Source organism: Larimichthys crocea, chromosome IX, assembly GCF_000972845.2.
Source record: "Larimichthys crocea isolate SSNF chromosome IX, L_crocea_2.0, whole genome shotgun sequence".
NCBI lineage: Eukaryota > Metazoa > Chordata > Actinopteri > Sciaenidae > Larimichthys > Larimichthys crocea.
The window spans coordinates 10536252-10646218 of NC_040019.1; the positions used below are offsets into that span (position 1 = coordinate 10536252).

At 39.7% G+C, this 109967-nt stretch overlaps 3 protein-coding genes across 15 annotated transcripts; 1 reads left to right on the forward strand and 2 right to left on the reverse strand.

The window, feature by feature from the left end:
- The first annotated feature begins 52472 nt into the window (after window positions 1–52472).
- Window positions 52473–59995, forward strand: LOC104928395 (alpha-synuclein). Its single transcript, XM_010742673.3, has 6 exons — window positions 52473–52787; window positions 53202–53368; window positions 53536–53565; window positions 55023–55165; window positions 58881–58952; window positions 59260–59995. Exons 2-6 carry the CDS (start codon window positions 53248–53250, stop codon window positions 59275–59277), a joined length of 384 nt encoding a protein of 127 aa, XP_010740975.1. The 5' UTR covers window positions 52473–52787; window positions 53202–53247; the 3' UTR covers window positions 59278–59995.
- Window positions 59996–64995: 5000 nt separating this feature from the next.
- Window positions 64996–74527, reverse strand: nop14 (NOP14 nucleolar protein homolog (yeast)). 2 transcript variants are annotated; one of them, XM_027282264.1, is made up of 20 exons: window positions 74351–74527; window positions 74092–74130; window positions 73907–74050; window positions 72312–72446; window positions 71898–72039; window positions 71458–71606; window positions 71047–71184; window positions 70815–70937; window positions 70555–70686; window positions 70108–70471; window positions 69886–70016; window positions 69686–69771; window positions 69450–69585; window positions 68919–69020; window positions 68629–68782; window positions 68355–68514; window positions 66049–66196; window positions 65835–65953; window positions 65571–65726; window positions 65361–65457 (listed from the first exon to the last, which is right to left on the reverse strand). In XM_027282264.1, exons 2-20 carry the CDS (start codon window positions 74128–74130, stop codon window positions 65361–65363), a joined length of 2655 nt encoding a protein of 884 aa, XP_027138065.1. In that variant the 5' UTR covers window positions 74351–74527. The 2 variants fall into 2 exon arrangements, with proteins under 2 accessions (XP_027138064.1, XP_027138065.1); XM_027282263.1 differs by lacking the exon at window positions 74351–74527 and having other exon boundaries at window positions 64996–65457.
- Window positions 74528–75695: 1168 nt separating this feature from the next.
- add1 (adducin 1 (alpha)) lies at window positions 75696–106477 on the reverse strand. Of its 12 annotated transcripts, none has more exons than XM_027282020.1 (20): window positions 106322–106477; window positions 93544–93752; window positions 92561–92723; window positions 92090–92241; window positions 91123–91203; window positions 90762–90911; window positions 90524–90667; window positions 90305–90403; window positions 89808–89981; window positions 88915–89253; window positions 86001–86096; window positions 85810–85902; window positions 85386–85403; window positions 84281–84367; window positions 83224–83380; window positions 82389–82763; window positions 81263–81355; window positions 79721–79736; window positions 78396–78449; window positions 77796–77929 (listed from the first exon to the last, which is right to left on the reverse strand). In XM_027282020.1, exons 2-19 carry the CDS (start codon window positions 93736–93738, stop codon window positions 78398–78400), a joined length of 2484 nt encoding a protein of 827 aa, XP_027137821.1. In that variant the 5' UTR covers window positions 93739–93752; window positions 106322–106477; the 3' UTR covers window positions 77796–77929; window positions 78396–78397. The 12 variants fall into 12 exon arrangements, 11 of the variants coding, with proteins under 11 accessions (XP_019131080.1, XP_027137819.1, XP_010740908.1 ...); XR_003462857.1 differs by lacking the exon at window positions 79721–79736 and adding an exon at window positions 80317–80350 and having other exon boundaries at window positions 77845–77929; XM_027282021.1 differs by lacking the exons at window positions 78396–78449; window positions 79721–79736 and adding an exon at window positions 80317–80350 and having other exon boundaries at window positions 77789–77929.
- Between the last annotated feature and the right edge of the window lie 3490 nt (window positions 106478–109967).

Below are 109967 nucleotides of genomic sequence, written 5' to 3' on the forward strand. Positions count from 1 at the left end.
CTGAAAGACTAAAGTAAACTCTTGAAGAGAAAAGAGGGAGGTGGGGGGGGGGAGAAAAAGGTTGACGAATGAAGTGGGGAGAAAGAGTTGTGATAAAAGCAGGTGTTGGGGATAGCAACACAACTCTGGGTCAGAGAAAGATCATTGTCGAGGGGGTTTTCCATTGAGCTGAGGGTCTCTGTAGTATTATGTCACTCTTACAGCCCCATTAAGCCGTAATGAGGGTGTTACCTAAATTATAATGTCACAGTGGAGACTGCCAGCAATACTATTAAACTTGGCTTCACAAAGTACTAAAGCAGTCACTGTATCAACTTGTCCATATGACAATATACAACCCAGCTGCTGTAATGTTCTGAAATTGAGGAAAAACTTGACAGGAATGTAAAAATTCGACTTGAATCAAAGTGTGACACCGTCCACAGTCAGGACGTGTTAAGTAAGCATGGCAGCACAGAAACAACGTCAGATGCCATCGTGAGAGAGAGAAGCTAGGGCACCAGGCCAGAGTGTAAATATTCACTTGACGATAATGTGCGTGCTGATCTGGTGTACACACCCTCTGCCCACAGATAGGAGCAGCCTTTTATCTTAAACTGTACACACACTAGCTCAGTAACAGTGACAAGACAGCAACACTGAGCAGTGAGAAAATGCTGAAGGGGCATCTTTAGTCAGTGTGGAAAATATCAAGAATTAATGATATGGTAACGATGCAATATACGACTTATGTTGCCTAAAGACTTATGTTGCATTTGCCCACAATATCCAGTCATAATACAGAGTCTGAGCTTCTCTTCTCTCATTTCATTTGAAGTGTTAAAGTGATTTTAGCGGTTTGCACACGCATAACTAAATACTTTTTTTACTTTTCAAGGCTTCATTTTTAGGATCCATGTAAAAACTCTCATTTAAGTATGGAAATATCTCAAAGGAAAGGAGCCAAGTAAAAGTAATGAAAACCGTACACTCACACTAAACTTGTGTATTAAGATAGATGTTAAACAGTTTGGCCTTACCTAAATGCTGTGATAGTGTTTTCTCTGTTGCCTATATAATGTGTCTCATTCAGATGCTTTTCAAAAGGCACCCTTTACCTAAGAACCATGGCCTGGGCCTGATAATGTGAGAAACAGAGACAGTTTTTGTCGTTGATGAGAGTAATTTGATGCTTATCGTCATTTCTGTGCGCCGCTTGGTCTCCATTTCATGTCCTGACCATCTACAGCACAAACTGTTTTAGTTTTTGGAGTAGGAAATGGTAAAGCCGCCCATAGAACGCTAGCTTCATTTCATAGTTCATCAGATAACGCTTCAGACCACAGTGACAAAAAGCACCTGAGGAGCTTCTCAATGAGACCTTTTGTGACTTTGTCCCCCCTCGCTGTCTAAATAAAACTAATAACTGTGCTCAGAGCTAAGGTCCATTTCTGAAATACACACGAGCATGTAATTATTGGCAACTAATTGGCTAGCGTTACGGTACAAGGGCAGCGCGGTCATTTAAAAAACATTTCCTGTTTGAGTTCACTGATGCTTTGATTGATAAGCACAAAGACACAGTTTTATGTCGTCAGAGATTGCAAGCATAAATCCAAGAGCAGAGAAGGGCCGTGGTAAAGGGCGGGTTGTTGGAAGGTGTCACAATGTAGTATTTGCTCATCTAGAGAGAGTTATGTTGTTTGAGACAGTTTGTTTGGGCTCAACGCACTTCGAATGAACTGGATTGTGTAATGTGTTGTCTGACCACAGCTAAAGACAAAAGTTTTTATTCTCATGAAAACATGAAAAAGGGTCCTCATACTGTAACAGACTTGAAGCCTGAAAAAGAGCATAAGCTCGAAACATCACTTGTGGATGTGCCTATAAATTAGGCATGTTTGCATTTCAGTCTTCTATTGGTTCAGCACTTGCCTTAAGCGCTATTCGAAAACGGCGACTACAGTGCTTACAATGCTTACTTATCCAAATAGGCCACTCTTGAAAGTGTGGTGAAAAAACTGCCATCACAGCCTCCTCCTGTCACACTGCCTCACTAATTTCTTTCCAGGAATTCAGTATTTTTGGTTTGTTTTTGTCGCGCCAATGCCACAAATTCTACCATCATGGTTAATTGCACGCACATTCAGCTGGCTTTCCACACAAAGTCAGAGGTGAATTGAGGTAAATGCTAACGTCAGCATGCTAACATGCTCATAATGACAATATAACATGACGATTTTTAGCAGGTATGATTTTTACCATGTTTACCATAAAATAGACTGCAACAGAGGCTGATGGGAATGTCATTAGTGTTTCAGATATTTGGTCATAAACAAATAAATTACAAGTGAAGTTCTGATGATGCTAAGGAACAATTCAGAAATCACAAAAACGTGGAGACACAGATCGTCGTTACCAAATTTGATGTAAAAAACCTAATTGTGAAACTATAAAAAGTCATGGAATCACCAAATTAATTAAGATATATTATCTGCGAACAATAGATATCTGTAGCACATTTCATGTAGTGGGTGCTAAGATGTTTCCCAGAATGAGGCAAAAGTGTGACCTGCTGGTGGATTTGGTGGACTTTGGGCGAGAGGCGGCATACACCCTGACAAGTCGCCAGCTTATCGCAGGGCACACAGAGACGAACAACCATTCACACTCGCCAATTTGGAGTCAGTAATTAACCTATTAGTTTGGACCTGGAGAGAACCCACAGAGACATGGGGAGAACATACAAACTCAACACAGAGGTTCGAACTAGGAACCTTTTTTTTCTGTGAGACAACAGTGCTAACCACTGCACTACCGGCACCATGAACATCAGTAACAAATTTCATTGCAGGCCCAAAATGGTGGACACTGCTAGTGGGGCTAAAATTCAATGAAAAAAGTTCAAATCATGACATCTTTCTTACCATATCATGCTGTATTCATGCAGATGAATACTGCATGATGTGATTGTTGGCTTTGAAAAGACACAGAAAATCAGAGGCCACAAGGCGTAGCAGGTGCTGTTAGACAATCCAACGAGCAATTTGTTTAAAGTTACTAAACTAAAAATGCAATAGCTCTTTGATGAATGCCAATTTTACTGTTCTAACCTAATCTTTGCTGAGACAGTGTTAGAAGGTCATCTTTATGGTATTTGTATGGTTGTGTTGAATTATGACATAATAACAGCCTCAACATTAGTGTTTCCACCCCCTGTCTGTGCGCCTACTGTAACAGAAGTATGACTTAACCTCAGACTCAGACCTACTTTCACTACATCACAGGATGCACTCAGGAAGGGAGGAACAGACTGGAGCTTGAGCCCGGCTGGAGAGGAACAGCCAGGCATAATGTCGGTCACAGGACGATGACCTCATAACATCGTGCCTTCAACCTGTAGTTACACAACAGCCCTAGCACCACCCGTGTTGGTGAGGCTGGAGAGGAAGTGCTGAGGACAGACAGACCCCTCTCTTGCTCTCTCTCGGGGGGCCGGGTGGAGAGACAGGCCAGAGCTCAGATCTGATTTCCCAGGAAGGAAAGGAGAAGGGAGGGGAGCGTCGGATAAGAGAGCTGCCATTGCTTTTTTAAATTGTTTTAATCCTTTCTCCCTCTTAACTGTGACCCAGGCCTGTGTTATGAATGCCACAGAGGTGGAGTTATTACACACACAAAGCTGAGCCAGGTCTAATCTTGTTACTATTCTGTTCAGAAACAATACAGGGCTCCTTTTACGGGGGCCAAGAGTCAGATAAGTGTAGTTCAAGAGAAACAAAATGGAGTGAAAGTTATGTAAGGTCTTGAGTGTCTGCTGCCACTTCAGGCTGATTTAAGTGTTTTACTGATGGGCCTCGAGGCCCTCTGACATTGTAACATTCCTAAATTCACCGGTCTATTCTCTTTCACTTTCACCTGCTGTCATTTAGTGAGCTTCTTCTTAGCACTTCAAAATCTTGTAATTTTGTCTGCCCTGGACCATGGGGCGCCTCAGTCTGGCTATAAAAAGACAATTACTACACAGGAAGCTGCTGTCAGCTGGAGGTATACACACAAGAAAGGCCCATGATCAAGGAATGCACACACCCATGTGCTTGTCTGTGCACACAAATACAAGCACAAGTACCTTTGTACATGTTGGATATCTTTCTATCTGTGTACACCCATTGACGCTGCCCACACCAAGTCTCTTATCCCGAGCTCCTCATTCATCTGCCATGACGGGGCACTTCATCACCAGACAACACAGAAGTTCTCCACCCACCAGAGGACGTGCAGCCCTGTGCCAGAGTTTTGACACACTGCTGGCAGAGGAAGTGAGCCCACACCCTGCTAGTCGGGAATCAACCACTGCAGACCTCACTACCTGTCTGCATAGTCTGTCAGTGTAACAGCCAGTCATCCCCCAAACATGCAGCATGTGAGTGGGTAGTATATTAAAATCTCTTTAAAGGAATAATTCAGCATTTTTGGAAGTATGGTTATTGTTCTCTTGCAGACAGTTAGAAGGTCGATACCACTCTCATGTTTGTTCATTATAAATATTTGAGCTGGCTACAACCAGGAGTCTGTAGCATGAAGACAGGAAACAGGCTCTGTTTCTTAGGTAATAACATTCACTTGCCAGCATCACTAGCTCTCTAATTAAACATTCTATCTCATTTGTTTATGTTAATCTGCACAAAAACTGAAATATAAAAACAACAATTTTATGATTTATGCCAGACTGTTACTTGGTTAGGTCCAGTTCTCAGGCAGCCAGGAGAAACTCCTGGAAGTTAGCAGTCCTGACCAAGAAATAGTCCCACATATGACAACCAATTGTATTAACATTTACATATGTATGGATTAAAATGGGTTTGTTGCCTTTTGACAGAGCCAGGCTAGGTAATTCCCTCTGTTTCCGGTCTTTATGCTAAGTTAACTCAGTTAAAAATTCAGGACTAAGATCATTGTTGGTCCTCATTAAGCACCCTACAATAAAACTAGAGAACTTCCATAACCATAACCATAGTAAATGAAATTATACAAAATATTAGCTACTTACAAGTATTTCTCCATTGCATATGGGTCTAACAGTATTTATTTAGTCAAGTTTGATTTCAAAATCTCAAGTGAAAATCAAATCAGAAGTGTTGTTACTCATTGGAACCAAAAGTGAATTTGAGCTTTGAATTGAATTGTGTTGAAACTGTGGATTTGTTTTAATACAATCCCCCAAAAGGGTGTGTATGAATACACCTACATGGTTCACTGATATGAATGTCAGCACCTTGAACACCCTAACACTGAAAATCTGCACTTTGACCTCAAAGTCATTGTTTCATTTCACTGTCCAAATACTTACAAACTGAGCCGTATCAGAAATCTCTTTGTTTTCCAAAACATATCAGTTCCAGTGTTTGTCTAATTTACCTTTTTAAATTGCAAAGACATACACTAAAGAGTGGTGTCTAGATTGTATCATATATTTTATCATTCTGCTGTGGAGCGTATAGGAAACAAGCAAACAAGGTTAGTTTTCTTTCTTCATATTTGACTCCCAACTACTAAAGCTGGGCTTATAAAACTAAATTACATGTCTATAAACTAACCTCCTGGGTTTGTGGGGCCATATTTGAAGTTGCGTCATAGCAGCAAAACAAACCCTAAATTATGTAACACACAGTCATGGTACTCTTAGCTCAGCAGCTGTAGGTATTAAGTTATAAAATATATTTATATCTTTGAAGAAATCTCACTCATTGGTTCATGATTTTTTTTTTTTTACTCGCTTGTTTCATCTGTTTGACTAAAAAAAACCTTATATACGTGTGAGCTCAATTACACACTGTACGTATGTCTATAATCAACCTATAAAACCATTGCCTCAGCCTTTATCTTTTAGGTCATTGCTATAATCTGTTTTTTAAACTTATTCATATATTCTGTGACCTGTTGAATCACAAAATAAAGCTATTTTCAGTGTTAAATTATCATTTTTTCCATTGTAATAAATTCATTTAAGTATATACAGATATATGCAGAAAGGTAGTAAAAATAAAATGTTTGGAGCTTGCATAGTTTCGGTCATGTTTTGTCTAGTACGTCAAATACCAGCAGACCAATGCTAAATAAATGTCTCCTGACTAACTGGTATTACAACTAGCCCTTATCTTACATCTTCTGCATCATATTTCTGATCTGATGATTGATCTGATCTGCTATTTGTAGAAAGCATTACAATCCTACAAGTGTGTTAAATCTAACTCAACCAAACTAAATACATATTCTGTAATGTACCAATAGTCAGGTGAGGTCATGGTGTGTGGCTCCTGCAAACTCCATGGTTACATCCCACACCTGAATACCTGTGCGTCTCATTCTCAGACTGGCCTACTTTCACCCACACATGAGTCATCACCTGCTATCAGATAAAGACTCATTGTCCTTTCCTCTATTTTGAGGAAACAAGTTTGTCTACCTGGCTGTACGCTATTTCTACAGATCTTGCCTGTAGTAATATATTTAACTTAATATGCTCCTCGTATTTAACTGTGTGTCTCTTTTACTGTTGTAACAACATCAAATTATGAACAGCCATGACTGCTGATATACTCTTATCGCTTGTGGACTGCGTGGGAGGTTTGTTGAAAAATTTACTGCCACAAAGAGGCCAACCAAAGTCCAAGAAATGACACAGGGATTACCTTGACTGTCAGGAAAAAAACAAGCCTTTAAGGAAAACTCATTTCTCTGGTGTCCACAATAGGGTATTACAGGAGATTACAGACTATACAGCTTGTTCAAAGGTTTCCAATGACCTACATCCCTCATGGCAAGACACATTTACAAGATAATTACTCTCAAATCCATGCTCTGTTGTTTTACTTTTTAGCTAATGCTTGCATTGAATTGGTTGGTTAGTCCATCTGAAATAAACTGAAATATCTTAACAACCATTGGACGGATTTCCAAAGATTTAGTTACAGACATTCATTGCCTCAGAGGATGAATCTTCCTATCTTTTGCGACACCCTAGCTTTTCTTGCAGCACCACCAGCAGGTCAAATTGATTCACATTTCCTGTGAAATATTTCAACATCTACAGGAAGGATTGGTACAAAATTTGGTGCATTCATGCTCACCAGAGGATGAAAATTGGTACAAAATTTGGTGCATTCATGCTCACCAGAGGATGAAACCTATAGGACTTAGGTGATCCCCTGACCTTTCAACACCGCAAGATTGACATTTGTGTTTTTTTGTGAAATGTCTCCATTAAACTAACGGACCACCATGAAATTTGTTGCATATATTCATATTCCCATCAGGTTGAATTTTAATGACTTTGGTAATCCCTAACCACTAAAGACAACCCGTCAAGCTTCAGTTCTGCTTTTATTTAATGCTAATTAGCAAAAATTAGCATTCTTACACACTAAACTAAGATAGTGCACATGGTAAACATTATACCTGCTGATCAGCAGCATGTTAGTCACTGTGAACATGTTTGCATGTTGGGTTAACATTAGTACAACCCCACAAAGCAGCTACCATGGTCATGGACAAGTTATTTCTTCTATTTCTTTTTTAAAACTTCCACCTTTAAATCTATTCTATTCTATCCCTTCCTGCTTTTCTTCTTTCCTCCTCTTTCCTCCACCTCCTCCTTCTAATTCTTTTCCTCAATCTTTTCCTCATCCAGTACAAATGCAATAATGAGTGTCCATCCAAAACTCTGACTGACTGCAGAGAGCCCCAGAGGACACTGCATACTTTCACCCTGCCCTAACATGTGCACACGCACACACACAAATACACATAACCCTTCTCAGCTGCCTGTCCAATCACCACACCCGTCTGCATGACATCAGTCTGTGATGTCATCATGGGACCGATACTGGCATGCTGTCCAGTGCAACTTCATCATCAGCATCATCATCCCTTGGCAGTGGTGGACGAGCCTCGGATGGGAGGCAGCTGGATTGTAACAATTCCTTCACCCTTTGCACATGTCAGAATGTGTGTGTACTGTATGTGTGCGTGTGTGTGTGTGTGTATGCGTGTGTGTAGAGGGAGCAGAGGGGAGGCTAAAAGACGCAATTGCTTTAATTCAAACAATCTGAGCCAGACAGAGCTTGGCTTTCTTTGGCTACTTCGTTCTGTTTATAAAGTGCTTTCTGTGCAGATTTGCATTGTGTTTGTCAATATTTCAACTGCATGTTCAATATTACAGTGACAACACTTATTAAAGAGGAAGGGGAGAGAGGAATGTGGGGCAGGGGGAGCTAGGGATCAGAGGCAAGGGGAGAAAAGACAGACACATGAGAAGAGAGGCATGGGTTGGAGGAAAGGAATAAGATGGCATGGAAGGGACTGGACAGGACAGGATTGGGTGGGATGACAAGCAAAGGCAAGGCGTGACAAGACAGGATGGGTTGGGTTCGGATAGGATGGGATGGGATGGGATGGGACAGGACAGGGAATAGTACAGTAGGGTGAGGCATCACATGGTGGGGCAAGACAGGAAAAGTGGTTTAAAAATATGATGACAGGTGCAAAAATGGTATTGGGTAGATGAATTTAGGAAAGTTTTTTAGAGGGCAAAAATAGGACAAAAAGGAAGATCAGTGAACTTGAGGATCTTGGCGTTAAATGTGGTCATTTTCACTATCGAGAACAATGCTTTGTTACAATTTAAGACAATGTATGATTGCCAAAAGGGAGAGAGAAAAGATTTAAAGGTCCAGTGCGGAAGATAAGGGAGGGTCTATTGGCAGAATAAGGCAGAAATGTAATGTAATATTCAGGTACATTTTCATTAGTGTCAAATAAAATCAAATAAGAACTGTACTGTTTGTAACCTTAGACTGAACCTTTTATATCGGCAGAGGGTCCTCTTTTTGTCTGCCACCATTTTTCTACAGTAGAGCAGAACCAATGACAGTATAAAGAATGGACAGAGCCTGAGTGACATCAAGCACTGTTTTAAAGCTGAAAACATGCAATGCCGGCCATCGGCATGTTGGTTGTACTGCTTCTTCCCTGCCGCCCCCGGGTAATCTAAATATCAGCAAAGATGTGGATCATAGGCGGACCTGAGGCGGGCCGAATGATGCTCGGGTACTCTAATGTGCCACCTACTTGTCAATCAAGCTGTCACCCTGTAATTATGTGAAACGTCAAGCCTTACTATCATCTGAACTGGTGTGTTAAAAAAAATAAATCACCCCCCTCATAGTTGTCATGGACAGGAAATCAGCTATAGAGACAGAGCAGCGTGTCTCAAGTGGCCGCTTGAGGAATTACAGTTTTTAGCACTTCTGCATTGGTTTCATTTCGCAGCACCAGACGCTGTTGTTTAACCAGAACCGACAAACCGATCAGTTGCTCTACATAGTGACTTTTACATTTTATGTGAGTTTCACAGCCACCATAGACACTGGAAGGGGAGAGTGACGCAAGGCATATTCAGTTAGTGTCAGTCTTCAACTTGATGTCACTTAATCCTACACACATGACCTATAATGGAGAATTCTTGCTAGTATAATCTTTATTTTTTATTTTTTTTGTTTGTTTTTTTGAAAAACAATGGCGCTGTATGGCAGAGAGGACTACGCTTTATCAGGCTTTGGATACACAGACTATACTTGATATTAAGATCAGTCCATTGTTGGTTTTGTTTTTGTCATGGGATCTTTAGCCGCAATGAAGGGCTGCTAACCAAAAGCTTGGCTTTAACATTCAATTCTTGCATTAAATCAAAGTGTGAGACCCCTTTTTTCTCCATATTTAATTGTTTTGGTCTTTAAGAACCTTCTGTCATGAGTGCGGTGATCTCCTCAAAAGTTAAAGCCTTTCTCTGCTAATGAGAGCACTGCTGGATCAGCTCATGTAACTGTCTTCCGGTGACCAGAATGTGAAAATAGAGTTCAATCGTTCACTGGCTATTTCACAAAGCTGGACTAATGAGCTCGGCTTGAGTCTGAATAGCTTGACCCAAAACTGCCTTAATGACATTTAACTTAAGACTGTGTCATTCTGTGAGTTTGTGTCACTGGCTCATCCAAACCAACTATTCTTGAAAACTTATCGTGAGGAACCGCACCACTCTGGCGCCTGTGCAGTGAGTGTATACACTGGAAACAACCACAGAGTTACAACACACCTGGAGCCCATCCCGGGGACAGAGAGACAGAGAATGAGAGACAGACAGAGACGGTTGGATGAGCCCATAACCTCAAAGCTTGTGACACCATCCCAGCTCTCGACGCCTGGATTAACTGCTTCATTCAGAGCAGCCCGTGCTGCCTTTAGAAATCCTCTCTACATCCCACTAGCTGTCAGGCATAATATCATGCTGCCATTCTGAATTGATGGCCTCCAGATGCTGTCATGTATAGTTCTGATAGCACTTACCTGGCTAAGCAGAAAGCTAAAGGAAAAAATACATATGATCAGTGGCCTTTAACCTACTTATGGGTGTAGAGGACAAAAGTATGTAAATCTGATGATCTCAAATATGCTGTTTCTGCGAGAGAACTCTGATGCTGCCAAAGGGAAAATACTGCATATACTGTACAGTGTCCAGCTGAGTTGGACAGCAGAAATCGTCAGTGATGAATGTTTTACATTAGGGCAATAAAGTGGACTGGAAGAATCCACACTGGATCAATAGCGCGAGGCAGCTTGCCAAACCATGTCATTAACCGCATATTAATTCTGGCAGCAGCCTCCGAGCCACATTCTGATCGGGGTGGTTTCTAGAGGAGTGTTTACCAAAACAAGACTTCCAGCTCTGCTTAAGTGGTTTCACAGAGCTATCCAGTGACGTAGGAAACCTCGACATATTACCGACTTTATGTACGCATGTAGAAATGTGAGGTCATGTCAGTCTTGTAAGTGTACTTTCTCACCAGAATGTGCTATGTTGTGGACTGATTCCCAAAGAAAATGAAAGCACGGGCCTGCAATGGATCAAAAGCACGGTTGTACTGACATAACTTTTTTTTCAAACAATGAAAATGTGAAAAGACTGGAAAAAACTTGAATGCATTAAACACAATTTTATTCCAACGATAGCAGTCGCACTAAAGATTAGGCTCTTTATGAAACAACTTTAAATGCACCTGGACCCATTAACATAAGCAGTGTACTATCAACCATACCATCTCCACCACTGATATCGCATTCTTCTCACTCTAAATATAAGACATGTGTCAAAATGTTCCTCCCTTAATTGACCCCTAATCACATTTGCTGAACACACAGGCGTCTGGGGGGGTCTGTCAGAGTTATGTCTCCTGAGGGTGTCATGTTTGCTCGGTCCTTTCCATCTGGTACAGACTCGGTCTCGCTATAGTGCATCATACAGTCTGTATATATTTTCCGTGAGCCTCTATTTTTGACCTCTTTGTTTTTTTGAGGAAGTGTTGAAAAAGAAACATTAGAGTTAAAGGGATGCATATGAGATTTGTAACGTAAGGCTGATGGTGTAAATGTGAAAATGAACTTTAAGAGAACATAATTTAATGAGAAAGACTTCTGCGATTCAGTCCCTGCGTCTAGAACAATAGGCTGAAGATGACGCAGGTGAGAGTTCATGCTGATACTTATTATTGGTTGATTAAGACATATGATGACCCCTGACCTCTCCAAAATCTAAACCATGTGTGGCCAAAAGATGACACTAATAGAGCCCTGCTGACCGTTTATACAATCCTGTATTTGTACAAAGGCTAATCATTTAAAGTTGTATGCCTTTATCTTTTTTTCCTCTTGCTCGGATCATGCAGTATTTATGTCACCAGGCTCATGGAAGCTTTAAGTGATATGGCCAGTGTAAAAATATTGTGTTTAAATTGAAGGAACACATTGTAAATGTTTTGGCTAGTCCACAATGTAAATGCAGGAACATGTAATAGTTTCATGTTGATTGATTCCAGTTGGGCTAAAAATGTTTAAACACCAAAAGGCTGAATGTTAATTGGATTTTTATTAAGTTTCTGGTCAAAACGATGAATCTAAATGAATGAGTAGCTATGTAGATTCACACTGACTTTTTCAACTCCAGTATAGTACTGCAGACTGTCAAAAACAAATAAGGAATAAGAGTTAAAGCCATATTATCCTGTTAACTTTACATAGTCTAACAGGCAAACTGAATCATTGGCTTCAACTTTCACCTCTGCTGCATCTCTGACATCAGCGCTCAGTAAACCATTGAGAAGAATTTGGCAGCTCATATCTGGCTTTAATTAGGAACTCTGTCAGTGCTGTTTGGAACAGAGAGACACAGAGAAAAGTTTGGAAACAGGGATTAAATTTTGCAATCAGAGTTAGTCTTAAGTTGAAAAGTTTTCATCATTGATAAAACTCTTAAAGTATCCTAATGCGCGTAGTTTCATGTGCACCACTCACCACCCATCGATTCTTACGTTCATGGGCATGAAAAGGTTTGAAATGCAAATACATTCATGAAAGGTTCGGTATTTTTCCCACCACATGAGGATAATGTGAAGGAAACAACCAGTGGTTTTCACATTGAACTAACGTCGTGGAAAGTGGAGGCTGTTGTGGTTGGACTGGTGGATGGGTGGATATGGCCTTAAACTCTGGTGACCTGAGTTTAATTCTCAGCTTATACTTTAACTTTTGAATAAACACATTTCTAATTTAACCATTAAAAAACCATATCCTAACTTAATATCCTAACTTTAGTTTCTCAATTTGAACCATAATCTGAACCAAATTGTTTTACATGCCAAACCATAATGCCTCAGCACAACATGATATTTAGTTTTTGGAGAGTAATCTTCAATGATTTATGTTGTTCACGTCATGTGATCATGTGCACATCATTAGTACAGTACATCCGCTAGTTAAGATAAAGCAGCCAACTTCACTTTGTTGAAAATGTATGTCCCAGTAACACACCTACAATGACAACAATATATGATTCATTTTGTTATTATATTAGGCAATACAGCAGAGTAATAATAATTTAAAAAATAAAAATAAACGTTTTTTTTATTAATGTTTTTAAATCAAACAAACATAAGTAACATTCAACAAAGCTTTCTGCGCCTCGATCACCAAAAACATTTTAGCTTTGTCACTTATAGGGCATGTTAACATGCTAATGTTACCATTTAGCCCAAAAGAACTGCTGTACAAAAATACATTACATTACAATACAATATTCTTCACAGAGCCGACTCTTAGTCTTTTAATTACCCTAAAATAAAACCTGAATACCGACTCTTGAGGGCGGAAGCTTTCATCTCTTTCACATTGCATTTGCACATTGGAGCTTTTTATATTTTTGGACCATATATATATATATAAAATACTAGATTCAATAGCAACAAGACAACTTTGTCTGCTAAATGAAGAATCACAACTCACTGTTGCTCTGTTGACAATAAATGCTGCTGCAATTCATGAAGTCGTGCAACAGTTAAACAAAAGCCCTCACACACAATGTGAGTATACTTCTCTGATTACTTTGCTGTTGCGGTTTCCTCTACTTTTTATCTCAAAAACGCAGCGACAAAAAAAAAACCCAGGATGTTATTAAGTCTAAGATGATTCGATGGATTCAGGCCAGGGAAGAAAAGCAGCTCAGTGCTTGAGTAAACACACATTTCACATACTGATGGCAGAGGCTCACAATGAGATCAGGACCATTTCACTGCCACAGTTAAACAACCTATAGACTAAACACAAACACATACACGCCAACTCAGAAGTTCATATTCATGCATAAACATGTACAAATCAAGATATTATGTGAGTTGGCGTTCCAAATTATCCAAATTTACTGTAAATGATTTAGCGTATATTGAATAATACTAAACCACAGCAGTCGGTGGTTAAGTGTGCTGCCAGATATAACACTCATTATAACAGAATTAATAACAGCAGAATATTATATAGATTGAGTAAGACTGTAGTCAGCATTATCTCACATAATGTTTAGGATTGCTATTGAAAACACTTTTATAGGATCACTGAGTTTACCCACAAACACTCTGCCTAAGAGAAGTTATGATTACTATAATGATATAATGTGCTAACCACCTCCAATTTTTCCCCTCGACACAGAAAGATTGATGGTGGCCAGTCAGACCGTTCCCTGAGGAATCCTTTGAAACCCTGCAACAATGTTGATATAGCAAAGATTCATTATGACTTTTAGAAAATAGGTTGTCCAATAACATTGTGAAAATGATTTGTTGCCTTTCATGGGAAACATTCCTAATTCCTAATAAGTTGCAATAATTTCAGAGCAATCCACTCCATCTAAACCAGTTATACTACAATAGATGTAATGTCTTTTACTTGCTAAATGAATTAGCCTTTGCAAACAATGATTTTCTCCCGAGGGGTTTAACCGCAGGAATCTGACAAACTCCTATTAATCCTGGCTAAATACCAAACTCCAGACAGCATAAATATAATTGCAAGCCAATATAAAGTCTCAGCTTGGTTCGCAATTGCATTGTCTTGATGTTGCATTACCTTAATATGCAGTGTCATCGCTGCTTACATTGCTCACTGAGCATCAATGAGCTTTAAAGTTTAAAGCTGATTTTGTTTTTATTTGTTGTGAGTGAGTAATCATTTCATTGCAAATCTCAGGAGTTGCGTCAGACCAACATCAGGATTTCAGGAAACTGAATTCCAGAGAACATCATAATCCTGCACAACAGAGAGATTTACAGCGAAAAATGCAGTGGTTCAATCCAAAAAAATAAGAAAATTGATCAAAAGCTGAAATTTCACAGATAATCACTGGAGGAATCAATCATTGTGTGATCATATGCCACTGTTGCCTGATCCAAGTGTTGATCTAAGTCAACACAAGCTTTTAAATCAGCCCTCAGATCTACTAATTATCCACTGTTACTTTTGCTGTGGTTCGCTGGCCCTCTCAAAAAAATGGATCGAGTCTCTCCTGCTGAGGGAAACATGGTTTCAATAACAACACTGTAACGATTTGACAATCATCATGGTTGCCATTCGCCACATCTGAAATCAGCACATTCTTGGCTCCATGCGTCACCTTGAAGCAGCTCAGAGGAGCCATACCTCTTGTGAAATGAATGCATGCTCTTCTTATGATATTTCTTGCCAGGGTCAAAGGTTAAAATGTCTCATCTGACAAATAATACTTACACTGACCTGAGGCAATCACTTGAGATACTGTTTTGAATGAAAGGGAGATTAATTTGTCATTTGGCCAATGAAATGAGCTCATCAGTACCATATGAGACAACATCTGGGGTGGCGTAATGAGCAAACGCAAACGTTCTAATTGAGAAAGTCCTTTCACCTTGACAAACACACGTAGGACACATGGTTTCAAACCCAAAGTATTTCTCTCTAACATTAAATATTCATAATGCAACACTTAAAGCTATTTAAAGCATTATTTATTAAGAGTTTTTTGGTTGTATTATTGTATATTTCCTGCTGAGTACCGCTCACTTTAAACCAGTGAGGAGAGCACAGATATAAATCTCTCAAGTGAAATAAACAAAACTGTTCGCACTCTGGCAGAAAGTTGTCTGTGTATCCATGATTATATCAAGCTGATTGAGAAATAGGTTTTTTGGGAGCCTTTAAAGCCTCTAAAACTTGGTTTGTAACTGTAAATATACATGAATATGCAACATTCGAAGTATGAATTCAGACAAAAAACGTCCTTAGATATTATTTATTGAGAGTTTTACACACAAAATCTCTTTAAAAAAAAAAAAGAAAAATAATAACAATAATAATGTGTACAATAATTGTGGCCCGACAACTGTCATGACGTTTTGATCACTAAATCCTGATTGGTGCACTGACGTTTGTGACATCACCTGTTTCTATCTGAGCTCACTTCACAACAGCGAGATGAGCAGAGACAAAAACTAAAGCACAGGAATCTTTAAAACTGTTTTAACATTTAGTATTCATGTGGGACCACTTTGCTCATAGTAAGAAGCTGATTTAGATGATTCAGGTTTTTAGAGCCTTTAAGAGTGAGGAGTGTTGTATAATAAAACAAAACAAAAACTACATTTCCATCTTTTTTTGAAGGGGTCTCGAAGTAGACAAATCTTGGTTCATCTTTATACTGTCATGTAGGGATGTTTATTCTCCTGAATCAGACTGTCTCTGCGGTCTGGAAAAAAAACAAAATCACCAGTAGTTAATGCCAATTGTATAAAACTGAGAGGAGCATTACATTCTCAATAAATAAGTCACCAGTAAGATGCAACTATGAAAGTAAAATCCATGAATGCAACATCATGTCACGCCGTTTCCAAGACTCGGTCAACACACTTTATAAAAAACACTTCATAACATGCTGACAAGACAAATATGTTACTTTAACAAACACCTAGAAGAATGTGTGTGTGTGTGTGTGTGTGTGTGTGTGGGTGTGTGCACAAATGTTTTTGGAGTTTGATAGTGAGATAAAGAGGAAGCAATAGACAGTTTTACAAGGTGCCATGAAGAGAGGAAAACAAACATGACATATTTAAGCTGTAATATGCTTTTCATTACGTCCCGGGGCTAAAAAAAATATAGGTTATTTTTTTATTCCCCTGCCAGGTAATAAAGCCCTAATTGATTATTGTGATAAAATTAAATAAACTCTAAGCTGGATTTTATGACTCCAAACTTCCTGCAGAGTTTGGTAAGCAAACTAAGGGTGACTATCAGGGCAATACACTGTAGTATCACACTCAGGGAATGACCTCACAGCAAACATAACACAGTGGTTGACTTTAGTGTTGCCAATTTTTTATGACCATGGTTATTTCATTAAGCATAACAGTGAGATATTTAGGATTTAAGGGAACATTGGATAAATAGTGTTTTCTGTTTTGCAGTTGAGTCAAGTCAAGAATATCAATAACAATTTCATGCCTGCAGAGCGATACCTCCAGGATGTGTTTTCATGGCTTAGCACGAAGACTGAAAATAGCTAGGCCCATCGACGACTCCAGCTAAGACAGCTGACCTAGTGTCTGATTCTTGTGTTCTATGTAATGTATTAATGTGGGTTTACAGGCAGTTACAATGTTGGATTTATTAAATCATAATCATGAATCCACCCAGCACCTCTGCACAGCCAGCTGCAGCTGTCAGTACTGTTTTCTTTTGTAAGCAAGGTGACATCTCAGAGGAGAGAAACAGCTACTACTTACAGCAGACACTGGTTATACAGTACATGCAAAAAAACATCAGAGCCAAACACATGTTGGGTGGACTGAAAACAGTTTCTGTAATCTCTCTGTGGTCAGTTACTTTATGTCATAGGACATCACCTAAAGAAAACAAACTGGAGAATAGCCCAACGTCAGAGCAAAGCAAATTTGATCTAGGACATCTCCTCAAGAAAGTCTGTTCACCTTGCTGTGAAGCAAAACTGTCACAGTAAACTAAATGTCCAATCACCCAATCAAAGCAGATGGTTTTATTAAACTGATAAGCCTCAGAGGCTCTCTGCAGTTTGACCGTGATTAGATTCAAGCCAGAAAAGGGTGCAAACTAAGTCAAGGATATCCTCACCGCACCCTGCCTCAGCAGGCAAAGCTGCCTGCTGCCTCATGCGCTATGCTATGCTCACTATTTTCCATCGTTCAGTCTCATTCCAGCTCTAATTTCAGAAAAAAAAACATGTTTATTTAAAACATGCGGCCTCTCTCACACCTCTTTCTCTCTGTTTTTACCACTTTTTTCCTCCGTCTTTTCTTTTCTCTGCTCTACCGACGTCTCATTTTCTCAGTTTTTCCTCCCCCCCCCTTTTGCTTTCTCTTTGTTTGTCCTCTCCCGCATGTGTCCTGTCCTGTGGTCTTTCTTTAGTGTCCATATGCTCTTAGAATTAAAAGAGGGGGAACGGAGGGAGAAAGGAGGTGGGCAGCTCAACCCTCCTCCTGAGGGAGCATCTGCTTCTCTCTTTCCTCTTGTTCACAATCATCTCTCTCTCTCTCTCTCTCTCTCTCTCTCTCTCTCTCTCTCTCCCCTCTTCCTCTGCGGACTAACAAACAGCTCTGACCTCAGACAGTTGGATGCATTACAGAGGAGCAACATGATATAAAACAAAAAATATGTAGCCAAATGACAAATCAGGTTAGGGATGTGGCCAGTATATCAGAAACATTTGCAGATCGTTTAAATCACTATTACTCTCATATGTTGTAATCTGACAAAAACACCTTTGCATTTTGTTGATATTGTGCTTATTAACATTTGTGTAAAATTCAGGGCCATGTTCTCCAGATGCTCTTCATAGCACCCTGCAAACTATTTGAGCTCAGCTGTTATGTTACTGATATTATAGCTTGACAGCAGATGTCTGTTGCTAATGAAGGTTTCTACAGGCACAATTTAACCAAAAACTAATTATTAAACATCTAACAATGAGAAATAGTAAATGTTTTGCAAAATATGTTTTTACCTATATGTAACAGAATTCTTCTTCGATAGTCTTTTATTTAGCTTTTATGTTTTTGTAATATTGCAACACTGTGTTCCCCTATTTAGCATTCATAAGCAGTGTACAGACATGTAATAAATGGTTCATAACACATCATAATATAGTTGTAAGCAGCTTTAAAATGTTATTTTACATTGTTACACCTGTGTTTTTTTGTTTGTGCTTCAGCCTCTGCTTGCAGGTTCCCACTGAATGAGTTATAGTTACAGATACACCCATTAATAAACACTTATACCTGTTTACAACAAAAACCATTTATTAAATGTGTATATAGTGCTTATAAATGATAAATGACACTTAAAGGTCATTGCATTAGTGTGTGTCTGGCTTACTGTTTCACTTTACATGAAGTGCTTGGAAAATCACAAATGTCTTGTAAAGCCACATTCAAAAATCTTTCACTTCAATGAGGCAGCACTTTAAGCATCATCTCAGTAATATATATAGTAACATCATGGTGGCTCAGCATTATCCCTAGAGGTGAATGTGTTGGACTCTTTCCTTGCTTAGTGTCCAGTACATGCTGGGATATGGTGCAAACATGCTGCATTGCCTAATGTCTTGTTTTACGTCATATGGGATGGATGTTAGAGATGGAAAGTTTCCCAAACTGGTTGGATGATTACAGAGTGGTGTGAGTGGCAAGATAACGACATATCCATTAATTTTGGTTTAATTACATTGAACATTGTCATTCTGAGCCGTCACTGACAGGTGTAGAGTTGCGCAAGGGTTATTTTCGCATACGTAATGTAAAAATTGCTTTGTGGGATTCTTAGCAGGAAGCAGTGCGATGCAAACAACACAAGCATTTTTTGTTCCATTATGTGAAATTTGATAAAAATTCCACATGAAATGCCAATAAATACACTGCACTTTAAGATGGAGTGATATTGGACACAACCCTAAAATAAAAACTAAGTCATGACTACTCCATTACTTTCTCTCCTTGTATTTTCATGGTTTCAATTAATCATTTAAAGATTGTGGCTAAAAGTTAACTTAAAGGAATAGTTCAGCATTTTGTGAAATACAATTATTGCTGAGAGTTAGGCCAGAAGATCAATATCACTCACGACATTTCTTTGTGAAATATGAAACTATAGTCAGGAGACAGTTAGCTTAGCATAAAAACTGGAAGCAGGGGCTCTGCCCAAAGGTATGCCCGGGTAACAAATAGTCCACAGATAGTTTTGGTGTTTGTATGTATTAAACAAACAATAATAACTTGTTAATAAGTGATTGTTTGGTGTGTGTTGGTAGGGAGATTTTGCTGTCTTCTTCTTGATTCCAGTCTTTATGCAAAGCTAACATCTCCTGGCTACCTTCATATTGAACAGAGTTTTTGGGAGAACATGCTTTAATTGCAACCATGATTTAATATCTTTACTTAGTATTGTATTGTGGGATGATCTCACATTGCAAAATGTGGACATGATTAATTCGACTCTATAGCTGCTCACAGCTTGGAAAAGTGTCTTTTTTTATCTACATATGTCCAAATAATTTCAGATTTGAATGCTGTCTCACTGTGTAAACACACATCCGTCAATAAACACGGAGAGCAGCTGAAGTGTTATGCACTCAATATGTCCATAAATTACCAATGAACCCAATAACACACCCTGAGAAGTCATTTTCCATGAGCTATTCCAAAATATGGCTGATATAAAATTTCATATCTCGGAACGATGCTTTGAAACATCCCATGAAATACATCAGCCTTGTGTTGCCCATGAGAGGCTGAGCAGCTGTTTAAAGTGAGCAGAGTAACAAATTCACGGCCCTAAAACACAGGCGACATGTAATGTATGTCTCAGCGGGTGCAATAAATACTGCAATAAAATTATGATAGTGTCAATGTTTCCAACCTCCGCGAAGGGAGAGATGTGAAGCGAGGCCCTAGCACTTATGTAGGAGACAAGGTCTTTTGTTATGTGACATATAAATTTGAATCAGTCCTATTTATATGTGATTTAACAAGGAGTATTTAATCAAATTCAGCTGGTGATGCTTTATCACTGATACATAACACCTCCTTCGGCCAAAACTCTGAGTATTTCATGTCACTTGATGTCAAATTATTACCTGCAGTTAAAATGATGTCATATTTCTCCTTAGCATGACAAAGCAAAGCACTTTATTTTTATTTTTAATAACATGAAAGACGGTTTAAGTCACTTCTATTGTATTGTCGTACAATGGCGCTGAACCCCATGCTTTTCTGTGATTATGTAATTACCTCTTAAATACCTTTTTACATACTGTGTCATTAAAGTTGCCTAAACCATAGCTCAGCTCTTGCTTTTCTTCTCCCCCCACCCCCCTCTTCCATGTCTGCTCTGCCTCCCTCACATAATCTGCAGGGCACCATCCTCGCTCTGCTGACTCAGAGCAGATCAAGGCACGGGGAGTCTTCTTTTTGGCATCAGAGAAGGAGCGAGGATCTGGAAGAACTGGGCATCACGCCATGTGACGATGGTGTCACACTTGTTTTGTACGTGCAAATGCATAGCTGCGTGCTTTACATCAATAAGACTGTACAAAGGGCTTTCCTCACTGCGTAGGAAAGGGTGTGTGAAGGGAGAGCACGCTTCTTGTGTTGCGTTGATGATTCATATGTGCTTTTAAAGGGATGAGTTCTTTTTCAGGTTTTCATATGACAAGTTCGCACTTGACCTTCATGTGCAATCTCGAGGTGAAGGGTTTGGTCCATTTCTTAAAACCCTTAAAACCATAAAGCTCCTGCTACATCGGGCTGCAAAGCATGACGCAATTGCATCATCGAGGAACAGATGTTTGTGACATTTTATCCAAACTGTGTCTTGCCTCATTCTGCTTCTCCTCCATACACTGTGTGTACTTTACCCTCGAATAAACTGTTTCTTTGATGTCACTGCACCTTCTGGGACATTTACAAGGCTTTCCCATGAGGTTCATTGAACGCATAGTGATGATGCATTTACTTAAGCAAGTTTAGATGACACATAAACAAAACAGCATATCACAGCAACCGGAGTTTCAGCCAGCTGTAAAATAAGGAAAAAGAGCAGAAGGGGGAAAACAAGGATAAGAAATAATGACAAAATCATGCTGTTAGTTTGGCAGCGAACACTGAGGCACACTTCAGAGAGAATCCAGAGAAAGTGAGTAAGCATATTTGCTTTACTCTCTGGGGTGCCTTCAGCATGTGTTGCAGTGGGCTGAAGATAAGGCTGCTATGTAATATCAAGGTTTGAGTTCAAACTTGACAAGTCATCTGTCTGTTTTAAGCTTTTCATGTTCCACCCTACTACTCCTTCTTTTTACAGATACAAGGTATGGTCCATTAGCAGTGTAAGAAATGAGAGCAGATTTCTCACAGCGAATGAGCAACCTTGTGTTTTGTAGTGAGGACTCAACCAGATTTCTACTAATTACAGGCCAGAGGGGGTACAAGCTGAACCAAACAGCTTAACACACATCAGAGAAAAGAATGTTTCTGCCCTTCAAAGCCTCGTGAACGTATGTATCCTCAAACCACACGCTGCTAATATACTGTATGAGAGCTATATTAAGTGAAACATGAGCCGAATAATGACTGTCAGACAAATACTGCATTATGCAGGCTTCCACATGTTTATGTTTTATCTGTTTTAAGCTTTGTTCTGTCTTACAGCTATACCTGCATACTTCTGTAACAGCGAAGGAAGAAGAGACAGGCACACATAAACCCTTGACATACAGGTTTCTTCTTTTGTGTCCTCTTCAAGGGAGAGTTTCACATTTGAAATACACTATTTGATTCCTGCCAAGAGAAGAGCAATACCACTCTCATATCTGTGAAATATCAAGGATGCAGACTGGAAGAGTGAGTAAACAGCAAGCTTGGTTCTGACTGCTCATGGTCTGACTTTGGTCCAGGCAAGAAATAGTCATAACTCCTCCTGATTAAACAAAAGTTATTGTATTTACACTACCGATTTCACAAATGAGGTATAACGTGTAAATGAATGAGCTTTTGAGATGCTGGTACACACATGTTTGTTTCCTTTGGCCAGAGCCAGGCTAGTTGTTTCTCTCTGTTTCCGATCTTAATGCTAAGATAGGTTATCTGCCCTTTTTTGCTGTAGCCTCATACATTAGACTCACGACACACAATCAAAATCAAAATCAATTCAGCACAACCATTTTCTTCTTACAATGCAACTCAACCGCCAACTAATTCAGTTGGAGATTAGATATGGTAATAGCAAGAGCTAACACCTCACCACCAGATTTTTTTGGTTTCAAACTTTCGGTCTTCTGGACTCAAGTGACATCACTTGAGGCAATTTATCAGACTTCCAAACCACTTAACCACTTTTTAACATGCAGTACTACTCCCAAACACCTGACATGAATCTACCTGATATGTGGGCACCTTTAAAATGATTACATTACACAGTTTTACTGTATCACTCTGGATAAGCTTGGTCCTGTTGTTCATTGGAGCTTTATGATGTTTTAACTGAGTGAAATATTCAAACACAAGACTCCATATTTTTATGTCTGTTCCATTTCATCAAATATATGATAAGATAAGAAAAGATAATCCTTTATTGATCCCTGGAAATTCAGGTTACAGCAAGACATAAGCATAGGAAAATACAAAAACTTAAAGAAAATAAATCATGAACGTTGTATAAAATAAAAATCTTAAATTATTATATAAATAAAGAATATAATTGTATTATACTATATATAATTGTAATATAATATGTATTAATATAAACTATACAAGGACAAATTAAACTATTCCCCTAAATTCTTTGGAAACTTCTCGATCTGTATTGAAGTTTTGTCGGTTTGAACAATGTTTGGCTGTGAAGCATGTGTTTGTAATGACTGGCAGTGTGCTCCTTATCAAGTAGCTAATACTCCAAGTGTCTGGATTTGCATATGAAATGGCACATATCAGGAAGTTAGCCTGAATGTGTATACCGTAAAAGGTGTAACACCTGCATGCTTCTCACCCCGTACCCATATTCTACAACCTTTACCTCCCCCCACTTTCTTTTTCTCCTCTTTCTCTTTCTCTCTCACACACACACACACATACAATATCAATGCACACACAGGTCAAACAGACGGTTGGAAATCTAAGCTATTGATGGCTACCTTGGGAAAAGCCAGAGTTTGTGCAGAATAGGCCGAGCCATTTCTTCCCACACCTGCTGCTTTGTGTCACTTTATCCCGTGAACATCCTCTCTGGTCACCTTATCCTGGCCTTCCCAGAGACAAGTATAGGATGACTGGCAGAATGATTGCCAAGTGCTCCAAAATAGCAGGCACCTTGTAAAAAATGATAATAAATATGATTTTTTTTTAATGCTGGAATATTTAATATAGTTTCTATTTGCTCGCTATAATAAATATAGCGACCCAGAACAGAGGTTAGGCTGTTGCAGGTTGCTATAAATTGTCCATTTTATGCTGGAAATATGTCATGTAGATTTTTATTGTAGTATGATTTATATTGAAAAAAAAAACTCTCTTTGACTCTCTATCAGCTTTCCCCCAGTAGGATACACCGGTAACCAGAGTAGCCACTGGATCTAGTGACATTGGACACCGCCAAGGAGAATTAACTGTTTTCTCCAAGCCACGGGAAACATAGGACACAATCTAGGCCTCTCACAGTCAGCACGCTACCCAGCAACACAGGCCCAAAGCTTGGGTTACCACCTTACCCTCTTCCCTTTGTGCATCCCTCCATTCAGCAGAGAGAAAGATAACTAGAGCTGGTTTAGGCCCTGAGGTGGGATTAATGTCTTTTAGGCACCAAAGTGGCTTGTTGTCATGATTAGGACTCGTTATGAATAAAACAGGAAGGAGTTTTAAGTCCTTAAATGTCAACCCAAACATTGTATAACATCATTATGAAAACACTTCATAAAGTTAGTCGGCAGTTAATTCCCATGTGATATTCTTGTGCTCACATGAGGGAAACACCAGAGGTCTATTTAAACCAGTTTGGATAGGGGGTGGTTGTACATGGATGCTTACTTGGGCCTGGGAAACAAACTTAATCTGAATGATCCACTTTCTCAGAACATAAATTTCTGACATAATTAAACACTTTGCAGTACATCACCAAAGAGAGAACCGATGGCAGGAGTGTGTTTCATTCGTCTCAACCGGAACTGTAATGTTTGGCCAAATAAATAGAGGGTATCAGCTTTCCCACAAGCCCAGTAATTAAATGAGGAGTCTTTTTTTTTAGCGCTGCGCTGCTTTGAATCATATCAACGGTTAGATAAGGCTCCATCTTAATTTGCAAGAAATAGAAGTAGAAACAAATCAGTCAGGAAATTAGAAAAAATGTCTGAAATTAACTTTAAACGCGCACAAATTTTAATCAGATTTGTCTCCAGTAAAAATATTTGCCTAATCAATTGTTTCCCTGAGAGAGAAAGGCAAACAATCATCACACCATGGATCATTAGGCAAAATGGGCACACGCCTCAATAAGCCTGTGCCCAAAGGCTAAGTTTAGAGCTGCCAACGGTTTTGATCAGTATTAACAGCTACAATGGTGCGTAAAAAAAAACACAGTGCTGTTTACTGCAGTGGAAAGAAGTTCTCATTAACAGAACATTACAACTGTGTAGGCACCAAAACGCAATCTGGGAGACAATGGCTTCAGGCCGAGTTTATACAAAACAGTGATTGGCTTCTGATTAAAATATTGGCAAAATAAAAAGGCGTCAGTATGTCACTAAAAGTCAATTTGCCATCCAGTAATTACGACACTGTTAACACCACTGACGGTGAAAATAGCAAGGCTGGGAGGAGAGTGTGATTTTATGTAGAGGAAATATGCTGGAGGGAAGGATGGCAGAGCAGAGGTGGAATGAAGGTCAGGTAGCACCTGTTTAACATCAGCAACTAACAGCAGGAATATCTATCAAACCATCTGGGTACAGCTCTGCCCACCAGATTACTGCTTGGCATGCAGCTGTGTGTGTGTGTGTGTGTGTGTGTGTGTGTGCATATGTGTGTGTGCGAAAGAGAGAGAGACAGAGACAGAGACAGAGACAGAGACAGAGACAGAGAGAGACATAGACAGACTGATATAAGAGAACATAAGAAGAGACTACCAAGACTGCTCTGTAAATGAATGTTCTATCAGGGCTCTATTTAACCATATAAGACTTTTATTGTATTATATATATACTGTATATATGGATTTTGTTCTCTTAGTTGTTCCAAGAGTTATTTAAGTACATGTTAGCATGAATCATCCAATTATCTTTTATTTAGGTCATCTGCTTTAGTATAAGCTCTGTTCCTGAACAATAGACTAGATGGTGGTACTAGAATTAAAGAGACTATCGCTGTGTCTCACTTCGGATACTTCCGTTAGTATACTTCTGTGTATACACTGTGCACTTTGTGGCGTAGTGTGCTAACTTCAGCAGGGTAGTCTTGTCTCAATTCAAGTATTGTGCTCTTACCGGAAAATGGCGACCACAACATTTTATTCTTTGTCGAACTGAATTGAGCATTAGCACCATTTGACTGCGTAAATATAGATATAAAACATATGTACAACTTACTTGCCGTAATCAGTGCAACTGCTTCAGCTCCAGCAACTTCCTCGACCTCCATTTTCATGATGCCAGTGGACCCTCTCCTTCTTCTACATAGCCAAAATAGCCACCACTGAGGGTGAGAAGTTACCTTACCTTTCTTTAAATGTCTTTATTTATTAAATCAGCAGTAGTAGTAGTGAATCAATGTAACCCTTAGTGACTCCAGAGAAAGCAATAAACAGAATTACACGCCTGGAGAACGACTATAATCACAGCCTACCTACTGAAAACTGGAAAACCTCACTCTCTGTAGGAGCTAGCACCCCATGTGCACCTCATATGTTAATACTAATATAGGTCTGAGGTAGTGGCTGTGGTCAGTGAATGCCTCACTTATAATGGCCCAGTTGGCTGTGCATGCATGTGTATATGTCCACTTGGATGAAAGGTTAAAAGCACTAAGAAAGATTTTTTTGCTGTGTAATTAAGGACAAAGACACTTAATGCTACTTTATTGTGTTGAAAGTGCAGTTTAGACCCATAGAGTTGATAGAAAATGTGACATTCAGTTTCTGTAAGCGCATCTCAATTCATGAAAATTATCAATTTGTCCGTACAAACAGCTGGATGCAAACGGAAAAGCTGAAAAAACAAACAAACTGACTGAGAAGAAAAGTTGGTGTACTGATAAAAGCAAAGGGCAGTACAAACTAAAAAAATAAGTATATCAAGATGTAGATAAATGATTTAAACAGGCTTTGAAGTTTCTGCTTCAATGAGAAATTACAGCGGTAATATGGCATTTATGTTTTAGTGATATCTAGCGGTGTAGTTGCTGATTGGTCATGGATGGCTTCATGGAAGAAGACCTTTGACATCCGTAGCACACACCTCATTCTAAGGTAACAGAAAAATGCAGTTTATTTTGGGGTGATTATACACTAATGAAAACATAGTTATGCATATCATATTCCATTTCTGACATACTTTATAAATGGAGACCTCGAAATATTGGACCTTTAACGTCTAATAGTCACATAGCGACAGTGGATGGAAATTCTGTAAATTTGTTTAAAGTTAGTGCTACATTTAGATGGAAACCAGGCTAATGGCCAGATCATTTCTGTCAGCAATGTTTTATTTTACCATTAAAACTCTGGATCCTCGTTGAGACCAATGATGGTATAAAGAATGAACAGAGCCTGACGTTGGATGTGATGTTGGATGTACTGCTTCTTCCGTGATGATGAAACATGTGTTTACTGCAGCCTTGTGGCTCACCTGAGGAAGATACTAAATGGACTGTCACACATCCACTGACAGGAACATGACGACAGCATGTGTAGGGCCTTCACCTCCCAAAAGGTACAAATAAATGAACAGACAAGAGATACAAAAGTGTCCTCTGCATGTGCCAGAGGGCCAGCTATGCATTACTGCCATCCCAAACAATGCTTCAAGTTTCTTGTTTTGTCACCCAATCTACTGTTTGCTATTTTAGCTAATCCCTTCTTAGATTATCACCCCAGGCATCCCATATGTAACACCTGTTGTTTACCTCTCAGTCATCGGGATACAAGCAGCCTGCATGATACCCTGACAGTCGTTCTGTAGGGAATCTCAAGGAAGCACATGGACGGTAACATCTTCTGCCCCCACCTCTGCCCTTCCGCCCCCCTCCCATATCCGTCTCTTGCTTTTGGACGCCACCACCAACAGCTGCGGAGTGGAGCGCGAGCTGATGACGTCCTCTGGAGTAATTGCGCTGTAAATTTGAGGTCTAAGGGGGTAAATAAAGAGCTGTAAGCCAGGAACCAAAGTAGTCAGGGTAACAAGAAAGAGACACAGCGAGAGAAGGGGGGAAAGGGTGCAACCTGACACCAACCACCACCTCTATTATAAGGAGCATCACCAGCACCACATCTGCCCTATATATAGCTTGTGGGCTGCTTTCAGTTTCTGTCTTCCCTCTCTTTTTCTTTGTATCTGTGTGATTCTTACTTTTATTCTTCTCTGCTTTTCTCCACAATTTCTACCCTCCGGCAGCCTTTTTACCCTCTCACGGCCCTAATATCTGTCAGTCACAGACTAGTGTCAGAATATGTATGCAGGCTTACCTACATCGCTGGGTATGAGCTCATAAGTCAAGGTTTCATGCACATTGGAAATGACTGAATACATCTCTGGGAAAAAGTGGAAAATGTGGTCTTTTCTCACAGAAACCAGCTGCTTTTGACTTCTTTGGAAATGCATCAGCAGGTAAATGTCAGTACAGATTAGCCGAAAGGGCATTCCTGCTTTACAGTACACCGTGTTAACGGTTCATACATTATAGGAAGTATTTTAGCTGCATGCTCGTACATTAAATAGCATTAAATCAAATTCTTCCTTGGTTCTCAAGCAAATAATCTGCTCCATTTGCTCATCTATCACCAGAGAGGAAGGACATTAGCTGTAGTGAAGAGGAAGGGGCTTCCATTAGCAGGTTTTAATTATCCACAAAATGCATTTGGATATACAAGACACCAACTGAATCATGAGCAAATGCAGATATAGTAGTGGGTGAAAATTCTCAGCATGACTGAGGGCAAAGCAGAGTAGATGCATTGAACTGAGGTGTGAGATTTCACTTAGTCAGGCTAAAAACAGGTGAAATAACATCAAAGTCTGATCACTGTTGAGATAAAACAAGTTTTCAGGAAACCTGGTTGATTTTTCTAGACTTAAGTCTATACCCATGTTGACTTTGTTCTTTGGCTTTGAGCTTAATGCTAATGTCAGCAATTATATTATACCATTGGATACCGAACCCAAAGATGGTGCCTGTTCAGTCCAATGAGAATTTCCCCCCTGGTGCACATGCCAAAAACATTTTATAGCTACTCGGCTTACCTGGTTATGCAGTCCACTGAATATGCACAGTCTTCCCATCGGCCCTGCCCACGAGTTCCTACTCACCTCATAGACAAAACATTGTGATGACACAGATTTTCAAATCACTTTGAGTATCTCAAGGAAAGTTTTACAAATATGAACCTCCATGGATCAAAAATTCTAAATAAATATGTGTATGTCATAACCTTGACCTTGTTTGCAGTTCAAAGCGTCCTCTCAACAGTTTAGGAAAAGTTTTTTTTGTGGGATCTGTGGGATGAAATTTCCTTTCGTAAAGGGCGGTCCAGTGTATCCTAGGCTAAAGGAGATAAGAAAGGAAGCACTGAAGCTTCTTTCCTTAACATTTAGAGAATTCAAACAGCTCGTGTAATGAGTGGTATGGAAATAGATACTTTCCTGTTCTAAAATAGACTATTCGACCAGGTCTTATTATACTTCCATAGTCAGGACGCCAACTTGCTTACACTGACAATGCAATGACAATGCCAACATGCTGATGTTTAGTAGGTGTTAAGATCAGCATGCTAACATTTACTAATCAGTATAAAACTTTAGTTGAGGCTAAAGGTTGTCTACCAAATTGTAGCAATCCATATAGTTCAGATCTTTCATCCTGGACATTGGAGTAGGCCAAGCAACATGACCATCCATAGAGCCACAAGCCGTAGAATAGCATTACATATGTACATAAAAGTCTACAGAAATTTTGACTAAACATATTAATTTGTGTGGCTAAACACTTTAAGGTGGAAACATAATTGCTGCTTTGTGCTAGCCCTGTGACAGACTGGCAACTTGTCCAGACTGTTTCCTTGGCTTTGCTTCTTGCATGCTGAGATAGGCTCCAGTCCCCTGTAATCCTGAACAGAAACAGGCCATGTCAGCCACATAGATTTTGAAAAATTTAGGCTTACCAAGATTTGCAGTGCCTACGTTATCGTAAAGGTCTTTGTAGGCCAGAGTAACAACATACCTACAAGGCAGGTATGAATCTTTAGCACGATAGGTACAATCCTCAGTGCCTGGGCCTTCATGTTTTAAAATTTTTGTTTTATAACATGACACTGTCCTGTCATATCAGCTAGCCATCTTAGTGGCAGAGTTTCCTTTCAGTGTGTGTGATACGCAGCACGGCTCTTTTTCTATTTCAGTCTGACGCTTGGAGAGACATGCAGGCGGTTCATGGTTCCTTGTGGTTCTTCTGAATTTGAGTGGGTGCCTGACTAACTGGTTGACTGGCATTCCCCCAGAGACACAAGGAATGACAAAAACTTAGAAAAACAAAGGCACACCAAAACCCCAGTTGACTTGCACAATAAAAATCCTAATTAGCTACTGGCGATAATGATAATAAAAATATAGTCTAGACATGCTGTATTGAATAAAAAAGTGGGGATTTTATGAGAGCGTAATGCAGAGTTTAAAAAACCTCCACCATGTTGTCTGCCATGCCAGTGACAGTTTATATTATCTTGTTTTATGAATAATAAAAAAAGCTTTGCAGTTTTCTTGTTTGCTGATGTAAGGGGAAAGTATGCTGGTGGGTGTGAGTGAAGTCTGGGTCACTCGCATGCTGGAAACAGCTCAGTGTTTCATTAGCTTGCTTTATTGTTACTGAAGTGGCAGTTAATTTAAGCTAAGTATAATGCAGAGCCAGTAGATCTAGGGATTATGGTATACTCTTCAGCAGTAATTCTTACAGCGTGTGTGCATGCTTTTAGTATTTGTTTAAATGCAGCATTTTATTTTTCCTTTAAACACATTTTAAGCGGCATAGCTTCAACAATTTGGCTAATTTGTTTTCGTTACTTTGCAGAGAGTTGGACGAGAAGCTCAATTTTACTTTAATGTCTACTAGCTGAAGCTAGCAGCTGGCTTAGGTTAACATGGAGGCTCGAAGCAGGTGGACTGACTCTGACAATTGGCTGATAAGCATATTTCTTGTGTTGAAACATTTCTTTAACAACGGTAACATATCCCACCTGTATCTGAAAAACTGTAATTCGACTCCTTCATTTACAATCTTGGCTCCTTAACTGAAAAATTACTGCCTCTTTTAAAGACTTCCCACAAAGTGTTTTTGTTACACTCGTAAAGTGTTCCTTTAAAATGTAAGACGCAAATTCAAAGTTAAAAGCAGACTGCAGGGATGAAAAAATACATTTCATTCCCAATACACAGAGTCAGATATTGAGAAAAATGTTTATTTTTTTATTAATTTAATTTAATTTCATTTTAATTTTATAGTTTATTCAGATGGATCAACATACACATATGTCAAAGGGCACCTCTATGTCCCATTAAACCCTCCAGATGTTCAGCCGTCCAAATGAACTGTTGCACAAGCTACATGAACATTTCTTTTTTACCTTCTTTGGAAATTTGGTGTATCCAACAATGACTAGAACCTCTGTCTAGAACTTACAGCCACAGTGCCTTGTTGTGTAGAGACAGTGTTGCCACAGTGGACACCCATAAAACAAGTCATTCTCTAATTTTGTTTGTCATTTACGCGTGTAACAAATGTGGCAAAATCTCTTGCACTACACACTTTTCATTGTATATGATGTAGTGCAGTGTGGAAGATCCATTGATGGAAATGTACGCTGAGTTTCAAGCACGGTTGAAATCTATTTTTGTAGACCTCTGGTGAGGAGCTTTTCCTGATGTCTGCACTGTGCGGGTTCCCTGCTACTCTCTTTGATCTTTTTCTGGAATCAAATGTAATGATTGTGGCTAACTTTGAAAATCTGGAAACACACTTGCTATGTCTCATTGCTCCTTTGCACGATTCTCACTGGCACATTTGTGCTGCTGTTTGCTGCCCCTTTATTTATTTGAAATACTTGATGAGATATGAACCAAGCAATTGTCTCATTAGTGCAGAGGTGCCACCACGTGCTAACTGCTAGCAGGTTTTCATTGTGTCAATAGAATCAACAAGTTATTCATCTTCTTGCCAAGAGTTAGATGAAAAGAACAATACCACACTCATATCTGTGCATGTCGAGTTGTAGCCAGGAGACGGTTAACTTAGCTTTGCATAAAGACTGGAAACAGGTGGAAACAGCTAGCCTGGCTTTCTCTGAAGTTCAGCAATACACCCCTCAAGCTCAAACAGACACGTAAAAACAGGAAGGTAATGTATTGTGTATAAGGAATTGCATGTAGATGTTTCTTAAAGAACGGCAGTCAGGTGCCATGACTACCTGGAATCAGGTGAAGTGATAAGATAAGAAGTATCTACATTTCTGTTTGTGTATGGATTAAACAAATGAGATACAACATATTAATTAGTGATATTAATTAGTGAGCATTTTTTATATTTGGACAGAGCCAGGCAAGCTGTTTTTCCTGCTTCCAATGCTAAGTTAAGTTAACCCTTTTTTGGACTTCCTATAACTCCATATTTAAGTCATATGGGTCAAGGTGGTTGTACGATTGCAGAGTCGACTGTGTGAGGGTTAAAAATACAGTGACTCAAAGATAAAACACAGCATGAATTAAAGCTGGGTTTAATTTCCTTGAACAATGAGCTTTGGCTGACATGAGTCATCCATGTTTGTTTTGTTTTCAGGCATTTCCTTATTATTAATAGTCAATTCAGATAATTCAGAGCCAAACTATCAAAGTTCCCTTGTTATAATTATAACTTGGCTGTTGAATTCATCTGTCATGATTGGGTGTAATGAAACCTGAATACTCTTGGCCCTCCATTGCATTAGAGTATTAATGAACCACAGATTCCTGGAAGCCAGTTTGGTTAGATTGCTTTTGCATGAGTAATGTATATTGATTGAGTCTGCTATGGTTGTTGTTAATTGCAACCTCACTATATACCCACTCTAAACTATTTTCATTTTCTGCTGGAGCGCATTATTTGCATTTGATAATAATATTACCACTTGGTAATAGAACAATTCTTTGTTTATTTTCATAATTTCATAATTTTACATTTGTGTGCTTTCAGTTTTGGTGTTAACTGGTTGGGATTATTCTTCTTGGTTGTTATACCAGCAGGCTATATGGTGAAACAATGCTGAGAACAGAGCCTCTGTCTGAAGAGATGCACCCAGTAAAGCTCTCCTAGCTTTAAGACATGTTGGGCTATGATGGAAAGTCTAGCCTGTCTTTCATGTGGTAATAAGCCTATTTGTTGGAGTTGGGGGACCGTGCCTTCATGTTACTTAAATGGCTTTATGGGACTATATTTCTATATATAAAAAAAGATCGTTTTACCACAAACACCAGGGTGAGGGTGTATTTCATGTGATTGTGCATTGTGTAGTAAAAATATATAGTTTTTAGTTTCTCTCTCAAACTTCTATAGTATCGTTTAAAGTCCTAGCGTGTAGGATTTAGTGGCATCTAACCATTTAGGTGTGGGGGGCGGCATTTAGCTCAGTTGGTAGAGCAGCCGGCCCATGTGTGAAGGCTACATCCTTGCGGCAGAAGGCCAGTGTTCGAATCCGACCTGTGGCTCTTTCCCACATGTCATTCCCCATCCCTCTCTCTCCCTGCATTCCTCTTCAGCTATCTCTATCAAAATAAAGCTTGAAAAAGGATAAAAACATTTAGGTGCGGATTGCAACCTCCTCGTCTCACCCTCTCCTCCCGATCATGTAGGAAAAACTAAAATACATGAATCATGCAAAAAATGAAAAGGTCCTATCTAGAGCAAGTGTTGTCCGTACTGTGCTATTGTAGAAACGTGGCAGTTCATAGTTGTTTCAACACAGCCTCTTAAATCTTGAACTGGACCTTTAAAAATGAGTTGTCTTTAACTATGAATATACTTGTATTTTGGTTGCAGCATAGCTCTAAGAATTGCAATGTCATTCTCTTCTACCACTTTGGTCCAGACTGAGATATCTCAACAACCATTGATGGACTGCTATATACATACGTTCATGGTTTCCAGAAGGTTGGATCGTAATGAAATTTTTGAATGTACCCTGAGGATGAATTGTAATTTTGGTGAACCCTTAGCTTTTAATCTAGCACCATCATCAAGTCACATTTTCAGTTGTCCAATACTTTATGACTAAATATATAGACAGTACAAACATAAACATACATAAACATAAACGTTGTATCCTGGATATTACCTATAGAACTATTGTAGCTTCAACACGGTGGTACCGCTGCTGCTATATTGGCAGTTCTGCCACTGTTGGCTCCCATATAATCAAAAAAGCGTCAAGTCAAAGTCAAATCACTCTTAATTCTTCAGAACTTTAAGCCTTAATATAATTTGAACAGGTGACTTAAACAAAGATTTAGCCTTGGTACAGTTGTTATGAACGGGGAAATTAGTTTTAGAGACCAGAACTGTTTTTTGTACCAGGTTGTAAATATATTTACTTCTGCTGTGAAGTTGGACATTTTAACATGGGAGCATATGGAGATTGATTTGTTCTGTAGCCAGCCTCAAGTGGTTGTTTGAGGAGTTGCAGTTTTTCACAGCCACAGAGGTTTACGCTTGCTAAATACATATAAAACTAATGACATTCCCCTCAGCCTCAGCTGCACTTTGTGTTTATTGTTAATTAGCAAATGAAAGCATGCAAACACACTAAGAAGCTAAACATTACATCTTTTTAGCATCGGCACATTAACATTGCCTGTGTGAGCATGTCAACGTGCTGATGTTATATGCATTTAGCTCAAAGCCCTGCTGCGCTGAAGTACAGCCACACACAGCTGACACGAACTCTTCTTTGTTATTAAAGGTGCTTCCTCTCTGTGTCATTCACAATGTTTATGTCAGATGTCAGTTCTATTTTCAGTGACTTTGGATCGCTGCCAGCTCTTTCTATATCTAAACTCATCTTCATTCTTGTAACAAGCTCAGGGCATTTCAGGTTAAGAAACAATCTGCCACTACATGCGGTTAGACAACCTCACTTCACCTTGAGAGTGATTTGGCAACGTAATAAGTTTTGTAAAAGGATGGATGTCCTCACATGCAATTTCTGTTTGGTGTGGTCTCTTTGCTCTCCTTATTTGTTAGTTAGTTTTTAAGTGTGATGAACTTAAATAATAGTTTGTGACTTTTTTGAGAACATGTTTCTCTCTTTATAGAAGTTAAAATCATAGGTACAAAGCATTTTTCATGATGACGCACAAGGCACCAGTTGACACATGCATACAACGTCCAAAATAAGAGTTTATAATTTTAGCTGAACAAAGAGTCTATTATGGCCGATTTAGAGGCAGAAAGAAGACGCTGACTGCTGATATTTCTGTTTGTTTAAACTTTTTTACTCACAGTGAAACAACGTTAATTTTGGTTTGCGGGATGTTGGCAGTCGGGGATTGTAGAGCGGTGTGAAGAACAGATGGCCTGAGTAAAAAACCTGTTCAAAAAACACACAGCCAGTTATGACAGTGCAGCTTTTCTTAATTGTGAAATTCAGCGTTTCTTATTTTGTCACACACTGTGACAGATCATTGTCGTGGTAAGACAATACATATTTGTTTTAAGCTTTTGTTTGTATATTTCCTGTATATTCAATACAATACGGTAATCATACGGAGGACAAGCCAAAGACACCATACTTGTTTAGCAATCAGTGAACACAAGAGAAAAAGAGAGAGCCCCATTCCCAGCCATAGCACACACATGGGAGTCTGTTCCCACTAGTGTCTTAAAATAGTCAACGAGGGCTTTTCAATTATACAGGCCACGCTGTAAGAAGGGGCCCAATCATAAAACCAGAGTGTTTACCTCCTCTCTAAATCTTACTCTGCTTTGATTAAGGGGGCAGAAGGCGGCTGGGAAGCTGGGATATAAAGGACAAGGCCAGGGGGGAGATACTGTACAAAAACTGTAGGAAACACAATGAGAGCTGTAATTGTCAACCATCTGTGACCTGAGGCCAGCAGAGCATCCACCATAATGTTAGTCAGTCCTGTAACACTAGAAGTACAGAGAGAGAGAACATGAGTGGGGTCATTAAAGAGACAAAGTTAGGTCAAGGTGTGTGAAGCTGAAGTTCAACTCAGTCTATGTTAAAGGGGCCGTCCTCCATTTTACTCGGGGTGGAAACTTCTTCTGTGATAAAGAATCGCATTGGCTGAAATGCAATCTTGGAACCCAGGGGTTATCGTATTACAACCTTTTTTTTTTGCCTATTAAAACCTTGATCTGTATTCATATGCAAATATTAGACATTCGCCAAAATCTTATCTTTCTCACAATTCACATGTATCAAGTTCCTAATAAGACTGCAGAGGAAGTCTTGGCTCGGCTATACCAGGAGCCCCAAGACATTGGCTATTTCCCCTGGACACTAAATTATTAGATGGTAGCTGAGATTGAGGAGGGTTTAACAAAATAATCACGATATCTTGGTTAAATTTCTTGAAAGTCTTAAATGTTTCATTACAAATCATTGTAATGCTTATTTGCTTTCTTGTCGAACGCAATGGGAACACTGACTCTGATGCCTGTGTGTTAAGTATAGAGTTGCAAAGTGTGAGGAGCCCCATTCATTTTTCCAATGGACGATATTACATGACTCACCGTTGGAGCAGTTCTACAGTTTTGGATGAACGTGAAAAATCCAGCGGCTGAATCATCATCATGAATCATAGAAATTATCTGTGTCTTTAACAAAAAGAAGTCAAAGATACAGACCTGTACAGACAAACCTTGTCGGGGAAGTTAACTGTAACTCACAAGGTGGATTTGAACAAGAAACATCCAGTCACAGTGCGTGAAATTCTGTTTTGTGCATTGTTAATGGTGGATGAAAGTTAGAGATTACAGGGAAAAGAGAAAGGAAGGAAAGTATTTTCATAGCCTCTAACTTAAATCAATTCACCTGTGGGTACTGGGTCAATTTTGGATAAATTCATAGCACCACATTTTATTACAAAATCCAACAGGTGTTTTGAATTTGCTACCACAAGACTCAAGGATTTTGTAATATTTCAAATCATCCATGCCAAAATGATGGATAAAACCTGATGCTGCGTTCTTACTGCAGCAGACCCACGCATGTGCTGGAATCGAACACTGCTTTGTCTTTCCCTTTCCTTATCTTTCCTCCCTCTGTAACTATATAAATCAGTGTTTTTCAATCCTGGTCCTTGGGGAACACTGCCCTGCATGTTTTAGATGTTTCCTCCTCCAGCACACCTGATTCAAATGATCAGCTCGTCATCAAGCTCTGCAGTGGCCTGATAACGAGCCACATTTAATTAGGACCAGGTTTGAAAACACTGATCTAAATAAGCAGAAATGCCCAAAGTATCCCTGATCTCTCAGAAATAAAGTTGGAAAAATGTGGATGTGAGGATATTGTATTATATAAAGAAAACTTTGAAATAAATTAAAAACCAATACACAAGTAACTCTAAAACTCATGCATTTCATTATTGAAGAAATAAATGACAACCTTGAAATCTGAAAAGAATCAAGCTAGCTGTTTCACCCTACTTCCAGTCTGTATGCTAAGCTAAGCTAAAATAAAGATAAACTAAGCTTAGCTAAGCTAAGCTGAACTGTTGTTCCTGCTCCATAAGCATAGAAATGGGTGTGGTATTAATCTTCTCATGTGCTGTGTGTCATTCTCTTTAACGTTTAACAGAAATAAACATTAAAAAGGTTTGTATCTGCTCACTGTCATCATGGAAAATGTGAAAATGCTTTTGTTACGTTCTGTGTGTGTCTTAATAGAAACAACGGCTGCATACAAGGGTGTGGAGGTTATAGAAAAGCATTTACACCTGTGTTCCCGGGTTTCATTGTTCATTGCTGCTTTAAGGAACCAGTTGGACTTGTTTGGACAAATAAATCGCAACGAGTTTTTATCTGCACATCTTCAAAAATAAATAAATAAATTAAAAAATCGTATTCATTGCTTCTTTCCTTTTGTCTGTTGGTCCATGTCCCCAACCTAAAAGGGGTCTTGATACTCTAGTTTTGCTCACTTGTAGAAAAGTAATGTAACAAATACATCTGGTGATAGAAGTTATTGTGTTTAGAGCAGAAATTAACAACAAAGTAAAAATTTCAGTCACAGTCACCTCTGAGGTCAGTGTCCATGTAAAAATAACTTTATTAAACAAGTCCTTGTTTTTAAATGTAGGACTTGTGCATAAATCATTGATGCTCATTTAAGGGTAAATTTGATTTTTTTGTTGATCTTTAATTCAGCAGGTCAACCTCAGCATAAACACCCCCGTCTGATCTTTTTCTGCTGGCTGGATGCTCAGGGGATTATGTTTTTAACGAGCTTCTCCTCATAGGAGGTAGATCATCCCTAATTAATATTTCAACGCATATATTAACATTATCCAAATTGATTAAGTGTCTTTGCATCCTTAAATGTTGTTTATCAAAGGAAAGGTCACTTGATGTATTTGGCTGTCCAACAGGGGTATCTTCCTGAGGACTCCATAGGAAGACATGGTGTAATATTGATCAATGGTTTAGCTGAGCTTAGGTTTATCATCACTAATGATTCATAAGTAAATGTTTACACATCCCTTCAGGGAAGCAATAAAGAAAACACCAATGTGTGTTAAACAAATAAGAGAAAATGGATTTCAATAAATAAAAAAAAACATAAAGAAATCAGCGAAGATATAAATCATCACAACTACTACATGCAAATCAAAGATCACATCAGTGAAAAAACATAAAAATTTATGTTCAGAGCTGGATGACTCATAGTTCACACTCTGCAAAAATGTCTCACCCCTGCAGCTGTGTTAATCCGCTGCTGTGCTTGTGTCTGTGTCGTCTTCTATTAGGTTTTAGGGTTTTAGGCAGTGCAGTAAAACGTTCTCAAAGTTCTATAGAGCATCTTCTGCCTCAAATCTGCAACGAACAAAAGTTTTCTTTCAAAAGGTCACAAAAACAAATGAAGCTCACATATTAGTGTGGGAATTGCTGTTATATATATATTGATTTCCTTTTTTGATTATTTGTGATCATATTGTCTTTGTTTTTCTTTGTCTATCCTTTAAAAGGTAGTCACTTCATCCACTTGTGAATTAAAATTTTTGCTGTGGGACCCTCTGGAGGACTACAACTACTTTGTGAAAGCTAATGGGAATCCAGATAAAGAAGAAAATGTTAAGGAGAGCTATGACATTACATGACAGTGATATTCCAACCCACAACAACTATTGGTCAGCCAACTATTGTAACATCACAGCAAACAGCGAACAGGCCTTTTGTCTGATTGTGAATTCTTTTTTGATGCACTGATAGGAGAAATATGCTCGTTTTGATAATGAAAATGGAACACAGCAGCTGCAGACAAATAATAAAATCAAGTCATCCTCTGGTCGTCTTTTTATTCCAAGACTGCAGAGTGATGTAAGTCCAGCCGATCTAACATTTGATTCAATTTGAGAGTAAAGCATTAAATTATTAATCCTGGCAGGGATATTGTTTTTTTAATGAACACATAGTGGTCTATGATGCCTGTCTAATGCTCCGTTTGGCACGTAGGAGAAAGTAAGGTGATGTTACAGAGTGAAACACAAGCATTAAAGATTTTTTTCTTATTTCATAAGATGATGGAGAACAGAGGAGACATCTAAATCTTATCGGGGCGCTCCTCAAATCTCTGGATAAAAAGAAAAAGAAAGACTTTAGTAAACTTCTCTGGGAGAAATCCAACTAAAATGATTTTTTCAAGTTAATTATATTTGCATGACTGTTTTCTTGCTAATCTGAGACCTAGCAATGCTGACTTTGCCGCTTTATTCTCAGATCAAAAATGTGGCCTTGGTGCACTCTTGTCTGGAAATTCCCATCTTGAAATTTCTCAGATGTACAAGATCAAACCAAATGAATAAGCATATTTTTCAGAATTCCCACAAGCTACTGAGGATGTGAGCAGAAACATTCATGTTTAAGATTCATCAAGCCAACATCGTCAACTGAAGAGGCAGACACTTATGATCAGTTTTGAAAGTGCCGTCTTAAGAGCCATCAGAGCACTGACACAGACTGCACCATCTGTGAAGGTTGCGTCATCTGACATGTGTGAATAAAGATGTTTCATGTATTTTGATATCTAGCCATGACTCTTTTAAGTTTTCTAATCACCTTCTGTTCCCTGCAGTGTATTGGAAATACACCACTCAGCGTAAACAACTTTTATATCTGGTAAAATGTGCTATTTTGCTGTGCAATGCCTGCAGTCCATGAAGAATAAAGATTGACTATGCTATACATCCATTCGTGTAACCTTGTGTACATTCATGTAACTTTGTATAGGCAAGTAGAAGGTGGGAAAATACAGAACCATACAAAACAGTGTTTGTGGATCACAAATAAAGATATCACACTATTTAATGGCGTCCTAGGTTAGCCCATTCTGACACATATTTCTTGTAAGCCCATAAAGGCTGAAATTTATTTCTTTGCGTCACAACCAAATCTCCATTTTAAAACAGAGGCGAGATCTGAAGTCATCGACAGATTCACAAACAACGCTTGCACAACCCAACGGAGAGAAAACTGTGTCACAATCGCATTCCACATTCTGAGCGAGGTTTTAAAAAAAATCCAACCCTCCCTTGTCTCTCAAAAACATAAACAAGCCTATGGTTTGTAGCTCATTCATGAATCTACGTCTTTGGAGTTCCTGCTAGAAAGTGTAAGTCTACCAGTTCTGACTCGAAGCCAAGGGACGCCCTTTTTCTCTTTTCTCTGTCTCCGCTTTGCAACCATTCATGCCCTGTGGAGTGTACGCTCCACCCAAACAGTATCACCATGGTGACACATACTGTATATATACCAACCTTTAAGGTGTGCGTCTGTGTGTCTTTTTTTTTTTTCTTCGTCTCTACCTAAGCAGCCTTTGAACCGTGACAACGGTTGAACAACAACGTCAGCAGATAAGGGGTTTCCCTCTTTATGGCCTCAGTCACCCAGGCAACATTCCTGAATAGACAAACATTGGCCCAGACTTGCATACCAGAGGATGTCCCAGGAAGTCCAAAAGGCTTTCCTGCCGTATTGTTATTGTTGTTGCTATAGTAGTGGCTGCCAGCCAGTGAGCGTACAGGTGAAAACAGGTAGACCTACTCTAACTACTTCTTACCTGTTAGCTCCCATGAAAACTTTAGACAGAAATAGAACACGATCCTTAGATATATACACAGACACACCTAAAAAGACGTCACAACTGCTATGACGTGCAAAACATCACAGTGGGCTTGTACTGTAGATATAAACAGTGTATCAACATGACATCTGCATTGAACTAATAGTTTATGAGGAAAAACTACTTTGTAAGACTTAAGAGTTTTCTGAAAAGTCAATGTTCATGGTCCTTAGTGTGTATATGTGTGCATGTGTGTGTGTGTGTGTGTGTGTGAGCACATGGTTTGTCATGGTCACTAGGGAGGCGAGAGGCTTGCAGCCGTTCAGTGCAAACACAAACCAGGGCCATCTGCATGCCTGGATCCCCTCCAACAGCAACACTAGCACACACACACACAAACACATCCACACACACTTTATATGATATCATGAATTGGGTGTCAGCGGCTGTAGCACCTCATCTTTCGACGTAAACGTATACAGTCTGCGGCCAAGGCAGATGTTCTGCATATTGTGTTAACCTTAAGGAGTTTTTTTGGTCATAATTTCTATTCAAAACTGAACAATTAACATTGTAAATTAGATCATTACAGTTGAAATTAAGCTCCTGCTGCGTTTGTAATGGTTTTACATCACAGATTGAGTGTTAGATATGTCTTGCCTTAGGTCCTGGTTTCACTGTTGCTGGGTTATGTTGAGAAAACAAGTGAAGCATGTTGTTATGAAACAGTGAGTGATGCTGTAGAGCAGCAGGCCAAAGTGAAAATGCCTTTTTGCCTGCCAGAGATTTGTATTGGAAACCACGAATACATGGCACAGAACCATATAGGCCTTCCTGTAGCACTACACAGATCCAATTCCACAGGAAAATGTGTGTGTTTTCATATGTGCCTGGTGCTAGGCCCAGCATGATTATGGGTTTCAAATGGTTTCATTTGGTTTCAATCGTAACTGTAACCGAGTGCCTTGTCGATTTCATAGCCAGAAATCAAAAGCGAAGATAAAGAACCTGCAACAGGTGGTTAATGAATATCTGATGAATGCACTGTCAAGTTAAAGTTTGAGAGTGAACATTGTGAAGCGCTTGGCAGCCAAACAAATCTCCAGGTGAGGGTAATTCAATTGGTCAACCCAGGGAAAAGTTGGATTTGTTTTTTCCCTGCATACCTAAAGTCAACGGAATCTTCACATGCTTTGGATTTAAAAAAAATTCAAGATGTTGTCTCGGGCTCATCTCTGAACTTGAACTTGATATCTCCTTCTTCTATCCTCTCTTTCTTTGTATTCTCTCCTCTTTAATGGAAATGTTTTGAAGAAGACATCCTTAACTAATTAAGTCTTTGAGGTTGTCCTCTTGATCCACGTTGCTGAGCTCCACAAAACAACAGCATTGCGATCCCAGCTGTATATACTGAACAGTCAACCATCCATCAAGCTGGTCCTCTTCAGTCTGGAATACCACGACTTCCCTTTGAACCTATCATTGTGGACTGAGAAAAGAAAAACATATTTGATAGTCACAGTGTGCGACTGAATTATTTTCATAACTCAAGACAGTCTGCTGTGTCAGCCATGAAGACAGCTAATACATATGGATTATTGGTCACTAAGTGTCCAGATTGTCCTGGAGCCTCCTAAGCTGTAGCACAGGCCGTCATTTCGTGGAGAGCTTTTGCTCTCATTTAAGGCAAATGTGTGGGGGTTATTTTCACTTTCAATTTAAGTAAGTTAATGGTAAAATTAAACCCAGAAACATTTGTTGCAGAGGGAGAAGAAAAGAAAGAATTATACCGATGAGGGTTTTCCATGAAACACAATATCTGATTTGAGTCACTTTCAATGACATTTTACATAGTGTGGATCTTTCTTTGTATCTCTGAAGGGAAACAATTTGCAGTTACTAAAATTTAAACACATTTTTGGCCACTTGGGGCAACGGGAAAAGCTGGATAGCTTAATATTGACATACTGTTACCACATAAAGTTAACATGGCTAAGATATTAGCAAATCCTTGCTTAATTACACATCCAGCAGACACGGTTAGCTTTTAACTTAAGTTGTCTTTCTGGCCACAAAGTATTTGCATAGCAAATGTAGTTCCTTAACTCTCATCTCCATCAACTCCTGGGGGAAATATCAACTCCTGAGGGTATCAGTGGCTCAGGAGGTGGAGCAGGTTGTTCCCCAATTAGATGATCTGTGGTTCGATCCAATCTTCCGTCAAAATATCCTTGGGCAAGATACTGAGCCCCAAATTGCTCCCTGTAAGTTGCTTTGAATAAAAGCGTCAGTTTAATGTAAATATCTAGCTCTTAAGTTGCTTAATGCTATGTACCAGCTAGTCACTAACTTTGTCTGTCTGCTGTTTTGAGTTGAGCAGGTAGTGTGTCTATTGCTGAAATCATCTTCATGCTGCAGCTAGAAAAGTCTATATGCCACAGACTCTGTAAAATGGCATTGATTATTGTAGCTTCTGTGACAGAGCAGCAAGCAGTAAACAAAATGCTGACATGTATGCACAGGTTTTAGCATACAGTTGCATGCCCTGTAGACATACTGGGTATAATTCTCTGTGGTTGTCATTATGAGTAACCTGATTAACATTAGACATACATGCTTAGCCAACATCAACATGCTATTTTCACAGTTAAACATGCTGATGTTTAGCAATGGTAATGTTTACCGTCTTTTTAGCACAAATGACAAAATAAAATTCTGATCTATGTCATGGTGGTGCTAGATGAAAGGTCACAGTTACAGATACTTGTCTATACAAAATGGGTGTGCCAGTTCATTTAGTTTTAAGCTTTCTTCAATCAAAGTAATTCTCTACACACCATAGACGTCTGTATGCCTACGATATTTCACTACTTCATGGCTGCACATGGGAAAAGGTTAGGAGATCACCAGGTCAGTAGCTTTCAACATAGTTGTCTGTACAAAATGTCAAAATGTCAACCAACATTGCCATCCACAGAAACCTGCTGCTACAAGGCTAAAATGAGTGCTTAGTGCACCTTTAACACAGAAGTAAGATCTCATCTGAACAATGACAAACTAGTATAACAAAAATAAGGCATTTAAGGTAAGATATCACATTTCATGCTTTCGCATTCAGAGCAGATTAGATTAAACTCAGCTTTGAGTTGGAGCTATCACTTCAATCTGACCTCAAACAGTCCCTGTTTTCCCGAGTGGGTATTCAGATGAGTCATCCAGAGGTTTTGCAGGTTCTTCAAGTTTTGTGTTTGGATTTTAACAGATGCACTGAATAGTTACCAGTATGTGCTGGAGATCGGAAACGACCCCTGAAAGAAACTAATCAGATGTACAATGAAAGTCCTCACTGACGAAGGACTGGTATAACAAAGCTTCCCAATCCCGATCTAGTAGCTCCCTGGATACGAAGATGTTTTCATGTTACCAACTATCATCTCAGAGGGCATGATACTACGAATGCTTTCACTAAATGTAGTGTTATGTAAGAGAATTAAGTTTGAGAAATGTGTTCAGTGAAAACAAGCATATTTAACATAATACATTTTTGCTTGTTGAATTCTTTTTAGTTTGGGCCAAGGCAAGGCAAGAGAAGTCAACATTTTTCTATCAGTTATATAGTTGGTAAGTTATGTTATCATTCTTTCATGACTTTATGTAAAAATGGTAATATTTCCACATTAATTTGATCATCTTTTTCGTTTTACACACACTCATTATTGCTTAGTTAAGACTCTCAGTTGTGAAGCAACAGATTTCCACTTGCTGTACCTGAGGATCCGTCTTTCTTTCCTAGATTTTAGAGATTTCTGTTATAGCTTCTTTCCCTGTTTCTCTCTCTACCAGAATCTCTACTTACCTTGCCTCCGTTGAGAGGCTGAGGTTAAGGTATGGACATTTATCATTTCTAGTTAAATGCCTGATAGATTTAATGAACACCTGGTTAGGCTGCTAGCAATCTTAAGGTGATTGTGGACAATTCACTCATCTCTCCCAAGATCTATTAAAGAAATATTACACCTCAATCTCCTGCTCTCATATAGTTTTTCTTCTTCTTTCTGTCAAAACTAATCATGAATGTGTGCCAGATGCCTTATGTTATGTGTACATATGGGACACTACTCAGCTATGTGACACTGTTTTAGTGTCTTGTGGTGCCATCTAGTGACAATATTTCTGTATACAGTTTGGTCATGCCATGTTACAAGGAAAGTTTAATGCATCATGAAACAAATGTCAGACTTTGAATCTGACAGATTTCAGTTTCACCTCATAAAGAAAAGTGGGTCAAAGTCATAAAAACGCAGGCATCTTACACGTGTGGTATACGGAGCCAACAAAATCTATGAGGCTACGTCCAGGTGGGGATCGTCAGGATTATTCCTGGGAATTGTAACAATAAAACTGGTAAAGTGATACCATATGGATCAAAGAATAACTGCATGAGATTTTCACTCGTGAAACCAGAATGTCTGAAACCACTGTTGGGTGGGAGAGGAAAGAACTGATTTGAAGAGGTATTGCGTAAGGTAAGGGTTGCTTTGTGAGGTATCACCCCACCAGGGTAATTAACTTAGTCACTGGGGTCACTCCCTAAAAACGATTATATAGAGAAAGAAATGTATTAAACCAACTAACTGTATCCTGTATGACTCACAGAAAATAAATTAAGAAATACTTGGCTATAGCGTGACTATAGCTCAAAATAACATCAAGATCTCATATCATCAGAAGTTTGATTCGGATAAGGAAGGATGCCAACACAACAAAGCCCAATGTCATTTTGTATGAATGAGCTGCTATATGCAAATATGTCCTGGTTCTTATTGGTATATTCCTATTTAGAAAATGAAAACTAATTGCTGAGAAATACTACTGTATTTTTGTAAATACTGGGTTCCTATAATACTGAAATTTGGGGAATAGCATTGTTCTTACTGTAAATTAGAGTCAAAGTTTAAACATATTTGGTCGTGAATGAAGCCCAAAACCATGTTTGAATGCAACAGAGGGCTATAAATACATCAGTGACAATTGACAATCATCCCTTGGACAATGATAATTACATACTATGTTACATTACATACAATACATGGTAAAAGCACAGAGACTATCCAGATGCTCACCTTTTCACCTCTCACTGCTGCACCCACGTTCAAATTGAAACATCTGCCAACGCCTAAGAAGTGACTAACTAACCAGTCATATCTTCTGCACGGTCTGCCAAGTGCCTGATGATTCAAAACATGGACAGTGCCCAGGCAAATTCAGCAAGAGTGAGTGTTTGTAAGACATTACTGGGATGGATGTGCCACCAAAAGAAAATAGGAAATATGTTGTTGTGATAAGGTTGAGGGGGGAAAGTGTTTATTCTTAAACACATCAATCCATATCCTAGATAAGGGAAGGTGCTATTTAATTTGGACAATCAAAACTAAGTAACTAATAACACAAAGTGACGGTTTACATAACTGAAGATGCCTGACGTGCTAAGTACTTTCTTAGGTTTTCAAAGGGTAAATCTGACGATATGGCTGAAATGATGTTGTTTTTGTTGAAAACAGAACGATACAGGAAAGACAAGCATGTTCATCGAATTCATTGATTTCTAAAAGTCTTGAGAAGGCACTTTCTGAAATGTCTAAGGCTCGCTTCACCCCTCCGAGGCCATCATAAATCAGCTGACAATGTGACTTCTGAGGCAATTCAAATGCAGACAGAGTAACGTCTTTCTGCATCTGAGTGATCGATGGCTTTTAATATATCTGTTTTTTTTTTCTCTTGTCCGGGTCGTTGAGTTCAGACAGCTATAGCAGACATCCCACAGTAGATGGCACTGCATCACATGAAATAAATTCATATCATGAAACACCTGACAATACCTAGTAATGCAATTAAAAGGTAGTCAGATATACACCTGACATTGTCTCATTATTCACGTTCTTCTCCCATCATTAATAGCAATATAGTATAGTATAGTAGTATTCTTATTTTATTAAGTATTATAGTTATTTTAATGAAATAGATATATTCAGATATAATGAGTATTTTTGTAACTTTAGATCTCAGTCAGCTCATCTTTAACGAGGCCAGACTGAGAAAAAAAAAAGAAAAAAGAAAGAAATCAGAGTTTCACTGTGAAGTTTTTCATCAGCAACAATCTGGTTTGGATCTCCGTGCGCACTCCCACACACATAAAGCCATAAAGCCAAATGCATGCATGGAAAAAGAAAAAGAGAAAACGATATAGATACAGACACACCAATTACTGTGTGACCGCTGGTGACAGCAGGGCAGAGCTGCACAGTCATACTGAGGTTTTGATGTGTCTTTATCCATGTAAGCCTATTTATGCCTCACTGGTCACAGCGCAGCACCAGACTATGTCTTCCTCTCGCCGTGCGCACACTGCAATGTCCTGATAGCACTGTGTTCACTTGTCACAGATTTCAAAACCTAAATGCTGATGTACAAACGATGGCGAAGCCTTCATTAAAGCACGACTTCTATCAAGTCATTCTGAATTTTCAAAAGAAATAAATAAATCAAAATTATGACTCATGCTGTGTTATCTGCCTCAGTGATGATTCATTGAGGGTAGTCATTTAGAGAGGATTACATAAAGAGGAACAAAATAAATAAATGGGTCAGTTTGTGTGGTTTACAATCATTTTGTCTTCCAAACAAAACATAAGCAGGATTTTCATTAATTAAAACTTTGAATTGATTTTTTCAAGTGGGCTCATTGTGAGCAGCAGCATGCTCATTATCGACTGACTTTGCAGCATTCACATTCATACATCTAGCTAGCCTGTCCAATGAATGTGATCTACTACTTTCAACCACTGTTCAATGACTACAGTAAAAAAATAAAAAAATCATTTTTTATCATAAAAATGATTTATGGTGTTAGAGCATATTGAAGAAAATGAGTCTACCCTAATGATCTGAAGTTGAGTCCAGCTGACAGTGAGATAAATTATATTGCTTTAGTGGCACTGCCCTGCTCTTCCTGACCTAAAAATGGATAAATGTGTGAAAAATGCTACAGATGAATGCAAACAAAATGTAAAAACTAGATCAAAGATATCAAGGTTAGACTTCTTCGCTGTTCACTAGGAAATATGTGGAAAGATTGTGCAGCTGCTCAATTCATAGAACAGAAATTATAATTCGATTTTTTCTTTTTTATTTAAAATCTATACAGTAACACCAGAACAAGAATTGCAATACATGAGAGTTAGGAGTAATGGATATTGGTTGAATAATGCAGAATTGTTCGCTAAATCTAATGGATAGATGATGTCAAACTAAACAAAAAAGAATATAGAAGTATTGTAACATCCACTATCTACCAAAAAAGTACTGAGTTCAAAATCAATTATAATCAACACATTTGGAACATGACAGGTGAAGTTGATGAAGACTGTGGAGGTATATTAAGTCTGACAAAGAAAGGAGGTTGGGAATTACCAGTTGAGACTACAGACGATGAGTTCATGTTTTACAGTGTCAGTAATATGTGTGTCTGTGAGTAACGGTCACTTCGGTACTGTATGTCTGAATTTAAAAAAACATTAGATCTTATTAAAGCTCATCATTTCCAAATGATATTTGTGTGAACATTTGTTCCTTTCGGTCTCTGTCTCTTTACATTGATATTATTGTGGATTCCACCTGGTCCTTTAATTGAGCCTGTGGGCTGTTGTGTTGCTGCTGCATCGTACTGAGCCTGGGGCTCACTAGCCCAGACAGTAATGAACATGGCCTGTCCCCTGTAGCTAGTGATAAATGACATGGTGTTATAATGGCTCTGCTCTCTAGCATGTGATTGACAGCACAGTGAAGCAGGACTCGGCCATGTGATACATACTGTATCTTCATGCGGTGGTGAGAAATGTAAAATGTTTAAACACAGGGCTTACCTATACGTTTTGCAACCTCGCTCTGATCATGTGCTGTTTTCTTGTCATTTAGTCATCTGTTTAACTGATTTCCTCTTATCTTCATTATGTTGGTAATTATTTGAATATATTTTTGTATGTGTTTAGTCAGTGTAAGCTTAAAGGCTAAAGATAAAACATATCAGGAACACTGCAACATACCAAGCTACAAATAGGAAATCAATAGATGCTTAAAATAGCCCTACATATAAAGTGCGTCACTGTGCAATGTGCAGTACATACAATCTATTGCACATTGAACATTTTCCATAGTTATCAACTCAAGCTCATAACATGATAAATATGTTTATCTTACTGTCTAATCCAAACCATTTAAAATAAGTGACTGGTGTTAAAAGTACAAACACAGACAGTGTAACTATTTCTGTCTTCCTAAAGATAAATAATATTTGACTTCAGTGTTGTAAACTCAACATACATTACCTCATGTATGGTACCACAGACTGCATACCTTGTCATACATTTTTCAGTTGCTTTTATATCCCTCTCATCATTGCTTGTATTGATAAACTGCCCAGCTTTGGTACCAAATGGCAATGATGTAAGTCAGTCAAGAATTACCTGTTTGTCCAACCAATGTCTTGGCAACTTCTGGCCAGATTGCCAGTGAAATTTTCTGTGGATATTCCTGGCGGGTAATGATTCACAGGAAGAAAACATAGCAACAGACTTTGGCAGGGACTGAGTCTCTGAGTGGGGAGAGGACATTACTAGAAACTTGGTGTAGGGAAAGTGTTGAGGCCATCTGGTTTCTTGAGAGGATGATGCCAGCTTCAGCACCGAGTTCAATGGGTAACATTCAGGAAGACTGAGTCCTAGTCTCTCAAATAATAATATATAATAATAATATACAAGTGATGTATTTGTTTCAGCACTCAGCGGGTTGCACTCTTTGCCTTTCCAGTAGTGTTAGAAAGAGTCAAATGCAACAGGATTTGTGTCTCACTGAAAATTAATAAATAGGGATTCTTCACCAGACAAGACAGATTATTAACGCTAAAGTGAACTGCTAACAAGGATAGAAAATCAGCTGTCATCTAGTTTGAGAGTCCATCATAGTGACTCTGGCTTAGGATTCCTCTGGGCACCGTGAATGTCTGTGGAAATATAAAGGCAATCCATTCAATACTTGTTGCGATATTTCATTTGGGACCAAAGTTGTGGACTGAAAAAACAAATATCATCATCCCTGAAGCCATTTATCACACAAATACAGCACTTTATACAGAAGACTTTGTAAATGTACTCCGATGTAAGGATGAAACTGGAACCCAGAATTTGAAAGGAGTGACACATCATTTAAGCATCACAATAAGACTAAGTCTCTCTGCAGCACCTGCTCCACCAGCCCAGTATCCTTTTGATGTTTCCACACCTAACCATTTACATCAAGTTGTAAATGGGAGGGTTGCCTAACTCTATTTGCTATACACAGGACTTGTGGAAAGTGCAAGAGAAGTGAACGCAAAAATATTGATCATACAACGTTGTTGTCTAACAATAGGGTAGGATTGGATATTCAGTAAGGCTTATGTACTTAACCAGTGAAAGAATATAATCAGTCATATTTGGAGATTGGTTTGAAAAGGAAAATTCTGTCTCACTCTCAGCACTGAAACTTTCTTGGGTTGTTTTGCTGGATTGCAGTTTGTCATGATTAGACACATTTTTTAAAATTCTGCTCAAGAGGGCTATCTCTAACTCTGGACAGGAAAAGTATTTCACTCCTAGTTGTCTGTCCACAGTTCTTCTTTAGTTTTCTAGTAACTTTAATCATGTACGTTCTGTTCACGTAATTAAGTTTTCCTCTTTTTTTTCCCATGTAAACCACAACAGTCTTAATATCATCGTTATAAAAGTCAGAGCTATGTTTTCAGAATGTAATCTGTTTCATGTGCAGCTTAGGTGGACAGGCATAAGACACAAGAGATCTGTGTACTTTTTGCCCGAAATGTCAAAGATCTTGTTTTTATTAGGTTGTTGAAAAATGTAGTATATACAACATAATATGTATAGTACAAATTGGCTACACACATTGCAGATCTTGGACACTGATATATATTCTAGAAAATGAATGGATGCTGTATGTAATTGCATTATTAGAGGTTATTATAGAAACATTTAAAAGTATAATGTATCATGTGGAGTAGTAGCATTAATAAGAATTATTAACTGATATATTATTCATGAGTCTGATTTGTTTGAAGATGAATTGCAAAACACTCTATACTGTGTTATTGTTGTCTTGTCTTTCATGCATTACACATAGCACTCTGAATGTATATACAATTTGCTATACAAATAAATTTGCCATAAATTTGCTTTGTCCATTGTTCCACCACCACTGCTGATGAATTTCAGTAAGTGTCTGCGTTGCCATTTTGCCACTGTTTGCATGCACTGCAGCTGGTTAAAGCTGTGTTACGCACAATGACTCCAAATAGACTGGAACTGTTGGACACATGATGACGGGGTGAAATGAGACATGGAAAGGAAGTGACTTCAAGAACACATGACCCAGAATAAAAGGTCATGCCTAAGTTTGACTTATGTATCATCAGAAAAATAGCAGTATGTAGTAGTATCATATTTGGCATTATTAGTAGTATTATTCATAACCAAGTAGAATTTTAGCAATGTCTGACATTTATATTTGTTATGAGGGCCACGTTACAAGAGGGAACTCTTCATGAAAGGCTTATAGGTTGGAGCTAATGGTTTTCAAAATGCATTTATTAACAACTCATGAACATTATGATTGAAACCCATTATTCATTTGAGGTTGCCAGACTGTGATTTATCTATTTTGTTTTTTTGTTTAATCCATCTAGTCTAATCTAGTCTAGCTCTTTGAGCTCGTGTTTGTATGAAAGGTGTTTTAATAAATAAACAAAATTTGAGTTTTGAGTTTTCTTTCTTTGTGATAAAGAAAGCTATGCATGTTTGTAATCTATTGATAAAGGCTCATAGGGGTTCTCACACCTTAATACAGCATACATTCTGCAGTTATAAATATGTAAGTCTTATATAAAGGCTTTTATTTATCAACTCTGATATAAATAAATAGATTTTAGATTTTTAATTTTAGATTATTATTTTAATAGCTACAAAAACTTACACAACCTTTCTAGAAAAATGTCTCATTAAAAAAAGTGGTACCATTCTATGACAAGAGTTTTTTTTTTTTATCATAAACTTAGGATAAACTAAAAACTGTAAAAATCCAGTTTACTGAAAGCCACTTTGAACGTGTTTTCAAGTTCACCATACAAATCAAAAACCAAAAAAAGAAAAAAAATCCACACGGACCTGCTGTGCAGCTGTAGTTAACATCAACTCATGTGGGAACACTGAGCAGCCCAGTAGTGTTATCTTGCATAATTATCCTGCCACTAATTAGTAGTTTGGCCGTAGATGCATTCAGCCAACTGATGATTTTAAAGAGCCTGCTGCACCTACACGCTGTGGACAACCCACGTACACAGAGAGAGCTACGTAATCTTTGTGTGTGTGTGTGTGTGTGTGTGTGTGTGTGTTACAGACATACAGACAGCAGAGCATCTCTTCTCTCGCATCAGCATCACGGGGTTTAATCGCTCTCCTTCTTCTCCATCACCGAGGCTTAGGAGGCGTCTGTCAAACCTGTGGAGCGTCTGTCTACCTCTCTCTCTCTCTGTCTGTCTATCTGTTTGTAAAACACCGCTGCACACGTCGGTTTCAGAGTAGTTGTAGTTTGGAAACAATAGCTAAACCGGTTTTCCTGTTCTCTTTGGGGGAATCTCTCCTCTGTCATCCCGGAAGACTCATCACATTGTCGCCTTGGAGGAAGTTGAACAGGTGCGTAAAGACACGGCTCTTTCATTTCTAGTTCTCTTTCACCTAAAAACATACATGGATCATGTATTTTAGACTCTCGGCTACTTTATTATTTGTATTCTTTTATCGCACGGCAATGTGAGAGGTCTGTTTCCTCTGTTCTAGTCAAATTAATAGTAAATCCATTCATGGTTTCTCAGTTGGGCTGTAACCAATTCCTACAGGTGGGATTTTCAGCAGGGCTGCTTACACGAAACTGCACACATATTTCATGTTCGGTCATGTTGGCTTGACAAACCTGTCAGAGAGAAAGAAAGAAAAAAAGTAGGGCGGTGGCATCGTGTGTGTGTGTGTGTGCGTGTGTGTGTGTTTTAATAGCGTGCGCTTCAATCCGGGAGTGTCTTCTCATTTAAGCCTGTTTTGACATCCTCACAGCTGTGTGTGTGTGTGTGCGCCTAATTTGGGAGCCAATCAAGCAGCCATGGACACGTTCATCAAGGGTTTCTCTAAAGCCAAGGAAGGGGTCGTGGCAGCGGCGGAGAAAACCAAGCAGGGAGTGACTGGAGCAGCTGAGATGACGAAAGATGGGGTTATGTTTGTCGGTGCGTACTGGGCATCAATTTCATTGATGGTCATGTTACTAGAAAAATGGACACAACGCTTTAAAACGTTGTTGGTTTATTATTATTATCATCATAATTATTATTATTATACTCAACTCTGATAATTTGTGGGCTGCTGTAATGTATTTTTGGCAATTTCCTTTCAGGTACCAAAACAAAGGATGGAGTCACAACAGGTAACACCACATATTAATAAAAATCCATCTTTTCCAGCCTTTTGTAAATGTACAGCTTTTCTCATTAATAACATTACAGCAATATTTTAGTAGATATTTGGTCATAAAAGCTAAAAAAAAAAAAAAAGCAGGGGGGGGATAAGGGAATGTAGTTTCCCTGGAGCCTCAGGTGATCTGTAAGAGGGAGTAAGTGTCCTATTTCACTGTCTTACTCAACACAACCTGTCTAACTCCCCATGGGCCAGGCGTTGCTATTTCTCATACATAACAAGCAGAGATGCCAAGGGATGCTGCTGAATAAGAAACCCAGGGTCGTAGCTATATTGTTGGGAAGGGAAGTTGGTGTGTTGCAAGCTGGGACTTTGAGAGAAATATGATGACAGAATGTCTTATTAAGGCAAATGAGTGGGACCAAGTGACCTACATTAGACCTATGATCTAATATCTGCTACACATAGGCAGAGATAATGTCCTATAGTAAAGTACAGCTTAGTTTTGATTAATTGTTACTTGGACCCCATCACAATAAGTTGCAAAGCATCAGTTCCCAACCTTTTTGGCTTGTTGCACCATGATACTGGATGTATACGCACCAGTTGTGGCCAGTTCAACAAAAGTCTGATATAAATAAGCAGCACATTTTGTGTATAGAGTAGAGAACACTTAAACAAGACATCAAAATACAGTAGCATTTGGCCCAATTAAGCACCGAGCCTTAATTCAACAAGAAGTCTTTCGGTCAATCTTCGTGTCAATCACACAAACAAAGTTTACATAAAAGTCACAAGCAACACATGTGAAAGCAGATGCACTGATATTCAAGATAACAAATGACACAGCAATGGATAGTTCAAACAATAAAAGGCGTGGTGAAACGTGTTTGAAAGGAAAATGCTCTAGGCTGTTCCTGAGGTTTTTCAACTATAGGAGAGGATCCTGTTTAAATAATTCTCTAGGGCGTTACAGGTAGAAACCATTTAACCACTAGATTTTCAGGTGCAGTAAGGCTGGCTGTAGCTTCCACCACGTCTGAAAACACTGTTGCATAAATAGGAAGTAAGCAGTTCGTGTTTAATGTAATGTAATATCCTATATTCAACAGCACTATTCATAAAACGAGACTTTTAAAAGAAGGAATATTACAATCTTTATAGGAACTAAAACAAACGCACAGAAACAAGCAGTGAGTCACCTTATGCATCTGTTTGTGTGACCACCATATGTTAAAACCTACTGTATTATATATATTGGTGAACTTATATTTGTTCCTTTAGCACCTCCATCAGGTCAAACTAACTCCACTCACAGTACATGTCCTTCCAATCACTGTGAAAAGCTTAGAAATCTACTATTGTGAGATCTGTTTCACGTTTCTCTATTTTTCGACACATTAATCCCCACAGGTTGAGCCTCTACAGAGATATACACCCGCCTCACTTCTTCTTTGGTCCCTACAGTTGCAGGTAAAACCGTGTCTGGAGTGTCTCAGGTGGGTGGCGCTGTCGTTACCGGAGTTACCGCTGTGGCCCAGAAAACTGTGGAGAGTGCGGGCACTATTGTCGCTGCCACTGGATTGGTCAAGAAGGATCCAGCCAAACAAGTAAGAAAGATACTTTTGATGTAAAGTTGAACTGATATTATTATTATTATTTTATGGGTCTTCCCGAATGTTGGATGCTGTAACGGAGCAGACATGTTAAATTGGTAACAGTACAATGTACAATGTCGTGTTGTATCAACATACAAAAAATACTTTAAACATATACAATAACTGTAGCAATAAATAGTAGCTTATATTTCCTTACATGAAAAGTGAGAATTCTCATTTCAGTCTGGCTTTAAAGCTTTCCACACAGATATATAGGCAGCACTGTTAAACACACTTTTATAAACAGTAGTTTGCAGCACAGCACATCCCTCCATTTCATGACAGTGGCTGCCAGCTCTCAACTCTTCACTGTGTCAAAATGGCCTCCTGACCTTGAGTCATTTGTCATCGCTTCTCATGTCTGCCGTGTGCCTTTCTTCTCTGAAATGAAAGCCCTTATTGTTAGCATCCCTGCATTGTTCATCAGTCAGTCTGGCCATCGTTTGTCCAGAGGAGGAGGAGGAGGAATTTACCGGAGCAAACAATTTACAGTCGCCCCACAAGTCAAATATGAAAAATGATTCTTTACGCCTTTTCACTGGGTTTCTATTCTTTGCTGAATGTGTCTGAATCCTTCTATGTTACCTTCTCCTTCTCGCTAGCAAGGATTTTAACAGCTGTTCATATAGATTTTTGCAGATACGGAAAGAGCCAAGGACACTGAGGTCATGTCTTACGTATTTTGGGCCAGTGTTTAAAAAAAAAAAAAAAGATTAGGAGGATTACAGTATTTTTATAGCCTTACAAAAAAACAAACTTTTTATTAATTCACAAAATAATGTGGAGCACCCTTTCAAGTCTATTCATATTTTTAAGTTTTTGATATTGATTTTGGCTTTTCCCTATTAACTAATATATTCACATGTGTTTTGAGATTTCACATCTGAAGCAATGTGCAGCATGTGATAAATTAAAATATTTGAACCAGCCTTTCATATATAGCGCATGTATATGTGGCTATGGACATGAATTATTTAATTTCATTGGTTCTTTACAGTAAATGTAACCGATTTTAGACAAACCAAAAATAAATAAACAATTAAAAAAGGGTTTAACATTTAACTAATGAAATAAAATATAGAGTACTAAAATCATCAATGAAATCGACTTTTACCTTTCACAGCCTCTGAGACTCTACATATAGTAGTGTCTGAAAAAATCGCAGTGTATTTTAAAGGTACCATGTGGAGTTTTTGACCACTAGTAGTGCTAATGAGCAATGTTTTCACAAGTAAGTCCCTGTTTTGTTTGTGAATTCGTTCATTCGTTCAATTCGTTTAAGAATTAATGGCAGCAATACACATAAAAGTGTATCAGTTTACTAAAAAGAAGACCGCAAGTAAATATGGTAGTAGAAATATTGATTAACATTAGTAATATTTAAATAAATGGCTTTAAAAAAAAGGGAATTCAACACATTTGTTGATCCACAATAATGCATACAATGTGTTTTGGTGAGAAACGCTGATTGTAAACAACCTTTTGTTTGTTAACAAGAAAACGTCACAGGGTTCCTTTAATTACAACATGCATAAGACCCAACCGAAATCTCGTCATTTTCCTTTTTACTTTGCACCAGCTCCGATTAGTTCAGAAACTCTAACTTTACAAAAGGAACAGATGGCCCCCGTGTTTGTGCTCTGCTTCTTCTTTTTTTACACTGAAAAACAATGCTATCACTGTTCTTCTTTTGTTGTCAAACCAAAGCAGTTACACTTCTCCGTGGTTTATACCTGAATTGATAAGGTGTTAAAATTGGACGTAATTCTGAAGGGACGAGTAAATTTGCCTGTAATTACCCTCCTTTCTCATAACATTGCTGTGAGTAGCAGGATATGATAAGCCAATCAAATATTTCCCTGGGCAACACAAACATTGTTGAATGTTTGTTGTGATGCTCAGTCTCCCGTCCCTTAATTAGCGAAGCTACACGGGGGGAATCAATAACAACAATTTAAACACCGAGAGATAACAGCACACACACGTGTGCACACACATTCAGCTCTGCTTTAATTGGCTGTGATCGCTGAGAAGTACCCTATAAACAGTCAAGATACCAAAGAAATGATCAAGTTATTTGCAAACCAATGGAAGCAACTGACATCTGAACAAAATGTAGTTCTTTTATCAAGGTGTGTCTAATCAAAAACTGTACGCCGCTTTCATCCCGTGTGTTTGATTTCATTATCAAAAGATGCTTCCCACAAACCTTCAGTTGAATCCTTTTTTTTCCCCCTCCCTCGGTAGTTGTGTTATTAAGGCGGATAGACAGCTAATCACAGTATTCACCCTGAGGGATAAAACACTGATGGAGCTCCACCTGGAATGTGATCAGCCTCATTATGAGGAAACCTGACAAGCGAAAACTGGTGGGCAGAACAGACAAACAGATGGACAAACAGAAGCAGAGTGGACTGACTGACTGAGAATAAACACACACGTAAAGAAAATATATAAATCCATTTTGGTATTCACAGCAAGAGATTGACATGCAGAGGGCAGCAGATTGTTGTCATTTAACAGTCGTTCCCAGGTGGCACAGCCGTTAAACGTCATTAATATTGATTTCATTTAAAAAATTGATGCCAGGTTGAAAGGGCCCATCAGAGATTGTCTCCTGTGTCTGACACACACACACCAGCAAACCGAGGATGGTGGGATGCTGAGTCTGATTAATCTCCTCTCGTCTAGTTGTTTCAGCAATTCATCAGCTGCCGGTGACTCATATCAGGAGACACACAAAAAAGGCAGAAAGGTAGAAGGAGCGGGAAATGACAGTGAGATAGAGGAGCAGGCAAAGTGGTGGGTAGAGTGGCGAGGAACTGAGGAGGATACATGACAGGAAATAGCTCAGATCATTTCTGCGATACACAATAAAAAGGGGCTGCTGTATCTCTAAATTGCTTTGAAACAACGCAGACTGTACGTGAGATACTATTTTGATTTAGCTTCAGAAGATCATGAAGATATTTCAGGTTTGATGTGTCCTTAAAAGTCAACAAAACTTATGGTGCTAAAGTTGAATCTGACCACAGTACAAGGACAAGGCGGTGTTTTTGGCGCATTGAAGTTCAAGTATGTGTTTATGAATGTGTGCGCATGTGTTTACATGAGCGCACGTCTGTCTGGCTCTGCTGGGTGAACAGATGGAGACTTGATGGGTGGTGTTAAATGCAACAGCAGGAGGAGAAGGTGCAATAACTGGTTTAAGGTTATGTCAGCCCCACATAGACATACACACACACACACATCGGCGCACACATACACGCGTGCACACGTCTGCGCAGTGTGACCGCTCCCCATTAAGGAAGGTCAGTTCAATGGCACGGTGCAATCAAGGCACCTTTTCAGCTAAAAAGAGACGTCACTCCTCCCCTCTTCATTAGTTCTCTGTGCCTCGCATCATTTCTAACTGCCTTTCAGAACGACACCAAGAGGCGTACCACTAGGACAACGTCATTGGTCAGTGCTTTTCATAACTGTTGCAAAACAGAGCTGTGACAAAAAACAGAGTTATGGTTTGGTTTGAGCGCAAAAAATGACTTTGTTAAGCACTTCTGTTTATCTTCCTTCTTTTTTTATAATGTCTGTGTTCACACTAAACATACAGTAACTCATCAAACTGGATCATATTCAAAGTAAAAAGTTCCTTTTTGTCTTTTTCCAGGGTGATGACGCCTCACCAGTACAGAACATGGCAGAGTCACCGGTTGACACTGAGCCTGCTGATGCTACAGAGGTGAGACTCCACTAACCACTCTATATATTAATGGAGGCTTTCAAAATGATTTGAAAATGACTAAATAGCATTCATTTCGGTTTGAATTGTCTCCAAAGCCTGTTAACTAATAAAAACCAATCAACATCTCTAACGTGAAACCTTGTTAATAAATGTGACAACAGCCAGAGTAATGAATGAACCATTTTAACGGGTGTTGTGACAGTTCCTGCGGTGTAAACATCATGCTGCGTGTTGGCGCTTCATTCAAGGTTAAAATGATCACATCACAGTAAACCACTCACTTCTTGTCCCTCTTCTCCCTCAGGACGACTCCGATGAGTAAAACGGATTGAGAGCTTCAAAGATCAATGACCGAAATACATTCCATGTCGCTCTGCCAAGTCCCGTTGTGCCTCGTTTTTTGTCCTTTTACCGAGTCTGTGCCCAACACCTGTGTGTGCGCGTGCGTGCGTGTGTGTGTGTGTTTATGTTGTTACATATGTCTGTAGAGCTGTATATGTGTAATGTTGTAAAGAAAGACAGTTTGAGTGTGTATATAATGTTTATCAGTCCCGAAAAGGGCTTCAGGTGTGTGTCATCTGTGACCAGCTGTCATTCGCAGTGATTCCCTACCACTGAGAGTGCCACCTGTTCACTGTGTGTGTGAGCGTGTGTGTGTGTGTGTGTGTATGTGTCTATGTGTACATGTCTAACTGTGTGGCTATGTCAATAACTCAAACATGAAAATATACCACACTTTACCACTTCAAGCACCTAAGTGTCTCTATATAAATGAACAATTTACAGTGATCTGTTTAAAATGGAAGTGTAATGATATTCTCTATTTTTGTCTGTACACTGTCACTGTTATTTGCGGTGGACTATAAAGTGCTGAGCTATCTGTGCATTCATATTGTATTTTTTAAGTTATCTCTGCGATAACAAATATATCTCATATTGAATGGACTTTTGAAGACCAAGAGCATGTGAAACTACTTAGCTTAACGGCTGTTATACGAATTTATTTGGAGTTAAATGTTGAATAAAATATGCAAAAAGAGTGTTGTTGTTTACATTTTGTTCATGTATTTTAGAGCCCATATTAAAAGAAGACACAGAACTGTGTGAAGGATACCAGTGTTGTGCAGAAATCTGATAATGTATCATAGATAAAGCTAAATGCACTCCAGAGAAATATGCAAACATACGCGTGTGACTATCTAACACTCAATTCAAAATAACTTGGAAGAAATACAAGAATTCCATGATGTGCATGAATCTCTAAAGAAGCATAACTGATGGTTTAAAATAAGGTGGCCCCAGCTGAGAAAACACATACAAAAGCAAAAGCACAAAAAAATACGAAATTAACTCCAAATCCCCAAGAAGCTAGAAATTGTAAAACACATAAAAAAGTGAAGTTCTGTAGTGGTCTGCTGGGAAGGGGGAAGCGGACGGAGAGGGGCTGTCCTCTAGACTCAATAAAGGAAGCTGGGTAGAGGAGGATGTTAGCAAAGGAGACATCCATCATGAACAACTCCTCTCTCCCCCTAAATGAGACCGTGGGGGCCCCCACCATTTAAGAAAGAGCACTACCACAGGTCCTTCATTCCAGCAGCTGTCAGACTTCAACACCAGCATGACTTCATGTAGCACTGGTGAATTATTCAGTTACTTTTTCCTGTGTTACTGTTAGGTATAGATATGTATATATTCAAGTATCTCAGATTTATTCTGTATATTTCTTATTTATGAGTATTTTTCTTATCCACCTGTGTATGTGAGCGGCTGTAACAAGTGAATTTTTCCAGAGTGGGCTCATTAAAGTCTATCATATCGTATCCTAAATGGCAGAACACATCATAAAAGAGAAACTCAGAGAGTCTCTCCTGTAATATATTTGTTTTAATATTTGTTACATTCCTTTTACTGTTTGCGTTTTGATGTGTGTGTATGCTTTAATGACTCGAAGCACAATGTTTGTGTTTGTTGCTTCTGTATGTGTTTCGTCCTCAGGTGGCACCGCATTAAAGACACATTTTACTTTATACATATTCTTAAAGTAGGACTTTCCATCTGTTGCTTCAAGGCAACAAATGTTCTGCAGTTAGCTGCTTACATCACCATGCTCAGAGATGGGGATGTAACATGATCTAAATTGATGGTCTTGGTCAATGTTCTTCCTGTCTGCTAATACAGGCAATAATAGCCACAGAGACGTTTAATGGCATAAATGGAAGAAAGGAACCTGATCAAGTGGTTAGGGGTGACACTCAGGATGTATATTTATAATAATCACAAATCAGATTTTCTATGATAAATTAGTATTGAATAATTTATGTTTTTCTCATTAGATTGTGTCTTTTCAAATAGTACTCAAAAAGTATTGTATAAGTCATCTGAGAATACTCACACAGTGATGCTGACCAGTGTGAGCTTCAATATCAAAATATCAAAATTAAACCACATCATTCAATCCGCCTCCAATACTATTATACACATTATTTTTTATATACCAAATATATCGGCTATCTCGCCTTCATCACATCTGGTTCCAGTTTCCTTACTCACAGTGAATCAGTCACACGACTGTGGATACGGATAACATTACTATCATCTTCTCAGAGTAGTTGATAAGATACTAAGAGTTTAATGGATAATGACATTTTTTACTCAGAGTCCAGTTCCAAATACAAGAACGGCAATGAGAGACTGTGGAAGCATTGCAGGGTAACATGATGGACTCCATAGAACCTGTAGCATCTGTAACTATTAAAGGCTTATTCTAAGTTAACAAAATCATAATGATTCTTATTTTACAGGTGATTACACACTAATGAAAGCACTGTTAAACATATTATATTCCATTTCTGCCAATAGAGCCCCGTAAATCTTACACACTGGACCTTTAAGCATCACATAACAACATTTCAATACTCTTCAATACTAAATGTTGAATCTTTTTCAACACAAAACGTCTTTAACTATTTCGCTATTGACTTCAACACATCCCTCCCATTTAAGTTCTGCAAATTCATATTTTGCCTATTTATGTTAACATGTTTTAATTGGATTGAATTAGTACGTGTTAAACACTGCACACTGTTTACCCACAAAATAACTCAATAATCAACTCAGGGGCATTAGGACATTGTTGTATAAAGGGAAATGACAGCAAGTACCAAATAAAATGAAAGCAAGTACCAAAGAATGAAGTGTGTGAAAGCACGCATTTGTCAGCTGTGAAACAATCATCTGGGGGGACCACAGAGGACAACATGTACTCCTGCACCAGTTGCAGATTGCTGTTTTAAGGATTTAGTAATATTAATATTCGGGATTAGATGTTTGTTATTTCTGTTAACGTTAATCAGAGAGAATGTGTCTTGGATTAAAGCTGAGCTGCAGTAATAATTCTGCCTGTAACACTGGTGTTATTACTGTAAAGCATGTTGGCCTTGACTACATGCTGCACAAAGCTGTCTATCAGCAGACTCTATAGGTGTGTGTGTGCTAAGAAAGAAAGACATGCCCTTAAAGAGGTCCGTCCTTGCAACCAAGTCCTCCAGCATCTTTCCTCTAAGATAGTTCTGCTCCATTAACACCAGGACCACCAAATGCATCAACAAGTTTTTGTTGACCCATTCTTCCAGCATCATACCAGCCATGTCCATGTCCACATCCAACTGCAGTACATCAATACATCTACTTTTTGTAGCCTTTACTAGGGTGAAACATTCAAAAAATCATGTTTAAAGCCATATTTGATACAGATGTAAACATTGGCTTTTACATACAAGATCAGCACTCCCAAGAAAACAGCGAGTCATTTCATTCACCACTTCTCACTTCCATTTCTTACTAATGAATCCCGCAGCGAGGCCTTGGACCTCCTCGCTTGTTGTTGTCCACATACCTGTCAGCTGCGGTTTCCTGGAACTTCCCCGCAGGCTCAAAGAAGCCGATGAGTCCTTGTTGTTCATCATGGCAGATCCATGCATCCGTGTGAGAAAAAAACAACAACACAGCTTTAGCTTCACATTGTCCAGTAATAACATATTAAACTGGTAACCAACTGGCCCACAACATGACTAAATAATAAATAATGTGGTCATTATGGAGCCAAAATACGTCATTTATCAGATTTGACAGAAGAGCAAAAACAAATTTTAAAACAAACTTAAATCAGCTGCTGTTCCAATGTACTGAACATAATATGTGATCTTTTGTGTTATCGGATTGAGCTTCACTAAACAATATTATTAACCATATTTAATTGAATTTAAAATGCAATTTTACTTCTACACAAACAGTGATGTGTCCTTGGACCATCATTGTTTTGGGTTTGTTATTTAGTGTTTCCTGTTTTATTTTCTAATCATCTCTTGGTGTCCGTTATTTTATTTCCTGCCTTTGTTGTATTTCCAGCAAGTCTTGATCGTCTGTTCCACCCTGATTAGTTTCTCCTCCGTCTTGTTAGACTGGCTTCACTTGTGTATATAGTCCATGTCATGCAATACTGATATTTGACTTCATGCCCTCATAATATTAATTCTAACCCATTTTTCACCCTTGAGACTATTAAAGCATTCAAATTTTCTGGTATTGGACAGCATTTCAATAATTATGATCAAAGATTTCAGATTTGAATGTATAGTCATTTTGGTCCTTGTGAAGGCAATCCTTATTTTCACCAGAGCATTGACCAGTTAGAGACAGCAGTTTGACTGTTTGGTAATTGTACCGTTGTAGTAGTAGGAGAGCAAAATGACAGCTTTTTACTTCAGCAATCAAAAGTGTATCTTAAACAAAAAAGAGAGACCAAGTTTAATTCATAAGAAAAAAAGTTATTTGAGTCATGTCATTGTCTCTAATCCTCCTCAGTTGTGGTTTCAGGTCTCAGGTTTTCAGGGCACAACAATCCAAGTGGCAACAGTGATAAACTGGTATCAGGCCAATGAAAAGGTGGAAAAATGCAGGAGTTGAATGACAGGTTTACAGGATGCAGAGGACGTCCAGGCACGACACCAGAGGAATGCTGCTCTACAAGCTGAGCTCAAAACCATGCAGAACCACTACGAGGAGGTGGCAGCATCAGCGAGCTCAAATTAAAGGAGACACCTTGGGATACCTTGAAGAGGAGGTTGTCATCAAGCTGGAAAAAAAAGAGCTCACACTTCATGGTTTGCATTTCACCAGCCTCCACTACAATATGATTCAGGCAAGATGTCCAAGATGAACTGGGAATACGCATTGAGCACCAAGAATGTGACAAACCTGCAGAATCAGTTTGATGCCTGACAGCTTGCAGCAACAGAGCAGCAGCTGGAGAGAAAATGACATGGACAACATGGACAAGGTGAGCGTGTGCAGACTGTTGCTGGATGCAGAGGCTGCCACCTACAGGATATTACAAAAGGGGAAAGAGAAGACGTGGAAGAATGAGAAAGGCATGAACAGGTGACACAATTTTAAATAAAAAAATAATATAATAATAAAAATTCAGTTTGTGGAAAAAGTATAATATTAGCAGAGGTGCAAGATGAACTAAATAGCAACCCTCAAAAGTCTAAATGTCACTCCAGACTGCAGAGACCTTTAAATCCTCAGACCCAACCAGTCAAGTCTTTACCAAGCTCTTCCTGCTGCTGTACCAACCTACAACCCAAAAGCGTGTGATTGCTGTTTGACTTCTATTAAAACGTGATGATAGAAATTCAATGACACCTACCTGACTACACCCACTTTGTTGCATTCCCTTGAAAATAACTGTCATTCTTGGTTCAGGGGCAGCTTCTTTTCTTCTCCATATGGACCTCCATCACTGTTTTTTTCTCACACATCCCTCCTCCATCTTTCAACAATCCTGTACGGCTGTGGTTTAATTCTCACTTCAACTACAAAACTGGCTTCACTCCCTGTAGAGATGGCCACTTGAGATTCGTATAATAGACCTGACAAGTCATACATACATGTAAAATATGTGTAGACTCTCTGTAACAGTGCTTATTTTTCACAGTTGAAATAATCCTGATTTTATGTTGCAGAAAATAAGAGAACAGAAAGATACTGACATTTATTTTTTTGTTGTATTTGTAACATTTTATAGTGATGGATTCTGGTGAAGGGAAAAAGGAGAATGCAAAGTATTCACTGCTGGGTTGACTGACATTTCCGGCAACAGTATCCGTTCATCGCATCAGCCACCCACATCGGAATATTTGACAACTCAGTGTGAATCACTGACAGATATTTCTCAAACAGTATAAAATATGTGTTGCGACAAATGTTTTTTTTTTTTTTCAAAAATCCACAAATTTCGCAGTTTCACAGATGTACATTTTGCCGTCCACAGCTGGATGTGAGATGTCCATTTGACAGGGAGCAGCTGACGGAGAGAAGCGATGAAGACTGAGCTTCTGTATCTCACTTCCTCTTCCTCCTCTTCAGGGCCTTCCACTCTCCCTCCTGAGTGGCCAGACTGCCAAAGAGTTCCTTCACCTTCCTCTTTCTCTCTGCATCTCTGGAACACACGACGAGTAAAAAAAAAAAAGTAGAGAGGCGTTTTAATAACAGAAGCATTTCACAGAAACATTCTGGTTTGACACTGTGTGTGTGTGTGCGTGTCATCCCCACCTGTTCATGACCTCACTGAGCTTCTCTCTGGCCAGGAAGCGAGAGTCCTTCCTGATCTCCCTCAGAGCGCCCTTGAACTCCTTCTTATACTTGTGCTTCAATCGCTCCTTCTCTCTCTCTTCTCTGGTGCTGCCACGCTTCTTCCCATAGTCCAACCTGACAAATATTAAAAACAGGGCAAATGAGACATTAAAACAGATGTACCAGCATATTTCTATGCTTCTATGTGGTGTAATATAATAATCATTTTAACTTTTTACTTACACTTCAACAATCTTTGGTGTGAGCAGCTTCAGAGGAATAGGCTTCTTCTTGTCTAAAACCAGCCGGGCGTGAGTCACAGGAGCACTGCTGATGGTCTCCAGGATCTCGCTGTGAAGCTCCTGCGACAAACATTGACATCGAGAAACTGAATAGAAGACACTTTGAGAGAGAGAGAGAGAAACCTCACTGTCTCCAAACCCTCTTTGGAACCAACCTGTAACAGCTCTGGCAATGTTTGGCTTGAAAGATGTTTGGACAGCAGCGTTCTGATTGGCTGGAAGATGCATGTGAATGAAATGAGGTCTTTGTAGAGCAGGCAGCACCGTTTCACCAGGTCCAGGCAAGTAGAAAGACACATCAACCTGCAGAGAGATACAAAAACATGGAGCATCTCAGGTTTGTGTATAGTTATCTAAATTTTCCTCACCGTTCTTCCATGAGTTCGACATTCTTAACACATTTAGACACACTTTCTCTTCAATACACTCACTCTGTCCTTTTCCCTACCAATACAGCCTCTATTACCCTGACAGTAATTACCACAGACTAGAGCTGCTGGTGTCCATGTGTCATCGTGAGGCCTGAAGGAAGGCAGAAATTAGAATATTACTTGGCGCCTAGGTGTGACGAGCAGGAGTCACGCAGTGCTGTTGTTCACAGCAGTGTGGAGTAGACTGGACTGGATCAGACCTTATTTACTGATTAGATAACTGGGGTTGCAGCAAGCTTCGGCGTGAATTATTATGAATTAAACTACAGTATCACAGCTGCTGCTTTAGATTTATACATTGAATAAATCAGTGTGTGCTTTTGGTTAATGATTACAGACAAAAAATGCTTCTTTTTCATTTTTAAATACATAAATAATTACATTTGGAACTTTATATGCTTAATCTTTGTGACTCATGTGTTTATTTATTTTTCTTTTTTACAAATAAATGAAAATGTATTTCTCTCCAACATAACCACGTTTGAGTCTTTTGTGGCATGTTATGAGAATTCATTTTAGTTTAGTACAAATTTTAAAAAAAGTATATTCTCACAAACTGTGCACAATCATGGTCCGTCGAAGCCTGTTTGCAAAGCTTTGCTGCGTGCCCACACAACAGCTGCTGTGTGAAACCACGCTGGCGACTCATCAGATTCACACGAGTGGATGTATCAGCTCTGAGCCATACACAGTCTGTACAGGTAAACACAGTTTGATGGTTTATCTTTTCATATCCGTACAACGGCGGTCATCAATGCGGGCACGATCACAAATGAATTCTTTAGAACTGTGGGACATTTTATAAAAACGTTGTAAAGGTTTGCGTGCTTCCATTTTATGAAACGATAAATGAGCTGGTCTTTTCTTCACCAGTCTATAAAAGGTAATTATTGAGTCTCACTTCATCTCTTCCCGTCTTGCTGTTGCATTTTTTGGTCTTATTCTAGTCCAAACTGCACATGAGAAGCTGTGTGAAAACACATTTTATCGGCCTCCCTCTCTTCCAACTGGGTCTATATTTGTCTCCAGGGAAGAGTTCATTGCTGTTATTACATGGTACTATTACAGACCATTCTGGTTGATCCCATAAGGCATTGTGAGTCATTTCTGAACGCCTCCGGAGGTCAAGTTAAGGTTGGACACGATACGTCTGAAGACACCGGGTTTGGCTTCGTCATCTTGGAACGGTGAATGCGTAAAAAAGGGGGAGGAAATTTAATAAAGATAATTAATAAAGACGGTAATGCTCATAAAAATCTTTCTGAAAAGCCTGGATAGGTTCTTTTTTTTCCCGAAACATTACTCACATACCAGTACTACATAATATTAAAGACACAGGCTGTGCAATGTTTCTCTGGTGAAAGGGATGGAGCAAAATCTACAGTCCTTGTTTTGTATGAAAATGCATTTTAACATTCAACTGAAGCTCATATGAAACTACAGCAGCCTGAGACAAATCAAGTGGGCACCGTCCACATTAAAATAGGAAACTATTTTGGTTTTCCTCGACAGGATTTCATTGCTGAGCTGCGGACGCGTCAAACCAGAAACTTGTTTTGTTATAAAATGAACTAGAAGAAACGTGCACCTATCTTTTAACTAACGTTCACTACGTACATCTTATCGTGACTCAAATAAATGATTGCAGCTTCATACATGGCCTGACATTCACAATAACACAGCTCCAGGAAATCTGATGTAAACAGAGGACAGATTTTAAAGACTCTATGTTACCTAAATGACGCAAACATCATTCATAAGCAACAGTGTTGCCTGGGCACAGACTCAAGGTGCACAGAGGGAGGTTAGAGGTGTACAATCACAAGTCCACTAATGTCGCAGATTGTGCTGCTGTTGACAGACCTGTATCCTGTCAGAATGAATGAATCATACCCGGCCCTGCAAAATGAGTCATTACACCGTCACTCTGACTACTTTGCTTTCTAAACTTATTAATTAGGTCGTCGTTTTTGCCTATGTTGTTGTAGCAGATTGTAAAATAGATTTGCTGAAATGTCTCTAACTCCTACCTATGGTGATCTCTGTCTAGGTCATTTCTAAGGTCCATGTGATGGGTAGCAGACAGCGGAAGGCTCTTCTTGCTCCAGCTTTTGCAGGACTCCGAGTCTGACAACACCAGAAGATCGCTGCACTTCCCTGATGGCCTAAAAGGCGGTACCACAGTATAACCTGCAACAAAACACACACACAGATTCACTTTACGAATGCTGGCACCAAAAAACATACATGATATAATCATGACAGGATAAACCTGTGTGTGGTGAAACATGAGCAAGCGGCTACCTAGAGAGGTCTTGTCCTGCACGGCCAGATGTAGCGTTCCAGCCAGGAAGTTGATAAGTTCAGGCATGAAGCGCTTTGAAAAAGAGACATACTCCACCGCCAGGCAGCACAGCACTAACCCTGACGTGACGTCCTGTAATGATCTGACTGGACACTAAGGATGGACAAAAACCAAACATTCATTTGTCCAGTGAAACTGACATTGTGGCATTGAGGAGATTTACTTCAACATAACTGCCATGTAAACACTGAATTTGTCTTGAGGAGAACACGATGAAGACTGTGTGTACCTTAGTGAGAGCCTGGCTGATGTAAAGCAGCGCTGGAGTGGCAACAGGGTGTCTGAAGTCGGAGGTAGGGAACAGCAGCGCCGTCACTTTAAGGTAGATAAGCTTGAAACACAAAAAACAAAACATACCGTAAATCTTTTTGTCATTTACAGAAGAAAGAAAATGTATTGTGCCTGTGTATTTATGCCCTGGGTTTTGCCTCTCAGACTACATACAGGTTGCTCTACCTTTCTCTTGGAGGTTGTTGGTTCAGAGAAGAGGACTACAGGCACTAATCTGGACTTAAATAAGCAGTTTAGCATTCTCTGCATGTCTTTCAAGTAAAAAAATGAATGTGTACTTTTACTATTACTTAGTATTTACAGTCATTATCTTCCTACCAGACAAAGAATTGATTTTTTTTTTGACTTCATTGTCTCCACACTTCTGAAAACAAAACCTGCACCCTTAACCAAGAGGAGCTAGAATGGATACAAGGCTGTGAACTGAAATCTCTCATGTTTATGCTTATTCGCGGTAAATAATTCATACCATGTCTAATGTTGGGAAAGCGACATGCCCTTTGACCTCGAGCACCTCCTCCATGCTATGACCGGCGTCTCCGAGGATGGTCTGCATGGCCTTACAGGCTGCTTCTGGAAACATCTGACACAAGGTGTACATCTCTCTAGAGAGAGAAAGAAAGAAAAACAGAGAAGCAATGAAACATTTGGAGGAATTTGAATTAGGGGGTGAACCTGTGAGAGTGAGCTACTTTTTCAACTCACGGTATGAGCCTGTCGATGGTGGCGAGTTCAGGTGGGCTCCTGGTGGCCAGTTCTCCGATGTACTCCGAGAGAAAGCCGAACAGTTTCTGAGACAAACGGAGGTTACGCTGTGAGTTCATTCAGCACTGAATGCAACCTGAAACTGTCTGCAGAGACAGCACGCTGATTCACACAAATATATAACCTCGTCCATGTCGTACCTGCAGTTTGAGCTTATTGCCTGCAGCCAAACTAGGATGGTTGCATTTTTGAGTCCTGGCCACGATGATGCGCTGGTTGTCCGGAGTGTGGCCATGGAGCAAATCTTTCAAGTCGCTGTAGCTCTCCGGAGCTACAAGAGCAGGAGACAGAGGATGTAAGTAAAACAGATTAAAAGGATCTTTATTTTTTAGAATCAGGGTCAGATTTCTGTGTGTAGTTACCAGTAAATGTGTATGGGAGCTCTGCTTTAGCGGCCTCCTGCTGAGCCTTCAGCTCCTCTTTGCTCAGACTCGTGCTCGGTTTGGCACTGGTCTCTTCGTCCTCCTGTTTCCTCTCCCCATCCTCGCTTTCTTGCTCAGAATCCAGGTCAGAGTGACCATCTTCTTCTTCTTCTTCTTCACTGCCACCCTCTTGCTCCTCCTCTTCCTCATCCTGCTCCTCGTCGTCCTCCTCCTCGCCTTCTTCTTCCTCTTCATCTCCATCGTCCTCCTCTGCCTCTGATTCTTCCTCCTCATCACTCTCTCCCCCTTCTTCATCTTCATCCTTATCGTCTCCAGACTCCTCTCCGATGTTCCATTTTCCATCCTGGACAGACAAAAGAAATGTGAATGGAATAAATTCTGTAATAACAAAAATAATACTGTATAATAAAACCTGTTCTCGCTTACCTGATAAGACAGGGTCTTCTTGTCTTCCTTATCCAGGATGAAGCCATCGTTGAGGTCATCAGCAGACATGTGGACCTGACTCTGTGCACTATCCCCAACTTCATCTCCCATCATCCTCCTCAGACGGTCAGCCTGGAGAAAGCACAGGGATAGAAAACTGTCACACAGAGGCTTAAACTATATTAAAACAATATTTCAATGGGGTGACGGATGACAGAAAGTTGTCCACATTTAGATAAAAATGCTCACTGTGAACGTACCTCTAGCTTCTGCAGCTTCTCTTTTGCCTCCCGCGCGAGCTCCTCTGGGGTTTTCATCTTCTCCGAAGGCTGAGCCTTCATCTCGAAGCCGAGCTCTCTGACCCTCATGTCATACTCTTCAAGCTGGAACACACAAAAGAGAAAGTAATGAGACAGAAAACAGAGAAACATCAGGCTCTGTCACTGACGGATGAAAGCACACATTCTGTTGATTGATCAGTGCGAACCCTACCTTGGGCTTCTCCTCCGGTTTGTCTGCACTTTCACCTTTGGGTGTCTTTTTCACCATCAGAGCCTGGATGCTCTTCCACTCTTGATCCAGCTTCTCGGTCAGCTCCTGCGCCTCCTCTTTCTGCACCTGTCGCTCCCGCTAAAATCAGTCAAAAGAATTTAAGAAAACATTAGCGAACTTTACCAAGTCAGGAGTAATTAGTGCATTTCTGGGGGACTATTTACAGCTGTAGCTTTGGTCCACAGCTGGATGTTGTATGCTCTATTAACTATTAAAGTAATGAAGGACCATGAGTAGCTTTAATAGTTTTTGGTGAGAGTGCAGTTCGCGTGCTGACGTATATCCTCGTTTAACAGGTTTAAAAGATCAGCGTGGAGCCGAGTAATCAAAAGGATTGTGTTACTGACTCACCTTCTCCTGCTTGGACTTCTGGATGAGTTCTTCAATGAGCTCCTGTCTGGACTTGGCTCTCTGGTTTCCTTCTTCCTCCTGCTGATCCCCTGATGTTTTCTTTTTGAGGAGACCCCCTCCTCCTCCGAAGTGAGAGGCGGTCAGCTCAGCTAGATGAGGAAGAGAAGTGCCACTATTATGTACCAGCTCTGTCAACTATAACATGACTTATCAAATCCAGTTTTGGACTGGGAACCCACTCAATAAAAAGCCACCACATTCATGGGCTTTGCAATTTGATGTTTTTTGGAAGATTCTGTAAATATAAAGCTCATGGACTGACAATAGAGGAAAGCAAAAAAAACTGACAGTGTTTTATGAGGCTAAGAGGAAAGTGCCACATCAATCTATATTAAATTAACTTTCTGTTCATTCGGTGTTTGAACACAAGCGGTACTCACCTGACAAAAGACCTTTCTCTTCCGATTCATCATCGCTATTCACAAGGTCGTTGAATTTCTCCATCTCAGCGAGTGACTGTCCATAATGTGTCAGCTCCTCCTCCTCATTTAGGTTGTACACATCCTTCTTATCATGGACACGCTGGACAGATCAAAACAAAACAAAGTTCTTAGTTTTGTAGCTCAAAGCGAGATGCTCTTGCGTCGTCTCACTGGTCTTTGATAAATGACAGGACCAGCTGAAAGCTGAACTACTAAAGTCAGTAAGAGAACTGATGAAAGTCAAAGTGAGGCCCTTAGATAGTGACATTACTGAATGTCTTTTCACATATGTCTGAATGCTGGAATTATTTTATTGAAAAGTTATTGAAAACAGATGTCCAGTGCGTCTTTACGCGTTATTACGTCACTCACCTGTCTCTCCATCGCGAACCTCTGGAGGATTTTGTCCTCTGGTGCCATCTTGGTGTCATACTCCCCAAAGCGTCTGTCAATTAATTTGTTGGACTTGTTCTTCTGTTTGTATTCCTTCAGGAGGGTTTCTTTTCTCTACACATTAAAAATAAAAATCAACAATTGTATGATCTGATCTGCAAGCACACACAAAGATCCGACATGCTACAAAAAAATATTCTGTAATATAGGCACAAAGTTGTTGAGTGTAATGAGAGTTTAATTTGAAAAAAACTCACATGTATACAGACAAAAACATACATTTGAAGTCATATGTAGTTTATTTTAAGTGTGCAGTTTCTACTTTAACTTGTGTTTAGTTTTGTTCATGCTCTTCTCGGTCCTCCCAAAGCGCAGAAAATCCCACCTCCCAGCATGATACTGTGAGCACCAGGCTTCACAGCACAGACAGTGTTAAATGGATGATGAGCTGTGACCCATGGCTGCCAGCTACAGTGCTGCAGTAGAAGAGTTTATTTTTTATTTCATTTCATCCGATGGCAAAATCTCTTATGTTTTATTCAGAGTCTGACTCCCTTTTCTTTATTCTGCCGCATCGACCACATTTGTCTCACACTGACATTTGGCTCTTCTGTGGCATCTGTTTGCAGCTGTAGTTCCCTGTGTTCGGTCAGTCTGATTAAAGAACGAGGGGCCATTTTCACAAAACATCCTGAGGCTATGAAGTATCACCTAACTGGCCTGAGAGAGGGGTCATTAAAAATGAGGAGCCGGTCAGTCTTTTTGCACTAAAATCAGTTACAAGCACAGGAAATGCACCTCATAACCTTTTGTAAAATTACACTGAAGATGAACTTTCAAAAACACAATTTGACGGCGCCTGAGTTCATTAGGATCCAAATCAGCTAATCGAGACATTCAACGATCCGATGACACTGGAGAGGACGGTCGCACAGTCGGTTTTGTGCATGAGAAGTTTGCAGCACAGATGAACGCAGAAAATTTTAACTGCAGTCACCGACTGACGTTCATCACAAAACCTAATTACATCATCAAAAGATGACGACTTGTTGGGTTAACTGGGAAATTTCACAGTATCAACATGCAGATGGTGTCTGAGGCCATAAACTCGAACAAATCAACAGCTGATGGTTCATAGAATAAACCATAAGATATTTGTTAATGACAATAATCTATTTATTTTATGTGCTCCTGTGATGATGTATATATGTCACATTCACAGGTCTGTTGACCAATCACATCATCATCGCCATAGAAAAGGGGTTAATCCCCCCGATATGTTTTAAATGTTGTTATACGGGGCAGGTGAACATCACTATATTTTCAAGAAGAGTCATTTTAATCGGTCTAAAATTAATAATTTATGATATCAGATAATAATCAACAGCAGTTAGTATTTTAAATGTGCATCATGACCCTATATAAGAGGATGTAAGCCTGCACATCCAATAGGTTTGACAATTTAAAGTAAATTATAATTAAATTTGGTTATTTATGGGACTTGAAAATGAATTTTATGATGAAGAAATGAGGCTGCTGAAGGTGGAAGAATGATGCCGGCTGTGTTTTCTCACCTTATTAATGGCTTTGGATCGAGACACACCAGGCAGACCCACGTCATGTTTGGATTTCCTCCCCAGAATATCAAATTTCTTCCTGTTGATTTTCACTTCAAACGGATTGTTCTTGATCTCGGTGGAGGTCTTAGTTTTGCGGACCTTGTCAGCAAGGCTCCTCTTCTTAGGTTAGTTTTGCGGACCTTGTCAGCAAGGCTCCTCTTCTTAGGCACCTTCCCCATCTGGAAGAGAGTAGCAGTAGTAAACTGATCAGTGACATTACAGACTCTATTCACCCGGCTGCCTCCATCTGAGAGCCTGAATGAAAGGGGCAATGAATAATATAATAATATAACATTTTGTTCTTCTTGCTGAGTGCAAACATCCATCCTGCATCAGTCAGCCAAGTCTCGGCACACTGGAGCTACGTTGTAAACAAACGTGACGTAATCACGTGTTTACCTTTTCCCGCGTTCAGGAGTCAAAGCGTTTAATCCAGGTGGAAGAAAACATGAGACACCAACACTCCGCCAACTTTAAATTCACTTTAAACACACTTTAATCTTCTGCTGTCCACGTTGTTTCCATTTCCAGCGTGCACCGTCTGAGGTCAGAGTTCAAAACGGAGACGCAAACTAGACCTACCTCCGGTTTGACTTTCTCCTGCAGCGCCTCTAGTGTCCACAACCGGAGGTTCATCCTTCAAAATAAGAGCATGAATGACTGAATAGTAAAAGTACACAAAAAATAAATTAACTTTGATTATTTTCTACACTGTATAATAAAATTGATCAAAAAAGTGTATATGTACATGTGTACACACACACATCACAATCAGAAATACTTTATTAATCCCCGCAGGGAAATTGTGTTCGCTACAGCAGCTCCCAAACGGTAAGTTAGATAGTAGTAATAGCAAGAAAAACATAGTATCTGGAGCAAGGGACAAGATTCTGGTATTGGTAATGTTTGTACAAAACATCTCTAGGCTACACTGAAATCTAGTTCACATGTTCATGGTCCCCAGAGGATACATTTAGGATAAAACTCATCTTGCATGCAGGGCTTACTACACTGTGGCATTGCTGGTTTTACTCAAGTAAAAGATCTTCCACTACTGCATACAGTTTTCTGATAACCAGAACATTATCTATGTTCCTATCTCTTGGCTGCACATTGAAACACTGGAAGACTTATATCAGTCCAGTGCACTCTGACCAGCAGGATATTAATAATAATAACAATAATAATAAACCTAATTTGTGGCATTTTTATTCAAAATGTGGTAACATTTATACTTATCAAACATGTTATCATGAGCTTTTAGATCAAATAATCTCACAGAGCCATCAGCTGTATATTCTGCTGGTCCAGTGATTAAATTAGTATCATACATGGTCCTGAAAATCAGCCATATTTCAAAAGCAGGTCAAATAAATTATAGATAATAAAATGCTTGGATACAATTCTAGTAATGTATTTCATGCTCAAATATATTTGACCTTTATCGACTATTTTACTGCCTGTTTTTGTTTTGTGTTTGCTGCTTTCATTGTGTTTAAAATCTAACACTTATTACTTATATGTATACACAGTTGTTGATGAAACTAAACAAATTGACACTGTTGATCCATCTTTATCATTTGCTTAACAGTTACCCAGGAAGATTCATACTTTTAATACCGACACATATATAGTAATCATACAATAGTCCAATCACTTGCCTGTGAAGAATGAGATTAACTGTAAATAACATCACATTACTTACAGGGAGATTACGTGTAAATGACTACAATCACACAATGACTTTCACGGTAGTGTTTTTTATTCATGGTTGTAAAAGAGGCAGAACCATGAGAAAACATGGGTGGAAGTATTAAGTCTGTAGATGATATAATGATGACACATTTAAGTTGGAAGAGAATACAAATCAGCGTAGCTGTGAGATTAAAAACAAAATCTATGGTTGACTCAAATGAAAACCATGACTACAAGGCAACCTATAGCTAAAATTAAAATATAATTAGGGGTAGTTAGTTATTTAAAAAGGACAGCGCACACTTTAAGCACTCTACACATGCAGTCATTCGTGAGTTAGACAGTCTGTGTATGTAAAGATGTAGATACACCACCTGTTGTGAACAAAGGCGAAGGTTTATTAAGCGTCTCAGGTTATGTGAAGCTTCTTTTATTTTTGCCTTTTGGTTCACCGTGACTTAGACTGAGGATTAACCTTTTACTAAAACAGGATGAATACAATGCGTAGAGATGGTCTCGTTATTAATGCCCTGCAACCTTAAGCACAGCTCATTTGCCATCATACCATTGATTATATATCAGTGACATAAAAAAAAAAAAAAGCTTCTCCAGTGTACACCGTGTCTTTACCGCAACTGGAAACACACAAGTATTTATGATGAAGTCTATTTGCTCAAAGTGGAGTTTTACACAGGAATAACCAGGTTCAAAAGCTCTGAAATATGATTGATCATGCAGCTTCATAACAGTGACACTGTCATATACACGTTCTGTAACAACTGTATCTATATTTACGATGACTGATTGTGACTATCTAAATGCAACATGTGGTATGAGTTCCCAGACAGTGGTTTATAAAAAGAGGAGGTTCACAGTGCTCTCTCACAGCAAGCAATCATAGCTCAATCTATATTGTGAGAAAAAGCGCAAGAAGATAAAAAAAAAGAAAGAAAAAATTACATGAATGAAATATGTAAACTCACAATATGTAGCATATCTGTCTGTTTTTAGACAGGGAGAGAGGGAGCAAAACAAAGACAGGCTCAAATAATTAGAATAAATGAAAAACATAAACTGAGTTGTTTTTTTAAACACATTCCTTCATATCAACGACTTACAGCCAGGAGCAAATACATGATCAAACCCATGGAGTAATCAACAAGCACAATCGCTTGCCAACACTTACGGGACGACTGACGCTTTGTCTTGAACCACACTGAAACTTCCAAATAATATAAAGCTCTGACGCACTATACAACATACCTGTAAGTTAAGGCTGTGATGAATGATTGTGGGATTTTGAGTTTTAAAAAGAAAGTCAACAAAACACCCAGATTGTATGATTTAGCTTGTATGTGGACGATTTAATCAAAATATTGGATTAATGGGAGACATCAACATGGATTTTGTGTGACTGCATTTTCCAACTGTAGTTCTTCTGGCCTGCTAACATGTAATTACATCAGTGCACAGCTTCAGAGGTAAAATTAGCACTATGCAATTTGTATTTCGTACTGTCAGAAATGAGACGGTACAAGCATTTCTTTCAGCATTCATTATTTTTAAAAGACACTTGGACATTTTTTTTTTTGATACAATCCCAATACATTCTAGTGGTTACAACAGTTTAGCAATACTCTTTTTAAAAAAAGGAGGGCGATAAAACCCTAAAACCTCACATCAAGTGTGTGGGCCTGTAGTAATAGACATGCATAAAAGGCCAGATGGAGTGGACAAGACAATGCACTCACAACTAAAAGCCTCTAATAATTAAAAACCTTTATGCAATCAATCATTTTTACACTGTATACAAAATTGGCACACACTAACGAGGAAAAATAGGTTAATAAGCCAGCGACAAATGATATCAAAAACAACAAAAAGCGTAACTGTGTGTAACTGTGGCTTTGCTCGAAGGGTGCAATGATAGCAGACAAAAAGCGAAAATGAAAAGAGGCAGAGGCCAGCCTTGAGGACCGATCCGACATTCACCAATCTAGGACTCTGTCTTTTTTTTGTTTTTCTTTAGGAAGGAAGGAGTGCGGAACTTCTTTTTCTTTTTGGACGGTGATTTGCTGGGAGACTCTTCACCGTCCTGGTCGCCAGTGTCAGCGGGTTCCTCCCCCTCAGCTGCGTCTGCGTCTGCGGCGGCAGGGGCAGAGGCGGAGTCTTCGGCAGGAAGTGCTGGGGCATCGGAGGGGTCATCAGGTGTTAGATCTGGAAGGGTCTGTCTCAGGGTGGCTGCGTCACTCTCATCTTTATAGGACTGTTCTGGCAAGGACTCTGGGAGGTGGGAGGAAGAAGGAGAGAGTTATTGATCACAGAGGACATTTGATGGCTCGGCGCTGCTGAGCTTCCACAGCACTAAGACCACAACAAATTGACCACTGGATAAGCTCTTAAATCCACAGGATCTTCTACTGTAGTGCACAAGTTCACACAACTTGCCCTCTTTAGTTTATGGTATCTATGAGATTTATGTATTTTAAGACACAAAGACAACATGTGCTCCATAGCTGAACAAAGCTTTAGAGCACTAAAGTCTAACACAGCTCTTAACACAATACACCCGACACCGAAACCAAAACCAAGATTTGCGGTCTCTCTTGCATTGCATAACACAAAAGCATCCCAGACACACCATCTCTCCTTATTAAGAACACCAATGAGCAACTAAACATAAGAAGTTGCTCATATTAATCCTTTTATTTCGACAGGCCCGAGCTGGCACACACCATTTTCCTTTTACCTTCATTTAAGCAGGGAAAACTTAATGAGTGCAGTTCTCTGGGTCACTTGCACCCTGTGTACAAACAAAGAAAAATCAACGTATACAACAAAAAAATATTGCAATGTTTTCCCAAGACTGCAATAACATAACCACATAAGTGAGGCTACAGAACAAGTCAGGCGCAGAATTAAAGTTAAACTGAATCAAAACTGCCACACAAGGACAAATATGTTAAAAAGGCCTTGATTATCAAAGAGTTAGAAAGTCTTAACCAGTGCGTACACTATTACATTTGACTACAATTTAATCCATTTGCTGGGAGTATAGAAACTACCTCGAGACGTTCCCTTTGGTCTTAATAAAGAGTGCTAGAGAGAGAAAGAGTCTCTTCTTCTTGAAATTGTTCTTGGAATGATATATCAGCTTACTAACACTGGTTTGCTACTTTAATAATTTAAAAGAATTCTACAAATAAAAGCAATCAGTAAATTTGTTTTTGCAAACTGAGTTTATTCTTCAGAGTTTTTATTTGCTCTTATAAAATAACAATTAGCTAAAACTGCTGCTAAAATCGGCAAAAAAAAAAAATAATAATAATAAAAATGATGAAATCAATGATCACTGGCTGAAGATGAGATGTTGCTTTTGTCAAACTAAGTCTGAAATTACCTACCGTTTAAAAAAATTACCATGATAATTCGGTTTTACCATTTGAAATGAGTGGTCATGTGTAGTGTAGCAACAATAACTAAGGGGGATTGATAAATGAAATATCTTTAAGTACAGCGTGACTGCTGAAACTGGTCATACGTTTCACTGTTTTTATTTCTGTGTCAGCTTTGATTCAACTATGCTTTTCAATCAAGTGATAGTTACTCGAGTGACTGCCTCATCCTTTAAAAATACTCCCAGCAAAAAGAAACAAATGTTAGTGCTGGATCCAGGAGATCTCCATGGATCATTGGCCCAATGATCAAGCTCAGGTAGAAGCTGCTCACACAGTGCAGTCATGTAAGCAGTCAAAACAACTGCAGCTTTCTTCATGTTTAATATAGCTTGCATGCTACAGAGACTAACGTAAAAAAACAAAAAACAAACAAAAACAAAACTTTTGTCAAGACCTGAGAAAATGCTACACAATCAAGTCTTCATTTTACATCTCATGTCTGTCAGAACAGAGATGAGGCCGAGCACACAGACAGATAAAATGGAGACTAAACAACACCACGCAGCCAAGCGCCGGATCTCAACCATCTTTCAAGCTAAACCAACAGTGAGTCCCAGCAAAGCCAACAGCAGCAAGTTTGTTTCCAAAGCCACACTCAAATAAAGCACTGATGTACCTGGTAAAGGACTCGTCTGTAAGACAAACAACATTCAACACATTTTCAAAACGTTACCTGATTTTCCTATGAAACAAATATATAGAGTGTCATACAACATTGACAGAATGTGCATATGTGCGAGGGGGTTTGGTTAAGTTGATAGTGGATCGTTGGCAGGAAGAGAAGAGAGGTTATCCGTAAAACGTAAAAAGTTTGGTGGGCTGTAAGGTTACTTCAGAAACATCCTCCGCTTTTGTTAAGACCAGGTCACTGTGTATCAGGTAAATGGGACTTTAATGCTTATTGCAGATCTAAAAAGGGTCGCACCTGAAAATTTCATGATAGTGGAAACAGTGATTTGTGGCTAATTACAGGAGAGGGAGGAGCTCTGAAATAACCCCCATCAACCCCATGAAAGAGATTCATAGTTCAGAGTTCAAACTGACTGAACAGTCTCAAACCCCGGAAAATGGGTTAGTTAGTTCAGAACACAGAGCAGCTCTACTAGTGAAGCCATGCAAAGAAAAAAAAAGGGGGGTAAATGACCAAACACAGCTGTGGAGGGTGGAGGGTAATCAGGAGGGTGGTGAGGAGGTGGAACAGTACATACTTACTATGGCAACAGGTACTCTTTTGTATTTCCATCTCCTGATTGTAATCGCAGCCACAAAGAAGAAAAAGCACAAGTAGAAACAAATGTCTATGCAGATCAAACCACAGGCACTGTGTTAAATTAAAAAAAAGAAATTAAAATGTGAAATAGAGAAAAAAATAAAAATAAAAAGATTTTTAAAAGAATGGCTGGAACCATTCTTAGTAACCCCAAAAAGATGAATGGAAGTGAAGGGGTAAAGGAGATACCGTACATAGAGACATTTGTTATATAACAACATTTCAGTTTCATTAGATTACACCTGCGATCAAAGCTACATATCCCCTTCATCCCTCATACTGACTATAACTGTCTGCTGACTAGAACAATAAATAACTGGCTGATTAATAATTTGAATAACGCCAATTACTGTTTAAATAAAAGTAAGTAAGTAAGATTGCTTGGTAGTTCTAGGGCGACGATTCTGGTATCATCATGGATGATACTGTTCACATAGGTGTAATCCAATTGTAATAAAGACCAAGAGGGAGAAAATAAAATAAAAAGAACAGAAATAGACTGAGATGTCTGCACTGGGGTCTATTAATAAATGCTAAAATTACTCATTTTTCACCTATAGAATATTTCCAGACATTAAGTCTGGATACTGTGTATTAAAGTCTTATCTGCGCCTGTAATTTCTCCATCTCTCATAGCATCAATTTGATGATATAATCAAAACCTCTTGGCCTGTTATTACAGAAAACACAGCACAGCAACCGTAGTAGTATTATTAAAAGACCACAACATGAACAGACCCCAAGACAGACAGGCAGGTGGACAGGCAGAAGCCTCTGCATTCCCTCTGTAGACCCTGGAAAAGCTTAAAAAAACCCAGCCAGGGGACTGGAGAAAACCCATGCTGAACCAGGCGAGCCGGGTATATCGAGTATGTCAGGCAAACATACCTTCTTCTGCTCTGATCGGGGTGCTGGGTGGCGTGGTGGTGGGTTTCTGGTCTTTGGGCTCCTCCTCAGGCTCTACTTGCTCTACCTCCAGGTCTGAATGGAAATCAGCAGGAATTAAACCACAAGAAATTTGTGTTAAACAGAAATCAAGAGCAAATTGGCAGCAAGTGTTTAAATTATGTGTAGGCTTTGATTGAACTCCACATTTTTGTCTTAAAGAATCTTATGAGGTCAACATCGACAACATTGCAACACAAAGAAAAAGGGAGGACAACACAAAGTACCAAACCAGGGAGGAAGCCTTCAGGAGAACACTGCAAAAGCTTTCGAAAGGTTTCCCACTAAAAATCAACCTTGAAACTCCCAAACAAACCTAAACTAACATTAGTTTCATTGAAAAATCAGTCGGAGGCACAGAGGAGAGTGGACACCATCCAGGAAAGGTTAGCAGGAAGAGAAGGAGGACACCATTATTTTGTCCACACATGGATTGCTCTGATTGGATGACTGAGCTCAGACACAACTTCCTCAAAGGTTAGCACATCACTCCACTGCAAAAAAAAAAGAAAAAAAAAAGCACTTTTAGACTGGAGGAGAGAGCACCCTCAAAGAGAGGGGGTGGCTGCTTTTAACACCTCACATCCTCTCTGCTCAGCTCCTCGTCCAATCAAACTGCAGAAAGTTATCTGATCTGACACACCTCTGATGCCTTTAGCACAAGACATCAGAGAAAGAGAGATAGAGAGATAGATAGATAGAGAGATAGAGAGATAGAGAGATAGAGAGATAGAGAGATAGAGATAGAGAGAGATAGATAGATAGATAGATAGATAGATAGATAGAGAGATAGAGAGATAGAGAGATAGAGAGAGATAGAGAGGGTGGGGATGGGGAGGGGCAAATAATCAAGCAAAGGCTTCGAAGATGTGGGTAGGGAGGATGCTTGCGCGTAGTAAAAACAACGGCAGCAGACTCCGAACCCCCAGAAAAAGGAGAAGACACAGCAGGCAGGGATTTCCACAACTTCCACTGCAGAGGTATGTAGTGAGATGGGCCAAGCCGGAGCAGGGGAGGAGGGAAGCGGAAGGCCAGATTTTAGGTCAGGACTCCGCTTCATCTGGTGTACCTGGAGCCTGATCTGCCTTAGCCGCATCTACCATTGAAGACTCCTTGCTGAGGGCTCGCAGCACGGCGCAGTGGAACTCCTTATGCGGGGAGTCTGGAGCTGAAAGAACCTCGTCTGTGCTGGAAAAAACATCGTCCACAACAGTCTCCGCAGAGCCTGCTCCAACCTGGACTGGCTCAGCCCCGCTGGAGAGGCGGCAGGAAGAGGAGTCCTGCTCAGAGGCCGGTGTAGCCGGCGTGGCAGTTGGGGCAGGTGGGGCTTTCAAGAAGGTGGGTGAATGCAGAGGTGTGGAGTCTTGATCCCCCAGTAGCATTTCAGGCTCAGAACAAGGTACGCTGGAGGCCGATCCCTCCTTACTATCATCTCGGCCCTGCACTGTGAATTTGTGTATGTGCGTGCGTGCGTGCGTGTGTGGAGAGATAACGTCACAGTTCGGCCAGTCTGAAGTTCATTAGATGTTTGCATGACTCTGCAGGAAGATCTTTTCCTTTAATACAATTATCTATTTAAAAGTTGCCTAATTCTAAACAGCTCAGGTCTTCTCTGACATTACCGTTTCTCTCTGAGTAATTTTGTTTCTTGAGAGAGGTCAGGGAAGAGTGATTACAGAAGGAGAGAGCTGTAAATTACACAGCACAATTGCCTCTCGTATATGCAAAGCAATTGTATCCTGAGTAGGATTAAAACATTTTAGTGATTAAACTCATCTCCATCGTCAAGTTCAGTTTAGAGAAATGTTGTTACAAAGAGGCAGAAAGGGTGTGATAAGAATATATATATTTTTACATTATAATGAGATTCAGCTCATCTTTTATTCTCCAGTCGTCATCTTTACCTTCAGGGCCTTTCTGTTTCTGCTCCACCTCCTTGCGGTATGCCTCCAGCTCCTGGTCGGTGAGTTTGGTGAAGGGGTTGGGACCCTGCTTGCTGACGATAACCTTGGGCTGGTACTCCTTTTCGATGATGGCCTTGGATGCGGTCACCAGCTCCCCCTTCGGGACACACAGAGAGAAAGCAGAGAGAGCAGTGAGACATCACGGGGAGACGGGAGACGAGTTACTGCAAGTTACACATGGAAGCATTTGACATTTTGAAAAACTAGCTGCAGTGTCAGAAAGTCTCGTAGTTTAAAAAGTTTTGAGTGTACACACAGAACTATTATGCAGCAAGTATCAGCCATAGATGAACAAATGTATATCTCCAGAGCACAATTAAAGCTAACAGGCAGTCTCAGAATTCAGGAAGCACACGTATGAATGTAAAACAACTTTAATCATATCAGGAAACAGCGGCATTGTGCTTTTTCATTCCGTACACTAACACTGATACATAAAAGCCAAGCACTGACACATGTGAGAAAGCCAACAGTACATCACCAGGCACACAAGAAGTAGTTAAGGTGAAGCAAAAGCTTGAAGTAAACATTAACAGCAGTAGTGTTCTTTCACTTACTAACTTTTCTCACTCTTTCAAGGACTTTTATTTTTATTTTATTTTTTTTTAATTCTGCACAATACACGCAGCAAACACCACCATCACTCGATCTAACACCTTCTCGCTTTACTGCCCACTTCAACTTGAAACGAGATGTTTTTGAAATATTAGTGAAAATCACCAAAACTCATGATATCAAACTTTCACCTCAAGGATCCTAGTCAGTGCAAAACCTCCGACAGTAATTAAGCTGTATCCAAAGTTCTCAGGCTTTAGAGTTTAAAAACACATAGAAGAGATAACTATATGTCACATAGCTTATTAAACTAACATATAACCTAATTCTAGCACTATCTATACAGGCCCGGGCATGGTGCCTATCTGCAGGCTCAGAGGAATGACTGGAGGATGATGTGAAAGTACAGGTGAATAGTAATTGTGATTGGAGCAGTAAGTACCTTTCTAAATGATTTAGCAGGACTATAGGACCCCTCGGACACATCGAGGCCATCAATAGTGTCTGTACAGTCAGACAGAGGGGCGTCCTGCAATAGTAAACCCAGTGAAGGGGGGAAGGGGGCACAACCCAGCTCTTAAAACACCAGCACATTCAAATCGACAGTCTGTCAGGCAGGCATGAGTGCGTTCATTCAGGGACATACCACCTTTCACACGCACAAAGGTGGAAAGAGTACTACAATATCTCCCAAGTATGTAATACTCAAGCAGACGTGAGATTGTCTTTTAGAAAAGACGCTCAAAGAATAAGTCCTTGTTATAAAAACACACAACTACACGTCAATCTGTATTTCTGTCTGTAGTAGCATTTTTTTCTTCATTAAAAAGCAGCGTGAGAGCTTGTTAATTAGGGTTAATTGTGTTACTTTCCACCTCTGCATACACGCATACCATAGAGAGACACACAAACATTGGTAATGCATGCAAAGAGACATGGATCTGGAAAGAGATGTGGGGCTGTGAAAAGCATTGCGGTGACGCAACAAACAGCCGAGATCATGCACTGTAGAGACAAACTGTCCACACAGGGGGGTGCTATACAGCATGTAGTCCATACAGTCGGAGTCTTAACAAAATAAAAGCACAACAAGGGCTGCTTTGGTCCTACTACAAACATGCTGGAACAAGTTTTAGATAACCCTAAAACTTGGTTTAAGCTTTGGAATAATTAGAAGCTCTGTTTTCATTTGCTGATGTTATGCTGCTCAAAGTGTTTGAGTTAGACTGAGCTAAGTAAAAGGGAGGGGAAACCATGCTAACTCAACTCACAACATTTTATTTTGCATTTTTTAGGATAGAGTGCATGCACAGAAATAAAATATAATATTAGACTATAGTGGGGATTTTGTTAGACTTTGCAAGAGACCAAAATGACTGAGACGGATAAAAGCCTCAGCTCTCGAAAAGAGACGGCAAAGTTAAAAAAAAGAAAAAAGAAAAGAAAGTAATGGGGGGAAAAACAACAACAATGTATGAATATGGACACAACCTGAGCTGGCAGGTTTGGAGAGCAGAGTGAGGTTTCCTCTCACAAACACTACTCACCTGCCAGATTGTCAATCTCTGTGGTCAAAGAATAATGTGACAGTTACAAAGTCACCCCATCGCTCTTGGACACAACATGGAGGACATGTTTTGCTCTCCGTTATTATTATTGGTGAAGTTATTCCTGATGTCAGATCAGATTATACTGAATGGGTTTTGATTGCAGCCAATTTCTTTCATTATAAGCTTTGTGTCCAGGACAACTTCACGCATAATATTTGCAGCATTTTGGTTTAAGGGGTGAATCCAGACCTGGACAGAATATATTGAGATTTTCTTTAATTAAATGCATTTAAACTAAACAAAAAGAGGCCAAACAGCACAAAATCTCAAGTGTTTCATCAGGATGAGAAACATATTCATCCATATTCTCCAGGTCAGGACTGCAGTGGCAGCGAGGGTTTTTATATATTCACAGACTGACCTGGTTAAAGGAACGTTCCACCACGGTGCTGGCACACAGAACCTGAGACTGGGGCCCTGCTGTCTTTATGTCCTGCAGGTTCTGCTCCCGGATCTACAAACGACAACATTTGAAGTCATGAAATAATGAGAAACATGCAGTGCATCAGGAGCAAAAGTAAAAAAGCAGCAAAAAAGAGAAAAGTGTGATACCTTATTCCTCATTTCCAGGACGTCTTTTGGGTTGGTGTTCATTGGGATGAACTGATTGGCTACAGCAGCCTGGCGGAGTCCGTCTTCTTTTGACCACTGTAAACACCACAAGAAGTGTTAAAAAACCCCAACTAAAACCAGATACACTGAATGACCCAAGCACAAAAATAGATTTAGACAAAATACTATGCAGGCTTCACAATACAAAAACCATGCTGAACTGAAAAAGACAAAGTTGGATGGCTGTAAAAAGGTTTTAATGTTAAAAAGTGAACCAATGATGATGAGGAACATACATGTTTATTTATCAATTTATTATTTATTATATTTATTTATAGTTTTATCAACTTAGCTGGGGACTGTTCTATATCAGTGACTATCTTTCCTGTTTGATGCTTACTTATCAACCTATGATATTAGATTTATTTTCCCAGTTATGTGGGACGATATCATCTGATTCAGTCTAAATAATCTAAAATGGAGAGAACTCGTATTTGTGTGATTTCTACTGAAAATGGTTGCATAGAGCTAAAATGTCATACAAATTAAGGCATTTGCTCACTGGGGGACAGAAGTTTAAAAAATAATTTAAATTAGTTTATTCATCCATAAGAGTCAATGTTAAAACAATAGAAACTCCCAGATGAACCTGTACAAGGCTACTGGAAGTGAGAAGTAAAATCACAGGTTGTGAAAGACAAGAGAAACAGATGTGTGTTTTTACGTGCCGTCTGGCATCTCTTGATATCTTAGTTGTACAGAGGAGCTGCAAAATGTTCCATGAACATATTGGGTATGAGAAGGAGTTACGGCTCATCTTTCTTAAGCTGCTGAGAATTAAAGATTCTATGACAGGTTTTTGGAGCCCACACAGAGAGGAAACACTGACTTTAAAAACATTCAGTCAGTTAAATGCACGCTTCTGCTTAATACTTCAGGATCAGTATTGGCATCAGAAACTGATGAAGACTGTACGCATGACGACATTTTATGGCGCAAGACCCAACGACTAAAGCCTAACGGTGTATCTGTACTAGTGAAATCCATTTGTCATCATCATTGATATACTATTAGAATCAAAAAGAAACAGAAAGGAGGCACACTGAAGCTCAACGGAAAACATCACAGAATGAGAAAAAAAAGGTAGGGGTGGGGGTAAGGGAAGGAGAAGTAAGGGCTGGGTGGTGGCAAGAGGTGAGGGGAGAGTGAGGCATGGCTGGGTGGGTGGGTGACTGAGATGATGAGTCTGGCTTACGAAGCGAGAGTGGCAGTGAGGGGTGAGCTGGCATCACCAAAGTCATTTCCCAGGCTGATACACAACAACAAGGACGACAGAGATAAGAGAGAAACACACCCGAGGACACTCGCCCACGTTGGGACAAAACAAAGCCATTGTCACAACGCTACAGACTAACACAAAGAGTGTATCTTTCCTGCAGAGGATGGAAGCTTTTATTGTCTATGTGAAAAAAATAAATACCCCCGCCCCCCCATTTAATTTACAGTGTTTATAAACCTGGTAATGCTCAGCATGATTGAAGGAAAAAAAAGTCTGTACCCATTTCTTGCACCAAACTGAAAGAGCAGCGGGTGAATATACAAATCAAATCTTCAGCTTTCATGCAAAACATTTTGTTTGACCGTTTTAAACTAGGCATGTAATTCACAGTGGAAAGCGTAAGCTCATGACTTCATTCCTGCGTTCACTTTAAGCCTGGCTGCTTAGCTGCCAAACCTGGGGGTGGGCTAGATGAGGAAGGGAGGGTTTTCTGGATGGAAGTAGGCGGGTTGGGTTGATCGAGTATGAGATGAACATGTAAACGCGATATACTCACTGAGAAAGAGTCTCACAACACAACATTTCCTACTTTCCCAACAGGAGATAATTGATTTAAAAGTCAGGTCAAATACCATGGCTTTTTTTTTTCCCCCTTTTTTTTTCTCCCCCCAAACAAATCCACTCATGCAGGCCTTGAGCTGTTCAAATCCATTTTCAGAATAAACTGAAACCAGAAACTTAAAAAAAAAAAAAAGAAAAAGAAAAAAAGAATATTATAGGAGAGGAAACAAACACACAACTGGGAGCAGTTGAATTAGAAAAGCAGGCCGCATAACTTGTTTGCCAAGAAAATGTTGCTTTCTTGTATTACGTATCTGGCATTCTTCTGGATTCTCTGTCAGAGACATGCCACCTCCCTCCGTTATGCAGGCAATGTACATCTTGTATAAATACACCTTGTGAGCAGGCCCCAAAGCAAACGCTCGAGAGCTTTTGGTTGATATAGCCTCAGATCTCACTGTACTTTCTTTATTTTCCTCCACTGAATCATGTTTGAGCAACTGAGCTAACTTCACTATGCAAAGACAGAACTCAAGGAGTGTGTATTACAGGGCGGTGATCGATGGTGTGGTTGGCAGCAACGTCACCGTGTTCTGCCACATACACCTGGCCCACTCGAGGACTCATGCCACACCCCTGCTGCTCGCTCCTCTGGGAAAAACATCAACACCAACAATGCATTTCACTACTACACATGCAGTGGGGCATGCTGTGGGCAGCTGGCCCGGCATCATGAAGCATTAGGAGACCACAAGAGGAAAAAAAGAGCAAAAGAGGGTCAACAAATAATCACAGCTGTGTTAAAGTATTTAACAGAGCAGAGTCAACTGCATTTAAAAAGGTGGGTTAATAGGACATCTGAAATTACAATGAAAGTGAGCCTAAAAAAGTCACACAAGTAGAGAGAAGCAGAATTCCACTGACTTATGAAGGCTCAATAAACAATAATCTGAGCTTTGTACTATGCTTTTACTCCTCACTGTCTCCAGAACCTCAGGATGCCGACCACCTACCCGTTTCCACCAACAAGGTAGCTGTAAAATCTATACTATGAACAATAAGGTAGGCACAGACCAAGCAGTTGGTTATACAGCTTGGCACGCAGACACCAGACGAGAGAGACTGCAGCAAGGGTTTGACGTGATCGTGTGTTATGTTCGTCCACACCTTAGGCTTCGACTTGGGGCTGCTGCCGTCGGGCCCGTCCTCGCAGGGCTCGCTGGCATTGACCCAGCGGGTCTTGTCGCGCTGGCCGCGCTGGAAGCTGTGTTTCAGTGGGGAGCGAGCGCCTGAGTCACTGTCCTCGCCGTATGAGTAACCACCATGGGCAGAGGAAGCGATCTCCGCGTCACTGTACTTTTTAGCTTTGTCTCGCAATGCCGGGCAGCGGTAAGGGTAGCCCGTCCTGTAACCCTGGGAAACGACAACAAAAACAACAACATGGGTTAGCAAATGGTTAATACAGTAGCTATCCATCAATGTTTAAAGTCAGACTATATAACTTTGACTTATTTTGAAAGAGAAACATATTCGTCTGATCCTTACAAACAAAAACTGTCATATATAAGAAATAAAACACACTCAATTCAATACACTCAAGGGTTTTACTGTTACATCCTTACGTGGTCTGTTCTAGCTGATGATGTGCAGCTTTTGTAACTTATGGTGGCTAATGTCAGTAAAGATTACTGTGAAACTGACATTTCTTCATGAGGTTCACCACTTACCATTGTCATGTAATTGTCATGAAAGGAAAAAAAATGAGTCAGAAGAATAAAACTGTGCTCATAAGTCAAATGTGACACAAGAATTCTGCACAACACTAACAAGAGGGTAAAGTTAGAGGTAGATCTTTGTTCTTGTTAAGTAAATTCTGGAGTTTGGAATAATTTATGCTTTTTCCATCAGTTGTGTATGCTCCCCCTCCCCTGAAAAGCTTTAAGTCGTCCCCGTTTCTTTGTTCTTACCAAGTTGTCGAGCATTCTCATGAGAGCCTCAAACTCCTGCTCCCCGACTTGCCACTTGGGATGTGCAGAGGACCCGTCGCCCGCTGGCTCCGGGACTCGTGGCCGTGCTTTGTATTTCCCCGGATCCAGCATCACCAGATTATCTGGTCCTCCAGCGCTGGCCAGTGTTCGCACCTGAAAGAAATTGGGGGTGAGGGGGGGGGTAAAGACAGACAAACCACACACAGGATCCAGAATACAGAAAGAAAATAAAATGTAGACATGAGGACACACAAACACAGACAAATACAGACATCAACATGAAGGTAAATTAACGTATATAAAGATGTGGAGAGACAAGGGACAAAGACCATTGTTATGAAAAAATGCAGACAAACATATGGTGCCAAATATAACCCAAATGAAAATACATGGTTCTATACAGCCTTCCACAATGTAAGCGAAAGTGATAATCCTCAAGATTATTTGACTTGAATAAAGTTCAGTGTGCATCCTACCTGAATCTCACAGGCGGTGACCAGATTGTGGATGTAATAGAAAGCTTCCTCCACTGTTTCGCCTACAGACACCAAGCCGTGGTTTCTCAGGATGAGCACCTGGGACCAAAGAAAAGGATAATCACATACAGTGCTGTTGGTTTAATTAAAACAAGCATGTTTGCATTTCTTCATGTGTTTTAAAAGTTAGCAGGTTTTATAGTGAAACTCTGTTATTACCTTGCTGTTTGGCCCAAGGTTCCTCTGTATGAGAACACTTTCTTCCTCATCCACTAGTATGCCATAGTAGTCGTGATAGGCCACTTCGCCCAGGGACAATGCCTCAGGTGAGATGGGCAACAGGCCACATTTCATGGCTGATACCTGCAACCAAACAAACACAGGTCACATAAAACTATAACGCGTCATCGCCTGTGTTTGGATAGGGTAGAATTACTTTGCATATACTCTTCCTTACCGCGGCACCTGCAGGTGTGTGTATATGTACAATACACTTGACATCAGGCCGTGCAGCATAGATTGCAGCGTGTAGGACGAAGCCGGCCTGGTTCACCCCGAGATTGGTGCTGCCCCGGTCCACTATCTCACCTTGAAGGTTGATCTTCACCTAGAGAGCAAGGCAGACAACGAGGGGTTACTCAAAGAAAAGGTTTACCGACTTGAAATGAATCTCAAGCAGACAGCAGGCAGGCACTTGTTTCAACATATTTTAATCACGAGGAATGAACTCATCTAGAGGAAGAAATAAGGAAACTAGTTCATTCAGTGATAGAAAGAAAAGACGTGCAGTTTTAATAGAGATCAGCACAGATTCTCACCAGACTGGAGGCGGTGACTTCACTGTACAGCAGCCCAAAAGGGACAATTAGGAAGCGCTCCTGGTCTGAGTTCACCCTGACCTAAAAGAGCAGAAAACATGTTAGATTATAATGTTGCATGAATTGTGCATGAGACAATTGATTAATAAAAGGCGGTTGGATGGGACAAAAGTAGTAGCCAAACTATATTAACTAAGTTCCTGTTGTTTTTACACCTGCAAGCGCCTTTCAAGTTTCTTTCAGCTCATGCAGTATCTTTACCTCACACCTCTTGCTCTTTGCAAATGATAGATTTACTAAAGGCTAGTGATGGGAAGTGATTTTATTGATACCAATGTCATTATCGATTCCCTCACTGATTCCTGATCAATTTTCTGTGTGGTAAAAACAGCAGGCCTACACGGGTTTGCAAAAGCTTTGTGGTTTAACCGCTGTTTCATTTGGAGCTGGTCAGACTGAGAGCCAACAGTCTGTGTCATCATCTAAAATGAATGAAATGACAATATTTATACATTATTCATGATCATTCAGTTTGTCTTAGTCAAAGAAAAATCTGCTAATCCTGTCTGCGTGGTGCTAAAGGTATAACAGGATATTTACCCTTAGTAACAGACACACTGCTGGAAGGGATAATCAAAGTGTCAAATACACGGCACTCTTGGAATCCTATGTGGTGTAGGAAGATGTTTGCTGGCATTTCCACACTTACTTAAAATTATAATTTTACAGACAACTAGCAGTGCTTTCTTTCTTTCTTTCTTTCTTTCTTTCTTTCTTTCTTTCTTTCATGAAACTACGCTTTGGACCGTTCCTTACTCTCCGATGTGACTCCAGACTTTGACATCATTGTTACACCCAACTTTCAGTAAAACATGCCACTAATCAATAAAAGGGAACCGATAAGTTCTGAGGCACGTGATTCAGTCAACATGGTGGGTAATATTATAGAGACCGAAGCCCATCTTACTGAAAGGTGGTTGTAGATGAGCTGCGACCAGCCGAACAAGTCAGTGAGCCGATAAAAGGCAGCCAGCTTGCAGCGAAGCAGCTTCTCGCCTTTGTCATAGGAAATAGAGTCTGAGCCACGCAGATCATTCACTGGCGTCACCATGCCCAAACCTAGGAGGGAGAGATGAGGTCAGAGAGGAAGACAACATTTGTTTATATGAAAGAAGTTGTAAATAATAATAATAGTGAGGAGACAGGGAGACTACAAGGGCAGAAATCCAGTGCTCTGTACAGGAGCAAGTAGGAAACAAATGCTAACAGGACACAAAAAAAAATCTGACTTGCAGATAATTAGACAACTGGACTCTTTGTCCAGAAATTTAATTTGGCATACGCTGCATTACTCATTGTGAACAGACATCGCAGGGCTAAGGTCAAAAAGTCGTGGGCGCACACACAGACACACACTCTCATTCTCTTCTCTGCTTACTCATGTTGAGCGCCGCCATGCCTCCTTGTGGTGCAGCGGGATACATAGAAGGCATGCTGGTGGTCATGAAGTCTGCGATCTGCTGCAGAGCCAACAGGCTAGTGGGCGTCTTGCCCTTCTTCAGCTGATCCTGGATCATTGTCTCCAGCTCATCGCAGAATGCCTGCCGGTCAACAACAACACACGCACACACACAGAAACACAAAGAAGTGTAAGAGCAAAAAAACAAAATGTATAGAGACACAATGACCCAAAAACAAAGCAGAAAAGGGCACAAAGAGGTCAAAGACACAGAAAAGGTTTCAGAACTAACCCCCGTATTTAGGAAATTAAATATCCTGATACAATTTTAACAACTACAGTAACGTATTTTACATTTACTACAAATCCACATCCACTGATCAGGTTTGGTCAGTTTTCAGTTCAATGTAGTGTTAAAATGAACGTGCAGAAACTTGCTCGAGACATCACACTCTGCTTTTATTGCAGTCAGTATGTCGTCTGTATGATGCAATACAGCTCAACGTCAGAGCTGGATTGTTATTTTAGCTGCATGTACCCAATAAAATGACAGCTGTGTAATGCAACAGTACATGAGGGTGAGACAAAAAAAAGGTCAGAAAAAGGTTAACAGCTTGATGCCTCTACCAGCACCTGATATGAACTTAATGAAGGAAAAGCCTCATATAAACACCACTCTGGGCCTTTTTTAGGACTTGAATACATCAGTGCTTTTCATACATACAATAGGCCTTTAAAAACGGTGCTGTTCTCTGGTATTCAACTGGTCACAGACACGCTGTCGATGAGAAATAAACTGGATCCATCATGTGATGTTGAGAAGGCTGCTGCCTTTACACTCAAAGAGTCTATTCACAACTGCTTGTTATGGCGGTGTGTATTCGTCAACTGTGACTATTTCATATAAGAAAATGTGTCTGCCACTGAATATGAACGTATGAATGATCTTATCTTGCACTGACCGGGCTCTGTAGTATCATGGAGACCCTCTTTCTCTGTTCCATCATGTTGAAGTCCTGTCGCAGGTCGGGTGCCATGTTTCTCTCCCTCTGGTAGTCTGGGTTGCTCTCGTCCACCCGGTCGAAGTACCGCTCCTTGTGGGGGGCTGTGGTGGGAGGGGGAGCCGTCACCACCCCGGCACCTGACTCGCCGTTCATCTTGGGCTGGCCTCCTGTAGAGAGAGCGATGGCGATTACTTTTTTAAAAATGTTTCTAAGATTCCTCTCTAAACCTGAGTAATGTATCAAAGTTTTTCAAAGTACAGTACGCCTACCCAGTGACCCAGAGTTTGTCAAGTACATGAGTGTGCAGTCATGAAGATAGAAAAATCCCGCTGATCATCCCTTCTCAGATGATCCAAACTAAATGCCAGGTGGGGTGATGATGGCCACATGCACACTGGATTTTCTATCATGTGGTCACTGATGTGCATTGTTTTATGTGAGCCTGTGTGGTGGGTCATAGCGTGTGTTTTATGCTCGAGTCTTTGCGTGAGTGTTTGCGCTTCATAATAAGAGTTGAAGTTGAAAATTAAAAGAGCTGGAGTCAATATTTAAAACAACAAAGCACAAAAATGATTAATCAGTATAAAAGCAAGTCAAAATATGGTTAAAACATTTATCACAGACTAATAATTCATATTATGAAGCTATCCATATTTGAACTTCAAATACTGTCTGCTTTAAACTTTTTATATCTAACAAATATAATAAAGAATATTAGCATGAGACAAAAAGATGTTGACAGAGGGACATGGGAAGTCTTAAGAGGAAATGAACATCATAAGTCATTAGACCAGAAAGCCAATCGCACAGACCACACTCTCCCTTACTTCCTGTCAAGATCATGTGACCACTCTCCCCAGCTCAGTGCTCTCATTGATTTCCACAATGTGTTTCCTGGAATCACAACACTCAACTGTCAAGGCTGGGCAGAGGAAAGGAAAACAAAAACTGGAAGCATGACCAGGGGTCTCCTTTCATTTGGCTTGAAAAACATTAGACGAAGTCTAAGTCTTAATCATCACTCGGGAAGTTGTGATGTAATCTAATGTATGCTGTGGATCGATAATCAACATCTAGCTCTAATGTCTTAGCATGTGTCCCCTTCAACTGACAAGACAGAGGGATTGCAGACATAAATAGACAGAGAGACAGATTTCCTATAGATCCATGTCCATCCAGCTGGCTGGGTGTATGTGAGGATAAATAGTGTCCACCTGTCTGTCACAGCAGAGACTACTCGAGCACCGATTGTGAAGGACATGGACAGACTTAAGAGCGTCGGGAAATGTGTGTGTGCAAGCATGCATGTGTAATGGGAGGGAGGGGGGTTGCTCTGGCAGAAAGTGATGCAGCCCATTAGTCCGCATCAATACAAATGTTCAGCCAAAACTACCATGACAACTACAGACCTAGCCCGAAGCATCCAGTATCACACTGAGAGCTGACAGAGACTCTCTGTGTTTCCGTCCTGCTTTCATTGCTTTTCTGACATTTTGCACAACACCAAGCCTTAACATTTCCACACGATCACCTGTTCCACTCAAGGTTTTCTTTTTGTGTATTCATGCTGTTTGTCTAATTCTAGGCCAGCAATGTTTTGTTCAAGTTCACCCCATAAAAAGAAGGAAAATTCAAATTACTACAACATTATAACCTTGTAGAGAGAAAGGTGTAACAGAGCCCCAGATAAAACCTATAGACTGCACTAAAAATGGAAACATGAACACTGTTTCCTTTCTGCTGTCCATCGACCGTTTGTTAATAATTACCCTGAAATTAATATGAAAATTAATTTACAATTAAATACATTTAAATATGCAATTTAAAAAGTCACTGTTACTTTGCTAAGCTTGGCTGCTTAGCTTCTAGCAGGACTGTTTTTAAATTTACTAAAACCAGATTCAGCGACCACCTTGTTTATGTAGGATAACAAACTAACTTGCTAAGATTGTTTATTCATTATCACTGGCATATTTCAATGTCAGCTTGCAGGGAAAATAAATAGGCTTAATTTAGCTTTGACCAACGCTAACCATGGCTATCTCACCGGCCAGCTATCTGTAACTGGATTTGATTGTTTGGTTATGAGCTGCATTTAGTAACTATAACTGCACATTCAATGTGTGGTTTTCTTAGAAATTATACAATTCTGTCACGTAAAAACATTTTTTAAAAACTGTTTTGTGTATCCTATCAAAGGGTTATTCTAGATCAAATTCTCAAAATCTCTTACGATTATTATTGTATTAAAATGAAATACTAGTTCTTACGCTTTCCACATGTGAAGAAACTCCAAACTGTGTCCAGAGAGGAAGTAAGTGGAGTTGAGAGCCATGTCTGTGTTACAACATTCAACCCTGATTTCCCAAAATCAAATCCTCCCACAGTCTTTTCACTGGAATCTCCATGCTTTGGTTTCCTTTAATCATAAATCATACCGTCTTAAATGACATCTATTAAATAAAAAAGTATGAGAAACGCAAGCTGCTTACTGTCTCTGCAACTATTCAGCAAGGAAAGCTCTGCTGGTTTTTCTCACTGGAGTGATTAGGACATCAGTTACTGACAAAGAAGAATAAGGACATCAGCAATTAGTTCTAGTGCCAAATACTCTCATTAGGAACAAAGACAGTGTCTGTGGCTTGTCATTAATACAAATCTATCTCCAAATACTGTCCTGCCGCATAATGACACAAAAAAGATCCTTAAATGCCACACTAAACAAAATGTTTACACTGATACAGATAGAGTTGGTATGTCCAGCGCTTCAAGAAAAGGTACATGGCAACACAAAGGTCTCTGCAGCCCTTCAAAGACTGTCCAATGTCAGCCCGGGAGATGCTCTTAATGCTTCTCGACTGCTAGTCTAATCTCATTCCCTTTAGTCTGACTTGTTTATGCTGCGTTTGCTGTCCGTTGTTCATGTTTGTGATTCTTGCTAGTGGCAACGAGGCAAAGCAAACATGTCTGCTGACAAAGAGATGACTGAAAAAAAAAAAAAAGAGAGACAGAACCCTGAGGGATTCAACAATCGTGACGTTCTTCCAACTGACCCTTTTTTTTTTGTTTAGAGAGAAAAATTATACAAGAAATCAATCCGAGAGGTGAAAACAAAGTGGTCAGCATTTTCACTAATGTATCCAGTGTTACAATAAACACCCAAAGGCCACAGAGCACTTTAACTGCTGACATTTCACAGAAAAAGAAAGGTTGATGTAGCCTAGAATAAAAACTGATATATGAGAAGAAATTTGAAATGCTCAAAATGTGTATCAATCTCAAACCAAATCATTTTAGTGTTTCGCTGTCTGTTTAATGTGATGGGCAGGCGTCTCACAATAATTACAATATCGACTTATCAAGGTCACGTCCATATGTCGCAGATGTATGTTTGTTTACATGAGAATGTCACTAACATTTAAGCAGCAGTGAGGCGGGTAGACATTATGGATATCAATTGAGGGATCGGTGTGTTAGGTATTAAGTCGAGTAGAGTTTCGGTGTTTTACATGATAGGAGTTTCACAAAATCAGAGGGAATTATTTTAGTACCAAAATTCAGAATTTAGGCTTGATATCAACAAAATGCACACAATCAACTCTCTTCACTAAAGCACTGCAGGAACTGTGTAACAGGATTCTTTTGATTCTCTTGAGGCTGCCATCAGTCCAGACAGAGTCTAATATACTGCACTGTACACTACCACAAAATCTGCCAACACATGCAAAAACAATGATGAATGAACCCTAAGTACTTTTTAAAGCTGTGATAAAGGAGAAAGATAAGAGGAGCAGCAAAAGCAAGGAGGACAATATCAGATGATATGCACAAAGTGGTGGTGCAGCGTTTTCTGCTCTGTCAGTATGCTCGGCTCAATGTCAGAGTAAACAAAGTTATGGGAGGTTAAAAGAGAATACACCACTCTGTATGTGCATATGAAATAGGGCTGCCACGATTAGTCGATTAGTCACGATTATGTCGACGAACAAAATTGTCAACAAATAATTTAGTAGTCGACGCATCGCTTTTTTTTTTCTTCGCTTTTCTATCGTAAGTAGTTGTAATCGGCGTCAGGCCTGACTGTACCGTAAATGATACCCTAACACAGACCCTCCAGGAATTCACGATGTTGCGATTTGCAACTTCAACGCAACTTCAGTGAATCCCCGTGAATCCAGGGCGGTGTTGCAATTTTAACCAATCACCAAGATTTTTCCGCAACTTCCGCGCAGTCTGCCCGAGGGATTCAACTCGGCGGGTCAGGGACGGTCGCACGGTGTAGGAGGATCCCCTCGTGGGACCTCTCCCAGCGCTGGCTGGCCTCAGGGACGAAGACGGCTGATAGCTCCGTCCGTGAGCTTTACAGCGCCCGCACACCCGCTCCTTTTCGGGACAGTCAATTTACGTATGATCCGATTAGTCGACTAATCGAAAAAATAATCAGTGATTAGTCGACTATCAAAATAATCGTTTGTGGCAGCCCTAATATAAAAGAATATTAGTAATGGAGTTAAATAAGGACACTTTTATTGCCATCTCAAAGCTTGAGTGAACTCCTGCTGCACTCTGTCTTGCCACGACTGAATCACTCCAGCTGTGCAGTACTAGACACTACTCCAGCATGAACATCTCAAGAGCGTCTTTTTTTTTTTTAAACCATACTAAAAACAAACCGCCACATCCAAAACTTGTTTATTTCTTGTGAACAATGTAGCAATAACAATGGCTGTGGACACAGGAACTGTCTCCATTGATGCAGAAAGTTGTCATCTCACAACCACTGGCACCCCCTGCCTCACACGACCCCCCCCACTTCTCATCTCTCCTCAGATATGTAGGTGCAGGGACTCGGCTAGCCTCCGCTCCTGTTAAGAGTGCAATCGCCATGGAAACCAAGTACATTACCATGGAAACACAGGACAGCCTTTAAAAATTACTGTTATGTAAGAACAGCTGTAGGCCAATATCACGCCGCAAGCCAGTTCGTGTCACAAGGCGCACACATTCAAACTGATGAGTTACTTGTTTCGCACTGAAATAAAAATATTACATCTGTATTAGATTCAAAAGGAGTTGAAATAAAAATATTACATCTGTATTAGATTCAAAAGGAGTGGATTTGGGAATCAAATACTAGATTTTTATGGAGCATACGCACAAAATAATGTCTCCAGAGTTACATTAATCTGATAGATTACACAACCGGGTTGTAATTATGATGGGATGAGACTGACGTGCAGATAAAAAGATGTTTTTAAGGTTGGAAATATCACTGTTCATCAGTGAAGGCTGGATTCAGCCATTTTACATCTGGACAAGTCATGACAACAAGACACTGCTCATCTCTTCCTCCTGAACCTTGTTTAGGAACGACAGAACAAGACTGAGAAAACAATGCAGTAATTGTACAAAGGGAACATCCTGTGATGGCCCGTCTGTCTAAATGTAGATTCGCTCTGGCTTCCATAACCGCACCCAATAAATAATCTGTATTGGAAAATACCCTGTCCTCACCGAGTGAAACCATGGGTGTGCCTGAAGCTGCAACTCACGCACCACCCTGCAGATGTTGGGGAATTTATAGCATAGCAGCCCCGACTGTCAGTTCCGGGCACGGATACTGTATTGTCTGGTCCAACAACTCAGAGCCCTGCAAGTTTGAGGAAAAAAAGTGGCACAAGGTAGCAAAGTAGCAAAAGAATAATATAACCCATACTCAAACAGAACCAGTTGTGGGGGGACCATATTAAGAGTTGCTCTGGGCAGAACCCTAACTTTCTAAATTTGCATAGAGCAGACACAGTGACTGAGTTCACTCCAGCCTGCAGATAAAACAGTCAGAAACATTTTAATGCTGTGGACAGACAAAGCTGCTATGGGCCAACTCTAGCTGATGGCTGAAAGTGTCAGACTTTGTCTTATCTTCTCTTAGGTGCTGAGGGCCACCGATACAAAGAGCATTTAACAGCTTAGACACACCAAGAGCTGCTATTTCTGCCTCCATTTTCACTGTGAATGTGGAAACCCCTTTGACTGTATGCATTCAAGGGTTTTCTTGTCTCCAAGCAACAGGGCAATGTTGTGATGATGATGAATCAAGCATCACATTCATACAGTACAGTATATGCCACCCTGCTACTGGGTAAGTAATGAGAGGACATTTTGATCCGTCATTGTAACAATCAAATGTTTTAGCGTGCATTCAGACAGGATCAGGCGCTGCAGCGAAACTCAGCAGGGTTGTACGTTGGTGGTGGTGGGGCGTCTATATGTGTTGAACTGTAAAAACAATCAGAAAATAACATTTTATTTCTCTGATTGACCGACCAAAGCTCTGTCTCCCTCACTCTCAAACCATCGGACACAAATCAAATTGAACTTCTTCGTCGTCACAATTTTCGCGTGGGGGTGTCGGTGGAAAAACAGCTCTGGCGTGCGGCAGAGAAGTTGAGCCATCCAACTTTTGGATAAACGGAGCCCAGCGTCATGCCCAGCGCTGCCAATCAGACGCTCAGATCGCTCAAACCTCCACAGTCAACGGTTATATTTAGCACATATAGACACGTTCCCAGCAACCCACCTCAGCACAACCCTGCTACGTCTGCCTGATCCAGTCTGAATGCACCCTTAGACTAAAAAGTAGGCAAAGGAAACAGAAGTCTCAGGGTGAAAATATTTGACCCATTGCAATGCCTCTGAGATGATACTAAACATCACAACTATACTATATGTGCTCACTGTCGTAAATGGGGATGGGAATTGAGAACTGGCCCCAGCTGAGATCTTGTTCAACACTGTCCAATCCATCTGAATCACATGCCTCACAGCTTATCAAATCCTTTAAATCAATCCCGGCACAAGTACAAATTTGCAGCTAATACTAACCAAAGGATTTTGAGATATTTTAGTCTGCTGTGGCCATGACTAAAAGCCACAGGGTATCATCAAAATTAATCTTGGATCCATAAGTTACATTTAGTTGTTTATCCAAAGCGACTTAGAAAAGGGTAAACGATCAAGGTATAGTGCGACTTGAACATGTTAGTGCAGCAATAAGCACCACTACTACTACTAGAATCAAGTGTAAAGGGGGATAGATTTAGCATTTGTTCAGTTGTTGTAGGTAGTGCTAGGAGAGGAGGTACTCTCTGAAGAGCTGGATTTTCGGGAAGTTTTTAAAAAGGTAGAGGGACACCCCTGATCTAGTAGGAACTGCTAGTGCATTCCACCAACAGGGAATAACAGACAAGAAAAGTTCGGATTGCTCTGAGTGTACGGGTGACAGAGCCAAGCGCCGTTCATTGGAGGAGCGCAAAGGTTCGGGAGGTAAGACATGCCTGTATAAAGGCTGAATTCAATGCAGGCTGCAACAGGTAGCCAGTGGAGCTCGCTGAGCAGCGAGGTAAGATGCAAGCTTTTGGGTTGACTAAAATCCGGGTGCGCCTCTGCTTTCTGGATCACCTGAAAGGGTTTCGCTGTGCAGGTTCGGAGGAGTCATGAAATGACCACAGTCTGTATCAGGAGTTGGGTAGCATGTTAGGTCAGGTATAGCCTGGTTTTTCTTAAAATGTAAAGTGCGAAGCCGCAATGTGATCAGAGAAAGTTGGTTGGTGATTGATTGAGAATGCTGCTGCATTAAACAAGCTATCAACTTTCCTCTACATTCCTCAAACTGATGTTTTGAACTTGACAGATGTTTCTATTCTCCACAGAGGTTCCTATGATCCAAGGATGCGAAGACAGAAAAGTTAGAGACACTACGTGAAGAGGAGTACCAGGCTCCCTGCTCTCTCACGGTGGCTGGCCTTTTGTTAACTTTAAAAGTGCTGGGCGTACATTGTACATGTTTCAATTTATATCGTAACTCTTCTTTCGAGAGACGGAAGCTTGCATTAAAAACATCTTTTCAGCATGATTAAGCTCTTTGAAAAAAGGAAGGCGATCTGAAAAAAGATCCTTTTAGTTTGTTCCAAAAATATGCCAATCAAGCAATCGGCACTGAAAAAGATCACTATGGTGGAAAAAAATTGGCCTCAATGCCTCTTTCTGTAACAGTTTTAGTGTGTGTGTGTGTGTACACAGTTGGTGTTTCAAGCAGTTTTTAGACATTTGAGAGAAGCACTGAGACAGGGCTTCTTATATCTCTGAGCTGGATGCCTGTCATTACTAGGAACGAAGAATCCACAAGCAACTGCTCTTTAGTGTGTGTGTGTGTGTGTGTGTGTGAGTGATACAGACCCCAACTACTATAACTGGTAGGAATGCATTAGGTGTCATTTTAGCACTACCACATGTGTGTGCTCCAGACAGTAATTGACAGAGAGAGAGGTCATGGTGTTATTTACAACATGAACAACAAACAGCACACCAACTAAAATATAGTGTTTAACAGTACATGCAATGACCTCATCACTTGGTCACCAGGTCTTGTAATATTACTTGTAATATACTCTGCTTCAACTGCAGCTTTCTTAGTATGAAAATCACATCACACTGCGTGCAAAAATTTTATTTTAATATCTTAGATTCTGTTTTTTTGCAGCCCACATATCCTTTGATTTGAGAATCAAGGCCAAGCATGAGTCCAATTCACATCTTGGCAGAAATATACTCCAACGAGCACTTCTTTAGTGATAAAATGCAATCATCCAACTGGAGATTGTAGCAAGCATGGCTGGGCTGAAAACTATTATTACTATTTCATTTATTAATTATTATTCTCCTCTCAGGAATTGGATCACAATTTCTTAAAGCCTAAGGTGGGCTCCTTAAATAGATTGTCTTGGCTTGGCTTGCCCAGCTAACAATCACAAAACCCAAATCTAAAAAAAAAAAAACAATCACCAAAAAAACAATGAAAAACTTCCAACATGGCACAGTTATATGGCCAGGGTAACTCTATGCATTAGGTAAAGCGTGAAGCAAGGGGATTGCAATCTGCAACTACACTAATAGATACCACTAAATCCTACACACTGTTCCTTTCAGTCATGCACCTCATTTTTTGGAGGTTTTAACATTTCAATGACTCACTGCGTCTGTATTTGTTTCCTCTTTGAAGTGAGCTCGCCTTGACCCGCTATAGGGGATTATAGTTCATCCGCTCACTCACTGCTTTACAATAGATTACATTACATTTAGTCCTAATGGATTTTCCACTATGTAATTAGATAACGTGGTGTAGTTTCAAGGTATGCATGCTTAGTCAACGGATGCTAACCCTCTGATAAAAATGGATTCATGAATGATTTTCCAGCCTTCCTCTCTGCCATGAGTCCTAGTTGGTGCAAGTTTGACGTCATTGTTTTGCAATGTGTAACTGTCAGAAAAATATGCCACCGTCGATCGAACTTATAAGATACGATTCCAATAACCGGCTCTCGATAGCCATCCCCAATTTAGGTCATCGCAGTCAGCTGATTTCATTAAAAAAAGAAACTAGGGTTATCAAAAGGTATCAATACTTAATAATTAAATACAAATCAGAATAATTCCATCCACGATCATTTAACTAGTGGACAATCTCCACCTCGCTCTCCTCCTCCTGTGAGGCCTACTGCCAGTCGACATTATTCAGTATTATGCTGAAGACTCAGTGTGTTCATTTTACAAGCACTGACCAGGTAAAGCAAGCAAAATTCTGGTATCGTGACACTTTAAAGAACCCCAATGCTCAGCACAAACAGCAGACAGATACAGTTAGCAACTAGCTGGTGAACACAGCATGAACATAGCTGCACATTTAGCAGCTAAAGAGACAGATACTGACCTCAGGAGCTGGTGGAGACCAAAAACAGAGACAAAAGACGGTGAATGTCGGACTTACATTAACCAGGTGGATTGAAATGCTCTGTCTCCATAACTAGTCAGGCTGTTGTAAAAATGTTCATATCAGTTTGATGTTAAGTTTAATATGAAGTCAATAAACTGGACCTAGCAAAGTCTACATGACTCAGACGCTCCCAATGTAACATAATGAGAGCCATAAACGAGAGTGGAGTTGCAAGTTTCCACAACGTGCTCTTGCATATGTTTCACAATAAAATGCTTTTTGGATGGTTTCTGTCGTACTTCTGCACTGGAAAAACTGTCGCTGGCTAGCTACATGTTAGCTCATTAACATCTGATAAGCACAAGCGATATGACGGAAGAGGATTACATTAGAGTTATTTCGAAAGGGGAAATTGTTAGAAACACCATCTGCTCAGTTGTGATGTGTGTGTGATGGTATGTTAATGTTGCCTTCACAAGTGGCCAAAAAATTAGTTTTTACTTTGGCAAGTAATCGCTGGTAGTCATCTTTTCCAAGCTCTTCAAATCTTTCAACCCTTAGACGATCAATAAGAGTCATAAGGTGCGACCAAATTTAATTTGAAAGACAAGAGACATATCTCGTCGGACAAAGCCAACAACATGCTTTTTAGAAATGTACTGTATGTAGCCTTCATCATTATCAGCGGCACGGGAAAAAATATTATCTGTTGCTAACTACAAAGGCCAGACACTGTGTTGTGTTAGGATGTGACTACAGCGGCTCGGGGGGTTTATCTGGCTTTTGCATGTCATATGGGACGGAGTGACGGAAGATTGCACACTAAAACAACACCCCCCCTTCCTCATACAGTTTCCCCTGCCTCACACTTTGGTCGATACTATCAGGTGTGCATATGTGTAGCATTCTGCTGGATAAATATTGGACAGAGCAAACATTTGACAGATAATATTTGACATTTAACAGAGCTACATGTATTTACACAGTCTTTAGTGACCTCTGTGGTGTGAGCGAAAGTTCAAAAATGGCAGTTTTCACATCTCTAACTTGGAAAAAACGTCTCCTGAAATCTCGCTAAGTGATCACATATGGGGAGTAAAGGAAGTAAAGAGTGAAATAGAGAGTATGGACTTGAAATGAGGAACACATTTTCAGCTGCACTGCAGTCAAGGGTGTGGGCGTGGGGAGTGGGAGTAAAACAAACACTCTGTATCTAGAGTGTGTATGTAATGTAGTGTAGTGTAGTGTAGTGTGTGTGTGTGTGTGTGGAGGGTGGCAACATGGAGCCAGACTGACAGAGCTTAGCTCCCTCCTTTGGGAATTTCACTCATTCGAACAGAATGACCAAATCCAGGGAGTTACCATCCCTTAACACACCCTCACAGACAATTTATCTTGGCAGTTTGGCTTTGCTAATCCACATACAGTACGAGGAGGGGGAACTTCACGGTGGACTTGAGAAAGAGGCCAGACAAAGCAACAACACAGTGGTGACGCTGGAGTGACTTAAAACAAACTCTCAGGATAGTATCACCACTGAACCCTCCTACTGACACTCTTATTAGAGCTGGACAATTAGGCCCGCAACTAATTATTGGCATTATTTTTTCATCTTAATGTGTCTTAAATTACCCTACTAACCTTAAAGGTCCAGTGTGTATGATTTAGAATATTCATAACTATGTTTTCAATAGTGTAAACGTGCCTAAAATTGAGTTGTGTTTTTGTTACCTTAGACTGAGCCTTTTATATCTACACATGTGTGGGTCCTCTCCCATGGAGTCCACCATGTTTCTACAGTAGCCCAGAATGGACAAGCTTAACACTCACTCTAAACCGGGTCTTTTGTAGATTTCATAGCTACTGTAGTTTTTCCTTTCACGATAGGAAGGACAGAGTGGAACAAGGGGGTTTCCTCCTATTCCTCAATAACAGGGCTACGTGACACTAAATCCTGCACCTTGGACCTTTAAAGTCTATAAAATATATGAAATGGTCATCTCAAGTTCTCATATCACAGGCGAACATCATCAAATTGAGCCAAAACCTGGAGATTATATATGAGGATGAAGCAGAAAAAGAAAAGAAAATACTAATTCTCAAATCTGAGATGCTTGAAGCTGAAGCTTTTCCTTAATGATGATACATTTAGTGCCAGTCCACATCATCATACAGCTTTATTGCATTTTTGCACTACTAATGTACTTCATCACCATGTTCTTCAATATTTTAAACTGTGTATTTATTATCTTATTTTGTTCATTGCATTGCACTTAGGTCAAAAACACAATTTCCCCATTGTGATTAAAGTACTCCACCTGATGCAGTATGTTTATGATGCTTATACTGTAAAAACACAGGGTGAAAATGGTTTTAAAATGCACAGTTTATTATTATTATTATTATTATTATTTATTAGTATATGAGTATTATTATGCAGGGCATTGTGCCATCTGGCCAACAGGAAACTGCTCCATCACTACACAAGTGAACATAGCTCAATTTCCTCTGCTACGACACACGCCCCGACGACAAACAGACCTACCCGGTGCAGAAATACTACGTGAGGAAACGTCCCGAGCAGCACCAGAGTCCATATTAAATAGCAACAGTAAGTGTGCGCAAGTGAAATGCAAAATAATAAAAACCACAGGCCTGCTCGGGCTGCAGCTAGCTAACGATACTTGAGTGAAAAAAGACACCGGGCACAAAGTGTGTGCTGCTGTTGTTCAACATAAGCGGGTTGAATCACGTTAAAACGTAGAAATACTCGTGTGAAAACGTGCACCGCCACCTCTGTGCAGACTCCACCGAGCAACATATTAGCAAAACAGTGAGAGCTCGCCACACTGGGAGCACAACGACACAACAAACATTAAAAACACACACACACACACATGGGTCACCGGAGAAACTGCCGCTGCTAAAAAATGCAAAAAACATGTGGGTTATTTCAGAGCTTACCCTCTCTTTGATGAAGCGATGAAATATAAACAATGCTCGGTGAAAGCGGGACGGCGGGTTTCACTATTTTTGTCCCCGACCCTGGTGCTTTCAGAGTGGGTTTATCTCTCTGCGCTCGTCGTCCCTGCGTCGCTCCGCCCCGTCCACCATCATCCCACTTGGGTGCGGCAAACTGGATAATCCGCGGCTCGCTATTGGCCAACGGGAGGCACGTGACATCACCGGGACGAGTGATTGGACCATGAGCTCCCATGCCCGCCCCACATAAAGGGGGGCGGTGATGGGGGGGCTCGGATATAATTCATACATGGTTATTACTTTACTGCTGAAGCTAAAGACATGAAGCTGATAATACTACAGCCCAATGCAATGGTGGAGGAAGTAATAAGATCCTTTATGTACCAAAGTCCTCTTTGTAGTATTGTTTTGTTTTTGTAATCATTTATTGGTTTTACTCTGCTTAATTTATCTTAATGTACCTCTTTGTCTCTGTGTAAATGTGTAATCTGTTATGGTATGTCATACTGCATCATTGAAATACTAATTACCTTACAGTTTGTAAACACTGAAAATGTACTTAACATTTCAAAAGTAAAAGTACTTATTGCAGAAAAATGTTACTGTTTTCAGTCTATAGATAGATAGATAGATAGATAGATAGATAGATAGATAGATAGATAGATAGATAGATAGATAGATAGATATAAAATAAATTAAGCACAAAAAGCACACATGTAACAGGTAACAGGTAGAAAAACACCAAAACTCACAGTGAGACAGCTTAACTCTCTTCTAAGCCCAAAACAGTTTCCAAGTTTTCTGACAGTAGTAGTTCTGTAAAGGTCTGTGTTCACAAATCTTAATTTATAAAGTAACTAGTAACCAGTAAGTTTTCATATAACTTTAGAAGAGTAAAACGTACAATATTTCCCTCTGAGATGTAGTGGAGAAGAAGTATGAAGTAGCATGAGAAGAAAACACTCAAGTATAATCAAAGTACACTTAAGTACAGTACTTGAGTATGTACTAAATTACATTCCACCACTGTCTCAGAGCTGGTTAGATAGTCCAAATACACCACAAATCTGCCAACTCCAATAGAAACTGAAAGAACAAGGATCATAATTTCTTTATAAACTTATTTTATATTTTAGCTGCTGCATAGAATTTCACCTAAATGTTGTGATACTGCAGTTTAATATGTGATGAACACAGCATTTATTTCTTCAGTCTGTTTGATCCTGTGCTGCAACAGATAGCTACACTTTGAATATGTGCCACATTGACAAAATATTTTTAAAGTATCACATTTTCACAGTAATGCTAAATGGGTGATTTATTTATAGACACTATGGCATGGCATTAAAATACAAAATGAGAAGACAATAAAGTAACACTTTCACCACTGTGAATCAGCACAATGAAATTAAAGATAAAGGATGTAAAGATAATGGTTGTTAATCTGCTAACAGAAACATGCTTTATCTGTGAAGTTTGAGCTCCATGGAAAATGATATCAATAGCACATATTTGAATTTAACTTCCTGTCACTGTCAGAGGACATTTTTAAATGTATCAACGACCTGTATTGATGCAGTGCATTTTATATATCATTCAGAATAGTTGAGACCAGATTGGACACATACACTGGCTGGAGAGATGATCCCTGTGTCACTGCTACCTACCTAACATGACATGTTACATTTATTGTATTAATGATTCTGCAAATATTAATGTTAGATATATAATAAAAATGACACTTTATTTAAAACTTGTAGCTGAAATTTTCTGTAAAACACCCCACCAATAAACAAAATCTTGAGTCACTCAACTGGTCCTTGAAGGTTTTGTCATTTTTATTCTTGCAAACGGAGCAGTTCTACATTACATTACATTGCATTTAGCAGACGCTTTTATCCAAAGCGACTTACAGAGGAGGACATAAGCTGAGATGCACAATGCACAAGACAGTCTGCAGAAAACGTTCAGTGTGTGGAGTCCCACACTACAGTGAAATGTATCCACCACTATCTAAGCTCACGAACAAACTCTTGTGAGTCAAGATTTCTAGATGAAAGTTACTGAGTAGAACCAAGAAAGGCTATACAGCACACAGTGTTATACATAAAAGAATTTCCAGAACATTACTGAGACCAAACATGGCTATATATGGTTATAAGAATAACTTGTGACAAATTAAATGAAACCATTCGGGTTTGAATTGAGTTCTTTCAGGTGATACACATCATTTTGAATACATTTCAGCCAAATCATATGGGGGTTTCACTCTTTATCTCTTTGTTCCAGTGCAAACAGTTTTATTTGTCCATCTTAGGTAACAGCTTCACCTCACTGTAACTTTGCTATAGCACAGTTCTCTTGAAACAGAAGTCCTCATGTTGACTTTAAAGTGTAAATCATGGTAGACTATTTTAATCCTGAGGGCACTCGAGGTCAATTACATCACAGTGATTGTGTCCCCACAGCGGATTGGCAAACATTGTTTGCAGTTTAATGTGCAAATTAAGCTGTAACTGCCCACTAGGGGGCGCGTGGAATAAATTGATTTGCTGGAGATGTGAGGCCGGACTTCCGGTGACAACAACCTCCTCTCTGTCCTCTCTGGCACAATGTCACAGGTATAATACCTCCATTGTGTGTGATAGAACAATTTAGACACATGTTGCACGAGCACAAACGCTGTTTATTGTAAGTGAAAAAGAAATGGGACACATTTAGCGTCTGCGCACGCGCGGAAGGTTCAATAAATATAAGGATGTCATGCTCGGTATTTCGCCACTAGATGGTGCTGCTCTGCCACACTGAGGTCAGTCAACCTGCAGCGTCCTAATGCAAAATAATGACGTGTCATATGAAATAACCAACCTGACCCTGACCACAGAGAACATTATTATGTGTGTGGGCTAATAATTAAGCTTAGGTACACAAATATGTCATACATTTACTCAACAAAGGAAAGTAGGAAAGGTCAAGTAGTTTATAATAATAGCAACATGTTGTATTCATCTGAATCTGTCTCTGTTTATAGTTCTGAATTTTGAAATGCACATTTAAAGTATGTTGTTTTTTCTAAAAAATTATCAGCAATAAAAGTCTTTGTGTATTAAAACTGACGCGTTGCAGTCTCTCATACTTTAAGTCATATAAGATTAGTTTTCCATTTAAAACCCCTGAGCTATACACTCTTGATGTCAGTGGCCCTGACCTCTGAGTCTCATGGTGTCAATCCTGTGCCGTACCAGTCGACACACACACACTCCTCTTGACTGACCTCAGACCAGCACTGGCCCTTCCAGTGTTGTGAATGATTGTGGTCTGCCTTGTAACATGGATACACCAGCTAGGGACTCTAAATATATCCAACTGGTGTCTGAAGAGCTCAGGCATGAAGATCATATACTTACATTGCAAATCTACACCTATGACTTTCTTATCTATTGTGCCCGCGTTTGTTTCTGACTCTGTTACATTTGCATGTTGGACATTTAACTGATGTTTATTATCTAGAACAGCATGCAAATAGGCTTTAGTGTGTGGCGTCTTTGTGTTATCGTACTGTATCAGTATATTCCTCTTTTACAATATAAGCATTAAAATGTCATTCTTATGCAGAGTGAAAGTAAAT

What these genes read in the sequence shown, in the direction of transcription:
- LOC104928395 (XM_010742673.3), top strand. Translation starts at nt 53,248, where the DNA reads ATGGACACGTTCATCAAGGGTTTCTCTAAAGCCAAGGAAGGGGTCGTG. An exon ending in AGATGGGGTTATGTTTGTCG is followed by an intron (nt 53,369 to 53,535) that starts GTGCGTACTGGG and finishes ATTTCCTTTCAG; the next exon opens with GTACCAAAACAAAGGATGGA. An exon ending in AAAGGATGGAGTCACAACAG is followed by an intron (nt 53,566 to 55,022) that starts GTAACACCACAT and finishes TGGTCCCTACAG; the next exon opens with TTGCAGGTAAAACCGTGTCT.
- nop14 (XM_027282263.1), bottom strand. Translation starts at nt 74,130, where the DNA reads ATGGGGAAGGTGCCTAAGAAGAGGAGCCTTGCTGACAAG. An exon ending in CTAGACAGAGATCACCATAG is followed by an intron (nt 66,197 to 68,354) that starts GTAGGAGTTAGA and finishes ATCTCTCTGCAG; the next exon opens with GTTGATGTGTCTTTCTACTT. An exon ending in ACACCAAAGATTGTTGAAGT is followed by an intron (nt 65,727 to 65,834) that starts GTAAGTAAAAAG and finishes AATATTTGTCAG; the next exon opens with GTTGGACTATGGGAAGAAGC.
- add1 (XM_027282018.1), bottom strand. Translation starts at nt 93,738, where the DNA reads ATGAACGGCGAGTCAGGTGCCGGGGTGGTGACGGCTCCCCCTCCCACC. An exon ending in AAGTCACCGCCTCCAGTCTG is followed by an intron (nt 90,912 to 91,122) that starts GTGAGAATCTGT and finishes CTTGCTCTCTAG; the next exon opens with GTGAAGATCAACCTTCAAGG. An exon ending in ACACACCTGCAGGTGCCGCG is followed by an intron (nt 90,668 to 90,761) that starts GTAAGGAAGAGT and finishes GTTTGGTTGCAG; the next exon opens with GTATCAGCCATGAAATGTGG.